We start from the raw sequence: 144,179 nt of genomic DNA, 5'->3' as shown, positions 1-144,179 counted from the left end.
TATGAAAACGAGGAACTTGATACATTGTCAAAAAGTATCAAAGGCATATGAAAATCCCGCATTAGACATATTAAAACAAAAGTATGTATATCTATCCTTCTGTGTTTAATAAACCAGAAGTGATAAAAGAATTAGATAGGTTACATGAGGAATATGTTTTGGTTCCAGCTGACAAAGCTTGTAACAACATTGTCTTTGTTTGTAAGGCTCATCATTACAACTGCATTTTAAACGAATTAATTCCATTGTTGGCAATCGTACTTATATTCCAACTGCCCTTTCAAAAGAAGAAATTCTTCAAAACCATCCTTCAGTTTTAGACACATTTAATATCCCAGTCAATCGGTCGGATGAATACAAATTACCATACCTATACTGGATTCCTAAACTTCATAAAAACCCTTACAAATAAAGATACATTGCTGGATCCAGTAAGTGTTCTTCCAAGTCCTTATCTTTGCTCATCACTAAAATATTAACACCTGTGAAGAAGAAACTTCAAACCTACTGTGCGACCACATATGCCCGAAGTGGTATAAATCAAATGTGGATTCTAAAACATTGGAAAGAACTTTTACCAAAATTTGAAATCGCATAACTTTTTTCAAATCAACAAAATCAAAACGTGTGAATTTTCAACACTTTACATGACCATTCCTCACGATGAATTAAAGACTAGACTTTTTGACATCATAGACATTTGCTTCTTGAACAAAAATGGAAACTGCAAATATTCATATCTAGTGATCAGTCATCCAAAAAATTACTTTGCTAAACGCCACTCTCATTCCACTCACAAGTACTCCGAGGTTGAAATAAAAAAAATATGCTGGAGTTCCTCATCGACAACATCGTCGTGGTCTTTGGTGATCAGGTCTTCCAACAGTCTGTTGGAATTACATGAGCATGAGTTCTGCTCCTTTGTTAACTGACCTGTTTTTATATTCAGATGAAGCAGAATTCATTCAGAAACTTCTACGTGAGAAGGAAAAATCTCTTGCTGTGGCCTTCCAATCGACATTTAGATATATCGACGACGGGTTATACATCACCAATAATAATTTTCATTCATCTGTCGATTCAATCTATCCCATGAACTCAAAATAAAAGACACCACAGAGTCGTCCACTTCTGCTTCATACTTAGATATTTTATTGAAATTAGATATTAACGGCAAACTAACAAATCAACTCTATGACAAACGGGATGATATCAACTTCTCCATCGTCAATTCCCCATATTTATGTAGCAATATTCCATTATCACCTGTATATTGTGTTTACATCTCTCAACTGAATCGATACGTAAGAGTTTCTTCTGCGTATGGTCAGTTTTTAAATCCCAGCAGGCTACTGACAAATAAGTTCATGGTGCAAGGGTTGCAACAGTCGCGTTTAAAATCAGCATTTCGCCAATTCTATGGTCGTTATAACGATCTAGTTTGCCAATACAACCTATTATTGGGTCAAATGCTGTCTGATGTGTATGATGTTGATTGTTAGACCGTTCTTAGCATACTGATTTTGACTACGAATAACTCCGTTTACTTGATCAGGATATAGGGTTCACGCCGTGTGTGACCGGTCGACAGGGGATACTTACTCCCATAGGCACCTGATTCCACCTCTGGTATATCCAAGGGTCCGTGTTTGCCCAACTCTCTATTTTGTATTGCTTATAGGAGTTATGAGATTGATCATTCTTCGTTATCTTCGCCTTTCATTAATACAAGATGTCAGAACTGTTTTAAAAGTTTGAAAACCAATTACATTTACTTAGACTTAGGTGACAATCTAGAACAATTTTGGGTGAGCGTTTTGTAAAGATTAAAACGAAGATGGATGTTTGACTTTACCAACATGACATTGAGCGTTTACCGTCCCTGTGGATATTATCACGGCATAAATTGTGATATCACTTGCATTATTTTTTATATTTGTTTTCTAATTTGAAAGATATTTACATAAAAAAAATATGATATCATAAAAAAATCACGTTAAAATAAGTTTTTAATATCTTGGAAAAGAAATTTTATGGATTTAAAGTGTGTTTAATTCAAAGATAACGAACAGTGATCAAATATCATAACTCCTATATGCAATACAAAATAGATAGTTGGGCAAACATGGACCCCTGGACACACCAGAGGTAGGATAATGTGCCCAGGAGTAGGCATCTCCTGTCGCTATATTAGTAAATGAATGGATAGAGGGTCCCGAAGCATCATGTGACATTGCGACTCGACTTGAAATTCCAGCTAAGCAGAAACTGTGTTTCAATAGATTCCATTCGATACGAGTAGATGCATATAAACCATCATAAATTGCTCTAAACCAAGTTATATTGATTAGTTTCAAAAATCTTGTTTTCTAAACCATAGATATACGTTATATACATCAAACAAAGACGTATATTATTGTGAAGCGGATGATATTCGACAAATTACCGAAGTTCGTGAAACTAAATTACACGTCGAACAATACCTCACTTCAACAAATTATAATGATTGAATTATTTTATCTAATAATTGTTCTGTAGGGGTTTTGTAGAAGTTGGTATTTACAGTACTACGAGTTTAAACGAGTTCCACTGTGAGCTATGCGATGTAAATTTTTAAAACTCGATCATTTATACTTTTTGTCTCCTACAAGGACTTGTTCATGTAAAACGGTTAGATTTTGTCACGTCCAGAGATAAATTTTACATTGGTTTAAGAATCCATATGTTTAAAGTGTACCATAATTCAAATGTTGGAGTTTCCAGATCATATATCTCTCCGTCAAACATAATTTTTCGCCTCCCCATCGACAAATCCGGTTCTGCGTCATCTGGATTTCCTGTTAGTTCCAGTTTGAGTCCTCGGGCATGTAAAACATCTACCTCATTTGCGAATTGGTCCTAAAAACATTCATGTTAATGAACTATTTTGTACATTTAAACGTTTGTTATTGTGTTAATTATACACCACTTTGGGCGTATCAAACGAGTTCTATATATATGTCTTCTGTTAGGGAAAACCATTAGTTTTAAAATTAATTCTAGACATTTTTATGGTTTACTCTTCACTTCTTAGTGGTATTCCATTTGCTAAATTAACAAATTGTATGTTCTATGTTCAATGAAAGAACATCTTTTATAATCTTGAATACTAATTTCATGAATTGAACCCTTGTGGCTCTTAAAAGGAAGATGATTTCAAAACAATTCCTCTGCATGCATATACCGGAAAGGTGAAGATAACGAACAGTGATCAATCTCATAACTCCTATAAGTAATACAAAATAGGGAGCTGGGCAAACAAGGACCCCTGGATATACCAGACTCGGGATCAGGTATCTAGGAGGAATAAACCTCCCCTGTAGACCGGTGTCACCCGCCTTGAGACCTAAATCTTGATCAGGTAAACGGAGTTATCCGTAGTCAAAATCAGTGCATGTTCCAAGAACGTCCTATCGTATAAAAAGAGGCAAAGTACATATACATGGTGTTCCGTGGGGATCCAGGTTAGAATACGTCCTCAGTACCCCTTGTTTGTCGTAAGAGACTGGATGGAGGACCTTCGAATGAAAACACAAAAAAATCCAAGGCCCCGTATCACAGTAGATGTGGCACGATAAAGATCCCCCATGCTCTAAGACTGTAAGCGCCGAGCAAAGGTCTCAATTTTGCATCCCCTTACCAGCAATGGTGACTTCTCTATCTCAGTAAAAAAATTCTCGAGCGGGTTGTTCAACAATATATAATCAACCATATGCAAGGTGAAGATAACGAACAGTGATCAATCTCATAACTTCTACAAGCAATACAAAATAGATAGTTGGGCAAACACGGACCCCTGGACACACCAGAGGTGGGATCAGGTGCCTAGGAGGAATAAGCATCCCCTGTTGACCGGTCACACCCGCCGTGAGCCCCATATCCTGATCAGGTAAACATATAATATACATGATTATGCTTGCGTTTTAATTTAACAAATTGTAGCCTTGCAGCCTTACGGTCGTGAAGGAGATTTTTTTTTAATGATCTATTTTAATCCCAAGGAACGCTTTGAATTCTTGTTGCAGTTAAACCCTGACTCTGTGATTTATTTTGGGAACAGATTAAACATTTCAATAAACGGGAATCCTCTAATGGAGTTTTTTAATATTTAAACAACTGTGTTACTCCGCCTCTTAAAACAAACCATTATACCTTTCCACCAAATTAATTCAAAATAGACTCCCTAATGTTTGAGTAGTGGATAATGTAAAACGTTAATACGAGTTGGACAGACATGAAAACAGTAAGACGGCGGCCATTTGTGATCAGAAAAGCCCCATTGAAAGTTCAACACGGGTAAACCGAAATTGAATGCGATTTGACAATTCAATGTAGAAGAGCCTTCAGTTACTTATTCTTACCAAGTCCTTTCTTTCAAGAAGATGTTTGAAAAATTTGCGTACAGATTCTAATGGTATGGTACCGTACACCACAAAAGAAGAAAACATTGTGGGTTTGGGAACGAACATTCTAAAGGCGTCGAACAGAATTCTCCCGTCAAAGATGGTGTTACCGTTATACGCCTGCATGGACCAAAATGTCTGGTTATAGATCACTGTAACAAAACGTACAATTATATATCACTGTAACAAAACGTCCGGTTCTATATCACTGTAACAAAACGTACAATTATATATCACTGTAACAAAGCGTCTGGTTATAGATCACTGTAACAAAACGTCCGGTTATAGATCACTGTAACAAAACGTCCGGTTATAGATCACTGTAACAAAACGTCCGGTTATAGATCACTGTAACAAAACGTCTGGTTATAGATCACTGTAACAAAGCGTCTGGTTATAGATCACTGTAACAAAACGTCCGGTTATAGATCACTGTAACAAAACGTACGGTTATAGATCACTGTAACAAAACGTCCGGTTATAGATCACTGTAATAAAACGTCCGGTTATAGATCACTGTAACAAATCATACGGGTCCGGTTATAGATGACTGTAACAAAACGTACGGTTATATATCACTGTAACAAAACGTCCGGTTATAGATGACTGTAACAAAATGTCTGGTTATAGATCACTGTAACAAAACGTCCGGTTATAGATCACTGTAACAAAACGTCCGGTTATAGATCACTGTAACAAAACGTCTGGTTATAGATGACTGTAATAAAACGTCCGGTTATAGATCACTGTAACAAAACGTACAATTACATATCACTGTAACAAAACGTACAATTACATATCACTGTAACAAAACGTCCGGTTATATATCACTGTAACAAAACAAACCCCGGACATACCAGGGGTTGGATCAAGTGCCTAGAAAAAGTGATGTACTATTAAGAAGGAATTTCACTTTTGACATCAGTGATCACATCACCTATGCGTGGGACTCCGAAACAAATAAACTCAAAACATTTCCATCAATTGACAGGAAAAGAAGACACAATAAAATAATTTTGATAAACGTTCAAAGGTATACTGTGGTTTAAGGAAATAGTTCTACCCACCACCATTGGTAGTTGAACAAAGGAAAAAGGAAGGCTTTTGAAGTAGTATACCGGTATATTGTCTTCTTTATTGGCACGCCGAGAATTTCCTATTCCATTCAAACGTGTTGCATTTCAAAACAGGAATATTCAGGCCCCCAGTATCAGGTAACGTACAAAAAGGGTGTATATATCTTTTAACAAATAAGATTAAGATTTCAAGACTATAGGGAATGAGTTATTACCTGTATCAGGGGTATAAGAAGTGTATCCATTAAGCTTTCTACCAGCAACAAAGATCTCCATCTCGTTCGTCTCGGTGTTATATCGCTCAGTGAGACTAATGAATACAAATGTAAAAGAGAAGATGACGAACAGTGATCAATTTCATTATACCCCAATCTAATCAAAATTAGATCCTATGATCCGCTCACCTACTATCGCTACACATATGCATAGGATCTAATTTTGATTAGTTTGATTATACCCATAAAAAATACAAAATTAAGAGTAGTGAAAACACGGATCCCTGGAAAAATCAGAGATGAGATCAGGTGCGTAGGATGAGTAAACACCCTTGTTGACAGGTCACAAACCACATTGAACATCTTAAGGATGATCTATACTCGTCCTACGTCACAATCAAATGTAAATGCGGAACCAAGCCTCCGTTTTCCGAAATGTGTTATTTTAATGATATTCGTTTGATTACACGTTGTCAGAAGAAGGAACCGAGACTGAGTTGGGTGGTTTTTTTAAATTCTTCGAAGAAAGGTTTAGGAAAAACGAGGGCAATTCTTTGTGGGCGCAAGGACCATTAAAAATCAATTGCCGTTGTCCACGTACTTTTCCAAAAAGCAGGAAGACAGAGGCCCTGATAAGCTGCGAGAAAATGGTTCTATAGAAGCTAAGCACAGCTAGTTTAACACCATATGCATTTTGTTTTTGTCTTCATCATTTCACAAAATACACACGTGCACCTTGGGAAAAAACCTGACCTTGTTACAATTTCAAAAGAGAAAATGATATTCCTTGATGTAAATAAAATATTATGCTTTCTACTTTAATTTGATTTCTCTTTTCTTTTGGAAATGCACCCGTGACAGTAGACGTATATATGTCAACGGTTTAACATATATCATAAATTTTCTAATCCAAAAATAAATGATAATTGCACAGTTCTTAATAAAAAAGAATATACCAATTACAGATAAGCATATTAGATAGACAGCGACCCATGTAAATATTTACTCGCAATTGTTGATTTCATACTTGCTTTCTTCGCTAAATTCTTGGGTATTTACATCGCTATCTGTATGCATTGGTAGCTAAATCATATACAGTCTGAATGTTAAGACTTGGGAAATTTGTCAACAATAACTGTTGTCATTGGTAAAACTGGTGAATAAATTGATTGTGTATTGTTGAACGTCCCTCTCGAGAATCTTTCACTCTTATGGAGACGTCAGAATTGCTAAACTTTTGATATGTGTTTAAAAATGTTAAGCTATCAAAAAGGAAAAGAAATGTTTTCGTTGCACTTAGTTCCTAATTCCAAGAAAATATCTATATTTTTAGTGGACTATAAGTATTGGTGCGTATATGAGAAAGTGTCCCCAACCCTTTATTTTCGTAGATCGTTAAAGACCCAATTTTAAGTTGACACCCCCAAATTGTAAGATGCCTGCCAATCAAACATTTAACAACAGATCTTAGGTGGAGTGACATATGCAGACACCGTGGTCTGGGGCTACCCCAGAGAGATGTTTTGATAACAATAACAGCCAGTATCTACAGGCATTCTTTAGATCTTGAGGAAGCCCAGTATACCTGAGTTTTGATAGCAAATGACCTGTCCACAACTGCTATTTTCTTGTAATTCAATTGTTTTTAAAAAGGCCCCTGAACAATGCAATTTCAATATAATTGTAATTTTTCCCCTCTATATACCTGTACATGTATTATAAATTACACAATCAGAAATCAAACAATAATTTGCGCAATAAGTTTTAAAACTTGTAACCTATTGAAATAATTTATGTCATCAATTTATGATACCTCTATATTTATAACAGAAATTATTCATTGAGTCAATGACACAGAGAGAGAGAGAAAGAGGGGTGGGTGTAGAATGTGTGTCAGCTACCCTTAGGAATACAACCATTATTCAAACACTATGACCACAGAAACTCTGCAGAGGTCCCTGAGACAGGTCCTGTGTATATCAAAACTATAAAATAAAAACAAAGCATGGACAGGTAGATTTCTACCATGTTCTGCATCTGTGTCTTTCTTTGAGTGCCATGGGATATAGCAATTAACACCTTGGTAGACCCTGGCCACTCCAGGTAAATAACATCTGTTTAGATTAGGCTCCGCCTACATTTTCACTGACCGTACGGTCATGAGATGGGTCTTTAAGAGCACCATATCACCTTGAAAATCATGTTCCTGAATGTGACAGTCATCAAATCCTATACTTCATTTAGCATATCATGCCGAGTTTATTGAAAAAATTATGCAACATACGATAAGGTGAAGAAAATGAGCAGTGATCAAAGTAGAGATTTGGGCAAACACTGACCTCTGGATGCAAGGTGAAGATAACGAACAGTGATCAATCTCATAACTCCTACAAGCAATACAAAATAGATAGTTGGGCAACCACGGACCCCTGGACACACCAGAGGTGGGATCAGGTGCCTAGGAGGAGTAAGCATCCCCTGTTGACCGGTCACATCCGCCGTGAGCCCTATATCCTGATCAGGTAAACAGAGTTATATATCAGAAGTAGGATCAGGTGCCAAGAAGGAGTAAGCATATCCTGTCGCCCGGAAGTTTATATCATTTAATGAAAATGTGTGACACAGGTCCAAAACATAGCAGAGATACTGTAAATGTATTACATTTGGCTGTGTATTCTATTTAGCGCGTTTGGCGGAACGCAGCTTCCGCTAAATCAAGTACATCGCTAAATGCCATCCATAAATCTAGATGTTTAAAGTAATTCAGGAATGCGCTAAATCAAATCTACGCTAACTTGTTGAAAAAACGATTTCCGCCAAATATCGTACACGCCAAATATAATACGTTTACAGTAGTTCAGATCAAAACAATATATAATTCTCTAAATTGCTAAAATATGCACGCGTTTTTCCTTTTAGATGATACAGATATTGCATGATTCTTGCAGGTCAAAAGTACTAGATGCATGTTTACATTTTCACACCTCCAAAATACATCACAAATACTTTATAGTCCATGAAATTATGTACTTACGACTGTAGAAGGTGACTTTGGCATCGTAAATGTATTGTGTAAGGCTTTCAAACAGGAGCATCCACTTGGCAACAACTTCAATCCATCAAAATACAGTGTGAAACGAAATATATTTCAATAAATATTAATCAAAAGCACTCCATATAAGTCTTTACTGAGTGAATATTGATGAAATATCAAATGTAGTAATGTATGAATAATAGAGGGTATTTGCACTTACGTCTGTATCGGGATCGTCCTAACCAACGGAAATTCCTATCACTGCGAAGGATAACACTTGTAATGAATCCATAGCCGAGGACAGCACACCCAAGTCCAAGAAGTTTACCATTGTTGTATAGAGCCATCAGATTAGAGGCCACGGTTTTCCCTAGAAAAAAATGAACAAAACTTAAATATTCAATGTACAAAATAACACTTCTATCTGCGACTAAGCGACTTGTAGAAGTTTCGATTTTAACACAGGAACCAGAACATAATGTTCATAAGTTATGTCTTCTTATATAATTTCAATATTTTTTCAAGGATTTTGATTTTACTTTCCTTATCTATTTGGCCGTTGGTGCGCAAAATGTGATATAGATATAGGGTTCACGGCTGGTGTGACCGGTCGACAGGGAATGCTTACTCCTCCTATGCACTCGATCCCACCTTTGGTATATCCAGGGATCCGTGTTTGCCCAACTATTTAAATTTGTATTCCTTATATGAGTTATGAGGTTGATCTCCGTTCGCTATTTCCACCTGTATGCCTCTACTGCATGAGAGGATGAAAGAACACAATTCCCCCTTGGTGAGAATGTGAAACAAATTATACCATTTGTGATATACCAACCAACAAGTATGCTTAATAACTTATGTTAACATTTAATATTTAATCCTTTAATAAAGAGCAAAAGCGTGTTTTAATGATAATCGCATTATAGCTGTAAAAGCTGAATCACTGGTTTGTTAGGTGTATGAACACTCGAAAGCATGGCATCTACATCTTGGCTGCACGTGTGCAGAATGAAAGCAAACCTTTGTTGCAAATTCCCGTCTAAGACAACATAGATCCACCTCATTCGATGCCCAAAGAAATTGATCTTACCCCTAATGTAGTTAATATTACCAACTAAACAAAGGAAGTTAATCCAAATGCGACATTTTTCAACAATTCTTCATTCAGTAATTGTTCTTCCACTTCTCGATATAGCCTACTGGCACCGGTTGACTGCCTTACATAGTGATTATGCCTATGTTGTTTATGATTATATAGATTTGGAAATAATATCAACTGTTTAAACACATTCCTTTTCCTTTGACGATAGCACATCGTTTGTGCTGTTCCAGTGGTTGTTCCATTAATCGCTACTTACCCAAAGGATTAGACAGGAAATTTAAAATATAGATAAAAATGGACACATTAAGAAAGGGTTTTAACAATGTGAATATAAGCAATGAATTGTCATTTTCTGAAAGAGGTTGTCTCATAATTACTGCAACAGTGTGTGCAACTTTTCATAACGTTATTCAATTTGTATGCATATGCCGCTGCAGTTATCACACATATTTCAAAATATGAAAATTCTTTCCTTAAGTAAAAGAATATTACTCCATTTACCTGATCAAGTTGTTTTTATATTCCTGTGAAGCAGAATTTATTCAAAAACTTCTACGTGAGAAAAAAATATCTTGTTGTGGTCTTCAATTCGACATTTAGATATATCGACATTTTATCAATTAATAACTTTCATTCATATGTCTGTTAGATATATTCCTGTGAACTCAAATTAAAAGACACTACAGAGTTGTCCCCTTCTGCTTCATACTTAGATATTTTATTGAAAGTACAGTAAATACCAACGGCAAACTAACCACTTAATTTTGTGACAAACGGGATGATTTCAACTTCTCCATCGTCAACTTCCCATATTTATGTAGCAATATTCCATTATCACCTGTAAACGGTGTTTATATCTCTCAACTGATTCGATACCCAAGAGCTTGTTCTGCGTATGGTCAGTTTTTAACTCGAGGCAGGCTACTGACAAACAAGTTGATGGTGCAAGGGTTTGAACAGTCTCGGTTAAAGTCAGCATTTCGCTAATTCTATGGTTGTTATAACGATCTAGTTTGCCAATACAACCTATCATTCGGTGAAATACTGTCTGACGTGTTTCATACCGATTTTTAGACAGTTCTTGGCACACTGATTTTGGCTGCAGATGACTCCGTTTACTTGATCAAGATATAGGGCTCATGTCGGGTGTGACGGTCGACATGGGATGCTTACTCCTGATCCAAACTCTGGTGTGTCCAGGGGTTCGTGTGTGTCCAACTCGCTATTTTGTATTACTTATAAGAGTTATGAGATTGATCACTGTTCGTTATCTTCACCTTTCATAGAGCTCATGGTGGATGTGCCGTTCAACAGGGGATGCTACATAAAACTCACCCTAGCCACCTAATCCCACTTTGGTGTGTTTAGGGGCACGTGTTTAACATATCTTTAATTTTTGTCATTCTTTATAGCATTTATGAGCTCTGGTGCGTCAAGAGGTCCCTGTTTGCTCAACTCTCTATTCTGTATTGTTTATAAGAGTTATGAGATTGATCACTGTTCGTTATCTTCACCTTTCATTGCTCACTCTTGTTATCTTCACATTTCGCCCCAGAATATGCAGAGGGTTTACAAGTATAGACAGGTCAACAGTTCAAACTTTGATCAATTATATCATAATCCCTGGAATTATAAATCTAAGGATTCTTTGTAATGGCTTCAATTTTGTTCAAATAATCCCGGATTTTTTCATGATTATTTTTAATATATGACTTTCTTTATATCGCAAATGAGAATGATAAAAAAATTCCCGTGAATAAGATTTCTCGCGTGAAATTAAATTGTCACATTATAACATCTTCATAGTATATTCCAAAATGTGACAACTTTTTATGTTATAATGTTTACAGATAACCCATTAACTTCAAAAGAAGATGCTAATCTCTTTCTCCTCCTAGGCATCTGATTCCACCTTTGCTGTGTCCAGAAATCCCTGTCTGCCCTACTCTAAGTTTTGTATTCTTTATAAGATATGAGATTGATTACTGTTCGTTATTTTCAATTTATCTGTTTAAAAGATGACACAACTGATATCAATAGTGCTTACATTCCGCATAAAACCAGCAATGAATTGTCTTTCATAATAACATGATGGTATTTTAGCGAGGTTCAAAGTAGGGATGCACTCGCCAACGACTTCTTAATGTGTGACTATAACATCTGACAGCATAGTTTTCCACTGCTCCCAGAGAAAATCAAATTCATCAACAGCTAAATTTTTGACAAATATATTTTTCAACGTTATAATTAATTTTTAAAAAGTTTATCAATCCAAGGAAATTTGGCATTTTTCCCCATTTCAAACAGCTAAAAATATATTGTTTGGCATACAGTATTATGAAGTTTATAACAAATTTTTATAAGTAAGAGGTACCTCTCCAAAAATTACATGTTTGGCACTAAAACCTGTGCGCTTTGATGTAGTATCATAAATTTGTTGACAAAAATCATTCCAAATATTTTGTACATTTTTGCACATGAAAAATACATGTAGAATAGATTCGCATTCGCCATTACAGAGAGTACATATATCATTATTTGTAATACTGATTTTCTTGAAGTTCAGTAAATTTTTATGAACATCTTATCTCTCCATTTCGATGAGAACAGTTATCTACCGATTTTTAAGAGTAGATCAGCATAGAAAAAATTGGAAATGCAATTTCGAAGCAGTCATAAAGATTGTATTGATTTCTATATGATGTTCAGTCCGACAAATTGCTATTCCTGTATTGAATAAAATGTCAAATTTTAACAAACTACGGGCATTATATCTTTTGCTGTGAATCTTATATGACACCATTGAAATCTTCAGAAAACATTAAGATTGAATGATGACTACATATACCCTTTTCCACATATATATACAGAAAAAACATCTGGAGGACATTACCTTTAACGATGTGAAGAGTGGCCGTTAGAACATCCTGAGATCCAGTGTGAAGTACTGACCATTGACTTCTCGACCCTGTTTTATATTGTAAAAAACAGCATACATGTAATATCAACAGCGTCTTCGTTATACAAATGTTACATACACAAACGTCAAAACCAGACCATAATCGTAATAAGGAAATACATTTACCAGTTGGTATCAAACCTAATGGAATGTTCAAGGGAGATAATGCTGCATTTGGGTCGTTAATATCAACACCCTGTTCCTCCTGTCTCTTTCGCATCAATACGTTGAACACTTCATGGTATGACCCGTCACCTCCAAGTAGTACGATCCTAAAGTTAACGTATATGTTATGAATAGTCGTTGGAGAACTTGTCAAAATCATATTTCTTGTGTTATATCATTTTACACACCAACAATGGTTAACAATCTCTGTATGTAACTAATTACATAGACTTACCCATCAGTATTGCTGAAGTCATAATTTTTAGTAGCAGCTATTAAATGCCCATGATGTTCAGAGGCTAGAAATGTAAGAAAAGAAGCAATGATATCTCGTATCATGTCATTTAGTTTGAACCGGATATCACGGGTTTGACCCCCATCGTCTGTAGACACTCTTACAACGGAACATTTCTTTTAATTCAGTACATCAATGTATGTTTTTCGTGGTGTGTGATGATGTTTATGTAATATATGTTTCTTGATAAAGACGAGGGTTCAAATTTGCTTCAAGAATTTTAAGGTAGGATATGGATTACACTTACAGATTATATCCATGGACATTCCGGAAAGTCTTAACACCGGCTCGACTATATCTCTGAAATCCTTCGTGGCTGTACGATCGCCCCCATTTGGGTTGATCATCACGAATACTCTCTTGGGACGCTTTGTTTCTGTAAGTTTGATCTCTTAATTGTAGATACACATGCTTTAAACACTGTTTATTGCAAATTCATTACTATCAGACGCAGTCTGTATTTTTCCTTCTTTTATATGGACAACAAATCTAAATGTTTCGGAATAAGCAATTTTACCCTTTACTATCTTCTCTGCTAGATCGTGTTGGAAACGTTTCCTTTGGTCCCCAGATACAACCCTTCATTTTTTCAGTAATAAGTTTGAAGACTCATGTTCGATTAGCAACACCCGCGTCACTTCCGTTCTCCAAACCCATCCCGTCATGACCTCTTCATATCCTATGACGTCATCGAACATGTAAGTGACTGAAAATTAATTTTTTAGAGTTGTGTACATCTATTCCTCGATATTGATATGTTTAGTATACAGACCGTAATACATCACGTACATATATCATACTTTATAATAGGAATTACATAGTCGATTCGATATAAAATAAAAGACACCACAGAGTCGTCCACTTCTGCTTCATACTTAGATATTTTATTGAAAGTAGACATTAACAGCAAACTAACAACTCATCTGTATGACAAACGGGATGATTTCAGCTTCTCCATCGTCAACTTCCCATATTTATGTAGCAATATTCCATTATAACCTGCATATTGTGTTTATATCTCTCAACTGATTCGATACGCAAGAGCTTGTTCTGCGTATAGTCAGTTTTTAAATCGAGGAAAGCTACTGACAAACAAGTTGATGGTACATGTAAAGGGGTTTCAACAGTCTCGATTGAAGTCAGCATTTCGCAAAATTCTATGGTCGTTGTAACGATCTAGTTCGTCAATACAACCTATCATTGGGTCAAATGCTGTCTGACATGTTTCATACCGATTGTTAGGCCGTTCTTGGCACACTGATTTTGACTATGGATAACTCCATTTACTTGGTCAGGATATAGGGTTCAGGGCGGGTGTGACCGGTCGACAGGGGATGCTTACACCTCCTAGACACCTGATCCCACATTTGGTGTGTCCAGGGGTCCGTGTTTACCCAACTATCTATTTTGTATTGCTTATAGGAGTTATGAGATTGATCACTGTTCGTTGTCTTCACCTTCCATACTCTATTTAATTCGCCATTTGCCATACCATAGCAAAACATCACAATTCTGAAATTTAGAGTTTTTTCAAGATATTTCATTATATTGATATCCCCCGATTAATCATTACATTGAATTACTGTTCGTTATCTTCGCCTTTCATGATCGATGATTTTTTTTTATGAAATTTAAGTCATCGATTACATTTAAATTTCTGTAATAATGCATGTTTGTATCCTAAATTATAACTAAACCTTCCCTTTCTTGCCTTTAATGAAATGCAGATTCGGAGAAGGGGGTGCGATTTTTCAAATGTCATGACATACCATACCATAACATGCCGTAGTATATGAATTTACACCATAGCATATCATTAGAATATCATACTGCACATTACAATTCTATACCATATCATAATACCATGATGTTTGAAGGAACAAAATGATGAAAAATAAGCATGATAGGGCTGTACGTAAATGCATTTCCCATGAAAGGTGAAGATAACGAACAGTGATCAATCTCATTTGTTGGATTGTACTTTAATTTGTTATGATTTATTTGAATACATAAAACGTTGCATGTACATGTAGTTGAGGCTAACTTTGTGAGTCACACCTCTCGATAACCCTTGCCAAACGAGGAGCATATTTTTGGTATCGGTGCATATCTTTTGTTTGAATGCCATAGGAAGCGATCCTTTAGATTCGAAGATATAAAAAAAAAAAAAAAAAAAGAAAGAATGGCATACAAGGCCATAAAATTTGGAATTCTATAAAAATTATATGCATGTAATGTACAGAGATCGTGGTCTAACACGCAGGTTGAAAAAGGAATGTAGTCTTATTTAATGAATAGGCTATGGATCTGGGTGTCATAAAATGTTTTCGTTAAACAACATACCAATTCAGCATGATTTAACAAAAATATATCCATGATGTATTTCTTATACACGTTCATCTGTGAAAAGTGATGTATTTTTCTTTGAATTGTGTTTTATTGAACACACACAGGGAGAGAGAGAAGAGAGAGAGAAGAGAGAGAGACTCGTTAATCCGGACATCGTTTCATAGTAAAATCACCCGGATAGATGACGAGTCCGGAATAGATGAAAAATCAGAAAAATGCTAGGGATGACCCGTCCATACTCGTATTATTATCTGATAAAAGTTTAAAATGTGTATTATTTCAATTTATTAGATTTAAAACTACTAAATTCTCGAATAAGATATATAGCTCATCATGCTATATAAGATGCAAGACTTACATTCATGTATACAAAATCATATATGAACGTCAGAAAATTGCAATTTTTCTAACAGCATTATAAAAATTTCACAAAAGCTGGTAAAAACGATACCATAGTACATGTATTCATATTAATTTCGTGAAACTGTTTCTTTATAAAACTATTCAAAATTTCTGTAAACAAAAAAAGACAATCTATAGCATAATGGACATGCCATGGGATTCAATATTCTGAAACACGTTATTGATTATTTATATATAACTTAGACTTTTGAAATTTTCTATATCTAACAAAAAAAATTACAATAACTATTGGAAAAGACTCCAACAAAATATACGTTCCTATCATGCAAAAATCTAAATAAATCGTTGATTTTGCAAAATCTTCTGACTTCACAGGAGTGTGGAATAGCGTAACAGTGATCAACCTGGTAAGTCTCATAAAAACACGAAACAAGAGAGAATGGCAAACACGGCCCACTGAACACATCACAGATGGGACCAGGTTCCCAGGAAGAGCAAGCATCGCCTGGTTATTTACTCACCATGAGTCCGATAAGTCGTACGTTAAATGATTTTATATTTAGCTTTCAGTAAAAATTCTCTTTGCGTCAACTTAAAGGAATTTGCATAAAATGAATGACTGTTTTAGAAAACATGATTACGTGGAGGAATCCGAAACAACTTGAAATGAAGGTCCGAACTCGAGATCGAAACGAAGATGAGTTGTAAGATTTTTGGTTGACTCTCTTTTACCGTTTTTGATTGTCTAGTTTTGATTTAGTACATGTACGTCTGAAAGAGATAAACACCATATGCAGGTCATAATGGAATTTGCTATATAAATATCGGAAGATGACGATGGAGAAGCTGCAATGATCCCGTTTGTCAAAAAAGTGGAGTTGTTAGTTTGCTGTTAATATTCGTAAAATGCGATTTTGGAACAATGTTGCAATGTTTGACAGTTGTTATTATTGCCAAGTTAGAATAATCTAAAATTAAAGAAGACAAGTTTGCAATTGTAGCATTTAAGCATACATACGTCGGAGCATAGTGGTTAGAGGGTTTGTTTCGTGGTTGCGAAGTCATATGTTCGAGTTCCACTTGTGCCTTTGCCGCGGGAGAATTTTTAATCTTATCTATTTCAAGTTTCAAGAAATAACAAATGCAATAAAATGTCAAATTCCAATAATATTTACTTTGAACATTAGATAGAATAGATGAAATTTTTTAAAAGTTTATAATCAAAAAGTGAATTGAGATTTTTTAAAACGTAGTCTTTCTATTGTGTTTATAAACAAATCCAATCATAATTTGTTTCCATTTTATATTTATATTCAAATAAGCACTTAATACATTCCATACTTGAACTCATTCTCACAATAAAAAATAAGGTGTTTTGAAGTTTCCTTTATGTGAACAGTTTTTACAATTACTGTGTGATTCTCTTTTTCATTTACTGAAATATGCATTATAACAGAACCTATTAATTGCAAGCTCGTAATTGAATTCAAAATATACATCCATGCTACCGGTTCAATGCTAAACTCGTCATTTAATAAAACTCTTTGATAATGTGGTTTACAAAACTTTTTACATACAAGATTTTCATAAAAGGAACCGCATCTTTGGTCTCTAGCATTCACAATTCCTGTGTAGAACAGAAAGCTATTTCTGTGTTCTATGTTTATAAATTTGCAATTAGAAAAATCTAACTTTCTACATAATCGTTTTAAAAACGTGGAAGGAATTCTAAATTCACATGTTCAATTTGACTTATTTCGAATACAGTTTGAAAAATCTGAAAGTCTTTATAAAGAAAATTACAATTGTTCCAGATCGGTTGTCGCAAACTTTCATCAATTCGAACTCATTAAAGAAACATAACATTTGCCTATGAAATCGTGGTAATTTTTTTTATTTTCATGTCTCCTACCTTTTTATCTGAGAAACACAATGCATATAATATATCTATATTTAGTCGTTTACAATAGCATTCAAAAACATGGTACAAAACGGGTTTAGATTTTAACAATATCGGAACCCACGCAGTTTTTAGTGGTGTTAACCTACATTCAATATCAACAATAACCCACCTTTAAAAATAATATCTATCAAAACATTACGCTTAATTTTCTCAGTCTTATCCCAAATAATGTTACTTATTATATAGCTAATAAATAGTCTAATATAAAATCTGCGTAAAATCTAGAGAATGTTAGCGTTCAATATCCTGAGAATTTATTGAACGCTAACTTTGCATTGCGTAAATTGTATGCGCCCGAAACATTCCGAGTATGAGCGTTCAATATTGACGTTACCGTAACGACGTAAACAAGCCAAAATGGCAGACGACGGTCCTCCGAATCTGACAGAGCCGGTATTTGATATTTACTTAGTCAAAATGTTTTACTGTACATAAATTATGATGTCCCCATTTACAAAATCAGTTTGCTTCATGCATTAATGACGGGTTCAATATTGAACAGTTAAGAAGTGCATGCTGTTATTGCACACTACCAATATTGATGAATTCTCGTCTATTTTGGAGTAGTTTGAGTGAAAAGGGATATAATTTAACAACTAAATACTTTAGCTATATAATAAAAGGGTTATTGAACTCGCAAGCTCGTGCATTTTCACAGTCAACTCGTGCCAATATTCACCAATATAAGTTCAATAACCCTATAAATAATATATAACACGTTATATTTTCTTATTGCATGAATTATCAGATAAACTTAGTAATAAGCAACATACCCAAGTTAAGATATAGCTAGTGTTTACTAAGCATGATTTACCAAATAAAGTTAGTTTTCTTCTGTTCCATTATTCAAAGAGTTTTTACTCAACTTTTTATTTTGTATTTCTTATAGGACTTATGAGATTTATCACTCTCCGTCATCTCATATATATTTACAATATTAAAGGTTTTACCGTCAAGTTTAAGATTAATCAAAATGGGAAGTTGACATAATGGTGAGTGGTTAGTTGGTTGTTAACGTTCATGTTCAATAAAACATCTGAATATGAATCTGGATGGAAGATTTTGTAGTGTCTTTTATTTCGAGTTAACTGGGATGTACGGAATTGATATATGAATGAAGGCGAGTATTATTATTAGATAGAATGTCGTCGATGTGTCTAATGTCTAATTGAAGGCCACAGCAAGAGACTTATTTTCTTTCCATATAGAAGCTTTGAAATAATTTCTGGCTCATAATAGTACAAAAATATGTCAGCTAACAAAATAGCGCGATTTGTGCGCATGAGAAATCCAGCTGATTATTTCAAAATTGATAGGATTTAGTCTATCTTGACATCTTTAAACTTTTGAGTTATCATAGAGCATAGAAAGTCGGTTAAAACTTACACGAAGCGAGCAATTGTTTTGGAGTTCATTTGTACGTGGGATACTTATGACGTTCAAAACATGCATTGGAACTTATTTTGGGGCCATATGTATGTAGGACATCCACGACTTTAAGGCACTTATTTCCCAACTACGTTTAACAAAGCAGTAAGTCTAATTCAATCCGCTTCACGTACCTATATATCGGTCGAGTTTATCATTATTGTGTAAATATCATATAAATCCCGGGAGACAACGCGTCCCCTCACAAAACACTTGTTCATAGACCATTAAAACAGATAATTCCAATCGTTTGCATTCTTAACCCTTCATCATGTTTAGATTCGGTTCGTTTACACTGTTTTAAGAGTGATACGAAAAGGTTGTAAACATTAACAAACTTATATATATATATATATATATATATATATATATGCATACTACTTACTACTTTCCGTTCCACTTGATTCAAATCTCAAATTTTCTTTGTTTAGAGTCACTTTGGTTTCTAAACCATCTACAACCAGATTGTAAAGCATCTTTGACCACCTACTGTGTGAAACTGAATGTAAAACTCAAAAGCTTTTTAAGATGAATAACACCTTCGAAAAGGGCTGTGTGAAATGCTGACTAGAAATTCTAATAAGGAGTTACGGAGAGTCGTAGTCAGTACCAAAACTGTTTATACGGCAAACATATGCAGGCATGAAGTCCGTGTCAGTGCAATTTATTAACATTGATATGTTAGGTCATATGACGCAGATGAAAACGTGAAGATAACACAGCAATGATATGGAGTATCGAAAGTGTGCCATTCATTCAAAACATATGACAATATAACTGTTAAAGATCTCATATGACAGATGACAAATTATGTCACAATTTCAAGTTTTCCCCCGTAAATCCCTACATTTGTCCAATTCAATTACAGGTGTATTTCTCTCGATCTTTCGAATTGAAATTCCAGTGCCAATCATGTTCTTTATATAACTAAGCAGATTTGCCTTCTTCTATCGAACTTTCCATTTCTCCAATGTTTTGATCTCTTAAAGTAAACTCCGGGTCCTGATAGACATATTCCATTCTATTTCATTCATAAAAACTTTAAGTAAACGTTGTGTATACAAGTTGTCAAAGAATCTGGTAAATAATTCCGAGTGAGCCTTATTTGGCAACGATAGATAATGGTATTGCAATTTAGAAAAAAAATCTGTATCAGATGTGTTGTAAAAGATATAAAATTCAAATTGACATAGCCCCCTCCTCTGAATCAGTTGGGATGGCACACGAGAACGTAACTGAGTTTGGACAGTGACTCCATCCCTTCCTCTCCAGCATTTGAGAAATGGTTACTGCAACGACAGTTGAAACTCCTGTAACATTGATTTATTTGCCAGTAGCCAGTGTCGGTTTAAAATTTAATCGTATGCAGAACATGCTCTCGCTTATTGAATCAGATGAGAGATATAAGCACCATATACAGTGATCATGGAATATTGTTAATAAATATATGGGAAGTTGAGGAAGGAGAAGCTGAAGTAATTCCCTTTGTCGTAAAGTTTAGCTGTTAATTTGCTTTTCACATCAATGTTCAAGTTTTCAGTGACCTATACGATTTCTCTTTTATTGTTTTAAAACAAAGTCCGTACGTTTGATAAACGCTGCCATTATTGCATGTCAAGCCAATATCTTCTCTCACTTAATGACGCGTTACTTCACTTATATTACACCTCTGTCAACGCCTTTACAAGATCCGTGTATAACTATTGTTAATAATTTCAAAACATTTGTGTTTCCAAATGAAAACATCATATTCAATGGATAGAAACTGCAATTTTTCAACTAAAGCGCCCAAATTCCTCTTATTTTGACTATATCGTGATTGTGTACTCACCATGTTCCATATAAAAATTCAAAAACTGTGCACAGGAATGATATCTAAACATTTCGCATTGTATTTTACACGGTAAGGAAACAATTACCCGCGGGATAAGGAGGAGTCGGACAAACTCTAAGACAACTCTGCTAATTGTAGAGCTATAAGTGATTTTACCCACAGGGGCTAAGCCCGTTTTGGGCCCGAACCCTGTGATACCATAAATATAGATATTTATGGTATCACAGGGTTCGGGCCCAAAACGGGCTTTTAGATATTTATGGTATCACAGGGTTCGGGCCCAAAACGGGCTTAGCCCCTGTGATTTTACCAACAGACGTAAATCAAAAAGCCCAAACAAGCACAACAGCTGCATGCAAGGTGAAGATAACGAACAGTGATCAATCTCATAACTCCTAAAAGCAATACAAAATAGATAGTTGGGCAAACACGGACCCCTGGACACACCAGAGGTGGGATCATGTGCCTAGGAGGAGTAAGCATCCCCTGTTGACCGGTCACACCCGCCGTGAGCCCCATATCCTGATCCGGTAAACGGAGTTATCCGCAGTCAAAATCAGTGTGCCAAGAACGGCTTATATTATCATTCGCACGGCTTGATTTTTCACCGTTTTGTTTCTTATTGTTTTTATTAGAACTGTTATACATTTCCCACATGTAATAGTAAATTCTTATGTTTCACTGGCGTGCTTGCCACCTTGTATAGATTGTACGATATTTTAGTCCTTCATCTATTGAATTATGCGGGGACAGTTTTAAAGGTACCGACTGAGGTGTAGGTGAGGCGCCCTCTGGTCAGAGAATGAAGCAAACCAATAAACATATCTTCAAATTTGAAGAGTTCCAAATTTATTATCAGACACTGATTGCCTCTCTAAATCGACGAATATGGTCCATGTGTAATGAGTAAAAGATGAGATCAGCGGTGGGTATCGGACGATTAAAGTTTTTGCAGTCTTATTATTTATCTGATAATATGCAGGGCCAGTTATATGTTTAATTCATTGGAACGCTTGCAGGTCCACAATCAACTCGAACTTTCGTCATAATGTTTTAGCGACTTCATATCTTAAAAAAAAGTGAAGAGACTAAGATCCAACTCAGACAGAGAACAATCTTCCGAAGACTTTCAATTTGTGGCCCCTATGAAAATTTCAAAGTTAAGGGGCAACAACAGCAAAGTTTCTCTTTAAAAAGTTGTTAAGTACAAGTTCACCTAAGAATCATGCAAAACGAAACAAAAATGAAAGATTATATTTCCTGTGACCGAAAGAGAGAAAACTGATGCAAGAATTGTAGTTTGTAATTCTTAAGAGACTTTCTCAAAATTAACCAAGCTTCATTCTCAAATACAAAAAACTTATTAACTATTACATGATTCTTGTGTTATTAATATACGACACATTAGCGTGTAAAGTTCATTTGTTTATATCTCCATGGTGATGCCTTGCACGGATCAAAAATAGGATAGAATTTGACGTTATAGCTAAACTGATTTGACAGTATTGGACAAGAAGTAATCTTTAGAGGAAAAAACACTTGCACATCATTTCGTTTAAAATTAAGATATCTACCTTTATAATATACAATAACCACAATGTAACGTGCAATATTGCACAAAGAGTTCCAAATACAAAATATATTAAAAATTGTATACGTAATTCTGCATTCAAAATACAAAAAAGTATGTATGTGTCCACAGATAGGGCATACGAAATATAAACATGAAAATGTGCACGTGGTCATCTTGATTAAATAGAAATAAATGTGCTCGTAAAATTGAGAAACACTTCCATAGACAAACTTCTACTTCATTTTGCGAACAAAGGCTACGTAAGTGTAACAGTATCACAAGTAACTTGAAACGACGTTAAGCTTGCTTCCGCTGCATAGAATATAACCAAACTAAATTAAGGTACCAAACTTTCTACATCTACTATTTTTCATCTTTTGGAAATTAATTATCATACAGGTGTGCATTTTACAAAACAACTTACGGCAAAGTGCAAGTTTTAAATTGTATTACACAGTTATTACTTTAGGTGAATGAAATAAAACTTTTCTGAGGCTTAATTTTCAACTTGTTTTAGAAAAATATTTGCATATGGAGTGAATGGCCTTACAATAAACTGGAAAATTCCAGTATGTAAAGTTAGTCGTAAGTTCTTTTAAAAAACGCGTCCCAGGATCGTCGTTGAATACTGTATAGCGGATTGATTTCACGGGTTATGATTTTCGCGGTTTTTTTTTTCATTTTAGACACATTGGCGGGTTCATAAATTCGCGGATTCGAATCACTATAAGCCCCCCCCACCCCCACCCCCCACCCCCCACCCCCCATTTTAAAAAAAAAAAAAAAACACTGTGTATTAAAGATTACTCTGTTTACCTGATCAAGATATAGGGTTCACGGCGGTGTGACCAGTCGACAGGGGATGCTTACTCCTCTTATGCAACTGATCCCACCTCCGGTATATCCAGAGGTCCGTGTTTGCCCAAATCTCTATTTGTAATGCTTATAGGAGTTATGAGATTGATCACTGTTCGTTATCTTCACCTTTCATAAAGTTAACAGTAGTGCCGTGCTGGATTCTCAAAGGGACGTGTATACGACATAGCCTTTTTTCCAGTGTGCTCAGCCAATAAATTTGCGTGTTACAAATAAATTATTTGATTTTCTATATCGATACCATAATTGAAATGATGGGGCCTCCAGTTCAAACATCTCGTCCAGCAGAATAAGTCGCTTTAACATAATCTTTTCCGGGTTCTCTTCGTTCAAACCGTCTGTCTGTTCTATTGTGATTCCTTTGGCAGTTAACACCTCCATCTCATTTCTTGACAATTCCTTTCAAATAATATTGCATAAGCTTGTGTTTGTTGCACATAACATCGACAACTTTACGTTGACAGTTTTATAAAGAAGCCAATACACGTACCTTTAAACTTTACAGGTTCCAATTGCATCAACAGTCATCCGATAATTAATGTGATCGTTTCTATGTCCATCCCTCTGTCCGTTAACATCTTTGTGAGAAGTAAGTTAACAATATTCAGAAGAAGACACCTGTATACTTTGGGACTAAAAAGACTAAAGACAAGGCCGTAATAATGATAATAATGAGTTGGAGGTTTGTGATTCTTTCCAACAGACATTTGGAATTATGTGATGCGATAACGGATATACGTCATATTCTGGATGTACATGTAAGTAGATGATAGTCATAAAGAGATCATGCGAAAACTTAGACCAGTATAGCATATTACTCGAGTATCGTTAAACCCTGGAACTTAGTAATAAATTTAAAGATACTTAGTGAATATAGGGCACAAGGTCAAAAGTCTTGATCATACCAGCACTTATTAGAGAATATATGGCAAAAATTCAAAGGTTTTGATCATACCAGCACTTATTGATAAAAGCTGGAACACTGGCTGATTTTGTCCGGCGATAGTCTGATCTACTAAAAAATCATATATAAGATTGATCACTGTTCGTTATCTTCACCTTTCAAATAGAATTTGGGAGGTATTTCTACTACACAGTCCCCAATAATTTTGTGAAAATTTCATTGAATAAAAAATGTGTCGAACCATCGCATCTTTAATATAAGCAAAAAAGCCTCGCAATTTTCCTTTTATTCCCCCTTAAACATTTCGCCATGTCCATCATCAATCAGTTGTTCAATTAGAATCAAATTCCTTTTGTAAATTGTTAGTATTACCAATCAAACAATCTATGATTTTATAGAAACCAGTCTCCAGCAACTAAATCTTACCATTGGTATATCAAGCCATTTTGATGTTGACATAGTTGAAAATGAGGACCCCAGATCACTTATTCTAAAAGGTTCTAGAGGCCTCTGCTGGTGGACTGTTAGTCCCCGAGGGTCTCTACAGCCCAGTAGCTAAGTACTTCGTTACTAGCTTGAAAATACGGATGTATATTTAATTGCTGGGATAAAATTTAGAAATTCATTTCAAAATTAAGAATTGTCTCCCTCGTGCATAGCTCTTATCCTTGGACGAATTTGGCTCCAGTTTATTGGTACTCTAGTTTTCCTTTTAGCTCTTGCAAGTTTATTGTTATTTCGAATTTCCAAAATTTCGGCTTGAGCATCACTGAAGAGATCTTATTTGTCGAAATGTGCATCTGGTGCATCAAAATTGGTACCGTATAAGTTTTACATGCAGAGAACCTCAGTCTTACCATTGGCGAGAGAACTTTATTTCTATCATGAATTCTGTCGAAAATTATGCCAGACGATGGGCTAAATATAAAAAAGAAGAACTTGATACATTGTCAGAATGGATTAAAAGTATAAGAGGGATATTAAAATCCCGCATTAGACGTATTAAAACAAAAGTACGTACCATCTATCCTTCTGTGTTTAGTAAACCAGAAGTGATAAAAGAATTAGAAAGGTTACATGAGGAATATGTTTTTGTTCCAGCTGATAAAACTTGCAACAACATTGTCTTTGATTGTAAGGCTCATTATTACAACTGTATATTAAACGAACTTGGCATTGATTCCACTTTTGATAATCGTACTTATACTCCAACTACCCTTTCAAAAGAGGAAATTCTTCAAAACTATGCTTCAGTTTTAGACACATTTAAAATCCCAGTCAATGGGTCGAATGAATATGAGTTACCGTACCTATATTGGATTCCTAAACTACATAAAAACCCTTACAAACAAAGATACATTGCTGGATCCAGTAAGTGTTCTACCAAGGCCCTATCTTTGCTCCTCACGAAAATATTAACAGCTGTGAAGGAGAAACTTCAAACTTGCTGTGACACTACATATGCCAGAAGTGGTGTAAATCAACTGTGGTATCAAAAAAAATTCTAAGAGCTTTTACTAAACTTGAAATCTCAAAGCTTTTCTCAAATTAACATCAAAACGTATGACTTTTCGACACTTTACACGACCATTCCTCACGATAAATTAAAGACTAAACTTTTTGACAATGGAAAACTGTGATATTCATATCTAGTGATTAGTCATTCAAAAACTTACTTTGTTAAACACCACTCTGATTCCACGCACAAGTACTCTGAAGTTGAAATTAAAACTATGCTGGAGTTCCTCATTGACAATATCTTCGCATTCTTTGGTGATCAGGTCTTCCAACACTTTTCGAATTCCAATGGGAAACGAATTATGCCCCTTTGTTAACAGACCTGTTTTTTATATTCATATGAAGCAGAATTTATTCAAAAACTTTTACGAGAGAAGAAAAAATCTCTTGCCATGGCCTTCAATGCGACATTTAGATATATTGATGATGTTTTAACTATTAACAATGCTAATTTTCATTCATATGTCAATTCCATACATAACTGTGAACTCAAAATAAAAGACACCACAAAGTCGTCCATTTCTGCTTCATACTTAGGTATTTTATAGAAAATAGATATTAACGGCAAACTAACAACTCAACTTTATAATGAACGGGATGATTTCAGCATCTCCATCATCAACTTCCCATATTCATGTAGTAATATTCCATTATCACCTGCATATGGCGTTTATATCTCTCAACTGATTCGATACGCAAGAGCTTGCTCTGCGTATTATCAGTTTTTAAATCGAGGCAGGCTAATGACGAACAAGTCAATGGTGCAGGGGTTTCAACAGTCTCGCAAATTTTATGGTCATTATAACGATCTAGTTTGCCAACACAACCTATAATTGGTTCAAATGCTGTCTCACGTGTTTCACCGATTGTTAGGCCGTTCTTGGCACACTAATTTTGACTACGGATAACTCCGTTTACCTGATCAAGATATAGGGCTCACAGCGGGTGTGACCGGTCAACAGGAGATGCTTACTTCTCCTAGGTACCTGATCCCACCTCTGGTATATCCAGGGGTCCGTGTTTGCCCAACAAACATTTCTTGTTATCAAGTTATATACATGTTGAATTTTGGAATTAATTTTCGCCCATAGAGTTCCCATCAAAATGTACCCTAACCCCATTTAATGTGAAAACAAAAATATTTCTGCACAGTTAGAAACATTGGTCCATCTCTAATACTTTCAACAAGTTACGGATAACTGCTATGGACAGATTTAGGTGAGAGAAAGAGGCAAAAGAGTACTAAGAACCGAACAAAACCAAGAAGTCTCCAAACGTATTATTCAAATTGCTGTGTAGAATTCTCTTTACCTAGTGTATTTTTCCCCATCTCAACCCTACCCCCCAAAAAATGAAATATCTGTATAAAAGAAAGTCTTGTATAGAATGTTATGCCAACACCAGTAATAGAGCCCTTCATGATAAACTGAAGGAAAACCAACTTCATATTCACAACTTCTTTTACTTGTCAATGATGGAAAAGTGCTCACAACAAAATTCAGAAGTTTGCAAACAGGTAAATATGCATAAGCAAAATGACTGGATCTCGACAACAAATATTCTAAAGAAAGTAGTGCTTGCGAGTCTCACAAAAATTTCTTGCATGTGAATAAAAAGTTGGTTTTCAGTCATTATGTTGCCTCTTAGATTTTGTAACAAATGTGAATTTTTTAGGTCAACATTCATAAATGTCAGAACATCAAAAACAATGCTATGTGATGAAAACTCTCTCCAGTTACTCTGTTTGAGTTTCAATTGAATTCAAAACTACGTGTATATATCAAAATAAATATCCATGTATATTATCACTCTTTATTTTTTAAAATAAATATCAATGGAGCATATAATATAAAAACAAACACCAAGATTTAAAACTTATTGTCAAGACAAAACCTTTGACAACTATATTGGCTAAAAAAAAAAAAATAAAAAAAAAATACAATCACTTTACAGTTTACACAATCAAATTAAGTGCAGATTTTTAAAAAGCATTAGCAAACAAGCAATTGAATTTATAAAGCATCTTAAATCTCTCTCACTTAAAATGAACAATTAGGTAAAATAATCAAATAATCACAGTATATACATGTAAACACAATGAATAATTTCACATCTCAAATAATAGCTATCGTTTTCCCTTCCGAAGCCACAAAGACAAGATATGAAGTTTGTTATGTTTTTTGTCCTTTGACTTTGATGGAGTTCTGTAGCTGAGATGCAGTAAGTCTACATGTTCTTTGCAAAGAGAAGTCTTCAATTTCAAATACTGGCATCTCTTCAATCTAAAGAAAATAAAACAGGATAGTCAGAACATGTCAATATTTTGATTGCAGTCTGTAATTTCAATGTAATTACAGTTGAACTTTGTTATCTTGAACACTGACATCTCGAATACCATGGATATGTCGAAGTGATTCAGAAGTCCTCAGCACCTATTTTTAAGTATTTTACCCTCGATATCTTGAATCCTTTGATATCTCAAAGTTTTTCTCGGCTCCATCGAGTTTGAGATAACAAGGGTTGACTGTAGTTTTATGTCTTCCGTTTTAGCTGTGGTTTTCCTGTCAGACTTTTATTCACACGCTTGCAGATATCAAGCTGATTTTTGGTTTGTAGTTGTACATTGAGGAGTTTAATTTAACTTACTAACTAGCTGTGGCTGGTATTCAAAACTATCACACATGGCAGATAATGAATCGATGCTTGTTGTCAGATGTCAGCTACTGATCGCTAAATTATTATGTCAACTTTATACAATATCAGTCCTTGTTCTCAAATGTCAGCTACTGATTGCTAAATCATTATGTCAACTTTATACAATATCAGTCCTTGTTCTCAGATGTCAGCTACTAATCGCTAAATCATTATGTCAACTTTATACAATATCAGTCCTTGTTCTCAGATGTCAGCTACTGATCGCTAAATCATTATGTCAACTTTATACAATATCAGTCCTTGTTCTCAGATGTCAGCTACTGATCGCTAAATCATTATGTCAACTTTATACAATATCAGTCCTTGTTCTCAGATGTCAGCTGCTGATCGCTAAATCATTATGTCAACTTTATACAATATCAGTCCTTGTTCTCAGATGTCAGCTACTGATCGCTAAATTATCATGTCAACTTTATACAATATCAGTCCTTGTTCTCATATGTCAGTTACTGATCGCTAAATCATTATGTCAACTTTATACAATATCAGATTTGACTTTATCAGTCCAACATTTCATGCTAATGAATTAGCAAAACATCAGATTTTTTTTTTACCTTTAAAGAGTGTAAAATATAGTCTACCTGAAAAAACTGAATCCAAATGTCAGACAACGCTAAGAAAAACCTGTCTTTTTCAGCCTCATCATTGAAGTAAAACACCCATTTGTCTTGGCTAAGTCCCCCATCATGGGATTCAAACTCCTGAAAACAGTAAGGCTCTCTTATAAGATACATGTATAAATACAACCGGTGATCCATTCCCACCCCACATTAATCATTACAAAATTACTGATCAACTCATAGAGCAACAGGATATGCTGAAGTCATAGCGCGAAAATATTTTGACTTTTGACTTTTAGTCAGCATATGTCTGAATACTACTGGGCATATATGATGCATATAATTCCATGACAAGATGGTATAATTTAGTAAGTCGGGATAGAGACAGGAACCACCACGGAGGATCACTTCCTCACAAAGTATACAGCATAATATATTCAAGTAGACTGCAGTCTGCAGTGTGTACACCTTATAATGTATTCAATGAAAAGTGAAGATAACGAACAGTGATCAATCTCATAACTCCTATAAGCAATATAAAATAGATAGTTGGGCAAACTTGGACCCCTGGACACATCAGAGATGGGATCAGGTGCCTAAGAGGAGTGAGCATCCCCTGTGTCAACTGGTAACGCCCGCCGTGAGCCCTATATCTGTCTGCGATATTGTAGACTACACTCACCAGTATGCAGTATGTATTGATGGTTGGATCTACTAGAACTCACCAGTATGCAGTATGTATTGATGGTTGGATCTACTAGAACACAGATGATGTCTGCGATATTGTAGACTACAGACTCACCAGTATGCAGTATGTATTGATGGTTGGATCTACTAGAACACAGATGATGTCTGCGATATTGGCACTTCCTAAAGTTCTGAAGAAACTTATCTGAAGGTCCTCATGGAACAGGAAGAGTTTAGCAGACGTCAATATGGCACAGCAGGGTAGACAACTCGGCTTAGATACTTCTTTTTTCTAAAAAAGAATAAACAATAAACGTGTAAAGGTCTGCTTCAAAACCCAATACTCTAACAAAGAGCTGATTTAGCAATTTATATGGATCAGTAAGTTGATGACATCCTACCTGCAATCCTTCAGCAACTGCTTGACACAATCTCTGCAGCCAATCATTGGCCTCTGTTTCATTAGCGAGGGCTAGTTGCCACGACGATCCATCCTGTTTTATGACCTCTATGCAGTTCTCTCGATCAGACTTACTACAGCGTCGACATCCAACACAGTCATCACCCATGTGAACGAACATCGTGGGCTTCCCATTCTTCTCAGAATACACACACAACATCCCATCTCTAATGAAAGACAAATCATAATAAACACACAGCATCCCATATCTAATGGAAGATAAATTAAATTCCACCAATAACATCCCATCTCTAATGAAAGACAAATCAGAATACACACACAGCATCCCATCTCTAATGAAAGACAAATCATAATAAACACACAACATTTCATCTCTAATGGAAGAAAAATCAAAATACTTAAACAACATCCAACCTAAAGAAAGATAGACACAACATCCATCTTTAAAGAAAGATAAAATCAGAATACACACACATCTCATTTCTAATGAAAAACAAATCAGAATACACACACAGCATCTCATTTCTAATGAAAGACAAATCAGAATACACACACACATCTCATTTCTAATGAAAGACAAATCAGAATACACACACAGCATCTCATTTCTAATGAAAGACAAATCAGAATACACACACACATCTCATTTCTAATGAAAGACAAATCAGAATACACACACATCTCATTTCTAATGAAAGACAAATTAGAACACACACACATCTCATTTCTAATGAAAGACATATCAGAACACACACACATCTCATTTCTAATGAAAGACAAATCAGAATACACACACACATCTCATTTCTAATGAAAGACAAATCAGAATACACACACAGCATCTCATTTCTAATGAAAGACAAATACAGTTGACAGGAATGATAAGATATGGATATCGCAGATAGTAATTTATTTTCTTTACAAAATAACTTGAATTTTCCCAGTGAACATTACAGAAACACATGCTGAAGATTCTTAATCAAAAGTGGGAAATTATTTCCGTAAATTCATGAGAAGCTGCCCTTGTGGACTCTAGAATGTAGCATTTATTCACATTACAAATTATATTCTTTATGAATTATGATACATGAATGGTAAAATAAAGCTGCAACCACAGATTTCTAGAAAATACTTCTTGCATAGCAATTTGAAATTGATATTTCATTCCAATCATTTATGAAATGCTAATTATTGATTTGATATCATTATTTTTTAATAATAAATAACAAGATTTCAAAGAAAATGGACCTTATTGCGTATACAACAAAACGAAAGATAACTCCTTCTGTTTACAAAAATTAAAAACATTGACATTATTCTTTAAAGCATGTACGAACAGGTAAGAAAACTACCATGTAATTTTGCTTAATTAAATCATAAGTGTCACATGTAATTAAATGAAGTAGTAAAGTGTTTTAAAATATTTCATGAAATTAGCTCATCCAAGCCACACTGCTATACAGCAATTAATAAATTCTGTTAACTTTAATATCATTCAATACCCATTAATGTCCAAGCTTTTTTTTTTTTTTTTTTTTTTTTATACATCTGGTCTGAATTCTCAGAGATTTTGTCGACTGATCTTGTAATCCTCTAGCATTGAATGGCTTCCTAGCTGAGATTCTCAAGTTTTGCAATTCACCTTTGAATTAGAACACTTTGGCCGATATAGTATTGCATTGTGTGACGACACAATTGAATCTGTTTGTAATACAATTGCGAAATGCAAGAGAAACTCTCAATGGTCCATATGTATAAGTCCGCCCAGATTCCCTTATACGGGAGTAGTCGGCATTTGGAAACTTAAAGTAATGAAATGGTCAACGATATGATATTTAAAAAAATACATAAAAATATTAATAATAAAATGTCTTCATTTGTTATTTTATCTGGAGATGAAGGTAGCAATCATTGCAGATAAAATTTACATAAAACATTTTTCTGCAATGTTAGCCATCTTCATCATCCGATAAAACAACAAAGAAAGCATTTTATTGTTTAAATAAATGTTAAGAAATTATCGCACGGACTGGTGTTGAGTTTTAGTTCTGACTATCAAAAACATAATAGATGATGTGAAATATAAGTCTCTGAAAGTCTGAACTTAGATTTTATGTTCTCGCAATTTGAACAAAATCAGCCAGGTTGTGGAATTTAGTATTCATGTAAAATAAGAAATCTACACCATATACAAGCCAAAAAGAAACTATCTGCGTTAATTTTTCTGCCTACATAATTATAACTTCCCATATCAAACTCTTGATGACTCTGCCTACCTCAGTATCACATATGCTGACTTCCAGCTCTGTCCATACAAAATGGACATGGGGTCCTGTACTTTGTTTAGAATCTGACTGCTGATACCAGATAATCCCCCAGAAGGCTCCACTACTCTGTAAAGCAGGTGCCCCTCTCGGTATGCTTCATCCACTTTGTGTGTCTTGTTCTCTATATCTGATCCCCAGTGTACCAAGGAATAGCAAGCAACCTCCACTTCAGATGACTACAAAAAGATCAGAGAAGATCAGTTAATTAATTTGTTTCATCACAGTCAGCTTCAAACACGCCACTGAAAAATACAGATGAAAATCACTATCAAAGGTAAAAAAGCCCCCATGGTGCAAAATTGAAAAGGGTTATACACATGCATCATTTAATTGATAGTAGTGCCAAACCAATTCAAGATATTGAGCAGACAATATCTTCCTATGTCCAGAGTGGATTGACCATGTGACCTAAAAATTAATAGGGGTAATCTACTTCTGAAGATGTACCAGTGTACCAAGTTTCATGTCTGTCAAGCAAAGGGTTCTCAAGATATTAAGCACACAGTATTTTCCTATGTCCAGAGTGGATTGACCATGTGACCTAAAAATCAATAGCGGTAATCTACTCCTAAAGATGTACCAGTGTACCAAGTTTGATGTCTGTCAAGCAAAGGGTTCTCAGATAATAAGTGGACAGTATATTCCTATGTCCAGTTTGACCCTTGACCTTTGACCATGTGACCTAAAAATCAATAGGGGTCATCTGCTCCTCACAGTGTATCAGTGTACCAAGTTTAATGTCTGTCAAACAAAGGTTTCTCAAGATATTGAGCAGACAGCATCTTCCTACGTCCAGAGTAGATTGACCCTTGACCTTTTGAACTGAAAATCAATAGGGGTCCACTTCTACTCGTAACCAATCCACATATGAAATATCATTACAATGAAGTGAGTGGTTCTCAAGACACTGAGCGGACAACAACATGTGGTCTACCAACTGACCGACAGATGCAAAGCAATATGCCCTGCTTCTTTGAAGGGGGCATAAATATTGTATGGTATAGTGGTTCTCTATAATACAAAATTTACTCTTGATTGATTAACATTGTGAAATACTACTTATCTTATGAATGGTCATTCTAATTTTGATTTTACAAAAGTTAAATGTAAGACTGTACTAACTTCACAAAGGCTTTCCTTTGCAATGTGCTTTTTGAGTGGTATCATCTGAGTTTTGGCATCAGACAGAACACCCAGCTGATGGTCCTGGTGATGCTTCATCTGTCCCTGAAGACAGTCTATGATGGACCTGTTACAATGTTCAGCTCATGTTAGTAGTACTTCAGAGAAATTACAGCATTTCATCCTTATATCTATACTAATCTAATCTATAGCTATTTTTCTCACCAATAAAAATTACGTTTGATTTGAACTAATGAAATATATTTTAGGCATTTGAAGTAAAAAAAAAAAAACGCACACAAAGAATATACACACATTGTAGAAATGTTTATCACGCCTCAGACAAAATTGTTGAAATCTAATTGGTCAGATCTTGGTCACATGATGCCGTGAAAAAAAACGTATCATGCGAGTAAAATCCGTATTGGGCGAGTAATTTTATTTATCGCCGGGTTCGACTTACAGCTGTGTCAAAAGGAAAGACATTTGACTAAGTTGTATGATATAGACCCACCACATATACAGTTAGAGGTCTTCGACGTGATAAATTCGTTACACAGTTAATTAGTGACCTGATACGGAAAAATACATGGTGTGAAAAGAAAACCCGTATCGGGCGAGGCGAAGCCTCGCCCGATACGGGTTTTCTTTTCACACCATGTATTTTTCCGTATCAGGTCACTAACTAACTGTGTAACTAATAATATATCTCTTAAAGATTAATTACTTTGTGAAATGAATTGTAGTTTCCTAGTACCATTGATATAAAATTGTAATTTTCCCAGAGTACTACCTGGTGACTTGCTGACTTCCTGTCGTCAGCCAGTACTGATTTCTACGATTCTTACACACAATGTGGATGGCCTGATCAGAGATTGTGAGCTAAAAAAAATTAAATACTACATCAGTGTGTATGTCACCTGTTTACATATCAACAAGAGGACTACCAAAATATATGTACATAATTTTGGTCCAAATAGACTTTCAAGCAAAAATGTCAAGGTCACATGTTTAACTGAACACAAATATGACCTTGAATTTGGAACTTGATGGTAGTGGGGACAAATTCCTTACTGTAATGTAATCTATAGAGGAGTAAGGTATAGAAAAGTCCTTGATGAATTTGAAGTCACTTTGGTTTTGGTTCAGGAGGTAGATTCCGTGGTCAGTGAGAAGTATGAACACAGGGTGGTCATCTCCATCTGTGTGGCCGACACGCGACACATACACCTGGTCAAAATCAGAAGCAAGCAATCAACAAATACATTGTTCCTTGTTTCAGAAAAGCTGTAAAATTTCTTCATGATTTTTTGCATTGAAAATTTCTTAATTAGTGAAGAATAATAAGAATGAAACACTTCTGTGCAATGGCTCCCAGTCAGCAGACCTCAGTAAGATAGGTGATGGGTAAAAAATATCAAATATCAAAAATATGGTTTTGTAGTTTTTACTTGTGTGAGAATGCAATATTTTCAAATGGGCCTTTCAGTTGGTGGTCTGACAAACCATGATCTAGAAATATCCAGAGGCATCTATAAAGAGTAAGTATTCGTAAGAGGCATCTATAATGGGTAAATATTGGTAAGAGGCATCTATAATGGGTAAGTATTAGTATGAGGCATCTATAATGGGTAAGTATTGGTAAGAGACATCTGTAATGGGTAAGTATTGGTAAGAGGCCTCTGTAATGAGTAAGTATTGGTAAGAGGCATCTATAATGGGTAAGTATTGGTAAGAGGCATCTATAATGGGCAAGTATTAGAATGAGGCATCTATAATGGGTAAGTATTGGTAAGAGACATCTGTAATGAGTAAGTATTGGTAAGAGGCATCTATAATAGGTGAAGGCTTAACTATGAAGCCACACACGACACCATGAAAAAAAAATTTACTACATCAGGTTATTTTGTATTTAAAGTGGAAAACTTTCACCTACCCTTATAAATTGTTCTTCTGAATTTTCAAATATATTTAGCATAAGCTCTAATCTGGTGTTGTTCTCTAACCTATTTAAAAGAAAAAAAATCAACCTTGGAATTCAAAAACTTCTCATAGGAAACACTGACTAGCATCATCACATCAGATTTATATGCAGTTCTAGTTTAGTCTAAATTTTCATCTATGGTATCACATAGCCTGTTAAAATTATCCCATTGGAACATTAGATAACATGTGCTAGGTATTATCACGTAACATAATTTTCCCTGCACATGATTGGTAGGATGTTCTTCACTACTTACATGACTTCCCCAGGATGGAGTTTATTCACTTCTCCACTTATTGACAATTCTTCAGGCTCCTCCTCAAACATGTGTGGTTGTAATGTGGCATTTGATTGGCTGATTAGGTGATCAACCATGTCCTGCATCTGAGAAGCTGAGGAAGAATTTTCTGTGGCAGAAAAACTTGTAGAGTATATACTTAAATCATCTGCGGTACTCTTTGTCATGTCAGTGTTTCTGCAGACTGAGCCACTACTCGTTTCATCACTCGTCAGTGGTTTCCTTTCTGCTTCTTTCTGACTGTCGTTTTTATCTTCATCATCTTGCAGATGGTTTTGAGATTGTTTAATATCACAGACAGTGTTGTCATGGATGTTGGTGCTAAAAGCACCATATTGCACATTCCCACAAGCCAATGGGGACATAGTATCTGTTTTATCAATAAGTTCTGGTGTGGGTACATTTTTGTTCCCATGTGTACTTTCAAAATCAATGCTATGAATATCATCACTATCATCAACTTCATGGAAATCGTATTCAGTTGTACTTTGACTTTTATACACATCCACCTCTGGTGATTTACTGTTAATTTCACACCCATCAGAATACATGTTTGTATCTCCACTATGTTTGGAAGAATTGTCAACTTCATCTACCACCCCACTCTTAATTTTTCTAGAATCATCACTTTTGAATAGAATATGATGTTCCCCAAGAGAACTCAAAATGTCTTCCAACTTTTCCTCCTCTCTGTATTTTGAAACATACCCTGGTTCTTTCATTTTGTCTGCTACTTTCACTTTTGTTAGTACATTTTGCACCAAATTTTTCTCTCGAGTTTCTACTAATTCCTCCTCATTCTCAATCAAAGGCTCACTCAATATAGGGGAACTGTTACTAATGTGGCGGTGATTTTTCTTTGACTTCCGCCTTTTGCCATGTCCTTGCCTTCCATGCCCTTTAACCCTAATGACCTCTAAATTTGATTCCTCCCCAACATTCTCTATCTCATCTGCAACAACCAAGCCTAGCCGCTCCTCCTTATTTTCCATGTAACTTTCACCCCTCAGTGGATTTAAATTTGGATCATTGCTTGTGATACTTTTCGTGTCACTGGTGTCGGAAGTGGAACAGGTTTCTAAAGAGGAGTGCACATTCTGAAACAGATAGATTGAATTGTTAAAATTTACACAAAGTCAAGCAAACCCAAAACCATTCTAAACAAAAATTAACAAATTAGCAATACTACTGTAACTAATTACATGCAATGACACATGTACTCTGCTGGTGGACGGTTAGTCCCCGAGGGTCTCTACAGCCCAGTAGCCAAGTACTTCGTTGCAAGCTTGAAAATAAGGATGTATATTTAATTGCTGTGATAAGATTTAGAAATTCATTTTAAAATTAAGGATTATCTCCCTCATGCATAGCTCTGATCCTTAGATGAACTTGACTCCAGGCTTTGGCACTCTGTTTTTCCTTCTAGTTCTTACAAGTTTATTGTTATTTGGGATTTCCAAAATTTCAGCTTGAGCATCACTGAAGAGACATTATTTGTCGAAATGCGCATCTGGTGCATCAAAATTGGTACTGTATAAGTTTTACATGTAACAGATTATTATGAGACATGTAACAGATTACTATGTGACGTGTAACAGAACTATGTGATGTGTAACAGATTAATATGTGACGTGTAACAGATTACTACGTGACGTGTAACAGATTACTAGGTGACGTGTAACAGATTACTAGGTGACGTGTAACAGATTACTAGGTGACGCGTAACAGATTACTAGGTGACGTGTAACAGATTACTATGTGACGTGTAACAGATTACTAGGTGACGCGTAACAGATTACTATGTGATGCGTAACAGATTACTAGGTGACATGTAACAGATTACTAGGTGACGTGTAACAGATTACTAGGTGACGCATAACAGATTACTAGGTGATGCGTAACAGATTACTAGGTGACGCGTAACAGATTACTAGGTGACGCATAACAGATTACTAGGTGACGCGTAACAGATTACTAGTTGACGCGTAACAGATTACTAGGTGACGCGTAACAGATTACTAGGTGACGCGTAACAGATTACTAGGTGACACGTAACAGATTACTAGGTGACGTGTAACAGATTACTAGGTGACGTGTAACAGATTACTACGTGACGTGTAACAGATTACTACGTGACGTGTAACAGATTACTACGTGACGTGTAACAGATTACTATGTGACATGTAACAGATTACCGGTCTGATAGAAGCCACACTATCCATGCTACACAACGACACTCGATCATCGTCAACTTGCTCTGAGACAGATGTGGAGCGAGGATGAGGTGTCACACCCAAGTCCAAATATGGAAGATCCTGTAAAGATAGGAAAATGATAGAGAAGTTTTGAAGTAAAACTGATATCATTAGAGATTCTTATAGTGATTCCTTTGCAGCAAAAATCAGAAGAAAACATGATCTCCTATATGAATTATATATATCAAGTTTTTCATGAATGTCTGTTGCCACAAACCAGGTAAGTTGGTTTGCAGTAATCCAAAATCTCAATATCTTTTTTGAATATAGTAGATAAAAAGTATATTTCTTGATAGTTCTATCAAGGCTAACAAAGTCAGCACTTATACCAAGTTTTGCTCATGGTGCTAAGCAGGTGAAAGTCATAGAGTCCCATTTCTGGAACAAAGTTTATAATGCATTAGACTACTTACTAGCCCACACGTGGACCACGACATGCAGATAAAAGTGTCTTATCCAAAGACATAACAAATAAGTTGTGCCCACAGTGAGTTTTGAACCAGTGACCTTGTGATTGCCAGACGACCACTGAGCCAGGCACTCTTCTTTCATCATTGCCATTTTAATACAACTTACGTATTCCAGCTGAAACACTACGAACTCCAGGCCTGCTGTCAATGTCAACAACACATTCACACTCTGGAGGGAAAAAAACACATGTTACTTTTTCCTGTTCTTTTACATCATATTTTAGATATTTTAAAGTTTTCTCATACATTTGTAGATTAAAATCAGCTGTGTTCATGGAGAAGGAGACACTTGATTATTGAACTGTAAAAATCAGTTAACTATAATAAATGTAGGACTGGAAATTCATCTGTCATAGTAGGAAATAAGGTAAAGGCTTTCTACATGATTTATTAGATAAAGACATTTTTCAACTTCCTATCCCTGGAAACACTTAACAAGAGGCCCATAGGCCTTATCGGTCAATTAATTATAATATTAGTTAAAAGCATCACTGGCCCCAAGGGCTATGAAATCTAGAAAAAATGTCCTGTTCTGCATATCTAAACTAAATTCTAATATTCAGCAACAGTATAAAACAAGTTGCATTCTTAAAATTTAAATTCCCCCAAAACCTATGAAAGACTTTTCATAATATAATTAGTATGTATCATTAATATAATATAACTAATTTGGATCCATCCTAGTCAAAACCCTGGGGTTCATCCACCATATCAGCAAACTTAAAGATGTCTTTCAAATGATAAAGACAATAATCACTATAATAATTTTGGCCCCACCCTGGAACTAAACCCTTACACTAGGGATCATGAAATTTACAATTTGGTAAAGGACTACCTACTCCTTCTAAATATCTATTTAGTTTTAATTCAGTATCAATAGCATTAAAGAAAATACCATTTAAAAATGTTTTACACATACACACTATATATACCAAGTTTGTCCCCATCCTGAAGTCAGAACATCTATCCTTAGGATGATGAAATTTATAATTGTGGTAGAGGCCTTCCTGCTGTACATCACTATTCATTCAGGGTTTTTTTCACTTACAGATGTGAAGTTGTAGAGAAGAAGATTTTAGAATATTGGTCAATGTTTGACAGTTTTTACTCTGCCCCTAAGGCCCCTGGGGTGCAGAAGCCCTGAAATTAACAACTTATGTCACCCTTGTCCCAAAAATGCTTCATATCAAACTTTTATTTAAAAAAATGGAATGGTGGTTATGATCAAGAAGTTAAAATTGTTCAATCGTTAAAACATTTAATCAATGACCATTTTGTCCCTACCTTGATACTAAACCCCTACCCTAGGGATTATGAAATTTACAATTTTGGTAAAGGGCTACCTGCTCTTTCTAAATATCCATTTAGTTTCAATTAAGTATCAATAGCACCAAAGAAGATGTTTTAATGTTCTAAACATAAACACTATATTGTATATCAAGTTTGGCCCCACTCTGAAGTCAGAAACCACATCCAGGGGATCATGAAATTTACAATTTTGGTAAAGGCTTTCCTGCTCTACATCACTATGCATTTAGTTTTTCTTTGCAGTTGTAGAGAAGATTTTAAAAATTGGTCAATTTTTGGCAGTTTTTGCCCTGCCTCTAAGGCCCGATGAGTGCTGAAGTCCTGAAATTTACAATTTAATTCCCTCTTGTTCCAAAGATGCTTCAAACCAAATTTGGAAAGAATTGGATTGGTAGTTATCAAGAAGTTAAAAATGTTCAATTGTTAACACACAATACACAATGACGGACTAAACATTGGGTTAACCATTTGATCCATAACAAAGAATATGGATATTCATAGTGAAAAATAAAAGAAAATATCATTTCTGTAGAGAAGTTCAAAAACTTGTATTAAAGTCTTTGTATTGACAAAAAGAGGATTCTATATCTATCATTAATATCTAAATAAACAAATGCCAAATCCAGTTGGTAAGGAAAAATGTGGTTGGTATTTCAACAACATAAAAAAGAAAGAAAGAAATATGATCATCTTTATTTTCCAGCCACATAAAACTACTGTGGTTTCATCAGTAATCATTATTTTCTAACAGGAGTAACTACTAACAGGATTATGTTCAAATTGATAAAACTGATTCTAAATTGTGCACTTTTTGTAAAAACAATCTCTCACTTATCATGGGATTGTCTCTCTGTCAAACAGTTTGAGAGAGAGTAACTTTAACATGAACCCAATAAAATTGATGAACTCTCTCTCTCTCTTTTCTTTCTCTCCTCTCTCTCTCTCTCTCTCTCTCTCTCTCTCTCTCTCTCTCTGTGAGTATATAAAAAAAGTATGCAAAACAAAGGATTTCCTTTTAAAATCCAATTCAACTTCAAAAAGCAATTGAGAAAATGTACATGCATGTCACAACCAGGAATAAATACATAGTACAAGTTGATACTTCCTGTTTTTATTTGCAAAATTTTACCTGTTGATCCAAAAGCAGTGCCTCTTTAACATAGTGTTTTCTGACATATCTAATATTCTCTTCATAGCATCTCACATAGCTCTCTAACAAACAGTCGTTCAAAGCCATAAAAAGCCAGGACCTTCCTGTAATTCAAAACGATTTAATCCTAAAGACCAGGAAAATATATGTACTAATTGATATTTATACAAGCAATTTTATGGGGAATTTAAGCAACATACGACTGTAATTTAATACAACATTCAGTAAATTGGCCACACGTTGACTGATTCATATTTATATTGTTCATTTTTACAAACTGTTCCCTTTATTGAATTGCATGGGCACAGCTGTTTACTAATTATGATAGGTAGGCATACTGTAATTTGAAAAATCTTTCAATTGAATTTTATATATACAATCTAAATACTTCAAATTAAAAATGAAAAACATTTAAAAGTCAAACCAAAACCATGACCTTACAGGAATTTTACTACCTAAAATATGAGACATTACCTTTTCCTAAGTCCGTAGTAACATGCTGAAGTTGCTTTATATCTTTCACACATTGTTTGTTTGTAAATTCTGCAACAACTTTCCAGTATCCATACTGTATGTGTTTCAACCTTACCGAAATACAAGTATCAATAAAGTCAACATTCAGATTACTGACCAAAACGTGTTGTGTCTATATATAAATATGGGAGTGATATTAAAATTTAGATTGTATTAATAATTAATTTTTTGTTTCCAAAACTAAAACGATAAATATATTTATAATGGCAATATACGATGGTTCAATCTTCACTAATTTAACACTCAGACATCATTTGTATAATGTATTCATCTTCTTCACATGTGGTTGTAAAGAAAACAATGGTGTGGGTAAGTTTTGAAATTTGAGTTCATTGACTAGATATAGGAATAAGGACCTATCAGACTAAATTCATTAGGCTAAATCATGTGTATATAAGCAATAGAGGGTAATTAGATATGCACTGCTGGGGAAAATAACATGTGGTATGCTAATAAAACAGTCATGTGGTCAACACTTGGCTAGTTTCAGAAAGAAAGAGTATAAAAAGACAGGCTGTCTTTTGAAACAATTTTCACTAATATCTCTACAACAGTATTGTACATGCAATTAATACAGTTTTATGTTTCATTTTATTCATAAATACCATAGTATCGATATCTTTTGGAGCATATATGTACCTTTAATATACTGATATATGAAAAATACCATAGTATCGATATCTTTTGGAGCATATATGTACCTTTAATACTGATATATGAAAATATTTGAAAAGATATGTTTCAAAATGCACTTTTTCAAAATTCAAATCTAAACAGTTTCATACACAACAGTGACAACACTGAGCAAAAAATAATTTGCTGTTGATGGAAGAAGCACTTTCCACTGGTACCAAACTTGTCGACCTTGTATTTGACCTCTTACTTACTTTAAAAATTATTCGCTAAAATGTTGTAAGGAAAAATTTTCATTAATGGTTAATCTGAGACATTAAAAAGTGAACCCTCGGTCAGATGAAAGAAAAACTACGACCAAAGATGTCCGAGTGTTAACTACTAGTGTCCATACTATATGTTCTTACCCATGAAGAAAAACTCGATCAAGATTTTCACATAACTTTTGACATGATTCATCATCATTTCCAAGGAAGACTGGATTTTCAGGATCAGCTGTTACATATTTACCTTGAATCTACAAATTTAATTTGAAAATCGATCATTGAATTTAATATTACACCATGAATAAATGTTCATATTTGGAGTGTAGTCATGTGTAATACTAGTCATTTACAACATCATCCTATTGTTTGACTCATTCACATCAGTAGAGTGAATCTGAAAAGCTGTACAATATTGTTGCTCACAAAAGAAATAGACGATTGAAAACCGTCCGCATTAATTAATCATTACTTCAACATTTTCACACAAGAAATGTCCCTGTTAAAAGAAGAATCTTATCTTTTATTTTCTTCTTACCGTCAATTTTCATGCAGTCTAAATTTGATCTACATTGTCATGTGACAAATGAACCTTTGTTTTACAATGGAATCTTACATTTTTGACAGCTTTAGCGACGTTCTCTAAAATTTTCGCTTTCACACTTTGTCTTTCTGTTACCGATGCCATCCCTGATCATCTTGCAGCATCAAAGCACCTCCATTATACACAAAATATTGCAAGTCGAATAATTAACCATCCTCCCTCTTTTAGCTCCTTCGAAAATGAAAGTCGTCAGCTTTACTTCCGGTTTTCGGAACAACTCTGATTTTTATAAAGAAGGGCGAAATTATACACGTGTTTATCAACAACATGGAAAACGATAGCACAGATCGTATAAAAGTAGCGGTAGAAACTTACCACAACATACCACGAGGAAGACCAAAGTCAGGAAGACCATGGAAAACTCTCAGGAATGAACGGTATTCTATATTTTTGAATGGCCACAAGGCTTATAATCTATCTGGAATGAAAATAATAAAACAAATTATTTTACTCCCAAGTAGAGGCACAAGCACTTATATCGCTTGGGGGCCTAATTACTATATATAATAGTACTCTTATATACAGTAATTAGGACCTCAAACGATATTGGTGCCTGTGAGTAGAGGGTAATCTATTCTCTACATTGGGTAGTATGACTTCAGTAAGTTGGGTCTCTCTCTCTCTCTCTCTCTCTCTCTCTCTCTCTCTCTCTCTCTCTCTCTTTTCTTCTTCTTCATGTCAGTGCTATAATGCATGATGGAAAGCACAGATATCTGAATTTTAATCATATATATATGGTAACAGGTCTTTCCGTCCCATGGTCGATTCGGCCCATTTTGCCCCTCCAATTTTTTTTTTTCATCAAAGATATAATAAATGATTATTACTTAAGAAAAGGGGAAGTTTTTGCAAATATAATTGCAGTTATAGTTATCAAAATTAGATAACTGCCGAAGTTAGAGGTGTAAATAAAATTGTTAATACAACCCTTATCTAGGATTTATAATTTTTGTTTGAAGTGTGATGGTTATAAAAATGTGTGCTCATTAATTATCGTAAAAACATCGTTATTCAACTATGTATAACAATCAATGTAAATGTGTGTCCCATGTCCACTGATCATTGTGAAAACACCTAAGTGAAACAGTTTTTATAACTGCATTGTTGTGCAACCTTTGATCATTCATTATGAGCTTACAGCAACCTAATTATTAGAAGTTTTTTTTGTTTTGTTCTTTTAAACTCCAGAAGTTCAAAGAATCTCTCATGATTTGGAAATAGAATGTATAGAAATATTCCAAGAAATGACAGAGTATGTAAATTTTGTCTAAAAACAAAAGGTATTCTTTGTATTGAAAATGAAGCCCACTTTATCGAATATTGTGATGTGTATAATGATCTTCGAAAAAGCTGTCAAATATCAAAACATCTCTTCTTTTTGGAAAATACTGAAAGCTTATTTCAATATGGAGGACCAAATACCTTAAATGCTTTGGAAAAGTATGTTTTTCTTGCTTTTAAAAAGAGACATTTGTTATGATAAACAGTCTCAAGAAGATTAATATACATTACGTGTGATCAAGGTTAATTAGTTTGCAATCAAGCCATAAATACCATAGAGCATATTAAAGGATGACTACCTGATGACAGAAGATATCAGCAGTACACACACCATGAAGATGAAAAACACAGATGAATTAAACCCATTCAGTACTGTAAATAGCACTTGGAAAAATAGTAATTATTTTTTCTGGGCCGGATCGACTAGGGGACGAATAGTCTAGGGACGGATCGGTAATGGGATGAATCGACTAAAGGACGGATTGATTATGGGACGGAACGTCTAGAAATCATATATATGTGTGTGTGTGTATAATTTAAAAGAATAAAATCCAAAATGATCAGTACACATAATAATCAACGATCAGTTCCTGCTAGTTAGTACTTTCGCCTCACGGCTCTTCAGGCAGTTTGTCTTGAATGTTTCAGTTTCATAGTAACGTTGAAAAGTAAACGTTCATTGTGACGTCATAACATCGGGTAGCAGTGTTGACTATTTAATGTTATAATCATGCACTAATTGCGCCAAAGCAATGGTATAACATTATATATATATATATATGATAATATTGATGTACATAGAATAAATGCATTTAAAACTATTTACGATTAAGTTTAGGTTTTAAAAGTTTGATGAAATAATCTTCCTTTGCTATTTAAAACGAAGATTTTCATTGCTATTCAGAAGTTTATAAAAATGGAATAAAATGAATTTTCCATTTTGACATTCGGAAAAATGTCCACAGCATGGCGTATTACGGACAATTTGATTTGTTGCTTGTGGACACGAACCCGCGCATTTATTTACTGGTCTGTCCAATGTAAAATTCTTTGCAAGTCAGGCAAATGGCACAGTAAATTTAATTTTCCGATTTGCAGTTCATTGAGAAATTGGCGCAGATTTCCATTCCCGATTTAAGCTGGATTTTGTTTCCTTTCTTGATAAAGGTACAGGTCCTGCATCTAGGGTCGCCACATTTCTGAATAGATGGAATATCCTCCCGGGTCTTTTTATACCCCCCGAAGGAAGTTCGGGGGGTATGTAGGAATCACTCTGTCTGTCTGTGCAGATTCGTGTCCGGGCCATAACTTCTTTGTTCTTTGACATAGGCATACCATATTTGGCACACAGGTGGATCACCATGAGACAATGTGTCGAGTACCTTCATGACCTCTATATGACCTTGACCTTAAGGTCAAAATTAAAGGATTTTAAAATGGATTTGTGTCCGGGCCATAACTTCTTTGTTCTTTGACATAGGCATACCATATTTGACACACAGGTGGATCACCATGAGACAATGTATCGAGTACCTTCATGACTTCTATATGACCTTGATCCTTGACCTTAAGGTCAAAATTAAAGGTTTTTTACAAGGCCAAAATTAAAGAATGATTTGTTTGATGTACTCCGACCGACCCGTGAAAATCGCCCCTACCCAATCATTTTTTTTCAGTACTTTTAATTTTTAATTTTTTTTTAATTTGGTTTCCAGGGAAATAGACATTGTTTCATTTTAAAGGTTTATATTCTCTAAGAAACTTTTTTGATGAACGTTTTATAGCAATAATTATTAAATCTGTCTTGTCCAATGTTTAATGAAAACATCAATAAATTTCTAAGTCTGCGTTTTTATGACAATAAAAAAAAAATACCTACCTACCTACCCACCTTGAAAAATGTGGGTCGGAGTACATCAAACAAAAATATTTTTAATGATGGCCCAATGGATTCGTGTCCGGGCCATAACTTCTTTGTTCTTTGACATAGGTATACCATATTTGACACATGAGTGTATCACCATGAGACGATGTGTCAGGTACCTTTATGACCTTGACCTCAAGGTCAAAATTAAATTAAAGGTTTTTACAATGGATTTGTGTCAGGACCATGACTTCTTAAATTGTTCTTTGTCATAGGCATACCATATTTGACACATGAGTGTATCACCATGAGACCATGTGTCGGGTACCTTCATGACATCTATATGACCTTGAACTTTGACATCAAGGTCAAAATTGATTATAGGGTTTTGACATAGTCATACCATAAGACATGGGTGTATCGCCATGAGACTATGTGTCATGTACATTCATGACCTCTTTATGACCTTGACCTTTGATCTCAAGGTCAAAATTATAGGTTTACACCATGGATTTGTGTTTGGACTATATCTTCCATTTTCTTCTACAAAGGCATACTATATTTTTACACTCAGGAGAGGTAATTTACATCTATTAACAACAACCTTTGGGAGATTGGGGTAAGCGGGGGGTATTCTTAGTGAGCATTGCTCACAGTACCTCTTGTTTAGATCAGGGGCCTGTTTTCAGCTGTTGATAATATCTCTGGGTTGTATAATTTTCTTCATATTGTCAGATTGTTCAAAAATAGGAAAGAAACATTTAGCATCAAAAAGTATATTTCTGTGACTGGGATTATGTGTAACTACAAAAGAAATTTCCCCGTTGTCTTTGGAATTAGTGGTTCGGCGTGGATTACGGAGATCCTGTATTGGAATTTTAGTTGCGTTTTCTATTCTAGCGTTGATTAGGTTCAACGAGTAATTTTGTCGTAGTAGATATACTTTTAATTCTTCTAAACGTATAGAATAGTAGATATACGAGGTCAAATAAAAAGCAATAAATGACCAATGACACAAACAACTGTGAATTGTCAAATTTTCGGGATGACCTGTCCCTTCCAAAGGATAATAAATTGTATCTATAAAATTTACAACACAGTCAAGAAATTTTATTCAGCGTTGCTGCGTAAGAGGCTGAAATCCAATGCACACTGTGAGTGTTTTTGTTTTGATTTATATATTTGCTGAAGTATCACACATTTTAGCAATTTTTACCTCACCTGAGTTGAAAGCTCAAGTGAGCTTTTCTATCACCTATTGTCCATCTGTCTGTCAAATTTTCGACTTTTTTTCTCAAAGCACTGGGCCAATTTCAACCAAACTTGGCAAAAAGCATCCTTGGGTGAAGGGCTTTAAGTCTTTATTAGATGAAGGGCCATGCCCCCTTCAAAGGGGAGATAATCACAAAAATGCAAAAATAGGGTGGAGTTTTTCACTGTCAATCTCGAGAAGTGGTGGTATAAAGCTAATGTATATACAGCATTACTCGGGCTTGAACCTTACTTGGATTTTGTTGAATGTTGGAGACTAGCGTGGTCGTAGTAGTCAGGTGTTTGCGTAGGTGAAATATCGCCCCTGTTTCTTTGTTGATGTGGACACTTGGTTTTATAATTGGTTAATTGGTCAGTTTTCACTGGGGTCTTGTGATGATTAAAATTTGCATATAATCCGACTTTGAATAAAATCTATATTTTGGTTTGACTCAGTGACAACAAGAGAGTAGAGAAGTAGAGCACAATTGGTATGCAATTTCGCCTACATAATTACTTTTTTCTTGAATATAATTTTTTACAAATATTCTGCTTATAATGTCAGTTCATACTTGTGTTTACCCAAATTACTCAATAAAAGATATAGTCTATATGTTGATAGTATCTTTATTTGATAAGCATAAACATCATCGTGATTATATAGAGTATATAGTGGATGTAACGTAATGGGCCTAAAAAATTGCAAATTGCTGCAAAAGGTCACCCTAACACTGAAATTGTTTTTCTTGAGTATGATTGTAAATAAGTCCACTTGAGGAAATTTGGTTTAAGTGAAGTTGAAAATGGCTAAAATATGGAAAAATCGTTCTCAAAATTTACCTTGAGATTTAAATTAGCAGTCTGTTAAACATGGAACCTTTAAACTTACATGCCTGGATGGCCTAGTGGTTTAGGTGATCGGTAATCTTACACTTAAAGCATACATTCCGAGTTCAAGCCAAATAGTTTCCCCATCTTATTATAATTATTTTTTTGCTTTTCATTTTTTATTGGGGGGGGGGGGGTGTCGTTTCCCCCATCTTATTATAATAATTTTTTTTTTTTTTTGCTTTTCATTTTTTATTGGGGGGGTGTCGTTTTCTTGGGGGGGGGGGTATAAATGTGTTACATGTACATATAATTTAACTAATATTAGTCATTTTCATTATAACTTCCTATATTTGCAAGTTACGACTTTAAAAAAGGAATTTATTCTGAGATCACTGTGGTTCTGTTTGTTTACAATAACCTGTTCCTGTATGCACAGGATTTTCAAACTGTAATGTAGCTGACGAAAAGCTAAACAAATACTAAGAAAAGGGGCACAATTGCACAGCATGTAATAAGTAAAAATAGGTCAAGGGAGGAAAATAACTGTAACAGTTATACAGTTTGATTTCTCAAAATTAAATATAAAAACTCATGTAGCAACTGTCATATGATATTTAGGCAAAGGTAAACACTCAAATTTTTAACCAAAGGCAAATGAACTGATGAAATCTATTAAAGGTGCTGCAGCCATGTTAGAAAAAGACAGGGAACTAAGTAATGCCATATTTATCGATAAAGGGTTGTTGTGTGATATGAATGCACCTATGAAAATATTTTACTGTTCATTATTCCACATAGGAACATGGTTTATTGATTAAAAAACGACTTATATAAATGTCAGTAATGCTAAACTGCAGCAGTTATTTATCTTGGTTTACAAAATATTAAAAACGCTGGTCTTATATTTAAAAATAACACGCCAGTCTATTATTGGAAACCGGTGTTTTCCTTTTACATTTCTGAGTCGGCCGTTTTGTCAGCAAAAGCGCTATACCTCTTTGAGGCATTAATTTAGAGGCAATAATATAGAGATCTAGAGATTTGTTCTTTGTGTAAAGTTACTCTAAAAATTGGTTTACTTATTTATTAGAATGTTTGCTTTGTGTTAAGCGACATAAAATTGTACTCTGTGTAGTTAGCGACAGTAAGTCTTTATCGGAAATTAGTTTTAAACAATTATCTTACATGAGAACAAATAAATATATATTAAACTTTAAAATCTTTTCATTACTGCAAATTAAGGTTCTTTATTTTGAAATCAAATGAATCACCTGACAATTATGAAGGAAAACGTGTCAGAATGATCACATGATGTTACTGGTAAACATTTCCGGTTACTGTAAAATCTGAAATGTATGATCTGACCTTCAATTTCTGAATTTTGAACTCTCAATCTCTTGAAGTTTTATCAAAAGTCCCTTGAACTAAGTTTTTAGAGTCACCTTTACTGGGGAAATTTTTAAAACTCTTCTTCTCAAGAACCACTGGGCCAGAAAAGTTTACATTTTCATAGAAGCTTCGCGACATAGTGCAGATTCAAGTTTGTAAAAATTATGCCCCCAGGGGTAGGTTAATTTGGGCCACAGTAGGGATCCAAGTTTACATGCGAATATGTAGGCAAATCTTTAAATATATGGGCCAAGGCGACTCAGGTAAGCAATGTGGCCCATGGGCCTCTTGTTCTTCTCTTCATGTGAAACATGAAGAAATTTTCTCAGTTGTACAGGATATCTTTACTATCACTAAAGAGGGATAATCACATTTTTGTGAGAATATCTTGCTATAGGGGGAGTATTCCTTACCTAGCTGTTTGATATCTTCTGTTCAATGGCAGTCAACTACTATAATGCCCTAGGGTGGGGCAACCCATAAACGCGTATGAAAACTTTATTAAAGTATGATTCACATTACATGTAGTAACCTCTTTCTCTCATATCTACGTATGTAAGATACAGATATTCTATGAAAGAAAGGTATGCAAGATATTTCTATCTTTCATATCACATGACGTTTATCTTACATATCCCGTGACGTCATAATCAAAAAATGACAGATTGTAATGTCCCTGATAATCTCCAGGTGTATGTAACCGGACACAAAAATACACATTCCTTGAACAATTACTGCACACTCAACAACAGTCACAAATTCCTCATACACCTGTCATCCAGTGCATATTATGCCAGTTCACAGAAACCCAGCCCACATGGTCTATTACGAAAGGGTTAATGTACGAGTGTCGCTCCATTCCTTAAAAGTAATGGACGGAGGCCCCGAAGGAATGGAGAGATACGAGTACATTGACCCACTTAAAATCCACTGTAAACATTAATAAAAACTAAACTTTGTGCATTTTAATCATGTCTTACGTTTTTCATTCTTTTGTTGCATGCATTTATATCTACTTGTATAAAGGTTGACCTACTTTCCAAACACTCCATTCCTGAAAAATAATGGAATGTTCGAACAAAAGAATGACGTCATAGGTGGATTTTAATTCTAGGCCTACTTCCACATTCACTCTGTCAACGTCTACTGTCCGTGTCTCAGGTGAAATAAGTGCCTTCAATGTCCATGAGACTCGAGTCCTTGCACGCATGAAAAACGAAAGTCTATAGCCATGCCCATATTCACCAACAAAAACCACTTGGAATTTCTCTTCACAAACTCGTCATTAAATAACTGCTCAATTAATATCAATATCAATATCAATGCTCCTCTAAGAAAAAAAACATGCAGTTGTGGATTCATATTCTGATTAGGTCTGTCAAAATGTTTCGCGCTGATGGACTGTCGAGTTACGTCACGCATCACCCTGATTATTGATTTATTCAAATAGGAATAACTCTAATACAATTCACTTATACACTCGTCGGCCGATTTTTTGTCGGCAACATAGTTGCCAAAATGAAGGTCGTAGAATTCAATTCTGGTGTTATTTTTAATGTACAGCGAAAAATTAATTAATTGGAAAATTTTCAAAATGGCGTTTAAACTTCTGAAGTGAAAGATGGAAAGGAAAGTAATTTCTGAGCTTCACCGTGCAGGAGAATAGCTCGGGGTTGCAAAAAAGCGGTAAAACCCTCGGCAAAGCCTCGGGTTTCACAGCTTTTTTGCAACCGTCGGATGGAATCACCTTATATTTCATGGCTACTCATAAGAGAGTCTTATAATATTTGGTAGGGTAAAGAAGGAAAACTTGACTTTTTGCCTAATGACCTTTGGCTGACCCCGCAAAGGGACGTAACTTGTAGCGAAGTGTTGATACGTGTATACAGGTGTGCAATGACATTTTGACCCCCTCCTTAATTTGAGCTTGAATTTATTAATAAATTCACTAAGGCTAACCTATTCTCCTGCAAGGTGAAGCTCAGAAATTAGTTTCCTTTCCATCTTTCACTTCAGAAGTCTAAATTCTCTTGCTTTACTAGTAATTCTCTCACAACAATTCAACATTAACAGCAGGCGTAATTCAACAATACTTGAACATTCCTTCGAAGGCATGACTGCCATGCCTGACATCACCTCTCCACAGAAAATGATCAAACTATCAGATTAAGCAGATTTACAAATTGGGAAGATAAAATTATGTATAATTCAGCGTAAATATTTATACCCACCAAAGGGGAGCTTCAAACAGGATTCATTCATTCCTTTAGCTTTCTGCATGCATTCTTTATATAGATGATAGAGTATTTTTCATGTATGTATGTGTGTGTATATATATATATATATATATATACATATATATATATAGTTTGTAAATAAAGAATTCGGTATTTGATACAGTAAATACATCCAATAATAAAAGTCAAGAAACACAAAACTCGAATAACATTTCACTGTTAGCAGTTCAGACTGTCTGAAGAGGCATTAAAGCCGAAAGCGCTAACAGTGAAATGTTATTCGAGTTTTGTGTTTCTTGACTTTTATTATTGGATATATATATATATATATATGTATGACCTTGACCCTTGACCTCAAGGTCAAAATTAAAGGGTTTTTTACAATGGATTCGTGTCCAGGCCATAACTTCTTTGTTCTTTTACATAGGCATACCATATTTGACACATGAGTGTATCACCATGAGACGATGTGTTGGGTACCTTCATGACCTCCATATGACCTTGACCTCAAGGTCAAAATTAAAGGTTTTTACAATGGATTCGTGTCAGGGCCATGACTTCTTTGTTCTTTGACATATATATATGACCTTGACCCTTGACCACAAGGTCAAAATTAACCATACCATATTTGACACATGAGTGTATCACCATGAGATGATGTGTTGGGTACCTTCATGACCTCTATAGGACCTTGAACTGACCTCAAGGTCAAAATTGATTATAGGGTTTTGACATAGTCATACCAAAAGACATGGGTGTATCACCATGAGACTATGTGTCATGTACATTCATGACCTCTTTATGACCTTGACCTTTGATCTCAAAGTCAAAATTATAGGTTTATGCCATGGATTTGTGTTCAGACTATATCTTCCATTTTCTTCTACAAAGGCATACCATATTTTTACACTCAGGAAAGAGGTAATTTATACCTATTAACAACACCCTTTGGGAGATTGGGGTAAGCAGGGGGTATTCTTAGTGAGCATTGCTCACAGTACCTCTTGTTTATGTTGAGGAGGTACTCTACATTGTCATTAAATGAAAATATAAATATCAGCAATATTTGTCTATTCATTTAAAATACAAAATGTATTATTGCCTAGTTGAGTAGCTCAGGAGGTTAGAGTAGCTGCAATAATGTTAGCTGCAGAACTGTAGCTCTCTGAAAAAATATTTTGACATAACAGTTATGTCAAAATATTTTTTCAGAGAGCTACAGTTCTGCAGCTACAATAATGTAGTCCTCTGATTTTTTTTTGATTTTTTTTTTAGGCGTCAGAATAAAAAAAAATTGGATAGGGCTACATTATTGCAGCTAGAGGTTAGAGCATCAACAGCTGAATTGTAGATCGCAAGTTCGAGTCCAGCAGGGGTTTTAAATTTTTTCCAGATTGCTTTCTACTAAAACTACACTGTACATTTTTTGACTAAATAAAGTATTAAATTTGAAAGTTTTCAATTTCAAAATATTGTTGTACATATCCTCATTCTTTACAATACAGGTTTCTCTGTTGTAGCATTCCTCCTTAATGTATTTTAAGATATCTATAAATTTTTACAATACAGGTTTTCTGCTATCCGAACCACAAAAACGAAGAAACTCAACTGGGATGAAAAGATGAAAAAAAGAGCAGAGAAGAAATCAATAAAAAAATTTGAGAAAGAGCTGAAGGAAAAAAGATCAAAGGATTTGGAGGTTAGACAGAACTATCATGAATCCACATAAATATTGAAACTGTACAAAACCATTCTATAGAACCTAATACAATGTAGAATCAGAACTTATGGAAGATGAAAGTTTAAAATTCTGAAATTTGTGTTTTAAATGGTTTTAGACAAAGAGAATAAGACAAGAGGAAATTAAAAAACGAAGACTAGAAAATGAAAGAAAATCGGAGGTCGTGCAGACGGTGAGTTAATTGTACTGTTCCTCTATAAATGACATAGGTTTGAAAAGTCCTGGCCTGGAGGTTATAAAACTGTTACCATACTCATACTCAGCCATGTTTGTTTTGAGTACAACTCTGAGCAATCTCCAAAGTATACTCAAAAAATCTTGATCATGTACATGTACTGCATTTGAGTATGAGAATGATTTTATAAAACTTTTATAACCTTCACTTTTGAGTAGGAGTACTATTTAGAACACAGAGTTTGAGTTTGAATGTGAAAACAAATATGCTCAGAAAAGTTTTATAACCTCCAGTCCTGGAGAATGTGAAGGAATCATTTAAATTTGCATGGTCAATTAATTATCATTAATAACCAGTTTTACAGTTTTGTGGGGATGTAAATTAATAGATATGTTATCTGTAAATTGAAATGATATGGTAGATTTGGTGCTTAGTTGAAGTTTTTAATTCATATGAAAAGGGTACCTGTGAAATCTCAGAAAACTTATTCGCCACAAAATAGTATAGCTCTCCTAATTAAGCTGAATGCCGAATGCTTTTCTGGTCAAAGTTGGTCTAGTGCCTGTTTATCTCTATGCAAGTATGTCTTAAAACAGTGTCTGTGCTTTATAACTAAAAAGATATTCAATGGGTTTTCAACCTAAAGATCTTATGAATCTCTTATTTAGGTGATTTCCTTCATTGTTCTTTTTAACTCACCTGAGTTGAAAGTGTCTGTTGTCTGTCTATCTGTTCATTTTCGACCAAACTTGCTACAAAGTATTGCGTAGGTAAAAGGTAATGGTCAAGTTCAAATGAAGAGCCTTATTGTTCTTCTAAGGGGAGATAAGGAAGAAAAACTGAAAATGGAGTGAGTACTAAAACAAATCTCCTCAAGAACCACTGATGAAGAATCTTGGGCCCAGGGTCGGGCTATAATACATGTTGTAAGTCTTTCATGTACATAGGAATATGTAGGAAAAATCCTTTAAAAGTCTTCTTAAGAAACACACTGTTACAATTTGTCTAAACAATAAGCACGTATCCGTATGTAGTATAGCTTTAACCTTGTTCGCACCACGGCCCCCTTGGGACTCATAATCAGATACCCACAACTCATCTTGTCTTTTGATCATCATGACATCAACCGTTAATGGGTATCCAACGATGTGATAAACAAAAGTCAAAGTCAGCCGTGGGTATCCAATGATGTGATAAGTAAAAGTCAAGGTGAAACATGGGTATCCAGCAATGTGATAAGTAAACGTTTAGGTCAGCCATGGGTATCCAACGATGTGATAAGTAAAAGTCAAGGTCAGCCATGGGTATCCAATGATGTGATAAGTAAAAGACAAGGTCAGCCGTGGGTATCCAATGATGTGATAAGCAAAATTAAGTCAAGGTCAGCCATGGGTATCCAACGATGTGATAAGTAAAAGACAAGGTCAGCCGTGGGTATCCAGCAATGTGATAAGTAAAAGACAAGGTCAGCCGTGGATATCCAACGATGTGATAAGCAAAATTAAGTCAAGGTCAGCCGTGGGTATCCAACGATGTGATAAGTAAAAGTCAAGTTCAACCATGGATATCCGACGTTGTGATAAGCAAAAGACAAGGTCAGCCGTGGGTATCCAATGATGCCGTGGCACAATAGGCGTTTTATCTTTGACATTGATTATACAGGAAATTGTTTAGAAAGTCTTAACCACATTGGAGGGTAGTATTTATTATATTGATGTGCATGTTATGTAGATTCAAATTTGTCCACTTCATGACCCATTGGGAAATGGAGGTCAGCATAGAAGCTCAGGAGAGTGATGTGGCCTGTATTAAACCTCTTTTTAGCCGAGTTGCAACGAAGTTGAACTCGGCTATTGGTTTGGTGATGCGGGCGGTTGGGCGTCAACAATTGGTTTCCTGATGATAACTCGAAATGTTTACAATCTAATCAAATGAAACTTTGATATATTGTTGGGTACCAGGTAAGGAAGACCCCTATTAATTTTGGAGAAAAATGGTCAAAGGTCAAGGTCACAGTGACCGAAAATAGAATGAAAATTCCAGAAAAATTTGGTTTCCGGATGATAACTCAGAAAGTTTAAATCCGAATCAAATGATTCTTAAAGATATTGTTATGTACCAGGTAAGGAAAACCCCTATTGATTTTGGAGAAAATAGGTCAAAGGTCAAGGTCACTGACTGAAAAAATAGATTTAAATTTTTTTTTTAAAAATTGGTTTCAGGAGGATAACTCGAAAACATTTAATTTGAATCAAATGAAACTTGGATATATTGTTGGATACCAGCAAAGCAAGGCCCCTATTGATTTCGGAGAGAGAAAGTCAAAGGTCAAGGTCACCGTGACCGAAAATAGATTGAAAACTTCAGACAAATATGGTTTCTGGACAGTAACTCGAAAAGTTTAAAACTGAATCAAATGAAACTTGGTTATATTGTTGGATAGCAGGTTAGGAAGACCCCCTATTGATTTTGGAGAAAAAAGGTGAAGGTCACAGTCATGAAAAAAGATTGAAAATTTTAGAAATATCTGGATCTGTATGATAACTCTAAAAGTTTAAATCCAAATCAATTGAAATTTGGAGGTATTGTTGGGTGGGTAAGGTATCAGGTAAGGAAGACCACTATAGATTTTGGAGAAATTAGATAAATTCATTGATGACTTAATTGGCATTCATATAGGAGTATTAGAAGAGGTAATATACAACAATGAAGGATGCCCATTTCCAAACTCCTTTTAAAAATGTATTCACAAGAATTTATTACATTATATCCAACAATTAGTTCTTCACAATTATAAATATGCAACATTATTCCTGACTTTACAATGAATCTCATGCAACTCGGCTCATGCACCCCTGGGTGCATATATCGATTTTTTTTCTACTCTCACCACACAAGGATGCCTGTTAAAAAACTATTTCTTTGACAGTGAAAATTGTTCTTGTATTCTGCAAGTATATACATGGTATTAAAGCCTATAAGTAAACAATACGTAATACTAGTAGTAATACTAGAACCATACTTATCCATCCAGCATGACATGACTGTTTTGCTAAAAATTGGCTTTTATGTGCCAATCTCGTTTCTTTTAGTTATTCCTAGTTTTACCATGTTCTGAACAAAGGCAGGAAGAGTACCTCAGATTTTTATCTTCTAAGTGTTTTGTTTTAATAGATTAAAGATACAGCCAAGATCAAGAGAATGAAGAAGAAACAGCTGCGAAAAATCGAGAAGAGGTGAAGGGAATCGCCCGAGAGAGTGTCTATTGCTGGTCTTGATGAAAATGGAATAGTATTTTAAAAACAAGTGCTGTCAATTCCTTAAAAATCATTTGCTTCACAAGTTTTCATTTAATGTATCTATACCTGTATACATGTTAGCGTGAGGACTGGGCATCTTTCAGATGTGATACTCTGACTTGATTTGCTCATCTGAGCCAATGGTTCAAGTGAGCTCTTAAGTCTCCAGTGCAAATGAATGTTTTAACTCACCTTAGCTAGTGAGCATTTCTGATGAGAGTTTGTCCATTATTTATATGTTTGAAATGGGGAGTCACCAAAAGTTCTGAGTCCAATCAAGATTCATTTCTCTGTAAGGGCTAAGTGACTCGAGAGAGCATTGTGGTCCATATTGATACTGACTTCATTTGGGATTGGGGAAGACAGTTTCTCCTTCTCTCTAACAGTTTTTAGTCACTAATATTTACAGAAATAGTACCTTTGTAGCTTTGATACTAGTGATTGTGTTGATTTTTAATAGATTAGACACTGCTTATGCGTCTCTACTGGAGAAATTGTGTCTAGGAGGTGGAAATTTTTTTAATGTAGAATTTTGTTAAATTCAGTGATATTTGTTGAATTTGTGTTTGGAATTTTTTCAATGAATTTTCTGAATTCAGTGTAATGTACATGCAGTTTTCTTATAGATATGTAAGGTTTCTGTTGAATTTTTGTCATTAATAAAATGTATATAAAATTGAATGTTCTTTGTATTGAAATTGTGTGTATCCCAAAGCTTTTATTTAAGAAATAAATTTCATTTTTGAAAATACATGAAGACATGAACTGCAACACTTCAAGCCAGGATACTTCATAAAAAGTTGCAGTTCGTACCCTTATGTTTTTTCAAAAATGAAGTTCTATTTTCATTTCTGTCAGAATTCCAAGCCATAAAATAGACAAACTACATTTATCAAGATTCATATGCAATTTTTTCACAGCTTCATTGCATTCATGAGGAAATGGCTATACATGTAGTTACAATGGTAAAGATATCGAAGGCAAAATATTGGAATCTAAATATACAACTATGGTTAGCAACTTATCAAAGCTTTATTGCTACAATTGTTCAGTGTAAAAACATACAATTTTTGATGCACTAGTTAGTAATGAAAATGAAGATAAGAAGCTGGTTTAGCTTATATTTGTCTCGCCTTGCTCAAAATCGATCAACGGTATGGATGCTATTTTCCCAGTTGTTTGGGATCAAGGTCACCAGCTCATATCTTATAAATAGTTTCTGGTTACACCAAAAAATTCACTTGTTGAATCTTTATCGCAAAACAATGACAATGACTTTAAAAAGATTATACTTCAGAGTTGCTAGCTCTCGAGACTTTTATAATGCAATGAAGATTTACAAGAAGTCTTCATTGAATGTTTCATAAAATATTTTTTTCTAAATTGCTAAAATTTATAAAAGAGCACAAACTGTCCCAACTTCCTGTAGTATGATATCTAGGACTATATGGACTGGATAGTTCAGTGGTTAGAGCACCTGCATTACTAGTTAGGTCATTTCGGTCCCAGGTTTTTTTCCTTCCCACTTCATTTATATATAAAACGCAGATCTTTTAAGGACCATCTATAAACTGTAAACAAATGTATTTCTGGACATTGAGAAAATTATATCGCATAGGGGCGTACATATTGAATTTATCTCAACATTTTCAACATGCAGGTACATGTCATTCTGCCCCAGGAAAAATCGTGTAAGACTATGAAGAAATGATGAACAGAAATCAATATTAATTATCAATCATTAACTTTTTAACCTCGTAAATTTCAGTTTAATGTATAATATACCAAAGGGTAGATCACTCTTAATTGCAGAAAAGTAGCATGGAATTTGAACTTTCCAGTGTGCAGTGTATAGAGGACCCTTTGGATTAAAAGGACATCTCCACCCATATTTCTCCCTATACCAAGGACTTAATTTGTTTGAATGTATTTACATATATAGTTTGTTAAAAAGTATCCATTTGCTGATACAATAAATATATCCAATAAGAAAAGAAACACTAAACACAAATAACATTTCACTGCTAGCGTTTTCGGCTTTAATGCCTCTTCAGATATAGCCCTGGTTCAATTGTGGTCTGGTCCTTTCGTTTTTCTCGTTCCTGTCCTGTTACAATATAAAACGAGTAAAAAAAATTTCATTCCTTATTAATTTGATTTAGAAAAAGGATTTGATGTAATTTGATAAACAAATATAAAAAAAAAAATTATTTTCTTTGGACACAGTAAATTTGCTCTAGGAAACAAAATGGAAATAAAGAAGACATTTAACACACTGCGACGTCAGTCCTAGGATCTTGTTTGGCATGACTTAATGACCAACTTTTTTATAAAATATAGAGAATGTTGATATAATAGGCAAAAGAACCAGTCGACTTGTATTTTACAAGTGAAATTAGATAATCATAAAATGAATATAACTAATCTAGAAATATAAATTTGTTGGCATATATCCGTGTCATATTTACACAAATAAACATTTGGCCCAATATGCATGTAATGTCAAGATCAAAGGAAAGATTTATTGCAATAGCTAGGTCTATACCACATTTTCATCCATTGTTTTACAAAACACCCCTTGTTCAATGTTCACTACATACTACCACTCATAAAAGATTTATAAATGTTTTAGTCCTTAAATTATTGATGATGTCATAGCATGAATATTTCGCATATAACTTAGTAGTATAAAATACAAGTGTAACATACCACAGTCTCAACAGGTAGTAATAATACAAGTGTAACATACCACAGTCTCAACAGGTAGTAATAATACAAGTGTAACATACCACAGTCTCAACAGGTAGTAATAATACAAGTGTAACATACCACAGTCTCAACAGGTAGTAATAATACAAGTGTAACATACCACAGTCTCAACAGGTAGTAATAATACAAGTGTAACATACCACAGTCTCAACAGGTAGTAGACTATAAGCCAAACAAGCACTTAATCCAAAACTGAATGTTGCAGTCAGACTGGCCACAACCCTTCTTGAATCTCCGGTTATTCAGCTTCACACTTGGGAGTGTTCAATACTGAATGGTTGTTCAATAAATATTTACAAGTTACCCATATATGGTAGTGACCTATAGCAAGAAACAACACATCCAGCCCCTATAACCATACTAGTCTCAATATCCATGTCTTGATCAACAACCATAGTCATAACCAACATGTCCACCAAGATTGATTACGTTCAGGTAAAAAGAGATCTTTAGAATCAAGTAAGACATTAATAGATTATGCATACTGCATAGTGAATCGAGTAAGACATTACATGGAATATACATAGTGAATCGAGCAGGACATTAAATGGAGTATGCATAGTGAATCGAGCAAGACATTAAATGGTCTATGCACAGTAAAGTCTAATGATCTTGGGCCTACTGACCTGAAAATCAATAGAGGTTATGCATCAAGACATGACTGAAATTTGAGTACCATCAGTTTAGAGTTCTGTCTGTATTGTAGGAATAGGTGCATGTACAGTAGAGAGCCCCGTGACCTTTGACCTAACCAATATGCCAATGAAATTTGACGATTCAAGTTAAAAGTTCCTTGATTATTCGTTAGACAACATACCAACCGAGAACCCCCCCCTGAAAGATGGGTTTACAAACAGAATTAACACACTTTACTGATGTCCTTGACCTACTAAAAGTTAATATTCCAGACAACAAAAAGGAAATAAAGAGAAAATCTAGATATTGTAATGTTTCAATTTTATTTTGGTTTCAGTTTGTAAAAACTGAAAAAGTTTGTGATTATACATTGACATATAAGTATGTATATGCAAACACCAATAAAAATAATATCAGTACAATATTTACACTGTCCATAACTTCAATAGCTGTCAGATACATTGGTACCTTAACAGCACTGCAATTCTTTGTTTTTCAAGCACTAATAATATTAGAATGGTGTTTTATTTGATATATTACTTTGGATTAGGCTTGTGATAATTATATTGTATTTAATTATTTAACTGCTAAGCAAGTTTTTTTTTCCAGAAATGTCTTGACATTTCTTATTAAATCATTTCAATTTCTACCAAACAAACATTCCTTGCTCAGAGCACATTTTCACAAGATTAGATCTGCATTTATTTCATAAAATGCAAAATTTATTTCTCAAATAACTGTTTTGATTGGTTGAAACAGCTTGACCAGCAAGCTGAATATATATCTTCTTATATAGTTTGACATACATGTATAAGATGTGCATCCAGTGGAAATTACAAATCATTTAAAAGCATTTTGTGATTTCTCCATCTGTTTGATAATGTAAATCATAAATTTTCATGAGGTTCTATATTTTTGTTTGTTTGTTTTTAGGGTTTTTTTTCATGGTACAGACAAAAACTGTTAAATCACATAACATATTAGACTATCAAAAAGAATGGTATCCATTCAACCAAGAAAATCAAAACTTGAAAACATGCCATATTATTTTTTAAATCACAAAAATATGACCCCATAGAAATATTTGATTGTACAGTACTTGTAATGAGGAAGCCAGACACTTAAAAAAAATTCACTTGCAAGTATCAAACATGCTATTATGTATAAAATACCCCAAACTTGTGTGACAAAAGCAAGTTCTAAAACTAATACTTATTTTTAAATCATAGATCTTTACATATGTACATGTACATAAAATGTGGAAAATGTTAGGTTGCAATCAAGTATTGCATTGGATGCTACTGGTGTAAAAATGTAGTTCGCATGAAATATTGCATTAAGCTTTGCTATAAAGATTTTTTTGTATACAAACATAACAAATATAATTTAAGAAAAAATGATTTGCAAAACTTCCCACCATTGATGAGCATCATGCCATGAACCAACACACTGCATGTGCTAACATAATTTCTCCATTTTCTTTCAGACAATTTTCATACTACATGGCTTCAAATAACAAGGTTAAAAAAAAATATATGATATACAATAGAAAAATTGCATGTTCATGGATTGTTTGGACAATTAAAATTTCAAGGTGAAAAGTTTCAGAGTTTGCTTTTACCTTAAAGAAATTGTTGCAACAAATTTTCTTTCTCATTCTATCAAATCAGTTCAGCATTACACAAATCAACACATACTTGACTTTCACAAGGAAAACCTACAAACATTTTATTTTTCAATACATAAGTATAGTTCACAATTTGAGTAGTAATAATAGAGATCTTTTGGAAAAAAAACTACTTTGTCATGATCAGCTGCCACACACTGGGATATAAAGTTAAAATCAGATCAATCTACTCCTGCTACCTGCCATGTCCTTCCATGTTAGAACTAGAAAAAGAGTCTCTTTTGTCAAGATCAGAGCTGTTGGGTGGTTTAAGTTTTGTCATTGCAGGTGAGTTTGAATGACTTCTGTTTGTGGGAGTAGAAGATGAAGGGATGAGGGGAGGGGGTGGACCTTGGAGTAAAGCTGGAGAACCAACTTTTACCCCACTATGATTTACAAGTGGACTTAAAGTTCTTGGAAAATGGCCACCATGCCTAAGTTGTTCAAAATGTCTAGAATGACCGAGCCTATTGGATTCCATGGCTAACTTTTCCCTCTCAAAACGTTCTCTTTCAAACTGTGGTAAGCGTTCAAAGTACTCTCTCCTAAATCTTTCTTCCTGCATGAGAATTTCATCTTTGCGAACTCTTTCAGGGTCATAAAGACCCACACTTGGTGGCTGCAGACGACTCAGCATTCGTTCCCGCTCTTGTTCCATTTCTCTCTGAATCTGGAGACTTTGGTAACTGAAGTCCATTAAACTTTTTTCTTGGGGTCCCCACAAACTCGAAGAAGGGGGAATTCTTTCTGCACCAAATGGAAAAGGGGAAGGCCCCCCTAGGAGCCTAGAACGGTCCATTAAATTAGATGCACCAAGTAAATAATCTGGTCGGAATTTGTCTCTGTCTCTCTCCATTAAAGAAGTTTCCAGATTATCTGGTTTTTCTTCTTTCACTTTTATGATGTCTTTTTCATCACGACTGTAACTAACATCAGACTTGGCAGAGCCAACTCTACCTCCCACTAGTGGTGACCTTGAACGTGACCTTGAATGAGAGATGGTGTGAGGATGTCGCACATCTCCACCATGAAATGGCCTGTCCTTGGATTGATCTAAATCCACACTACCCCGACGTTCTCTGTCACTGGGCCTCCTTTCTCTGAAATGGCAAAATTCACGAGGTTATTCAGTGAGAAGACAATTACATAAATAAATCATATAGACTTAACTTTTAAAAAGAACATGAATTCAAATCTACATCACTTAATTGTAAGTTTGGAAATTAAATCTGTTTCAGTACAATAAACCTATTCATATTTTCAAAAGAAATTTCACTCAAAGTTTGAAATATGAGATGAAAAGTGCAGCTTTTGATGAATAAAATAATTAGAAAAATTTCTAAGGTTGCTGGGATACCTTTTAAAGGGAGAGTTTCAAATTAACCATATACGGTTCTGGAAATTGACCTTGTAATTACTTCAAACGAGATTTCATTTATATCTGAGGATAATTTTAACTAAACGATATTCATTGAAAATGAAGGGGAAAACTTCAACCTGTTACAGTCCAAAACTTTTATGGGGCCCATTCTAAAATATATCTCTCACACTCTTATAAACTAGGATTATACTTTTATCACATTGCAAAACAGTGATTCAGTATGCAAAGGTAATAAAATTCTAATACATTGAAAATTTGCACAGCAACCACATTTTGACTTTTTGCAAAGAGGCTGAAAACTTTTATTAGGTTCATTTCCTCAAATTGCGTATAATGTACCTTTCCCTTTCTTCCCTCCTTCTATCGAGTCCTAGCAACACTTCCCTTTCTTTCTCTTTTTCCTTTTCTTTTTCTAGCTCCCTTTCCCTTTCATCTGGTTTGGACCAGTGAGATCCAGAAAACAAAGGGGAGGATCTATGTAGGCGGCTCCATTCCTGTGGAGAGGCTATGCCTGGAATTTTTGGCATTTCCCTACCAGGTGTGCCAAAAGGATTTGCACCTAAAACAAGATACACAAATCTTTGTATTTGTTGATTACTAAATTACTAAGTAGCAAATGACAAACATAAATTGTGCACTTATATATTGCTCTTTATTCATTGCATTTCACTTGTTGCAACACCAAAGATGAGAATGTTTAGCATTTAAAAGAAAATGGTTAATCAAGTTTTCGAACAAACCTGCATCTAAATCATCTTTGAACAAGAGCACTGCTAAGCGGAGCATCCCCTTGCTCAGGTGTTTATTCATATCAATCATTGACATCTCATTATTTTCTATCCAAGATAGATTCAAAGTCTGCAAATTCTACGATCAGGACCTTGACTTTAACTTGATACATGGACTTGTAATTGCATATATGGAAATTTGAAATGGGAGGAGATAAAGGAGTGAGACCAAAGTAATTATTGCAACAACAAAAAAAGATTGTAAAAAAAGTGATGAAATCAGCTCTTACCCTTACCTAGTCCACCAAAGCCATCTTGACCAGGGAATGGGTAAGGTGAGGGTCTTGGGAATGAGCTCATACCTACAAAGTATACCACAAAATTTTAAATGTTCAAAATATAAAATTCTAAGTTCTAGCATAAAATCAAATTATGAAAATCTAAAAAGCAATATGTAATCCTATATAAAACAGATGGTCCACCGCAATATATCACTAACAACTAAAGATATAAATATGTACTCCTATGAATTAATTTTCAACTTAATCAAGAACTTCCAAATAATAATGTGTATATATATATACATATATCTCTTCATCATTTGTCTAAGACCAGACAATTACCTAGAAGTGATGATGATGCTGAGAGATCGGTGGGTCTGTGGAGACTACTGCTGGAAAGATCAGTAGGTCTGTGGAGACTACTGCCAGAGAGATTTCGCGATTGGAGGAGATCCAGACTCTTCCCTTCCCCTCCTTTTGAGACTTCACCACTTTCTTGCTGATGGTGGTGGATCTTCCAGGCAATCTGAACATGCATGGTGCACCACTTACCACTTTTCTAAAAAACAGCAGATTACATGCATGATATTGGTACTTATCTTCATCAGATAAATGTAACAGGGTGTATTTTTCTCACGTTGGTCATCAGCGAATGTACGGGAGCACCTAGTACTAAGTTAATGCTTGTCTGCCCCTCTTAATACTTAAATATGCAAGTTTTGACAGTATCTTTATCTCATCAGGCTATCCACGAGAAACTGTAAACAGCTTCCTGTTCCGGTTCTCATCATTCTCATTGATAGCGACAAAAGTCTATGGTGTGGTAACAACATTGAGGAATATTTCAAGCTGTTTACAGTGTAAAACAACATCAAAGAATAATGAAGGAGTCGCACAGAAGTGTGCTGTGCAAATAAAATGAAACGCGTGCAGAAATCTATATACAAGAACCACGAAATCATACATTTAAAAAAAAACTTGTATCACAACTATAATATTCTTTTTACTTTATCTCCATTTTCCATGTAGTCAAAATATAAGAATACAAACATCAAACCATATTAAATGGACAAAATTTGAATGTTTAGAACAATAAAGTAAAATATTTATATATATTTCAAAATTTCATAGTCTACAATTTTGGGAGCAAAATTCCACTTTAAAACGACTCAGACCAACCCATCACACTCTGTCATTGAAATAATTATTCTATTTCCTATGGATTTTAGAAGACATCATATTAGAACAAGAGGTTACACTGCACCACGGCACCTTGGTTTATAATTACTTTTCAGCCATCTAAAAACAAAATTATCTGAAGCTATTTCATATTTCTCCTGCAAATAATTTGAGTCTATATTTCTCCTGTTCTGAGCTTATTTCTCCTGTAAATGATTTGAGCCTAGTTCATATTTCTCCTGTTCTGAGCTTATTTCTCCTGTAAATGATTTGAGCCTAGTTCATATTTCTCCTGCATTCACAACCATATCTTATTTCTCTATCTACATTTTTTTCTAACTTAAACCCAAAACTGTATCAAAAACAATTTTGGCAAATATTTTGCTCTCCACCATCATTACCTCAAAACTTCCTACCATAAAATCTTTTACAGGTATGACATTTTCAGGAACTAAGACATGATCAAGGGACACTATCAGGGTGAATTACATACAATCTGTATAACAAATGCATATCTAATATATTTATTTCAAAAAGTCTACCAAAGTATGATGCCTAATTCTGAGGTCTCACATGCTATGAATTGCAATGATCACTCAAACTATCTAATCAAATCACTGAGATTTTATAGGTGTAACATTTGATATTTGTAGCTTCCGTGTTAAGTTTTGTTTTGGCCAAAGTCAACAAATGTTTATCACTTACTGTTATTTGTAAACTAGAAAAGTGCACAGAATCAATTTTAGTATATACATGTACCTAAACAGAATGCAAACTTACATTTCCTGTGTGACAAAACCATGAGGATTAAAGAATCTGAATCTGATATCAACATTATTACTCCGTTTTAATCTTTAAAAAAAACAGCGCATTGCAAAATGCAATTTATTTTTCTACTATTCACATATCTCGGAGAGATGCGTAAGTGATAATATATAATCATTTTCTCAAATGTGCTGTGTCTTTGTAGAAAAATAATTCATATCCAAGAGCTGTGTATACATCCTTCATCAAAATATTATAAACTTTGTTTAAAATTGAAAGTTATTTTTGGGGACCAAATTAGGTCCACAGCATCTAAAGTCCTATATCTTCTTACAAAAATTCCTCATGCTTATTTTTTTAAAACGAACATATGAAGTGCTTCCAACAATTTCTTCTTCTTCTAATGGTCACAATTCAAAAGATTCCATTACCTAGAGGAACAGTTGGTCTAAAAATTCACATCACAGTACTAAGTAGTTTCTGACCCAGCCCCCCCCCCCCCCCCCCCCCCTTCAAGTTAGAAAAAAAAATAACGAAGTAACTTATTTATATATGAATCTGAAAGAAAAAGAACACAGTGACACAACATGTATGGCAGACAGAGATGTGACTAAGCAGGAGAGGGCGTGGTTAGCCTGACGCTACACTAACTTTGTGGTGGGGCAGGGAAGCTGCTGTAGGAGGAACTTTGTCCTGTTCTCTCAGGGCTGGGATCATCTGACTGGGGTGTAACAGGCCACCGGCTACTTTCTACAAAGGGAGCACATTCACATGGCATGTATTACAGAATGCTTTGATGGTGTACAGAATTATATTATTTCAGCAATATAAAATGTCCTATGAATTGTACTGAAATTGAAATGAATTTCCTAACCCAGTCATATATATGTATCAGAGTGGTAAAGTGAAATTTGAATTATGGTCTAAGAAATCATGTGCTTTATAGTATGTTAACAGTTTTGATTTAAAGATATCAAAATTAATGTGTCACAAAAATACAGCAAATCATATTTTCAAAACAAAAACAAAAAAATGATCAAAAACTTGTCATCAACAAATGAATATGAAATAGATGACGACCAGTACTGCATTCTTGCACAAAAATAAAAAGCATGATTTAGATAAACAGTACATACATGTCTGGGTAGTCTATAGACCTTGAATATTTACTATAGTGGAAAAGTGAGAAATTATACATACCTTTGGTTGAAAAGCTCCCGATGAGCCAGAATTAAGGGAATTTCCCGAGTGAATGAGAGGTGGTACCATTGGATACCCCAATAAGCCGGGGGTCTGAAATAATTAAAATTCAAAATAAAGCCTCATTATCTCCACAATGAACAACTGATATTGTAATTTATATTTGTTTTCATTGTGCAAAGAAGGCCACCTTTACTTACACTCACTGCATGAACATACTACATTGTACATGTATTAAACCTGAACTGTCCTAACAGGACTAGTAGAGGTAACAAGAGGCCCATGGGCCACATCGCTCACCTGAGTCACCTTGGTCCATATCAGAAGACTTTCTATATATATTTGCATGTAAAACCATAGTCCTTATTATGGCCCCAACCTACCCCTGGAGACCATAGTTTTTGCAAACTTGAATCTACACTATGTCAGAAAGCTTTCATGTAAATGTGAACTTCTTTGGCCCAATGGTTCACAAAAAGAAAATATTTGAAGATTTTTCCTATATATTTGTATGTAAAACTTTGATCCCCCCTTGTGGCCCCGGGCACCCTACCCCCAGGGGCCATGATTTGAACAAACTTGAATCTGCACTATATCAGAAAGCTTTCATGTAAATATCAGCTTTTCTGGCTCAGTGGTTCTTGAGAAGAAGATTTTTTAAAAAAAAAAATTCCTATATATTTGTATGTAAAACTTTGATCCCCTATTGTGGCCCCATCCTACAACAGGGGGCCATGATTTGAACAAACTTAACTCTGTTCTATGTTAGGAAGCTGTTCATGTGAATATCAGCTTTTCTGGCTCAGTGGTTCTTGAGAAGAAGATTCTTAAAGAATGTCCCTATATATTTGTATGTAAAACTTTGATCCCTCCTTGTAGCCCCATCCAACCCCCAGGGGCCATGATTTGAACAAACTTGAATCTGCACTATGTCAGAAAGCTTTCGTATAAATCTCAGCTTTTCTGGCACAGTGGTTCTTGAGAAGAAGATTTTTCCTATATATTTGTATGTAAAACTTTGATCCCCTATTGTGGCCCCATCTGACCCCCGGGGGCCAGGATTTTAACAATTTAGAATCTGCACTGTATCAGGAAGCTTTCGTATAAATCTCAGCTTTTCTGGCACAGTGGTTCTTGAGAAGAAGATTTTTAAAGATTTTTCCTATATATTTGTATGTAAAACTTTGATCCCCTATTGTGGCCCCATCCAACCCCCGGGGGGCCAGGATTTTAACAATTTAGAATCTGTACTATATCAGGAAGCTCTCATATAAATCTCAGCTTTTCTGGCTCAGTGGTTCTTGAGAAGAAGATTTTTAAAGATTTTTCCTATATATTTGTATTTAAAACTTTGATCCCCTATTGTGGCCCCATCTGACCCCCGGGGGCCAGGATTTTAACAATTTAGAATCTGCACTATATCAGGAAGCTTTCATATAAATCTCAGCTTTTCTGGCTCAGTGGTTCTTGAGAAGAAGATTTTTAAAGATTTTTCCTATATATTTGTATGTAAAACTTTGATCCCCTATTGTGGCCCCATCCGACCCCCGGGGGCCATGATTTTAACAATTTAGAATCTGCACTACCTAATAAAGCTTATCTATAAATTTCATCTTTTCTAGCCCAGTGGTTCTTGAGAAGAAGATTTTTTAAAGACCCTACCCTATTTTTACCTTTTCTTGATTATCTTCCCTTGGAAGGTGGCCTGGCCCTTTATTGTAACAATTTAGAATTCCCTTTACCTAAGGATGCTTTGTGCCAACTTTGGTTGAAATTGGTCCAGTGGTTTTAGAGAAGAAGTTAAAAATGTTAAAAGTTTACAAACGGACGGACGCCGGAATACAGGTGATCAGAAAAGCTCACTTGAGCTTTTAGCTCAGGTGAGCTAAAAACATTAGAGCATTGATTTCAAATTTTCAACTGATTCTGGCAAAACGTATGTACAGAATTATAAGCAGGTCAATGACAAATCCCTCCAAAATGAGCTTTAAAAAATACAACTGCCTGCAAACCGACTAGTAGGCGAGTATATACGGTATATAAATGGGGGTATGATAAATGCTGTTTTAGTTCATTTATACCAAATGCAAGAGGGACTGCAATACTCATTAATTATGATGTTACTATAGAAGAAAAACGAATCACATTTATTAATATACTGTAAATTCCTACATAAACACGAGGAATTTATTATCGCGTAATTTCGCGAGAAACATCACTCACAAAAAAATATTTCTTGCTTTTATTTTTATATTGCTAAAATACTTGCAAAAACACTTGATCAACAGAGCTCTCTTGAATTTATTTTATCGCGATTTGATGCCCATGAGTCATTTCGTGATAATAAGTACTCGCGTAAAATAAGGAATCTGCAGTATCTGAACCAAATAAAGATTCACCAAACTTTTTTAAGAAAGCGGTAGAAATTGTAGAAGAATTTGAAATGTTATATTATATGTGGAAATTTTAATTTTGTTGTGAACCCTAAACTGGATTATAAACATTTAAAGAAAATACCATTAATAACACTAAGGCTAGAAGTGTTATGCTAAAAACAATGGACAATGGTAACATAACAAAAACGCCCCTCAAAATGGAAAAAAATGTCCGCAACTTCTTTGAATGTTAAATAATCTCAATCAAAATGGAAGGGGTACAACTTTATTATTCATACACAAACTGCTCATCTGCATTAAAGATATACTCTGGACAAATGCTTTCTACAGACAGACAGATGGATGAAAATACAGACATGATTCCAGTATGCCTCTTCCTCTCCTTAAATTTCGTTTGCAGGGGGTATATTAAATTTTCATTCTCCACTTGTCAACAAAATTTACACTGAATGGAACAAATTAGTTATTGCACATTGTAGTTCTTCTGCTTATCCCTTTGATTTGACATTTTGATACAGAAGCAGATTTTTTACATTTTGATAAAGAAGCGATTTTTTTAATGAACTGATATCATAAACGATGAAATCTAAGCCCAAAATATTTATTGCATTCCGTTTTTTAAATGGAAAATATTAGACATATCTATACTTACGGCTCTATAAAACGATGACTCAAATGGTTTCGGGACCTTGTCATACTGCAAGATAAAAAAAAAAACCAATGAGAATATTTTTTTGTTCACATTGCAAGATCATAATTTTACTAAATACATTTAATATCTTGCCATACCCAGAGATTGTGCAAGAATATTAGTAACTTTTAATAAAATGTATTGTCAGAAAGTTTAAAATAATGTTTGTGAGTGGTTCAAGCAATGGTACAGCAAGCACCACTGATCCTAACGGACTGTAGCAATGAGTGTTGTAGTGGAAACTAAAGATTTCAATGGAAATACAGTATATTGGATTTCTTCCCATTGTCATTTTTAAGAAAGCAAACAATGAGATGAGTAAATTTAACTGGGATCTAAATTGAGCTAGTTTTGAATTTTCCCACCCACCATTTTTAATTTAAATTAACATAGTACTTGAGCTGAATATGTGCAGTCTTCAGAGAAAGTGGCCCATGTTCCATACATTTCCACTTACTTGGTATTTTTGATCTTGCATATCAACGATATATCAAAAGTTTTCATTGTTTCAGTCAGTTTTTACATTATGCAATTGTGCATTCTAATATTCTATTTAAGTTGTCACTCTGAATATTATCCATTAAAATGCATTTTCTCCTGGGGTCATCAAAAACTACCTCAAGTTACTTACTAAATGAGGGGCTGGGGAGGGGACCAAAGACCCAGTGAGGCCTGGCAGGGCAAACATGTGTTGATGAGTATGTTGATGTTGGTGCTGATGCATGTGTTGATGTTGGTGGATATCTGCACGGACGTACGGCGTCGAGCCAAGTACTGGCAGACCCGACCTCTCTTGGGCAGCCAAAAATCGTCGATTCAGTTCCTCACGCAGAATTTCTTGACCTACAATAAACAACATAATTGTTGTAAAAGATATAACATATCTAAAATGGTGTCACCCTCTTGATATTTTCATAATTATGTTGCTTTTTGTAATTCTGATATTTGTTTTCTTATATGCTGGAGATATTGGTGATATATTACAAAGTCTAACATCTTAAAATTGATTTTCCCTCGCCATCTCGAGTTCTTGACTACTGATACCTAATACCACAATCACTATCAAAACTCCCACAGCGGTATATAATGTCTTCTTTGTAATCTTAATATCTTTTGTGAAATTATATCCTTTGTAATTGGAGATGAACAAGTTTTATCACTGCTACAAAACAACAGCTAAAGGCACTCACTAGCGAGGGACATGGACTCCGGGGAAGCATGTGCCGACAAATTGGCTCCTCCTAATGTGTGTGGTGACGTCAAAGACCCATTGGCAGCTCCTGGAGGCAGGGGAGCTGCGAACATACTTTGAGGCCCTGGGGGAGGGAGGAGATTGTGGAGAGGACTGGGAGGTAGATTGGGGAAGGATCCGTGACTGGTGGCACTGGAATGCAGACCAAACTGAGGTAATCCTGGGGAGTGAGACACTGGGGTATAAGCACTGTGCAGATGAGAGGTACTGCCACTGAAACAGGAAAATAAAGTAAAGGAGACTGGTGTTTGCCTCAATTCAGTAAACATCACTTACATTTCTTAGTTATGATGAGTTGTACCAATGGTAAAATATCACCATTTTTTTAACTAGTACAATGCATGTGAAATGATCTTGAACAACATATTCATTAAAATTTGCCAACAAAATTGTAATGATAACAACTATGGTCTTGTGCAGTAATAATATAAAAACACAAAGCTTGTTATAGAATAATTATATTAAATACTGCATTGTTTATTAAACACTTTTTCAATTTTTATTGGTACATACTTTTATTTATCATATCTAAAAATGATACATGCTTTTAACAGAAATATATGTCTGTTTTGAGTGCACATTTAACAAATTTTATGCCTGTAAAAAATTTATATTCAGACTGACAGTAACTCATTTAAAATATCTTCTGCAGGAACTATTTGTCAGAACTGGATACAGCAATCAGAGAATCGCCAGCTCTTATTACTGCTTCACTGACAGCTTACAAATTACAGCATGTTTTACAAAGAGAGACCTGTATCTAAGCATATCAATACCCACTAGAATGCAAGACAGCTTAGCACATGTTGATTTGGCATCATGTAACGAGACAGAAGGACGAGTTTATAACAAGTTGTTACAACAGGTTCGTACACTGCAAAATGATCCCAATACAGTGCGCACTGCAAAGTGATCCTTATACAGAGATAAATGACACCTATGTAGCCCTGGATTAATTCTATTTCTGGCAGAACCAAGTCCTCAGGTGTAATTCACACATCATCAATACAATAATCTGTGTTCTTTGACATATTGAAAGTTTTTTGACAAATCACCTTACATTGGCAGTAAAAAGTGATTACTAGACCTGAGTATCAAATTTTTCCATATCATGTTAAACATGTTTTTGTGAAGACTATCACATGATCAGGCATAATCTATGCATTCCAGCTATTGACAAGTTAAAGACAACATAAAAAGCAGATTTGTATGGCAAGGATTACAGGCATCGGTGCTTTAATGCAGGCAGTTTATCTTGTAAAACAGGTAAATCAAAATCATCAGCGTTTTTTTTTAAGCCAGCATTGATTTTGTTTGTTTTTATGATCTGGTACTCTGTGAGAGAGTGCTTTACAATTGTCTAGCTTAAGGCACGAAATATAAAAGCAATACAAGTATAAAATATTTGACAAACAGCTGTCAAAAGACTTGACAGGTAGTTGAGTTCAGACTAACAAAATATCATAGGACTGTTCACATGGGCAAGTTCAAGAAATAATGAACATTCAATCTTACAAAACTTAAAGTCTTTCTTTGTGGATGATCTTCAATTTTAGACTTTAAAATCAAACAGTTTACTTTGATGCAAAATTTCTTCCAAAATTCCTTGGGACATGCATTTAAATTCGAACCTAAGAATCTGTCTATAAACAACTGATGTTACGTACCACCATCTCAATGCATTTTTTTTTTAAGGTATAAGTTTTTTCCTTAATTCTGAAGAAGTCTTTCATCCAGCACAACTCTTAAGATTGTGTATATATAGAAGAACTTTTTTTCATGAATTGAAAATATTTAAGAAATAAATTTCATTTTTGAAAATGCACGAAGGCATGAACTGTGATGCTTTGCACTAGCATACTTCATGAAGCACATAAGTGCTTCGTGAAAAATCTGCCAGTGTGAAGTTCACACCCTCATGTATTTACAAAAATGCAATCTATTGTTTATATTTCCATTTTACTCTCTGTTGGAATATTCCTAGCCGTTAAAATAGTTGTACTATATTCATCAAGATTTATATGCACATTGTTCACATTCATAAGGAAATGGCTATCATTTCAAGTGGTAAAAACACCAAAGGTAAAAATATTGGAAATATTCAAAAATGCAGTGCCATGTTTAACACTCTTCATGATGCTTCTATTCAATATCATCTTATCAAATCCTCCTTCAGAAAGAAATATTTTTCATTTATCAAGAAATATTCCCTGCACATTTGAAATATGATGATTAGATCTGTAGCTGCACACAAAATAGCCCACATTAGGAGAAATTGATCAGAGCAGATTTTCAGAGATGGTGCATACCTGTGCCAGGGTTTGGAAAATCCGAAACTTGGTGGCAGGGGGAAGTCTTTATCACTTCTAGCTTCCTCTCTTCGCGGAGTTCGAATAGGAGATGGAGAAAACTTGTGTTGGTCCTTATGAAGTAGGGTGTCACTAGAGGCCCTGGGAAATGGTTTCTTTAGATGTGGCGACCTAGATTCAACTGATACAGGTGATGCTGGTTTTTCTTTGGAAGTGGTCAAAGGTCCGTTTGCTATCACAGATGAGTTGGTTGTCTTGGTTACAATAGTACAACTGGTAGTGGTGGTAGTAGAAGCTGTTGGGTTGGTTTCCGTCGCGGTGGTGTATGCACTGACAGCAGATGTTGTGGTAACCGTTGCTGTGGTGATGCCACTATCTGTCTGTGATGATACAGTGGATGTTATTGGTGTAGAGCATGGACTGCTGCAGGAAGTAGTGGAGGGGGCTGGACATTCTCCTGTCAATCAAATATCAACAATTGAAATACAAATAGTATTAGCATTACCAACTAAATTCATAAATAAGATCTGATGAAATAAAATACAAAATGTAATTTTTTGAAGAATTTTTCTTCTTTTGATAAAACTAATTTCCTACTAAATAAAGATTTTCCTGTACAAAACATTCTCTCTCCCTCTCTCTTAATGTAATTTTATTCTATTTCTGAAACTGAAATCACAAATATTCCAATACTTACGATTATGGTTCAATGTTGAAAATAAATCTGAACTTGCGTTGGATGCCTGAAATTAAAAACATTGATTTTTTTCAAAAATCAAACAAAAATTCACAATTTCATCCCTATATAAAAGTCATCCTTAGTAATACATTTTTAATGTTTCCATTTTCTGACTGCAATATCAGAAACACACAAAAAAATATGACATAAATGATTCATACCATCTTTTTGTGCAATAAGATCAGACTAATAATCTTGTAGCTACATGAAGTTTCACAATCAAGGGGTAAAAAATCATCCCTTCACTGTTTATCAATGAAAGACACATAATATACACAGAGAGGGAGTTGCTGACAAGATGTTTCATAAATCCTGAGCCTGCAGAATGGACTCAAGTGCTGCCCAACAGCAGCTCACAGTGTTCTGTCAGCTTAAACAGAATCTATCACCACAGAAACAGGTACTGAACAAACTCCAGACCAAAATCAAGAATTCTTTCAAGATCTCGGCTTCACCAGATCCATACACTAAGTCATAGTTTATAATACACTTACTTAGATGTGGATTTTAAAAGTTTCAATGAGACCAATCAGAAAGTCATATTGGTAATCCATTAAATCTGTTCTCTTTGTAAAAGCTAGCCTGAAGGAATCATTAAGTCATTTATCCTCAACTCTTAAAGCTATTTACAAGATTTAATTTTTGTCTAAAGTTGGGCACTTTATCCTCTTCTCAACACATACTCATACATATAAATATAGGATATAGATTGAGAGACCTCTAAATTACTAGCCTAAAGTATGTTAATCATATCAAATCTAATCCTCCGCGTCAACTTAATTTGAGACTTAGATCAAAATTTAATCACATGATAGAATATTTCGTGTCCAAAAAAACCTAGTCTTTTCCTCACACAACACATTTCATTCCCATAAATCTTTTCCACAATATTTTCTAATAATCTTATAATGACAGTGCTTGAAAGCTTCTCCGCTCTCCATGATAAATTTTAGAAACCCCGTCACATTAAGTACATCAGTTTCATCTTACTTATGTTTTCACCACACATATACAATATGACTAGTTAAAACATTCAAGTGATACACTTTGTACCAAGCAAATCAGATAAAGGAGGAGCACTGATTAAAAAGTAATCCACCTGCTGCTGGTTGACATGGCATCGTAAATTTACGATGATTGTGCATGAAAATATATCAACAACTTCTGTGTTTCTTAATTTCAGATATCCATTGACCAAATCACCACTGACAATTCATACAAAAACCTTCTATTGCATAACAAAAATAATCCATTACTGCAATTCATCAATCCTTAAAATTTTCCATTTATGACCAAACAAAATGTATTGTTCATATAGTACAAGTGTATAATGGGGAGATATGGCATTTACTGTCTAAAAACGATCAAACACTTCAAGATTAAAGAGTTACACAAAGGATTTACTTGGGAGAGGTGGTCTCATGACAAACATCGTCCCTTCACCTTCAATGCAGTCCTATCATTGTAACATGTTTGAGAAGGTGTTTAGTTTAATATTGAGTCCATAACTCTGGAGAGAAGTGCAAAGATGGTGAAAAGCCTATTTGTCTAATGAGAGCAGGATAAACATCAGATATCGAGAGCTATCATTAATTCCTGCTCAGTATTTTTTTTTTTTTCACTCAGATAATGAAGGTGGAAAAAAAGAAACGAGTGTACTCACCGAGAGAGGTAAAACACTTATTGAATTCCCCTTCAATACTTATAATTTGACTATAGCCTTCCGTTGAGATGTCGACGTCTATCAACACGTTACGATCGTTTGCTGAAGCTACTAACACTGCTGGCAACATAGCAGCAGCTTGATGACAATATCTGCCATGATTATACCCAGTATTACAAGCCAATCTGGTCAAGTCATTATTAATACACTACAAACATTCAGTAATTCCCTCCATGCATGTAATATTGTACGTGGTATGAATAAATGCACAAATTTACATAAATCCTTGGTGATAGATCATCAGCCACTGCTCGGCAGATCAATATCTCTACAAAACCAGGGATGCAGAAGAGCAAGGCTCTATCATCCGTACCTTATACAGAAAGTCTGACAATTAAATGGGTCTCTTATGTTCTCCTTCTCTGCTACCCCTTTTTTTTTAATAACAGATGAAAAGCTCGCATTGATTTCTCCAATAATTGTCAGACTGTTTTGTTCTTCTACTATTGATTCATTTTTTCCACTTTTTTAACAGTTCAAACAAATGCATTTTTCACACTCTCCTGCATAAAGCTAAAACCCAGATCGACATCAGAACATAAAATAGCAAGCCACAGAGTTCTCCCTGCTACCTTAATCACAAGGGACTTAGAAATAGCATAAAAAAGGCTAAGATGATTTACGTGACGGTGTTTGAGGAATTTGAAATGAAAGACTAGCTCCCTTCACTTCATGCATATCTTGAGAATAAAAAGATCTCAATACAGTTTGTGCCACGATATACTTCAATTTGGGCAAATCATTAATTGAAATTGCCTGCTGCACTCACAAGATATCTTCAGTCTTCATTTTTCTTTTTAAGTCCTCTAGAAATGTAACCTGATTGGGGGGGAAAAATCAATTCTCAATTCTTCACACACTAAATAGAAATTTGTCGTAATCATGCCTGCGATGTTTGACATTCAATAGGCTCTCCAATCAAGTTTTCCCTCCACTACAGAGAATATATAGTACTCACCATTCACGTACATTGGTGAGCAGAAGGCACTTAATGCGTAATCCATGTATCACTTGTTCACCACAATATAACAATGATGCACACAATCAATACAAATTATTTCTCCTGCACTTTCCAAGAAGGGGTGTCATTTTATGTAACTAATGACAGCTGTGTCACCATGTCAATAATTCACCATGATATGTATTCTATTTTAGTCAATTTTTCGTAGTAATAAACTACATGTATATGTGAACAGCTGTCCTACATCAGAAGCTATCAACACAAATAAAACAGGCCACACTGTGCTAGTATTTCTAAATACTTTTAACTTCAAACGAAAACGACTCTAATCCAATATTTAAGAGGGCTTAAATATTTTAAAGAGAGAGGTCCACACAATGCAGCATTGAATAACATTTCATGTTCACTACAAAAAATGTCACACATATAAAAAGTCTGTAGCAGGGAGATCTTAATTAAATCCTTTATAGCATGTAAAGCCGAGTGAAAACACCGTCATGGATCATTAATTCTTGTGAAAATTCCGTCTTTGAAAAGAACTATGATCCATATGGATAAACCTTTCTTCAAAAAAGAAAAAAAATCTGAGACTTTGAAAACAATTTCATAATATTTAAAATCCATAAAAATATTTTTCCAATTTGTCACTCATGACTTTTTTTATCACACCAAGCACACCCGACTTCCACAGAACATCAGATGAGTGTTGATTAAGTGTCAATGGTTCAATATCAACAAATACAATATACTCCTTAAATAACCCTGACAGGAATACATTTAAAGCTGAACCATTTGAGGGTAGTTCGAAAATCGCCCAATGTTTACTCACATCTAAACTGACACCATTCTCCCTTTGCCAATCTAGCACTTAAAACACACTAAAAGGTTCTGTGCAAGCAATGACTGGGTCAAACACTATATCATATATATATTTACAGCACTCCAAAATCTGCCCCATTAGACACACATCATGAACAGAACTGGTATAATAGTATGGTTTCTTTTTAATACAAAAGTTTCCATTTAGGTATCAATGAGAGCATGCATTTGAAAACAGAAGCATCTCTAACACACTTTCAGCAGACAGAGAAGATCCTAATCAACTCTGTGCTATTCAAAGTGTTGCACATGGAATATTTCCCAACAGCAAATTAAATTCTTTTTTCCATACCTACTCCCAACAACTTTAATGGTCATCACATAACAAATTTTAGATTTTTTCCCCACAAAAAACAGAATCCAGTCAGCACTAAAAGAGTGTTCTTGTATCCTGACGGACCGTGAGAGGGAGGTGAACAAGTTAGATCATTTAACCCATCAAACCAGCTTAAAAAAGTAGCAGTAATTCTAATGCCTCATATACCGTGCTGACAAATAAACGGCCGCTAGGGAAATAAGACACTGCCAGGCAAATCAAATTTGCTTTTATTCTACTTTCACACCATCTATGGAACATTCAGACTAATGCAATGCTTTATGTTTTCCGACAGAATGAAAAATGAATTTCAATTACCGTAACACAATTATTTTGACAATTACAAGTGATCCCGAGAGGGTTATTTTCCTCCAGAAAATTCATTTGTTGGTGCATAGTGATGGTTTGGAGTTTTTCTGACTTCAGCTACAAAAGAGGCCATTAACTGAGCTGGGATTCTCTAGAGGGTATTAAAAAAGAAAACAAGAGACCCAAATAGACCATGAATCGTGCATCTGATAAAAACTAATTCCTATAATACCCATATTGAACAGAGTGAGAAAGTATTAGAGGATTATGGTGTCGTAGGGATAAATAATTCACCTCCATTGCAGATTTACAGTTTGCCGTACCAATAGACACTAACACTCAGGCACTGAAACTGTGGTTTGTTACTGGGAAACTAAAAGTATATTTCTCATGGGAATTTTATCTACACCATTCTTGTGCACTTTTGTCCAATAAATTCATCTCTTTGATTTGGTGTTAGGAAGACACTCAAGGAACAAGAAATCAACTTTGTCTAAACTAGGAAATCAAATATGAAATGACCTCTTCAGGGCATCAGTCTGGCAATATTACCGGGTATGTGGAGTCATAAAAACAAACCATCTTTTGATTCCGAATGCAGCAAATTACATGGCACTCATAATGCCAAATCTACTACAGAATATCCTACAGCAATACCTCCAACTGTAAAGAGAGATGTCACCATGCAGGAAATGGAAAGATATCCCAGTGAAACTCAAGTACTAATAGAAAGACATTTCCTAGTACACCTGGAGTACCAAGAGTGATATATCCCTCCATGGCTGTAGTGTAAATACAGGTAGTGGCAAAACTTTACATTCTTGTGCACTCTCTGCTGTAATTTTTGTATAGTCTTTTAACAAATCTATCAATCACTCTTTATGGACCTTCAAACATTGTTAACAAATTCTAAAGTTGCAAAGTCACATTCATTTTTCAAGCTTTACTTCACTCCCCCCCCCCCCCCCCCCCCCCCTCACCCTGTGTTACATACACACGCTGTATGTCTATAAGGGGTAAAGGGGGCAGTGTGGGAAGGAGAGAGGATAGAAGAGGTCTTAAAGAAAAATTGGGCTCTCCTTTGCAAAGAAATTTCCAAATCTATTTTGTCTTTCAATACTTTTTGACAGAATAATGACTTCTGCAGTGGGGTCCCTGTGAACATAATGATACCTTCTGTGAACATCAGACCTTCCCCAGTCTAATTAAAATCAGACTTCTTAGATCCATTCTGCGTAAGAGTGAAACAATCTAAAGGGATATTGAGCAAAAATTTTACTATTTCACAAAAAGTATGGAAGTATTCCACATTCTATCAGAATTAACAAGAAATGGCCCTCACATTAGATAATTCAACATAAATTTCTATTATATCCTTTCCATAGTCTTTCTGTAAAAAAAAAAAATAAAAATTATTAGCACAAGTGTGCATTCTCGTGTCCCCATGACCAAAAAATTACATCATCAACTGGGTTGGGTTTTTTTGCATAGTCCAAAAACTGACAAATTTTATCAGCCATCAAATATTTTTGACAAGTTGAAAGCCACAAATTCCTAGATTTCATCCCATATTTAGAGATGGGGGAAAGAAATGAAAAGGAAAAAAAAGAGATGCAAGAAAAAAATTAGGATCCAATAAAAAAAAATTGAGTCTAATTTACAATAAAAAATTACATGAATTCAGTGAATTTATATTGTCCCTTGTTTGAAGTTATATCTATTTTGATCTATGCTTTTTTTAAAATGGGAAACATTTAAGAAATACTTTTCTTCTTGGGGTTCATTTTAATGCAAGATTTATTATCCAAAGTCATTATCTGAAGACCATGTGTTGCTTATGTGATCACAAACTTCGACATTTTGAACTTAAAAACTTTAGGGATATCCTTTCATGATAGGGGAGGGAATTCCATCATCTTTAATGAATGGAAATTCTGGAGTTACAATGCTAAAGCTTAATCAGTATTTCAGGTATCACCCAGAAACTATTTTTAAATGCATCATCCAAACCCATTTCTACATATAATCATTTGACCTTGACAATTTTCTTTTCCACCCTAAAACAATAGGGGTCATCTCTAATTCATGCCATGGTCACTCTTCCAAGTTTTATTTTTAAAGCTCAACTTTTCATCTGGCAAACAATTTTATGGCCTATGTGACCTGGTGATCATAACCTGATGACCATAAGACCGACAGGGATCTTCCTTAATTCATCGAGCAGACCAGAAGACCGACAGGGATCTTCCTTAATTCATCGAGCAGACCATAAACCGACAGGGATCTTCCTTAATTCATCGAGCTGACCACAATACCGACAGGGATCTTCCTTAATTCATCGAGCTGACCACAAGACCAACAGGGATCTTCCTCAATTCATCAAGCTGACCACAAACCAACAGGGATCTAAACCAACAGGGATCTTCCTTAATTCATCGAGCGGACCATAAACCGACAGGGATCTTCCTTAATTCATCGAGCTGACCACAAGACCAACAGGGATCTTGCTTAAATCATCGAGCTGACCACACAACCTACAGGGATCTTCCTTAATTCATCGAGATTCATGACTGAGATGTTTCATTGCTAAAACTCAAAATGGTACTTAAAGTGCCCCGGAAATCATGAGTGCAAAAATGGTAAATTGGTTCAGAAATACCTTCGGAAATATAAGAATAATAAAAAAAATTATGATCGTGCGTGCATTCAATACCGAGATATTTTCTGCCAAAGTTAGCTATTTTTGCACCTACCAGAAATCAATGGACTTCCGCTTTTACTATATTTAGCCATAATGACATGTGATGTCACATCAGTTTCAAATTATGGCAAATGCGAGCGATACCTCTGCTTTTTGGATGAAATTGACCTTAACCCAACGAGGACGTACAGGACATCGTTCCTTACCAATTTGAGCCAGTTGCAACGGATTCTGATTATTCCGATGAGTTAAATGGGGATAAAGCTGTTAACTCATTGCACTTGCATATTCATGAGGCTGTACAACATGTCCTACATTATTTCACTGGTTTTAACCAGAATTATTTGATTTCTAATGCACAAGTTTAGTCACAGTCATGTGTCCAGGCAGTTACAGTTACGACTTTCCAAGGTAAGATCATCAGTGGTCTCATCTGTGTATTTTGTTACTACAGTACTGTGCCAAAAGTTTAAGTGAAATAAAAATATCAAATATTTTTATATGAAGCCTTATGAATTTTCAAAAAAGGAAATTTATTCTATATATTTACATTCTACTTTCATTTCTGTCGGAATTCCCTGTCGTGAAAATACATGTACTATATTCATCAAGATTCATACATGCATTATTCATAATAGCAACGCATTCATGAGGAAATGGTTATCCATACAATTTGCAAAGATATCGAAGGCAAAAGCATTGGAAATGTAAATATTTACACGTTAATCACTTGGTTGGTTAAGTTATCATCATCAATATCAATGGCTAGCACACAAAAAGTCAATTCACAGATTTTTATCATCATTTCCTGACCCTGAACAGCAACAAATTCCTTAACAAAAATGACAAGTTTCCTTTAACTTTAATTTTGATATCAAATCAAAATCTTAACAGCACTTCCACTTAAAAGAAACCTAACTCAGGTAAACAAAAGCAAAGCTACACTATATTCAGCTTTTCTCTAGACACTTAAATATGACAGAATACAGTGACAGTCAGTGAGGAAGAAGATAAATAGATACAGAGCGGCTTCCATTTAAAGTTGTTGGAAATATAAAATATGTTCAAAATACTATTTTGATAAAAAGAAAACAAAAACTTTTGTTAATCTGTGAGTAATGCCCTTGTTACAGTACCTATGAGCAACAAAATAACATGATATATAATAAACATTTCTTACATTAGTTCCCTGAATACTAATCAAAGTACTTTATTTGTGGTTTAACTAAATTCAGATGATTAAACTGCATGTGAGAAACTTAACATATACATTTACATCTGTAGTGATAGGCCCACAGCCACCTACAAACAAATTCTTTTCATGCTCTACTGTGTATGAGAGCTCTCCAGAGGGAAACAACTGGGGTGCATATTGATACTAGCTGTATTGTTAATACAAAATATGGGGAAAGCTACAGAATCTAAGGTACAATTTTGTTCATTTCTCTTCCTTCTTATGCAAAGCTGCACTTTTAAAGGGGGAGAATGGGAGAAGAATTTTGTGGGGAGAATCGGGGTGAAAAAAATTCATATTGATGATAATCAATGAAATTTGAAGATTATCAAAATATGTCATTTACAACAACCAAACATTTCGTACACTCAAGACATGATCAACTTGCAGACCACATTTCCTTTACAGCCCAACCAAAAGTGTGTTCATGTACCTTCACCTTCACCACCTAGTGCATTGCATTAGAATCTTGGTGTACTGAGTATTTTCCTCCAAATTATCATTAACTGTTAAGTTCTATTACCGTGATTACTGCTAGTCAGAAACTGTAAATGGGTTGATATTGCACAGATCCTTGTTTCTATAGCTTAAATCCCACTCTTACTCCTTAATAAAGCCATGGTAAACTAGCTCTACTTCATTGTCAACAATGCATTCTGTCTATCAACAAAAAAACCTTTCTGCTTTCTATGATACCATATGAAACAGCTACACAGCAGTCATTGAATGAACACCAGTGTTTGCCAGATTGTCTTCTTCAATAGAAGATGACACAGCTAATCTGACAACAGATCCAGAAAATAAAGACTCAGTGTTCTAGCTTGCTACAGAGTGGAAGTCTAAATCAAAAGCCTTCTGTAAGACTGCAGACTTGGGTGAAGCCTGCAAAGCAACCCACCTGGGATAAGTGTACATGACTCTGTCACATAACGGTGTGTACAACAATATAGACAGAAAACCTGTGAACCTGTGCCATACATTACTCACATTTCTTTAAAATGACCATAATTTAATGACAGATCAGTCTCTTATAATCACATTCATGTGCAACAACCTTCATGAAAATCCAATATTGAATTAGTTGACATGAAAGTTGTTCTAAAACTGCTGCACAAAGCAGCAAACCTGAGCACTCTTGAGAATACACACACACAGGCTTTCACAATGGAAAACAGCTATTACATTTGTAGTGGACCTCGACAAAGCCGAAGTCTCCTACAGCGTAGTGTGTGTAAAGTAGAGAATGTGTATGTAGCTCAAGAGGTCCTTCAAACGAGAAAGCACAAACCTAGGGCTCTCCAAAATGACATCAGTCATGATTCACTCACCTTCTCTTCGTAATCCACAACACAATAGCAATAACAAATAGTCGCTGGATATCCGCGGCAGTGTCGTGTTAACAAAAGACATAAGCCTCCAGAAGAGTCGGATTAGCATAGCACACTATTGATTTCAATTTTGACAAACATAACATTGACACCCATTAGACATGCCAATATGACCATAAAGAACAACTGCAATCACTAAACACTTTACACATACTTACCCGTTCATCTCCACTTTCACTGTCACACTGCAAACAACAAACGACAGCATATTAATATTCATGTGCATGCGAAGGAAGATTGCATTATGGGTAGAGTCACTAATGAGGTTTGTGTGTCAGTAAATTGCATACGATTTTCTGTTGCTTTCTCTTTGTCACGAATCGCTAAAATTTGTCAGAAGGCTTGTCAATATCTCTAAGCTTCAAATTGAGATTTCAAAAAACTGCACATAATTTAAATGCAAAATAAAATCGATGACCCTGAATGACTGTCAAATTTGCGTTGATGAATCGAGAATCCAGAGATTTATGGTTCGGCTTATTATAGGGTTAAATTTCAAGTAGTGTGTGTCTTCTTTTTTATCAATACAAAGAAACCTCTATGCATTATAAGGATTTTGAGACTGTATAGGTTTACATCTTCAAGCTGATAATACAAAAACAGACTTATGAGACCTTCGAGGTGACAGATGCAGCATATAAATGTTTGCTGCATGTTTTCGCCTTGAACAAAAGGTTAATCTTTTTTAAAGATATTGCTTTTTCTAAGATCAGAAGACACCTCCAATTACATTATGATAATTAGTTTTTTTTCTAATTATTTTCTGAAATGGATAAGGTAGTCATTAGGAATTCATTTTCGGTGATTTGCAGTAATCAGTGGTGCAGTTAAACAGTCATATGGTAATTGGTTAGAAGTGACTTTGAACCCCAAACTGACCATTCAAGGTGTATCACTCTAAAAAACGATTTTATATGCTCTGTCTTAATTAATCTCAATTTTTCTTCAATAGATACCATTAAAATTGCTTTGTGAGGTGGCTTTGAATGACACAAAAGTTATCTTACCAAATATCCTCTCCCAGAACTTGAATGGGTGCTCACCTAAAATACAATGTATGTTACATTACATAATCTGTAAATAGACATAGTGACAGACAAGAACTAGCATTACACAGAGAGAAATCTGCTATTGCTACTGTAAACCTGGACATTTTTCTGTCCACCTATTTTTGCAAAACAGGGTCAAAATCTTTCTGTGTACTGTAATAAAAAATTTATGACAAACCTGCACTTCATGCAAAACTCATTTTAGGTGAATTCAACAGTCCAGGAGCCAGTTGTACAAAGATTAGTTTTTAATTAACATATACCTTGCCATTAACTCCTCTCAATATGTAGTAATGACTAGACTTTTAACTGTCAGTTAAACTTAACTAACATTTGTACAACTGGGTCCTGTAAAATTGCTTAAAATTTACACACAGTAAAACTAAGCAGATTCTCTGCACCATTAACATATTCATCTACATGTTCACATATCAAAATAAATTCCAAAAACTATCACAGTGAAGGCACACTGAGTTTCAACTGTGATATAGAGGGAAGTTTCTATTTTATTTATTTATCCCACCTCTGGTATGTCCAGAGGTTCGTGTATTTCATATTGCCTGTGATGTTTAAGAAACATTTCATGTACGAATTAATGATTATTTCGTCATGTCAGCCAGAGATGAACAGTTTCAGCCTCATGATTTGTGATTTTGCAGAACCATAGTGTAAGTACATGCAAGTTTAACTTGTGCAATTGTTTAAACTGCAGTGCTAGTATGCGTAAGAATGCATATTGATATTTCGCATATTTTCTTTGTATAGTTGTCAAATTGTTGACAAGACCAATTCTCCGTGTGGTGTGCGGATTTGTGTATTGCAATGCTTGCAATTGATATGCATAATATTAGACAACATTTTTGTCAATACAATATGATCTTTATTGCCTTAGTTATATTTGATTGAAGTAAATACCATTTTATGTGATGTAAAGTTTGCAATGTCATAATGCACGTGGTTGCTGATGGATCAAAAAAAGTATGGAAAGCAGTTACAATCATTATTGCATACAATTTTGGAAAACTATGGAGTCACATAATTGTCATTTTTAATATTTTTCATTATCTAGTCATTGATTATGTTTAGGATGCGTTTCTTTGATTCATCTTAAGTTTATTGTGCTGTTTTTGTGTATTGTAGCTTTTTACTAATAAATGATGGAAAGACTGTTCCTTGAATAAGTTCCACAACATTGCTTATAGGAGTTATGAGATCAATCACTGTTCGTTATCTTCACCTTTCATTTTGGTGCCTGTTAGTTTCAATTAATTTAGTCTGTTCAAATGATGGCAGCATCTGATCTAAACTGGATTCATTGACCACCACCACAAAAAAAAAAAAATAAACCTGGTATGTAATAATTAATGAAAATTTTGTTCTAGTATTCTTTCTATTATAGCACGCTTCTAAGGTTTCAATCTTTTCTACACTTGATATGTAAACATACATCCATGTTCAGATTCAAAATATATCTATCATTTGAAAATCTCCACCTTTACTTTGGTTACAGTCAGACTTCATGCATAAATTTTAGAAATTTAATTTATAACCAAACATTTGCATAGTTTGGTCCCCCATCATATCCTGATAACCTTTGGTATGAGACCACAATATCTGAAAGGTCTTTTTTTGGTGCTATATGGTTCAAGTACTCTGAGTTTTTATCTAAAAACCAAATTGCTGTCTTGGTACCTCTAAAGTAGTTGGCCATAAATGAGTTCACAAAATGGAAACGTCATTTGAATAACCATGTCCACTTGAAATTCCATCTTGAAACATGATCATATCCATTTCAATTTTATCAGAATAAAGTTTTTCGATTTTTGCAACTGTTTTGTTTATTTCTGAAAAATATCTCTTTGATAAACAAATCTGTCATCTGCATAAAAATATTGGCTTCTCACAGAAAAGAGTTGACTACTGAGCAGAGCGAAATAATTACATCACTCTTAAACAACAGTTAATTCAAACTACAAAATTCAGGAGTTAATAAATATAAATGGTAGAACTATTCAGAATTATTTTTAAAAGAGTGTGTAAGAGAGGAAGCCTAGGGAGCAAACAGCGAATTGGAAGTGAGAAACAGACAAAACCAATGGGATGATAGACTATTCAGATGAGTTAAAGGAAACAGAAGACAGATATTGAAAGACTTTGACAAATAGATTCAACAATAAAACAGGATATAATGTCCGAAAGAACCCATAGAAGACTTCGTTCAGATGGCTATCAACACATCTTCGCTAGTCAAGAGTTTTCAGTCCACGCCATGTGGACCGAAAACCCTTGGCTAGCGAAGATGCTATAAATAATGTGTAGTTTCTAAGTGTATAACTATATCTTGTGTTCATTGAGAGCGTAGGACAAGGTTTTGTCACAAAAATTAACATGGACTTTTTGGAAATTGGTCCAGAGTCATTTTCAGGGTTAATTTGGGTTAGGGTTAAAATCATGTTGAGAAACAATAACAAAGTTTATGATTGGAGGAGGCCATACATAGGACCTGAATGTCTAGGAGAGTTTGGAGTACTGGGTGTCCATATGTTTTGGGAGTGCATTTCGTATCATGAAATAGAGGCCTTTGTCACCAGTTGATGGCAACATAAACAATGATAAATATATTTACTATAGTAAATCCTTGATGAAAATCGAAGGCCAGAAGTAGTGCAGCACTTCCCAAACTGACCCTGGATCTTCCAGGAGGATAATGCTCCTAATTGTTAATGGGGAGTTGACAATGCAATAAACACATTACTGTGGCCTGCCCAAAGTCCAGAACTCAACATCATAATGTCATGTAAATACAAAGTGTATTCTGTGAAAATATTTCAAATCCATAATTCGTTAAAAATCTTTATTTCTATAACAAAATCCTATCAATTGCAATATATCTAAAATCATGTCAATGTCTATTTAATCTGTTCATTGGGAAATTTTGACAACATTTGGGGAATTTTAAAAGATTTTAACAAGGGGAAACAGCCTACGTTCAGTACTAATTCTTGAATATGAAAAACACTGGCCAGAAAAGCCTACAAAATTCACATACATCATGTTTCTGAAATTAAAAACGCTGCGCATTTGAAGCATGTTATACAGGGGAAATGGACTGCTTTGAAACTTCGCTACATACGGGGTCTGTATGCCAGTAATCCTTAGAGAATTCGGAATGATGCATGTGCCAGAGGCCAAATAACAATATACTACACAAGGAGGTAAGTGTTTCATTTTGATATTAAAAAATCATTCTTGTTGAGAGAACAGTTTGTTTACATCATGCAATGCCATCACCATTCTGCTAACTCATTCATGGCCAACTACTGTAGACTGTCCAATATTCCTAAGACGAAACTTGGCTAAAAATCTATTTCACAGACATTAAATTATCATTAGTTCACTGTTTACAAACAATAATGTTTTTTGCGACATTGCCCACTGATTTTCAATATTTTTGGGGGGATTTCAGGGCAGATCAGCTCAAAATCCAGGAGACAAATTTGTTTATTTGTATAATTTACAAGGTTTTTTTCTTTTCTCTTTATTCAGATGTACTACAACCAGTTTCTGACAGCATGTTTCATTCTGGTGATTTTCTACTGGCACTGTACACCAAGTAATTCTTGATAAATATTACTTAAATTAACCAACAAAATTTACACCATGCAGTTTGTAGATCTACCCTTTTTCATATTCAGTGGACCTTCCAATTTTTGGGTGCACTCTGTCCACTGTCAGTGGACAAACTCAGTTTACAATTTAGCAAGACAACAGAATATACAGTTGATATATATATAAACCATGCATTAGAAAGAAATGTACAAATTTCCACACAATTCTACAAATATAACCAGAACTTACATCACTCAGTCCCCCATCACGAGATCCGGACCTTTGGTCGGAGAATTCTTCCGTCCTGTCGCTATAGGGACTGCGTGCAGAGGAGTTGTCACTGAATTGGTGGTTTAAGGCTGGCGACAAAGGTCTGCAAGGCTGCAGATAAAAAAAATACTACATTCAGTCTCTTTTTATTCCTTCACATTACTGCAGAATAAAATGTATTGGTACGAGTTCGATCAAAATGTATGTCTAGCAACTTGAAATGCAATACACATAATGAATGCTTGCATTTGACACATTATGTAGTGGCCAATGTTTCCTTTGGTAGTATATGACTGTTCCCTCCCCAAGCACTTTATACCATTAGAAGTGAACTTCAAGGATTTAAGGATGAGACCTAAAACTGGAGTCCATTGTTACAGTAGACATTGGCATAATAAAAAGGCCCTTCCTGCATTGGCCTCTCTCTTACATCTCCTTTCAAGGCACTTCTACTCAAGACATATAAATTGTGAGTGAAATACTCTTGCTGGGACATTGAACAATTAATCACCTAATTCTGCAGCATACCATAAGTACTCCTTTGGACTTTCTACTTTAATGTCACTAATGTTGAATACAAGGGTAATGCACTTAATTTATCTAAGGCACCCCCCCCCCTCCCCCAAATAATGCAAGATTCTATATTAAGTTAATAGAAGAAATAGATTTCTATAGTAGAAATAGATTTCCATGTAAAAAATAAATAAATAAATCTGCCAGATTTCCATGATATTATAAGATTTTAGTGTGTGTAGAGCAACATTAATCACAGCTAAATACATCTTTGATGCAAATCAGGAAATTCACCCCTAATAAATAGTCTAAATATAAATTTCACCAGGTGACAGTAAACATACATATATGAGGAATCCATTTTAAAGAAGTCAGAAGTTCTTTGGTATGATGATGGATGAGATATCGTCCACATTTACAATCTAACAGTATCTACAGTCTCCTCTCAAGTGTCTGGCACATTCATAGAAGTTGACACCATTTAAACTAGAGGATTTCTATGGCCTTATAGAAAGCCATTAAGTGAACCCAGAGTTACAAATAAGTACTCCATTTGTGGTGTAATCTACATATTAAATAAAATGTTTATTATCTCATTTAGGAGCAATAAACATGAACATATGGCCATTACTGCTGACAGGTTAGAAACAATACATCTTATGATAACGTAAAACATTTAAAAACTCTAGTCCACAAGGACAATCATTAGTTTTTCACTCCCTTATGCTCTCTACATTTCAAACGCCACTTAATTTTGACATATGACATCAAATCCTGCTACATGTCTAAATTTTACAGATCTTATAAACAGAAATGCTTTCTTTTGCCAACTTGACAAGACACTGTGCCTTTTTAAAAAAAAAAAAAAAAAAAAAAGATAAACATGATGTTACTCAGAACCTTGAAGAGGTTTTGTGGTGTGCTAGGTTTCCTGTTCACAGGCTATACAACGTGTCACGGAGACAGAGCTATACTACATACAAAAGGATTTTCTTATCAATCTGTCACATGCCTCAAAACAGAGGCCGAGACCCAGCTGTGTATTAGTTTATCTTTCCCTCAAAAATCTATGATTAAGAAAAGAATTGATATAAACTTTTTATTACTGCTGTGTTAAGGGGCTCACTTGAACATATCCCGGGATAATGTCCGGTGCTAGGAAATGCTGGAGCGTGGCTGTGCCTAAGTAATTCCTATTGATTATTATCTCACATCAGGGATAAAAAAGACTGGATATTGTGCTATGTAAGCCCAGTGTTTCTCTGTGATGAGCAGCCTTACCCTCTTTAAGATAAAAAGTGCAATGTTTCTAGCTACTCTAGTATTTTGAAGCGCAAGTTTTTGACAGAGACTCACCAAAATTAAACATCAGATCCTTCTAGACAAGTGTTATTAACCATGTTAAGAACCACCTTCAATCAGCCAAAAAGCCCAAAGGACGGGAATGGCTTAACATAATCCTTTCAAAATGACAAATACCCTTTTTTGGCATAAGATTATATGTACGATGGAGAAATGTTATGAATTTTAAATTAATCAACTGATGAGGCTTTTTCAATAATGTCAGTTTTATAAAATCTGCATTGCTTGAAATCTAAGATGTAGACATTTTTTGGATTATGAGAGCAGCAATATTTCCTATGCTATAGTGAAGGATTTTGGGACAATCCTCTGCACTAGAGATGAAAGCTTGTTTATTGAGGCTCCTTTCTTTTGCTCTTAAATTTTTGTTTGAGCCATGCATGAAATTATTCTTTTAAGGTGCAAAAACATCTGTTAGATCAAGGGTTCTTCCATTAATGACACCACATTTACAGTCTTCTGTAACCTCAATAGATTATAAAGAGTGAATTGCAGAAAGTAAAGCTCTAAAATTAGCCTTGAAATGCATAAATCAAAATCACTATATCAATGCTACATCATAGCTCAGTAATCTACACAATACCTATATTTTCAGGCAAATACCACTGAAAGCCTATAGTTTCACCAAGGTTCAATAATGAACCTCGCTAACAAGCATCTAAAATGCTGCCGACTATCATTACTTGGTCCTCAAAGAAACATGGTAATATTCAGTCAATTAGACCCTTAAAGGACACATCGCATGTTTTTAAACTTTTTAAGTTTTTCAGCAAAATTAATTCATTTCATGCCTAAAACTACTTTACATGTGTTTTAGATGAAACAGTTTGCGTAGTTTTCGAGTTTGAAAGCGATGAAATTCAAATCTTGCGATATGCATATTTTCTTCGATATTTTACGCGCCATTATCTGTGACGTCATATGCGACCTCGAGCGAGAATATTTGAAAACAGTTGATAGCCATTTCATAAACAGATTAGATTTAATTGACAAACAAACAATTATCACATTAACAGCTTGTAAATAACACTGCATTAGGGTGTTTTGTGCCGTTTAAGGGTGTACTTGCTGTCAGTAGAGAGGATTTGGACTGTGTTTTTTCCAATTTTTGAAGGAAGGTATGAGGGACAAGACGTGAATATTTTTTGTCGGCACAACGACTTTGCCGTAAAACCCCCCAGTAGAATTTGTCCCTGTACTTTTTCAAACAAGCACTTGGACAAAGACGTAGATAAACTGCGAGAAAATGGTTCTATCGAAGCTACACACTGTTACATATTGGCCTACGGCATATGCTTTCCGTTCTGCTCTCGAATCCAATACACACTCGCACCAACTGACCTTCACCTTGTAACAACATATAGGCAGAACTTTGCTAGCAGTGTCTACCAACTGGTAGTTTTAAAAAAGAAATTTTAAGATAAAAGATATTTGAACTTTCAATTATAAATAATAAAATATAATATTTCCCGATTTTGAATTGAATTATAATGCTTTCATTTTTTTAAGGAACGCATACGTGTAAAACAACAACAGCACGCCGCGCTCCCACTTCCTAAGTAACAACGTGTTGATAACAAAAAAATAATGATTAGGCCTAATAAGATTGTTTTGATAAAATAATTTAAAAGTATTGTGATTTTCACAATAAGTTTGATCATTATGATTATTTTCGAAATGCACCCGTGACAGTAGGCCTAGTTGTCATAATCGTATCATAATTTATAGCCTATCTAACTTCTCCAAAAATAAATTTAATAATAATTGCACTGTTTATTTAAGAAAAGCAACAACGCTAATTACAGTTGTTTACAGAAATGGCATTACCAAATTGTGTTTAGACAGTGATCCCAGGTAAACATTATTTACTCGCAAATTTATGCAGATTTCATACTCGCTTTTCTCGCTACATTTGGGTCGCTATTTGTATACACTGGTGGCTAAAAGATATAAGACTCGGGGAATTTGTCGACATCGAAATAAATGTTATCCGTGGTAAATAAATTAGGCCCCTAAAACCCGAGTTTTTAAAAAATATCTAACACTACTTTTACAACAAGTTGATCGACGAAGGTCGCATATGACGTCACTGTACCACGTGACTACCTATCTAATTAACTAGGCTTTTTGAAATCGGGGCTTAGATTTAAGTCCGTATTGTGGCTAATTATCGCAATACTTCAGCGAACGAACTATTACAATTAATTTCTATAAGCATAAGGAAGACAAAATGCATATAATTCTGTATACTTTGAAAACACGAGATGTGTCCTTTAAACTGCTTGAAAATAAAAACTAATGCACTTGCCAATCAATAATTTGCTTTTTGACAAAGTGTTATCAACTAAATGGATGAGTGGTCAAGGGTAAATACCCCTTGACACATACATTAGGGCTCCCACTATACAAATCCTACCTGCTGAAGTGAAAGGCGAAGCGTAAAATATCCAGCGACAGAGAAATTTCCCTTGTGCTATCAAATGTTCATCACCCTCTTAAGAAAATAAAAAGCAGAAATGTCGCCTTCCTTGCTCCATGCTGAGAATCGATATGAGGCCGAAGGTTTGTAACAGATATTAATTCTCTCAAAATGTATTGATCCCCATACGGTACACCATACATGGCAATAATATCCGCCTCAACGGATCAGCTCTTCAAGCAAGTAATCAAATTTACTTTAAATTTCTGCAGAGACTAGACAATGAACAAATAGGAAAAGGATAGCTGAATTGCTTCCAGTGGAAAATACCCACCAGACACAGATTTATAGGCTGGTCGACCATTATCTCTTATTGGTCCTTGTCCTGGTGAGAATACTAGCCTGCAGTTGAAAGCTAAACTTTTCATATCAGACTCATAATGTTTGTCCCTTATTTTTTTTTCTCCCAGCCCCACAGGGAAGTTGTCCCTAACAATTCTCAAATTCCACCCATTTATTAAGACAAATAAAACCTTATATCATATTTAGCATGAAAAAAAAAATTTCGATTGGAAATGATTATGAAATTAAGGCACAAAGCATCATAAAAGATAAGCATCGATTGACATAGCATTTGTCAAGTTTAATGTGCACATTTATTTCAGTAAAAGGACTCGCAGTACTCCACAGGAGCATTTAAATGAAAGTTCACCTGATTGTGAACCAAATTACATGATATAAATGGGTGTCATTAAATTTCAATTCCATTACGGGCATGCCAGCATTGATATGGTGGATACAAGAGCTGTCTACTGCATGTATTATTAGTTCTATCTGCAGTATAAAAAACTTACTTCATTATTTTACCATAGAATTTACTGATTTATGTTTTTCAGCTTGAATACACGTCACAATTGCTCAACCTAGTGCTTTAAAGATTATTCTATTTGCAAACATATATATACATTGTTTTCAAGAAATTTGAGTCAAAATTTTCTTAAAGAAAATTTGATTGAAAATTAGATTTTATCAAAAGTTTTTCAAACAAATTTACCAAATAAAGAATAAACGGGTCTTTTTGCTCATGCCAAATTTGGCCTTGATCGGAACTGTACTAGATGACCGTGTGTAAAGGAATGCTAGCTCACTTCCATTAAGTAGCTTGAATGGATTAAAGAGCCATATGGCTAAGTTATGGTCTTTATAAAAGATTTGCTTACAAGCTCTGAGTACGGTATATCAATTTTGTATATAATCTTTTCTGCATTCCAATTTGAACTCTTTTTTTTCTAAAAAGAAATTGTTTTACTACTAGTATGAGGGAAAATCCAATGGATGTCTGCACATAACTACAGAAACCTATTCATAAATTACAAGTGTATATTTGCTCATAAAGGTCATAATCCAAAACATACAGGACACTCTGTCTAACCCCCTACCTTTCAATTTTCAAACTTTCCACAATTACTTCTAAGTTCCAAATATCCAAGAGTTTCCAGAGGTTTTACCCCATGAACCTCTGATACTGCAGATTCCTTATTTTACGCGAGTACTTAATATCGCAAAATGACTCATACACATCAAATCACGAGTGCTCTGTTGATGAAGAGTAAATTATACATGTAATTTAGCAATATAAAAATAAAAGCGAATAATTCTTTATTTCGCAAATGATGTTTTTTGTAAAATTACGTGATAATAAATTCCTCACATATCATTACTAGGAATTGACAGTAATACACCCATTAGGGCTTCATGTAGAACCCATACCGGGCCAAATGCTGAACCTTGTACCGGTGCTCCCTCTAACACTAATCCTGGATCCATGCACCACTGGAAAAACTCACAGTTTATATGGAGTACATGACTTCACCTCAGGACATCCCGAGATAATCTGCGAAGCTTATTCCTTGAAAATCCTCTGTTAATAAATTGTGCTAATTTGGATAGAATATGTATTTCTATGACACTGATGAAGACACTACTCCCATGCAAATGACAGTGACATTTCTCTCATTGTTCTAATTGTTTAATCAATGATGATATAATAAGTAATCAGGGACCAATTGCATCCCGACAATTGGAACTCCCATAAATAAGGTGAAAATGGATTAGTTTGCCATAAAAGAGGTTTAACATTTCTGACAATTGATTTATCCTGAACATATCACCAACACAAATCATCATTATACACAGGCCAGCACTGAATCCACACAGCACACAACCACCTAAGAGATAGTCAGTTTTTATGGCTTCTGATAGATTTCTCGGTCTTCTGATGAAGCTGATTCCCATTCAACATGTCATTGAAAGCCGCTTGAGGAAGTTATTTCCCTACAGATTTTCCATCTTAATCATCAAAGGCAAAATGAAGAGTTTATGTTGTCATTCTTACATGTTTTGTTTATTTGACTATTTGTTTGTTTTTGGCAGCCATCTTGAAAAGTAATAATGGAAAAGAGGATAGGATTTCAGGAGCATGTGTTAACTATTGAACAAAAAAAAGAGGTTTTGATGTTCTGTTAAACTTATCACATGGAGCACATTTATCTTCAAAGAGAACATGACGTTTCCCGGTTTGCTTTTACTATATAAACTACAAATTCATAGCGGGTGCATAATAAGATACAATTTCTGAAAAAGAACTCGATATGTTGAAACGACATGAAGGCCACAATCTGATAGCCAAGTAAAAGGGTTTAAATACAGCCTGTTAATTGAAACAAAGCTTTAATGACAAGTCTGAGCGAAATTCAAACATCATCTGTAGGTTATCAGTTCAATATCTGGAATAATACTATCTGGAAAACACTTTGAAATTTTCAAAGTCCAAAAATCAGCTAAACATTATAAGGATAGAAAAAAAGTCGAATCAAAAGAGTCAAAGACCAAGGGTCATAACTCTGTTATAAGTAGGTCAATCACAGTGTAACAATAATTATTTTAAACTACACACCAAAAATCAGCTCATTATCTGCAACCATAATGGAAAAAGTAAGAAAAATTGTTAACTGAATTTTTTTCAAAGTATATATATATATATAGGGCTACACAAATAGGTCTATCGGAAGGACACTCAACTTGATCTGGACACTATCCATACACCACTACTACTCACTGATTATCAGCTCAATTTCTGACAAACATAATGGAAGAAAGATCACAATGCTACAACTATGACAGTAGGCCAGAAAGGGGTAACACTGTATGCCCCTCCCATTTCTGGGAAAGAACCTAAAAAATGACACAAACAAAACAAACCACACACAAGCTGCTAATAAATATTGATGATATGGTTCCTGACAATTCCAGAGAAGGTCTCTGGAGTAGCAGGGAAAAGAGTCGATCTTATCAAGTGTTGCTGAAGCCATCCTCATAAGGGACAGATCTAGTCCATCACAACAATATCAGGCCTGACAGAAATGCTAACACAACTACTGCAATGAGGAGAAACTGTTCCTTCTTGTTAATATGAATGCAAATTGGCATTATCTACAAAATTGTGGTAAATGACTTAATAGCAAGAACATCTAGAATATTCAAATTTGTTTTCAATGTCAAACATTCACAAGAAACATATGTACTGGTATTCAATCTTCAAACTACATATTGCTCTTAAATTTTATGCACATACATCTGTATACTAAATCATGAAGTTTTACATTCAAATTATTATAACCTCCATGACAAGAAAATGTTTCTTTCATCTGATACTGCATTCATGATGTGATTTCATCTGATACTGCATTCATGATGTGATGATTGAAGAAATCTTTATGAAAATTTATTTTACCAACAATAAATTTTCTATTATTAAAATTCCAATAAAAAAATCAAAATCTTCCAGATAGTGATCTATATATACTCAAAATGAAACAGATTCTTTGGATTATACAAGTACCCTATGATTTCATCTTCATATATATCAACGTAATTCATTAATTAAGATTTAATAAATTTAGTTACTTACAGGTGTGCACGGATCGTGACTCCACTTAAACTAATGAAGTTAAATTTGCAGTATTACAATCCTGATGCAAAAACTCCTCTCCTCTAATTGTGCTGTCTAACAAGCGTAACACTTTCATACGCTCAACAGAAAACACAAAACGTAATGAATCTCTTGACAAGTATCCAGCTACCAAAATATCATGTAGGTGCAATAATAAAGAGAATCCTAGCTTCACAGCAGCCACATAGGTAGAGAGAGAAATTCTTTTTGTAATTAGCAATAAACCATCACTTAATTCAACGGAAATCTGTTGACAAACACGTTTTATGTAGTACACCCCTCCCTGGTCTAAATTGGTAGTATTGGAAAAGATTACTTAGAAAGGAAGACATTTATCAGATTCAAGATGGCTTAGAATTCCTGTCCTACTCTGTCCCAGCCAAGAGATGGAAGAATTATACATCATTTCAATCTGCGAATAAGCACAAACATACCAAATCCCTGGCTAAACCTAGCACCAGGTCAATTTCCCAGTCACTACCAAGCGAAAACGCATGGTTTTTATAAATCTTGGGGATTACTAATGGGACAAGAAAATCAATGTATTGATGTCAAAGAAAAGAACAGATTGTATGTAAAACTAAAGTAGTTTAGTTTTTGTATTCATATTTGACTTCAGTTACACACCAAGTGGTTTAGATGTTACCCACCTTCAACTGGCATCGGAAATTGGTCTAAATATTTAACCACCTGAAGGTGTTAATGCAGTTTTCACTGGATATCTAAAGACAATTTTATTGATATAGCAATCAAGAAAGCTCTTAAAAGGTAACTTTAATCTGAGACTTGCATTAAATATAGAGGAATCGTCTTTTCAGCTGAGTGGAATACTATGTGACAAATCTCTCACATTTATACATTTACCCCATGCATTTTGATATAAGCTGAATTGAGTAAACATGCACACACGCAAAATTGTGCAAATGTCAGAACTGAAACAAAATTAATTACACAATTTGTTCAATATTTTAACAATATTGACCAATTGATTGTTCAATACATATGTCTACCAATTGAGTGTTCAAATATATTTCAACATTGTTGATCTGATATTAGCCTCTGATGTCAATGGAAGGAATAAGAAACAACAACAGCAAAGCCTTTGAGCACCTATTGTTGTACTCAATATAAATGGGCTTTTCATACATGTAGCAATCACAAATACTACAAGCATACTTTCTTACTACATAAAACTTACTAACAAATGTGTTGCTCAAAAGTCAAGATTCCAATCCTGAGCAAAATCAACCAAAGGCCCCACAGGCCTTATTGGTCACTTGAGTATTAGTTAAAAGTATCACTAACCCTCAGGGCTTTGACAATTGTCACTATAAAAAAAATTCTTGTTTTGTATATCTAAGTATTCAGCAGCAGTAGAAAACAAAAGGAGTAATATTCCTCTGAAAGTGTCCATATTGATGGAGACTTTACATAATGTATGCTATATTAATACTATACGACTATTTTGGAACCATGCACCCTTGAGTCAGAACCATAGGGTTGCAAAATTTACAAGTTTGGTACGTACATCATTTTCTTCTTTTCCTGAATATGCATTTAGTTTTTATAAAGTATCAGCAAAATTAAAGTCTTTCAAATAATGAAGGCAATCATTTATTTGATAGATGAGTAACAAGTGACCCAAAATTACTGACATTAAAACAAATTGTGCACTAGACAAAATGGGGGCTCGGGCTAATTTCATTGAGATGTACCATTCATTGAGATGTGCAAGACAGTCATTGGCCGAAACCATGATATGCATATTTTGTATTACGCAAACAAAGCATGTATAGCCCTACATGACAGCCTACTGTACTTGTCATTTGAATCTACTCCACTGATGAGATGTGAATACCTAGACCTACAAGTGATCTAAACTTCATGCAAAATACATCAGTGGAAAAAGTGCTTTTTGTGAGCTTTAACAATTATTGTGAACTTTCCAACACAAGGTCATAAATGGAGATATTTTGGTTTAATTTTGAACAAAATTAATATTTAAAGTTGATTGAGATTATTTTTATACCCAGATATTGTTATTGTATATGGGCCCACACCCAATTAAAATCACACTTCATATGTAATGAAAATGATAATTTCTGGGAAAGAAAGTTCAGAAACCAAATCAATACAACACCACGGAATTTAAAGCAGACCAGCTTAGCTGATATGTACACATGGCTACAGAGAACCTCATCAATTGAGTTTTCCATTGAAAAATTAATGTGTCTGAGCTTTGAATAATAAAAACCAGGAAATGTTATTATAAAGTTAACAAGTTTATTGTTTTGATTCAACACCTTGGATCATTTAACACTGGTACCTGTATTTTAAATTTGCTTATTTTCATAATATATTTCTTTAGATTAAGCATATATAGATTGCAATTTGTCCTCAGGTATAATTCTACAAAATTTCTTTTACTATTTATAAGAAATTAAATTCAACAGCATTAATTCCAAAACCACAAGTTTGCAAAAAGAATTTGCTGTACTGGTAAAACACCATAATGAAGCCATTTCAAATCATCAGAATATTTCTAACTTCATTTCTCTTCAGTTGAAAGTCAAACCACGTCTATAGCATGTAAGTATCAAGAACCATAACTCCTCCAAAATATCTACCCTAATTACTGTAATTAATCAAGAGACCACTAATTGACATTTGTAGAACTTCTGTATTCTCATTACTGAAAATATAACACTTTAAACATAATTAATCATCTAATCTACATTGACTTCCCTGGATTAACTGCCTGTAATTAAAAAGACAATGCTTTCTAGAATCAATACAGACAAGTGAATTACGAACTTGCACACCATAGATCTTCATATTAGGAGGAAATCACATTAGAGCTACCTCAGATGTTGTTCTACAATTCTGAAGTCAAACAATGTCAATGAATCAAGTTTACCGATTCTACACATAGCACTGTACTACATTTTCCTAATAAGTGTCCTTCAAAGTTATTTAACTAAAAAACCCCTTCACACATCCTGACATTAAATCGGAACGCTCGACTTTATACAATTACTATACACAGATATCTGAAACACAAGTTGTCTGTAAAACCCTCATAATCTAGTTTTTGGACAATCAATCCTTTTTCAGCCCAGTATTTTACAGAAATCAGCTGTGGATCCCAGAGATCACAGTCCCCCCCAAGAAGTATGTAGGGATGTGACATGTTGGAGGATTCTGGGAGAGAATGCCCTCCCTGAATAAGGCTGTTCAAAGCATAATGGAAGGCTCTGAGAAAAAGACTGTTTCTTTCAGCAATAAACACTCACAAAACTTACTTTTTTCTGTTTTTAGTTTACTCTGAGAACCAAATATTAGAAGGGCTGGGACTATCTACTGGAACTTTGTTGAACCATGATATATCCTATTTCATCACATGTTTACCCCTTTATCTAGTGGATATCACCCATTACATAAATTCTATTTATTACATATTTTCCTATGTTGTGTGTGACATCACATCTAGGTGTACATAAAAATTACATAGTTTGTTTACAAACATGTCAGAAAGCGAAATTCCCAACAATACTGTTCTAAGATCGATTAGGGTCCATCATCAAAAGAATGACAGCTGCACTGGGAATTCTTGGGGACAAAAGATTTTAAAAACCAGTGTTCGCAAACATTTTTAAAAATTCAAAAATTAAGTGAAAATAACATACCTGCCCACCAAATTATGCAGATAACTGGTCACAAAAAATATCCAATTAATCAAAAACTACAGCAAATTAAATGAATCCAACACAGAAATATTTCGACAATTCTTTCATATTCAACATCACAACAATCCAGATCCACCACTCAGTTTGAATTCACTCAAAATAATGCTGCCTTTCACAGCACATTTTACAGTGGAGCCACAAACACAACAATAAATGTCACAAAAGGAATCCAAAACCTTGTTATGGTAGCATTTTGGGTGGAAAAATAATTGTAAACATTTAAAACCATTCAAATTCGTCATTCAAAAAAGGTCGTGTTGTGCATGTGATCTACGACTCATACTTTATACAAAAGATTAATGTAACAATACAATTAAAGAGTCAAAATTCATGTACTCTAATTTCAACAATTTAAAAAACTCTTCTCCAACATGAATCTGTTTTTGATTGTAGTAGGCACTTTTTCTTTCTGCGTAATAACGATGACATGAAGTACAGATGTAGCAACATGGTGGTATGCGGCTTCGAAGGCCAAACAGTAAAAACGGGGCGGGGGAGGGGGTGGGGGGGGTAACATCTCCTATGGTTCGTGGTTTTAATTGATTTATATCCAACTCGTTATATATGCATTTTTTATCCCCTTGCCAAGGCTCGGGGACTATGAAAACACACAACTCATTCTCATTGGATATAAATTATAACAAACCACAAACCATGGGTGATTCTATATTAATGCATTATGCAGATTCAATTTGATACAAATGCTTATACTTTCATGAAATTTCCAAAACTGCATGGAAGGGAGTAAGCTAGAGCTTAATCACCACTTAAAAGTAGTTCTAAATAAATGGTCTATAAGCAGTATCATAATCATGGTTGACATTTTCATATCAACGATTATCAGACGGTGGAACTGATGGCAATAGCGGGCAGCAGATTCAATGTTTCAAAAGGTTGTTTTACGTAAAATATAAATTTTACACATTTTCTTTAAAACTTCCCTAAATTTCTGTTGGCTTACTGCGATATAAATCTGTAAAATAATTATAGTATCAAACAGGAAAAGCGATATCGAGATACATATCAAACCAGCCAATAATCAAGCATTGAATTCGGTCTGGATTAATACTAACATCCTTTTTTGTCAAATCATCTGAAAAATCAAGGATGCTTATTATGGCAAATATGGTATTGCATGTCACTAGCATTGTGAGGGTGCATCATGCAGTAGGAGGAGGGGCTCGTTTAAACATAGAAGCATCTGATCTGGTAGACTTATCACAATGGACTCTAGTTTTTCAATTTAATAGTAATAACCACACAGAATTTCAATCCCCTATCCCTCTTAGTTTAACAAAGCCAGAGCAGCTACCATTTTATCATTTTCCTTTCTCTATAGAATTTCAACAAATGAACCTGGGATGACAAAATAAGCTTTCATTTGTTCAATGTAGTCGCTGTTAGTCAGTTTCAGCCAGACAAGAACGATGGAAATTTAGAACTTATGAGCAGAAAGGAACATGACACATTTCCTTGCTTGGTTCACATGAACAGAATTAATTAATCTAACCAGCAATACTGAGGAACCAGTAAAAAAAAAATCTACACAGCACCTGATGCATAGTGATGAGGCTCTCACAAGGATTATCTCAACAATAACTTCACTATAAAAATATAAATATCCACTGCTTCCCTCAACAAAAAAAAAGATCAGAGACGCGGAGGCTTGCATTTTCTCTGTTCTATCAAGCTGCCTCTCCATCATTTATCAATCCAATGTCCAGTTTTTCCATTTTGGCTTCTTTGGCAGTTGATATTTTCAAGGATAATTCAAAACAAAAAAAACTTCAGTAATGCCACTAAAATCCAAAATACATTCCAAACTTTGGTGGCAAAACGATTTTTATGGGGTAGGCTGCCAAGATGCCAACCCATGGATTGTCAGTAGTGTTAATTAATCTATTGTTTTGTATGTTGTATATTGAACATGGCACCTCATCTGCATTGTGTAGGTCCAAATTTTCACCCCCAAGGTGTTTAGGATGAGTAGACTCTCAGATCACCTGTCTGTAAAGTTTGTCATTTCATGAGCTTCCCTTCACACTTGTCCACTACGATATTACACCAGCATATTATAGTGTCGAAAGTACCAAACATTTAAGCCCAAAATTTTGCAAGGCCCTACCATTTCAAATGACAAACTTTTTTGTCCTGGTTTGAACTAGCATAAAGAATGTGGTTTTAATAACTGGCCATGTATCCATCTAACAGCATTTTTTTTTTTTTTGAATTCACATCCTTTTACATATCAAATTCAACTCTTGATATAAACTTAAAAGATTTGAAGGATAAATTCATTGTATGATGAAGAATGCTGTTAATTTGTTACAATACTAATTATTCTTTAAAATATGGAAAGACATGCTATATGCATTTAAAACATAATGTAATCATCATTTTGCCCTTTTAAATCATCCAGTAAAATGTCAAAATTCAATAAATGTGAGTTTGCAAAATAACAAACTGACAAAAGCACATTGTACAGGTTCAGTTCATGTACACATTTCCAGTAACATAATGCGCGATTTCTTAAATTTGAACAAGCAAATCTTAAGTTAAATACTTTTAAAAAACAAAAAGTACACACCAAAATAACTTATGAGAATGCATATATAATCTGTATTATTATACATGTATGTATAATGGTGCAAGAATCAGATGGTTTAGACTCTGCTATAATAAAACTATACATATACATGTAGATATACAGAACATATCAGGGTTTTCCTTTAATTAAAAGACTTTCTGTCCCTTTGTCTGGGTAAATTCAAAAGATTTATTTAATTTTACTTGTGGCATGCAATTTGATTGGTTCATTCAACTTTATCAACATTTTTTATAAAACGTATAAGTTGCCCTTAGTTGCGCCATATGACGTTATAGGAATGACGTTGATCAATATGTTTGGCCGTTCAGTTAATTCCATTTTGTTGCTACTGCGATATTGGTCCGCGTCATATAAAATTAATATTTTCTTTAGAATTATTCATCAAAGAACATCAAACAAGGTTTACTAAATTAAATTACAAGGAATGAAAGTAATTTTTATTTGTTTTATATAATATAAAGTATGAAGTTAGGACAGCTTACACAATTTTATAAACCGATTTGCAGTTTATGATGCGTAAACTGACCCAACTTACTTCATATTGTATAAAACAAATAAAAATTTCTTTCATTCCTTAATTAATTAAATCTCATTTAATTCTATACTTATAATGAGCATGAGATTTGTGTATTGTGAAGAAACTATTTTTGTTTGTTTCCATAAATGTCCCATCTGAGACTTTTTCACTCATAAAAACACAACCAGCTGTAGGTGAAGTGAAACAAATTTGGACCGAAGCTCTGCATTCTGAGCTGTAGCAGTAAGAATTCTTGATTGTACCAGTGCCTTATAACCATGACCCAGAACCTCCATCACTTATTTCAGTTCCTGCATGCTCACAGGGATTTTATTTTCCCATAATCTTGCAATATTACATACTTGCAAAAACTTATTTACCTCAATATTTCAAATAATTTATTAATATGAAATATATATCGTTCACAAACATTTCTTCTGGCACATTGACAACATCATTCTCACAAAAAATGCAGTTGAACTTCAGTGTCTCGAACATCAATATTTTGAACAAGAGGCCCATGGGCCTAGAATCGTTCTTCTGATACATTGTAGAACAGGCAAAAATTCTCACTAACCAAGATTCATCAATTAACAAAGTTTGATGATGTTAAGTCAAATAGTACCTGAAAATTTAAATGTAACTGTCCAAAAGTAAGTCACGGTGACCTACTTTTGGTCGACACACTGAAGACTCAAGATGCATCAACTGACAAGTCAAATAGTATTCAAATATATCATCATCCTTATGCATAAGTTTGGTGATAATTTGCCCAGTGGTTCTTGAGAAGAAGATTTTTTAGCAACCACTACTTTTGTTTGCATTTTCCTAATTATCTCCCCTTGTTAAAGGTCACAACCCTAGTTTTAGTACAAATGAAAGCCCTTGGGCCAAGGATACCCTGTGACAAATTTGACAAAAATTGGCCAAGGGGTTCTTGAGATATAGCCCTTTTTCCAAAAAGTTGACCCACACCGCACATATGGCCATATAATTGCTCTTTGAGCCTTCGGCTCAGAAGAGCTAATAACATGGATATGTCATTAAAGTTCCAAAGTTCTAAGTTTTCTTTATGTATTTTAGCCTCAATATTTTGAACCCTTGGATATTTCCAATATTATAATCTGCCACCCCTCCCCCTCTTATTGGGTTGATATAACGAAATTTGACTGTATTGCCAAATAAAACTTTCCAGATCCAAAGTGTGCATAGAAGTTAAAATTTCCTGATCCAAAGTGCATACATGCCAACTTTCCCAATTTAGGCAAGATTTTCCCGATTTAAAGCATGATTCCCGCTTTCCCAATCGGAAAAGCAAAACTCCCAGAAATCCTGATTTTGTAAAAATTGTTCCCCGATTTACAACAACAAACCCAAATTTCCAACCCGAATTTGAAATCTTGCACCATTTCTTTGTGGCTAGCCAATCAGAAATCAGGACAATAGTCAATCATGGCTGTTTACCTGTGTCCCATGGCATCAGAATGGTGTAATTTACCTTGTCTGCCTGTATCAGGGTGTTTATTGGACAGTGAGGAGCATGTTTTTAATAGTAATTAATTTAATCGGGAAGACGGATTTCGTCATGGCATATTCTTTACACAAACGTGATCGACAACGATGACAGTTACACCACCAAACAATCGGACACTCCGAATTTTCGCCTTTCAGAATGGCTGACAGCATCCAAGATATGCAATATATCCAAATATATTTTTTCAATTATATATATCCGAATCTATAGTGATGTATCATAAAATCATAGGGGGGTCTAGTATTCAATACACTTTGTGATATGCAATTAGCATCAGTTTGTACTTTAGCCAGTGAAATTTCAATGTTGAATTTGATATTAGCAAGTATAGCCTTAATTTACAATCCAAAAATATATTTTGATGATTTTTTTTCTATGGTAATTATTTCAGATGTCATGGGTGCAAAGGTTTTGTTCGCAAACTGTGTGGCAGGGCAGAACACTCCTTTTCTGGTTGTAATGCAGATTGTTCCACCAGACTCTTTAAGGTCATGTTAACAGACAGCAAGATGGCCTTTAGGATGCAACTTTAAGTATCAATAATATGTATGTAACTTATTGTTGAAGGGGATGTATAAGTTTATCTTTAACGTTTTGCTGAATAGTTGATGATTTTAATAGAATAATTTTATTTATCTTTCAAAGTGTGCTATCTTTAACGTTTTGCTGAATAGTTGATGATTTTAATAAAATAATTTTATTTATCTTTCAAAGTGTGCTTTAATTTTTTTTTAGTTTTGTTGAAGTTAATGCTCAAACACACATGATGTTGTGTTAATGATACATGTACAATGATTAGATTGATATTTTCTTTGAAAAGACAAATATTTATTTTCACAACAGAATGTCACGAATTTACAGCTTTGAAAAAAAAAAGGTCGTCATGCGCTAAATCCCCCATGGAGATTTTTAGAAGTTGGCATGTGTGAAAGTGTGCACAAAGTTTAAATTTCCAGATCCAAAGTATATGCACAAAGGTTGAAATTTCCAGAATCCAAAGTTGACACAAAGGTTACAATTCCAGATCCAAAGTCTGCACAAAGGTTGAAATTTCCACATGCAAAGTGTGCATAAAGGTTAAAATTTCCAGATCCAAAGTAAGAACAGAAATCCAAAGTGTGCACAAATATGAAGAACTCACACATTGATATATATACATCGCCTGTCAAAATGCAAGTTTCGTTATTTTTGGCCGAGGTTTGGATAACTGTATGAAATTATGAGCTAGTCACAAGACTGGTAACACTCATGTCCAAAATCTGCCAGTCCTGATTTTAACTTCGGTGATGTTTATTGTCTTAAATGAATGAACTTACTAATAAGACTGATTTGTGGTATTTGTTGTTGTACTGTTAAAATTAGCCCAACAGCAGGGCTATCGTATGAAATTTCATCCCCGCCCACCTGAGAAACATATCATCTCAGGCTGTCAGACGGGCTTAACTTCCAATCCAAGTATCCCATTTTATGACACTGATTTCAATTTATGTCTTTTATTTTCATCTCCAGCAATTAATATATCATCACTCTCTGCTAATGTAGCTGTATTCTAATTAACTCCCCTAATTTTCTCACACCAAATTATGTCATCCCTGTCCTCAAAATTTTTTTTTATAGAAAAGCCAACATGCCCCTGATTGAATTTTGAATAATATTGACACTAATCCATAGACCCATACCATGTATCTAATGTACAGAATAGAATACAACAGAAACATTATAATAAATTACAACATGCAACAGAGTGATACCCAGTAAAATAATGCTGTCAAGTACCCGCTACCAGCAAAAATACATAATACTGATGAAACAAGACACCCAATTCCTATCAGATTTGATAATATTCACTCCTTTCTTGCCACAGCAGAATTTCTCTGATGTAAGTACAATGTACACATTCAGTAATTAAAGCTAACTCAAGCACAAAAGACTATGAATGAGAAAAATACTGAAGCAACATTTTAAATCTACGGGTGTCAAACTACTTGAAGATCCTGTAGGGTACTTAATACATTACAGTCGAATAAATGGATTTGAAAGTGCACATTTAGAGAGCTGCCCACAGCTACCAATTCTTAATCCTGGATACCATTCTTGTATCCACACTATGCATACGTAGTAAGCAAAAATTTACTTTGAAGCAATTTAAGAGATAATCCAATTTTAAAATGAGCTAAAAAAAAAAAAAAATGGGGCACAAGTGTTAACCACTGCTGACTCATTCGACTAAACACTATACGTCTCCTACCCTGCTATAAAGCGAACCAAAAGGACTTCGGTAGTCAGTTGTGTACAAAGGTTAAGGGAAAGCATAACAGTGTTTTTTTTACGGTAGATGTTGATGCTGTTGTTCCAGAAATAAATGGTTCTGTTATCAGTTGCATGTAAGCTGCTCATTTGTCTGCATGTCTAGGTGGGTCCTTTCCCTGACAGCCAGTATTGAGCAGACTAATTCATCCTTTACTTAATTATCCACCCTCTGACACAGACTTTTCCTCTATACCGGTGTCACTCCTTGTTGCTTACAGCAGTGATCTTAATCAGAAATCCTTTTAAAAGGGGCTAAAGAGGGTGCAGAACTTGTAAATCAAATACTGGTGATTGTAATATTAAAACTACCAATATAATTATATGTTGTGATGTGGCGATATGCTGTCCATATATACTTGCCTGGTGAATCCAGGTGATATAAAAAATGTGTAAACATATTTGTGTTACTACTTTGCATGTCATTTATTACAGTGACAGTCTGATTGAGAGAAAAAAAACCAGTTAATGACTCAGAGGGAAAATATTGGTGAGAGTATAATAAATTGGTATTCCTGGAATGGTTATAAGAACCTTGACATTCTTTAATTTTCACAGGATTCGTTGGAATGACAAATTTTTAAACATGAATCGACTTGAGTCCCGAGTTAACTAGCTCTCACAATGTACAAGTACTCCTAATCAAACAAAATCTCAATGGAAAATCCACGACAAAAAATTAGAAACTTGTGTCAATAACCACCTTCTACTGAATCATTAAATATTTTCTCTCCTTAAACTCCTCAATTTCCTCTATAAAAAATCTAATAACGAAAACCATATGTTTATAATTCAAAGCATGCTAGATCTGCATTTTTCACCTGCTAACAATTGATATTTTTCTTTTTTAAAATGACCCCTCATCAACAATGCTTAAATCCAGCATTTGTCAGATGTTGTGACAAAGTACAATGTTTATTTTGGAGGTTAAAGCTTAACAATTCAGGTCTTTTGTGCTTCATAACATAATCACAGTCTTGTTATGTAACATTCTTCAGATGACATGCAATCAAAAATATCATTTTTACCTTTATTCTCTTCTTCTTTTTCTTTCTTTTAACAAAATCATTCTTCTGGTTTTTGAGTTCAATGGTTTTGGAGGGTTTCATCAAGTTGTTCTACAAGAAAAATACTAAGGATAAAAATTGTTTGACTTTCTTTTTGTGTTGTTGACATAGCATGCATGCACAAATCAATTAACTTTAAGTATTGCCTATTCCGTGAACTACTATAGGTGCTTTGGATGCATGTTTCAGTAATCTGAAAACATTTACACAAAATAACACAAGAGGCTTTGTCATCTGTATGCCTGTTTATCAAAATGATCAAATAATGCATACACCATATATATTCTGCAATATGAAATTGTGATGTACTCGAGTTGCTACACTTCAGAACAACATGAAGAGGAAATTTGTGGTTTGATAAATTAAAAATCTTTCTGTGCAATCAGGGAAGAAATCGTTACATACATTATCATCAACTCATAAAAACTGAACTCATAAATGTGACCATTCAGCAACTACACACATACACAAGGTACTAATTTCTTTGTTCTAGTAATTGTTCACATTTACCGCAGGTCTTTCAATACTATTACAGAGAGAAGGTTCAGCGAACTCATCTGATCCCATCATTTATATTTGTCTGTCACTGTACATAGTACGGCAAATTTTCTCTTCCAGGGAAAAAGAGTTTTGCATTTACTCATAATATAAGTACTGTTTATTAGTGGTCTCAAAATTTTATAATTAGCTCCATGGCAATGACCCAATAGCTCCATAAAGAGTAACTGACGACATTTTGCAAAATGCAAAAAAATTAAATATAATCAGCCAAATGACTTTATCATGATAATGATGACACAGGTTTTTGTATATAGTCTGTTGAACTTGATAAAAGCGATATCATTTAGCATCTAGATGTTTATATCTTGCTCATTTTATGTCTTACACATTTGCTGGTGACAACTTAATGCACAAAGCACACTGCACAGGTATAACATATAACAATTATTACAGGCTTTTTTCTAACTACAAACAATTAATGTATTGGACTCATTACTGCGTGAATAAAATTCAAAGTGTTTGTAAAACATGTTGACAAGCTTGAAGAGACCTTTGTATGATAACAAATTTTAAAAACATATCATTATCTATTGGATATCATCGTGCACAATATTAATATAAATCAAAGTCAGCCTGCCATTCAGTGTGTTCAATGGTCATTTACATATATCTGCAGACTGAAGTCAAAAGAATGTGACAGTAGAATAATTGATTCACTCCATGCTGGTAGTAGCTCAATACACAAGATAATTAATCAGTACTGACTGGTATCATCAGCTGATTGTGAAATTCAGGATTATCTAGGCAAGTATACAATAACATTCATTTATGGAAGGTTTGTTCAGAACAAGTTACATTAAGCCGAACCAACAAATACGTGACCATAAGACACACTAGATAACTCCCTTTACAATTCTGGGGTGGGACCATGAATAATGGTCAGAGGAATCTCGGATTAAATTACATCTTCATTCCATAAACATCTGTTGGTTTACCAATCCACAACCAAATTTACTGTAATTTCAAAGCTATGTTAAGACGAAAAGATAAAGACTGTAGAATTAAAACATGTTTAAGTAGGCCTAAATACCGTGTGCAGATGAAGAAGAAAAAAACTTACTAAATCTTCTAAAGATTTAAAACTGAGGATGGCGAATCCATCGATGATATCCTCGTCATGAGAGTGAGATCGGTTCCTCCGGCGTCGGGGTGGCTTGGCCCTGGGTTTGTCCCCATCCGACCGAGAGGGAGAACTGTCCATTTCATCCTTGCCCCCGTCCGGGTCTAACTTGCTGTGCACTCTTTCGCGGCGTTTTGTGAAGCGCTGTTGTTTTCTTTGATCGCCCTCCATCGATATATTTTTGTCAGGAGACAAAAGTCATCCTCATTAATTGACATGGAATAGTCAATAGATACTGGGAAAGGTATACATAACCCCAAATCACACATAACATAAACAGGAATCCATATCGAAGTAGAGTCAAAACACAACCACTCTTTCTAATGGCGGAACAAATACAATATGGCCGAACAACTCAATTGATTCATTTTTTTCCTCCGCGGTCCGCTACACCGAAATAATGTAGCATTGGAATGTCGAGGAAAGATTAAACAAACATGTGATTTAGATACACGAAAAATATTGACTTATTTATCTTTCTTTCAATTAACTTGTGACTTTAAGACTTGAATTATCCGATTATTGATTTACGCCTTATGAAAAACGAGATCCACCTCTCGTGACTAGGCCTATATAATGATATCTCTATTTATTATAGAATTAGGAGAGGATTTGTCAGTATGCATTTTTTTGGTAAATTATATCTTATTTTTTCGCATTTCGACACCTTTCTGCTACTTAGGTAATCACTTTAGCAAATAAACGCTCATTCATAGACCTATTCAAATGGATATATTTTGATTTGGTGTTTTTGACCTGTCGGTATTGTTCTATCACACACACACACACACACACACACACACACATAATGATAAACTGGAGACTGAACATGCTAGGTAGGTACTAAGTTATCATATATTTGACACCTGTAATTTTTTTTTATCAGTCTCCTTGAAAAACTATCAAGTACTTGTTAGATAAAGACATACAGATAATATAAAGATCTTTTCTGTTTTAAGAAAACAGCTACACTATATATATATTACTAATTAGAAATTTAAAGAAAACAAATTACAGAAAATTTTGTTAGATGGTATAAAACATGACATTTTTAACAAACGGGTTCTACTTAGCTCCTTTAAAAAGAAGTATGTATCATTTGAAGATAGTGGTCACTTTGATGAAGTTTTTTAACAAGGAAATAAATCACCGTCATAGGCTACATATATTCTATATCCTTGTCAATGCTCATTGTAATCTGATTAAAATCAGATCTTTGATGGAGCGGATCAAATATCTGATTTTAACGAGATTGTGTTCACTGTGGCGGATACAGCTTTTGAACCCCACCCTGACAATATTCTACTTGGCACCGTTAACACTGTGACCAGTGTGCAATTGTACAGCAGACCAAGGGGTCTGCATCTCAGTAAACACTGCATGAACACCATAGTTTTCTTTAAAGCTTTCTTAGTCCCCTACCGGCGGAGGCGGAGGGAATTTTCTAAGGGTGCGCACTGCGTCCGTCTGTCGGTCCGGCAAATCAGTTTTTCGCATTTTTCTTCGTCATGCTTGCAGATGTTCATTTGATGTTTGGTAGATTGCTTTACCGTGACTAGTTACAGGTCAGGTTCTAATTTTGTTCCGGTAGACCTACATTGATTTTTAGCTGAATTATGTCCCTTAGATTTAGAAAATAAGTTTTCTGCAACTTCATTTTTCGTCGTGCTTGCAAATATCCATTTGATATTTGGTACATTGCTTTACCATGATAAGTTACAGATCAAGTTTGAATTTTGTTCCGGTCCGTTTATTTTTTTTTCCCGAGTTAGAGCCCTTGAACTTAGAAAATTAACCAAATACTCAATCCGCACTTTTCTTTCATATTTTTTTCCCCTCCTCAAAATATTTTTCTGCCAGTAGAGGGACTATGTATTGCCATGCAATACTATCAGAATGCTTGTTTTATTCTTTGTACACTAGCTGAGACTTCTTTGGAAGACCTTCGTTTTCTTCTATATCTGAGTTTTATGATATACTGTTGTTCAAAGTCTACAAATGAAACAGATTAAGACTAAAATACAAGATTTAAAAAACTCATCTTTACGTATACGAGGAAGAAAGGACAGTGTATAAACTATGTCAGTATATTTAAAAGGGTATACATATATTTAAAAGGGTATACATGTATATAGAGGCGGGATTAGGCCCGTTTAGCCCCACCCCCACCCCCTTCTATCTCTTACAGATCAATTATTCTAGATGTATGTGAAACATCTCGGCATTGCTACGTTGACCCTCACCTTGATGAATGACTTTGATAGTCACATGGTTTTGACCTTAATCACCAAGTTCACCAAACAAGATGTCTCTTTATTCTGTATATAGCTCAAAAGTTGTATGACCAACTTGATAAAGAGACAAGCAAATAGAAATATAATTCGTCATCGATCTTTCATCTCGAGGTTTAACGTCCACTCATTTTCAGTCAGGAAGACGTGATTAATAAAATATGTTTACTATTATAATCAAGAAGATCTCTCTCTCTCTCTCTCTCTCCCTCTCTCTCTCTCTCTCTCTCTCTCTCTCTCGGGATCGACTAATGAAAAAGATTCTGGATTTCAAACGGCTGATGAACAAAACCTCATTGGTCCATTGTCATATGTTTGGGATTAACTCCATTGGTCCATTGTCATGTGTTTGGGATTAACTCCATTGGTCCATTGTCATTTGTTTGGGATGAGAAGAAGACGGAATGAAAATTTGAGAGAAAAACGATTTCTGTTTAAAATCACCTCTCATATTCCAGAAGTAACGAAAAATTGACGGCACGACAAAACGAGATGCGACATCTCATGACGTCGCAATGGAAAATCAAGTATGGAATATCACTCAGGACATCGGTTTTGAACAAATATTACGCGAAATAATTATTTTGAATTCTCTGAAACGGCTCGATAGAAATCGGTGGATTTTTTTTATCAGATATTCCTTTTTACTTATACATTATGTCTGTATTAATAAAAATTCTGTTGCAATTAGGTAAAGTTTAATTTTTAATTTGACTGGACTATAGGACATTTACTTCTTTGCGGTGGATTTCTCCGATTCATGAAGACTTAAGTAGAGTGATATATTTAGGATACGCGATTATTTTTTTTTTTAATTATGTCGTGCGCACATGATATCTCGCGTGCAGGTTAATATACCACCGTATATATATCAAATAAATTTTGGAAATAAAATGCCCGACTATGGTACACTATACGACCGTCTGGAAGAATATGTACCGGGTACATGATGTGTATCTTGAAGTCACAAGCTGTGACACAGTAAACTGCAACTAAAAAATGAGGCCACAGACAGTGACCTACTTTGGGGTCGTGACATACATTCCCTCCAAAATGTATTAACTGACCAACTTTGATTGTCGTAGGCCTCACAATAATCAAGATTTGATCCGGACACGATTTGTATATGTATAGCTATAAGATTCAAAAATGAGGTCACAGTGACCTACTTTTGAGTCGCAACACACCCTTTCCCCCAGATGCATCAGTTGACCAGATTTGATAGTCCTGGGCCTTACGGTGCTCAAAATATTTGTTTGTGTATAGCCATAAAATGCCCAAGTGAGGCCACAGTAATTAATATTTGAGTTGCAACACACACACACACACACACATGCACACACACAAACAAACAGAATTATCAACTAGGTTTGATAGTCTTGGGCGTCACTGTGTGAAAGATATGACCCGGGCAAGAAAAAGCAAACAGACGGCCGAACAAGCGTACGAACGAGAAAGCCTACACATACGACCCGTCAAAAGACGAGTGCATAAAATGTTCAGTTGAAACATCTGTTCAATTTAAAAGAAAAATAGAAAAATATATGCTTTTTTTGGCATAAAGTTTGGGAAGAGGGTACCCCCCTTCCACATTTTTTTTTCAATGTAAACCCTTTAAAGTAAACTTTACAAGTGAGAAATATATGTATATTCAAATAATAAGAGGTTGCTGGAATGCAATTTTTTTTCTCCAATGCACTTCGAGTTTCTAGGCAGTTCAATCGCGAACTTTTTTATGTCCAACTCAAATTGGGACTGTACATGTGTACACGAGCTGAACTTGGATGCCTACAATTTACAAAACCATTACCGTAATCTGGTGGAAACGTCTGAGAACAGAATTACAGTAATCTGATGGAAACGTCTGAGAAACTTCCAGAATTACCATAATCTGGTGGAAACGTCTGAGAAACTTCCAGAATTACAGTAATCTGGCGAAAACGCTTGAGAAACTTCCAGAATTACCGTAATCTGGTGGGAACGTCTGAGAAACTTCCAGAATTACCGTAATCTCGTGGAAACGTCTGAGAAACTTCCAGAATTACAGTAATCTGATGGAAACGTCTGAGAAACTTCCAGAATTACAGTAATCTGGTGAAAACGTCTGAGAAACTTCCAGAATTATCGTAATCCGGTGAAAACGTCTGAGAAACTTCCAGAATTACAGTAATCTGATGGAAACGTCTGAGAAACTTCCAGAATTATCGTAATCCGGTGGAAACGTCTGAGAAACTTCCAGAATTATCGTAATCCGGTGGAAACGTCTGAGAAACTTCCAGAATTATCGTAATCCGGTGAAAACGTCTGAGAAACTTCCAGAATTATCGTAATCCGGTGAAAACGTCTGAGAAACTTCCAGAATTATCGTAATCTGGTGGAAACGTCTGAGAAACTTCCAGAATTACAGTAATCTGATGGAAACATCTGAGAAACTTCCAGAATTACAGTAATCTGGTGGAAACGTCTTAGAAACTTCCAGAATTACAGTAATCCGGTGGAAACGTCTGAGAAACTTCCAGAATTACAGTAATCTGGTGAAAACGTTTGAGAAACTTCCAGAATTACAGTAATCTGGTGAAAACGTTTGAGAAACTTCCAGAATTACAGTAATCCGGTGGAAACGTCTGAGAAACTTCCAGAATTATCGTAATCCGGTGGAAACGTCTGAGAAACTTCCAGAATTATCGTAATCCGGTGAAAACGTCTGAGAAACTTCCAGAATTATCGTAATCCGGTGAAAACGTCTGAGAAACTTCCAGAATTATCGTAATCCGGTGGAAACGTCTGAGAAACTTCCAGAATTACAGTAATCTGATGGAAACATCTGAGAAACTTCCAGAATTACAGTAATCTGGTGGAAACGTCTTAGAAACTTCCAGAATTACAGTAATCTGGTGAAAACGTTTGAGAAACTTCCAGAATTACAGTAATCTGGTGGAAATGTCTGAGAAACTTCCAGAATTATCGTAATCCGGTGGAAACGTCTGAGAAACTTCCAGAATTATCGTAATCCGGTGGAAACGTCTGAGAAACTTCCAGAACAGCCAGCAAAACAAAACAGGTCGTACAGAGAAGAAATGTCACATACAGAATATGTGAAAAGTTGTCCAAGAGTATGACTCCTCCCCCCGAAATTTCTTCCTACGTGACCGCACTGTATGTTATGCTTGGTATTATCATATCCTAGTTTCCAAAGATGTGATCAATCCTCTCTCTCTCTCTCTCTCTCTCTCTCTCTCTTTTCATAGAATTGAAAAACACTAACCGTGTAGAAGGAATTTGTTGGAGAGTAATCTCTTCGATTTTGTGAGTCCATTTCCTTTAAAATAACAAATTGAAACCTGGCATAATCTCCAAAGAGGACGGTTTTTATTTTCAACTAATATCTCGATATCACGGGGATCATTTTCCTCCAAATCTATTCTTTTGTAACATATACATCCTTTGAACATGGCGTCAAGGTATAAAATCTCCAATAAACCCCTAGTCGCAACAATGGTTAAGCTAATGGCCGGCCATGGTAGAATTAATGATCGACTATTAGATGACGCAATGGCATATAAGTACCAAAAAAAAGTTTCTGGAATTTCGTAGTCTCTTAATGTGTTTCTCAGTTTTTACCATTTTAATGTTAGAACTGGCCGGGATTTAATGTAACGATATAGAAGCCTAACATTGTGTTCCCGTGTCACTGTAGGCGTTGGTATAATAAAGATCCCCCACTGCCTCGAGTGTCATTCATATGTCAAAGAAGTGAGAGGCTTCTCCTGTAGCTCGTGATGTCTCTGTACGGTGAAAATTTCTCGAATGGGACGCACAACAATAAGACAAATATCGTTGTCGCCCTGTCGCTATTACACAGACAATTCTCGTTGTCGCTCTGTCGCTATTACACAGACAAATCTCGTTGTCGCTCTGTCGCTATCAATAATATATGCTCTACTTGTCAGTTAGCCACCCGGGCCGTAGAGTCGACAATAGATCTCGTGTAATATCAGAAATTGTCACATCCATGAACTTAAACTCACATTGTCGTCAAAATAACGTCGTTCTGCATGAAATATGATACCTTTACGAGCGGCGACGGGAAGTGCAAATGAACCTCGTAATTTGTAAGGGTATATACGGTATCCAGCCTCGACGTCTGTCATTAAGGGGACAAATATAGTAATTGCTGTTCTCGTCGACCCATGTCCGTTTAATATTTTTGTTATCGTTTGACAAAGGTTCATGATAGTTATTCAATCTGTATAGATGATATGTGGTTCTATCATCTATAACCCGCCTTCAATATTTACCTTTCACCTCAACTATAGCCGGACAAACTATTGGTTTTTAACACACCTTTGTCTTCTTTACGAACACCATCACGCAATGTGTTGCACACATCAAGAAAAAATGGCAGCGTCCTTGTGCTCACTCTAGAACTTTTTAAACTTAGAATTTTTGGCATATATGGGTGCATCATATGTCGCGTATTACTGTGACATATCTATATGACCTTGACGCTAAAGTCAAATTATTGATGAGAATTTAATTTATTAATTTTGTGTTTATTAGGAACTCTTGATATTGTACGCTAGTCATTATCGTCGCTAATATGTATACGGTGTGACCGTTAGACCGAGCGAAGCATGTACGTAATGGTCATTGGAGTGTCCCAAGTGGTAATCATAATTCCGTTAAGTACGGTATATTATGATTCATTTAAAAATATATATTTTGAATGAAATTTCCTTGCGCTAAACACCCAGTAACATCTCAATATTAAAGGAGTTTATATGGGGACAACAGTTTTACATGATCCGCCTATTCATTGAACGCGGGAAATAAAACGCAAGGCGACGTAAACTGTGCATTGTGACGTCACATTTATCCTCGACTTTTTTTCTCTTTTTCAAAGCAAACAATTATAAACAACAATAATACATTCCGTATGCAATGAAAAAGGCCGTTAAAACTAAACAAAATTAACCAATAAATTCAAAAGGGTTAAAAAGTAACCGTAATTTTATCGTATATTCTTATTCAAAGAAACTCATGAACTCGTTCTTCTATTTAGTCGTATTACGATTTTATATGTATTTATTTGCTAAAACCTGTACCAATGATAATTATACTATTCACTTTGAACAAACTGAGTGTGTAAATTACGAATTGCACGTTAGAGTCTTCTATTATTGGCATTCAAAATAAAACACGAATAACTGTTGAAGCAGGTAATGAAAAAATAAATGGCGGCGCCCATATGGATCACGAAAATTTCAGTGAACGTATATAGAGATTATCTCTTTTTCTTTTGCTAATTTTGACTTTTTTCTTTTACATACGTGTTACCTTTAGAGCCTTGCTTCGCGGACGGGCCTTCGGCCCGTCCGAGCTTCGCTCGGTATCATCATTACTATCGTCGCTATAAACAATTGTCAAGATTCATCACGGACCGGAGTAAACCTTTCTATTTTCCACCCGGTTTCACTTTCATTACATTGATGTTTTACTTGAAGGTTTTTAAAATGACTTGTGCATATTTTTCTCAGCTAACCTCATTTGTGTCAACATACTTTCATCTTTTGACATACGCAGGTGTGTTACATTTGGCATGCAGGTGACGAGGTGTATCAAAAATCGACATTTTGTCACATACCATCGTTACGGTAACAATGACCGTGACCTTTTGACAGACTGCACTAAACAACGTATAATGCGCAACAATTCCTTATCAAAACAAGAGGCCCATGGACCACATCGCTCACCCAAATCACCTTGGCCAATATTTAAAGATTTTCCCTATATATTCGCATGTAAAACTTTAATCCCCTATTGTGGCCCCAACTTACCCCCAGGGGCCATGATTTTAACAAACTTGAATCTGCACTATGTCAGGAAGCTTTCATGTAAATTTGTATTTTTCTAGCGCAGTGGTTCTTGATAAGAAGATTTTAAAATGACCCCACCTTATTTTTGCATTTTATGATTATCTCCCCTTTGAAGGAGGCATGGCCCTTCATGTGAACAAACTTGAAAGCCCTTCATCCAAGGAGAATTTTGGCCGAGCGTGGTTGAAATTGGCCCAGTGGTTCTGGAGAAGTTTCTTTAGGCAGCCAGAAAAAAATAATGAACACCATACAATTCATGCTAAAATCTTCAGAGGTTCGCTCTTACCCCCCCCCCCCTTCCCAATCCAAATCGCGGAATATCTTAGCCAGGCATAATACACAATGCAATAGATACTAAAGCCCAGGACTGCTGCCCCCTGGCTTCCACTAGGTAATACAGTTGTATTCTATTTGTTTGCTGGAATTTTTACTACAATACATTTTAGCTAGACAAGATTCAACATACATGATAAATGCCAAAATCCCGGGGCTTCTAGCTCCCACTGGTCCCCATTAGGACATTGACCTGGACCCTCTCGGCCCACAGACCACTTGCTTATTTCCTCACACACCCTCCTCGCAACTACGCCGTTGAATGAATGACAAATTATCACGGTTGAATCGATATTTTGACCCTCGTTTTCGAGACGAAGGGAATTCTTGGAATTATTTCAGTAATTCAGTTTTACTATAGTACGAACGTCTGTTAGTGTCATGTAAAGAAATATATTCACATTTCATTATCTCGTAATTACGAGAAAATATCACATAATTACGAGACAATTATCTCGAAATTACGAGAAAAGATCTCATCATAATGAGAAAATTTTCCTGTAATTACTATAAAATATATGTATATAAAGCCGAGTTGCACTTATGGATAGTCTTGGAAGCGTTTGATTTGGTAAACTGGAAACTGCGATGTATATAATGTTATCGAAACGTTATTTTGCTATCTTGGGATATTTATTCAATACTCTATTGTTGGAAATAAAAAGATATTCAACAAGTTACTATTTTACTATGTTGTCTGGTCATCAAATTGAAATGATATTATTAAAAGTGCATGAGTCGTCCGGTGTGGCATAATTTACTTACAGATCACTACATACCTATTATTTTCGTTCCGGGCTATAATTTACGTTCCGGCCCATGTAAGTTTAGTTCCAGCCATAATTTTGGTTTCGGGCACACACTTAGAAATATAAAGTGCATGTTTACACACATTTCATATGGGTTTAAATTTGTTTCTTTCATTGGGTTTTAGAATAAAATAAACACTAACATCATTAGAATCGGATTCTTTTGTTTTCAAAAACCAAAAATTGTCAGATCGACAGATGTTTATTCTTGTTTGAATCTCCGAATCAAAGGATTGTAAACTGGAGGTGTGAAACCTGTATAGATAGAGCTGTTATATGACTCCTTCTAGGTACTGACTAAAACCCGGTCTCGGTCCCGGTCTTCGGTCTCGGTCCCGTGACTAAAACCCGGTCTTCGGTCCCGGTCTCAGATTTTTTTATTCGATAAAAACATAATACATCAAAATATTTTAGCCCCAATTTCTCGTTAATTTAAATATGACATATCATGCCTGCATTCTGATAGTTGATTGATAATATTATTGTCGTCTTTCGTAAAATAATATGTGAAAACTCCGGGACCGGTGGGACCGAGAAGTAAAAACAGTGCTAAAAGCCGGTCCCGGTCTCGATGTTTTTTATTTTTCTAAATAGCCGCTTTAATCTACTTTTTTTATGAGAAAAAGATAAGAGTGTTATATTCAATGACATTCCTTTGTATGCACATGTATGTTTCTGATTTATTGTATGTTTGTGTTTTATTCCAATTTTCCTTTTTAATGTCAAAATCGAACTCAACTACGTGATTTTTCTCTCCCAAATAAATGCGTTACAATACATTTTCATAAAAAGATAAGGGTGTGGAAGAGAAATGATATATATGTACTTATCCTGGTGTATTTGTTTGTAATTTACTGTTGGATGTAGTATTTACAAAGTCTTTTTTATATTTCATTTAGGTCAAACACCTGACCACACGATTAATAAAATTTTCAAATTCAATGTTGGTGTATTCCGAACCGGGTCTCTGTATATGTACATGTATTCTCTCTCTCTCTCTCTCTCTCTCTCTCTCTCTCTCTCTCTCTCTCTCTCATTTACGAGTGTATCGTGAGAATCGCATTAATTTGTTAAATTATGATGTTATATTAGTTGTTTTAATCAGGGAAGAAAAGCCTCTGTGTAAATATTAGAATAATACGTGCAAGATATGAGTCCAGAATGTACGATGTATGAAGTACTTTTAAAAATTATGTTCATTAGTTAAATGAAAAAAAACCCAAACAAATATTGTTCTTAAATTTTATTATGATTATTGAAACATGATGAATAATTGTTGTTGATAGCGAAACAAAATTAATGTGCACTCTAGTCAACAACCCCTCCCCCGCCCCTTTCCAGAAAGATTCTGAATACAAGAATGATGCTTTTGAAAAGCAAATGTTATACCCCCGTAATCGGATATTCGGGGCGCATTTATATAGTTTTTGGTCCATCATGCTGTTTGTCAGCAAAAACTTGAACCTTCGGCATAACTTTTGAATGCATGTTGATAGGGTTTTCATATTTCACATGTGTACTCCTTGTGACAAGACCTTTCTTTACATGCAATTCTTCACTTTCAAATTTGACCTACTTTTGAAAATCGTTAGCTTTAGCCATAACTCTTGAATGGTTAGTAAAAATACACGAGGGTATAAAATGCTTCACGCAGGCATACTTTTCATGAAGCGCTAACAGTAGGCCTATTTGTATTTTCAAAACTGAAATTTATTTCTTAAATAAATTTACATGTATGTCTTGCATATTTATAAATGTAGATTTCATTGTTTGTAAATTTATCAGTTTATGTCAAATTTATGCACTTTGAAATATAAGATATTTTGAAAATAGGAAACCAACAGTTTTTGTGCAGCATAATTAATACATATATGTTTGCACATATACGTATATAACTATTCACAATAAATATAGTTACCACATAATATTACAGTAAAACATACCATAGAGTATTTGAAGATCATCTAAAGTCAGAGGGTATCTTCTGTATAAGTATACAGAATCTGATAATTTTTGGTGAGCATGTGCTCTATGTATGACACACTTTTATAGATACTATAAATATATTAGGTGGACCTTTTTAAAAGCATTGTATCTAAAAGAACCACAACTGGAAAAAAAAAAAGAAAACTAAGTATGAAATAAGAAAGGAAAAAATATTTTATAGTTATTATTTATTGGTTATATACAACTATACCCATATAAAGAGATCGGGTTCGGAATACCAAACATGATTAACAGGAATAGAAGAAATAAAATAAATGAACAAATAAACTAACTGTAAATTACAAACAAATACACCAGGATAAGTACATATATATTATTTTCCTTCTACATCCTTATCTTCTAATGAAAAGGTAGTGTAACGCGATCATTTGGGACAAAATGTCACGTACATGTACGTGTAGTTGAGTTCGATTCTGACATAAATACATGTATAAACAATATTGGAATAAAAAACCTATACACACAATAAATCAGAAATATATGTATACAAAGGGATGCCATTGAGTATCACGTCCTTATATTTTTTATGAAAAGGTAGATTAAAGCGGCTATTGAGGGAAAATGTCGAGACCGGGACCGGCTTTTAGCACTGTTTTTATTTCTCGGTCCCACCGGTCCCGGAGTTTTCACATATTATTTTACAAAAGAAGAAAATAATATGATCAATTTACTATCAGAATGCAGGCATGAGATGGCATACCTAAGTTATTGAGAAATGGGGCTCAAATATCCTGATATATTCTGTTTTTATTGAATAAAAGTATCTGGGACCGGGACCGAAGACCGGGTTTTAGTCACGGGACCGAGACCGAAGACCGGGACCGAGACCGGGTTTTAGTCAGTACCCTCCTTCTACAACATGTACCGACTCAGATCCTCCCCATTATCAAATGTACATGCAACATCAGGTACAGCTTCCCAAGTCAAGGGTTTCTGATCCGCTCCACATACTGTAAATGGGGAAATTATTGCTGTGGTTTTAATTTCGCTATGTTCGCGGTCGGGGATTTTTCCGCGAAATTAAAACAACCACAATCATTTTGCAAGTGTGACACAATACGTTTTGAACAGTTACCAGTAATCTGAATTGAATTGAATTCCGCGAAAATAAAACCACCGCAATTAGACCAATATGAAAACCGCGAACTTTTAGCACCGCGAAATTAAAACCACTTACAGTACTTGGGAAGATGCATCAGGTACTGATCCACATATCTCGACTAGGAATGAGACTTATTGGAATACGTTTGGATTTTATTTTCTTGTTCGTTTTTTAACACGTCTAGAATATATACATACATGTATATGTTTAGGATATTTTTCTCTTTTAATTCACTAATGCCATTATATATCTTTAATGATTAAATAATTTCGTACTGGTTACTTAAGATATTGAGTACGTGAGAGAGAGAGAGAGAGAGGGGGGGGTCTAGTATGTACTAATCCTATACATGCATGCTACTAAGAAAGTAAAATCCAAAGATGCATACACAAAGCACCTGTCTGACACTAGATAGTGGTTTGTTAAAATAATTATATTTTCATATTAAACATATGCTAAATTGAAATTTATCAATACATAAAATGAAACAATTCAAACATGTAATCATTTAAAGAAATTACCAAATACATCTATCAAGGATACATTACTCAAAGCACAACGAAGTAAGTGGGACTTTTGCCATCTTTCGTTTGTAAGAATAATTTCACTATATATTAAAGCATTCTCCTTTAGTTTTAAGAAGAATAAATGTCACATTTTTATAATGACTTAACATTTAACAAATCTTACGGTGAAGCGTAGGTATCATTTGATAAGTTTATCACACACACAAACACCAATCGGAATTCTTCCATGTGCATTGTATAAAACTTCCTTATTCAAATTAACTGAGCTTTAATCATTTGCCATTTGAAGCGAGAAGTACTGTTTCAGAATAGAAAGTTGTGCAATAAAAATCTCAAGTATTTGCCATTATATATGAACAAATGAAGATTTTCATAACATCGGGGGAGCGTATTGTCACCGGCGACAATGCATGTCCCCAATTATCTCGAGCCCTTATGCCAATGAACGACAATATGCGCAGTGAATAGGCGACAATTTGTGCTGCAGCAAGTGGTCCAAATCTCTGCTATATTCCAGCTGACTATCTCCAAATTCTCTTTAAAGTTTGTCCGGGTTGGCATATTCTTTCAGTACATTTAATGATTATCATTTTCGTTTCATTTTTGATACAGTTGTCTTCTACAAAGGGCAACGTTACCTACTGTAGTCGCGCATATCTTGAAGAATTATGTTAGGAAATCGGGTTCTTCATATCCGTCTGGACATCGTGATGACTGGCATGAATAACGTTTATTGAGTTGGGTGGCAAGATGATGAAGATAAAAAAGACAAAACATACACATCCTGGCCCGAATAACCAGCTGGAAATCCACATCGTATTTGCATACATAGTTGTTTCATTAATTTTCGTGGGCATGAAATTTGAAGGTTTTGACTAAAATACAACACTATTGCTGCGTTGATCGTTGTCTCGCTGAGAGACAAAACCGAAAATTAATGTTCAACGACTGATGATACCACAATACATTGTCCACCCTCACGGGTCAACAAGTTAATGTCCGAAAGAAAATGTTTCTGGTGTGTCTCAAATAAAATGTAACAGGAAGGGAGAAAATACAACGGACCAGACCGTGATTCGAACCCGGGCCCCCTGAATCTTTAGTCATGTGTTCTACCAACTGAGCCAACTGGCCACCGGCGATCGAATCTGGCCGACCGCCACAAAAATATACCGCTTTTACTTTGTTCTAGTATGTAGAATTTAGAGCGTCAGTCATCGTTAAGAGTGGAAACTCACTGTAGAATATTCCAAATACTGAAATGCAGGTATATGGTTTTAGGGGGGGGGGGGGGACTAGTAAATTCTCCAAAATATGGATAGTTTGTTCCAGACTATATGACATATACGGCTTTAAACACGCCTATATATATATATATATATATATATATATATATATATATATATATCATCCTTCCACAAAAATGCAGGTAGGTGCTGAGACGTGAGTATAAGTGTATAAGACTAACTACATGTATCGATCGGTAAGAACAGCCGATGAATGTTCAAAGAGCGCTCTGTCTTTCCGTGAAGTTTTCTATTTGTTAAACTTTTAACTTATGCAAGACCAGGTCGTCATGGTTTAGAATATTCTTTAGTACTTGATAATCCATAGAATTGTTGTTATGTATCACAGAGGTTAAAATGTCGATTTGCCGGTCATTATGGCGACATGCTAAGAAACAAACCTTGGCACCATTATTCCCGCATTCTTCCAAAAAAAAAAAAAAAAAAGGCAAATATTTGTCGAAGTGATTTTAAATTCCCAAAGTTTAGTGTGTTGACTTTTCAATTTCAGACATACTAGTGTATCCAATTCATTAAATTGAACTAATTGAAATTACATTAATGGGTATTAAGTTGATATGCGACACTGATAATTTGTAAGGTAATATAGACCTTTCATTTCGAGAGCTACTACAATCTACAATTCATCTCCAACACAGACAAGCTTTTCTGTGAAACTCAAACAGTTTCAGGCTCCGAGGCTGAATGCTCTTTTCTGATACATCAGCAGCATCGATTAGGGGGAATCTCATTCACTAGCTTTGTGCCGCCGTTTCCATCACACACTGAAATAGCTAAACGAGGGCCAAGATCGATAATCCCATAAGTTGTTTATAGAAGATCGGTTGTAGCATATTGGCTCTGCTTTTTTAGGTCCTTGTTGTGATACTGTCTCTGAAGATTTGAACCCCTGCAACCTTTATTGGTCTGAAAAAATAAGTATTTCATGATGAAACCATACTGAAATCCTATACCGCCAGCAAAATAAACCTGGAAAGATTTAATGACTAGTTTGAAAGGTTATAGCACGACTAAACACCATCTTTGGGGATTCATAAAACCAGATGACATTTGAGACTAAATTATTGTCGAGGACGTTGGGAGATGAACGCCGTGAGATCGCCAGAGTTTTGCAGAGTTTTGCATCCTTTAACGAAAAAAGGTGGTGTGTTCAAAACAAAGACGGGTCATGTATAGGACGTGGTTTTTTAGATTTAGTATTAATAAACTTTGTCCGTCTGTCTCAACTACAAACAGTATGGGACAAATTTAATTTGATCGCATTTTTCTTGTTTGATGTAGATGGTATGTACAGCTATTTAAAGAAAACTGCTGGTGATCCCGTGGTGGGACATGGTATCCCTGATTTTTGAAATTTTGATGAAAAAGTACAAATGTCTGACATTAAAGCGCGAAACTGGTCGTTGATCTTATCGTGGTGTTATCATGCAAGAATACCAAAGATTTCGTGTGATATCTAGCAAGTTTTAAGGGCCATATGTAGTTCTTGATCAACTTCTGAACAACCAAAAGGCGTTCACCAAACTCAGGTACGTTGCATCGTTTTCCTAGGAGAGTGGGAATACAAAGGTGATTCACAAAAGCAAAATTTAAAAAAAAAAAAAAAAAGACCTACGAGGTGTACCTTAGATGAAACTTTAAGATCCTAAAAAAAATTTGGGTCAATTCATCAATTCAGTTTTACATTCTGACATTTCCTCCTGCTATAGAAGGTGGAAGGGGGGGGGGGGGGGTAATCAGCCAATATATCTTACTTTCCATGTAAAAATAACTACTTTTGCTTTTAAAATAATGGAAAATGTACGTTGTCAAAAACCACTCCACCGACCCCCTGTTGCTCCGTGTCAGAAACTTGTCACATGGTACCCTGAAGTATAGGGAGTCAAGTATGCACAAATGAAAGAAAATACTCCTCCTGTAAGGGATATACTTGATTCTTTGGATTCGAAATGCATTTGGTCACATGATCAAATCTGCCAATACGAGTAGTTCATTTTCAGTAGTGGTTGATATGGAACGCTATCCGAGGAATTTGATGCATTGAGATGTGATATTTCCCCATATAAATACTTTTGAACATACGCATCCTCTTGTCCTTTAATAATATGACCCCAAAATCAATAGGGATAATCTACTCTTTAGGATGTACCAGTATACTAAGTTTGGTGTCAATCAAACAATCCTCAAAATATAGTGGATTGACCCTTGACCTTTGATAATATGACTTCAAAATCAATAGGGGTCATTTACTCTTTAGGATGTACCAGTATACTAAGTTTGGTGTCAATCAAGCAATCCTCAAAATATAGTGGATTGATCCTTGACCTTTGATAATATGACCTCAAAATCAATAGGGGTCATCTACTCCTTAGGATGTACCAGAATACAAAGTTGTCAATCAAGCGATTCTCAAAATATAGAGGATACACTATATTACTATGTCCAGTCTGACCACGTGAATCCAAAATCAATAGGGTTCATTTACTCCTTACGATGTACCAGTGTAGTCGATCGGTCGGTCTCTAGACCAAGTCTTGTCCACTCAATATCTTGAGAACCCATTGCTTGACAGACATCAAACTTGGTACATCTTAAGGAGTAAATTACCCTCAATTGGGTTTAAGGTCACATGGTCAAAGGTTAATCCACTTAAAATTTTGACAAAGGGAGATATTATCCGCCTTAATATCTTGAAAACCCTTCCCTTGACACACATCAGACTTGACCAGTGGTGCACAAAATGATATGCCCCTTTTTTTTTTTCAAAGAGGGACATAATGATAATTATGATAGTGCATTTAATTAAGAGAAGATTAAATCAGCTCACCAGAAAGTCCACTCATAACATTTGGATAGTAACAAAACTTCTGGATTTATCTTTGCATCTGTTAATGTCTTATTTCATTGGGACAAATCGTCTGATCTTGATTAAAATATTTGATTGATGTCTTTCTGACCATATATATTTACCAGTGTTACACAAACACATAAAACAATTAAAGAAAACTTAAAAATAAGACATCAAATTATGAAATTCATTAACAAAAAGATTTGATTGATTGACCTTAATCTTTTGCGTGCCGGGATTTTGCTTTCGACACATTTTTGGAACTGATGGATGGGAACAACTTCCCAGGCGGCTTTGTTAATTCGCGTTACATTGTCCCAGAAATTTAAGAATTGGAGAGTTGCGAGCTGACATTTAGTTTAGCACGAAACAAAGCTGCCTGTTTCCATGGGTCGCTATTCAAGAAGGTCTTGCAAATGGTAGACTGTTGATTAGAGATTAACATATGGAATGGTCTATTTCGTTATAACCGAGTTCGTAGTAGTTGGCACAATTTGATATCTTAACACCGATATGTCTTGGTAATTTTGATTCATATTTAGCATGAACAGTAACTACGCGTTATACACTATTCTCTCGTGTTTCTACACCTGGTGCATACATAAAAGACATTCTCCCAATCTAATTAGACTTGCATATATCTGCTCATCTACGATACGCTTCAATACGTAGAGAAACGCATATACAAGTCTAATTTTAATTAGATTGGACATTATCCATACCTACAATAACAAAAATGATATAATACCCCCCACCCACCCACCCAAAAAATACAATGGGAGAAAAAAATTATAATTTAAGATCATAACTCTACCTACATCTTCTTGTATTTCTCATTGTCTAAATACGAACATCCTATATGCCGTACACATCAATGGAAAAAAAAAATCATTTATCGTCTAAAGTCGTCTAAATCAATATTTATGTAGCGACATTCCATTGTCATATCGTATTTATGTCTTTCAAATGATTCGATACGCGTGGACGTTCTGCGTATAATCCAGTTCTAAATGGAGACAGGCTACTGACAAGTTCATCTTACAGGGATTTCAACAGCCTCGTTTAAAGTCAGCATTTCACAAATTCTATGGTCGTTATAAAAATCTAAGCAAATACAACCTGTTATTGGGTCGAATGTTGCCTGACGTGTTTCATACAAACAATTCGTGAAACATAAGAGATTTGCCGAGCTTCTAGGGTTTTGTAAAATAACATACACAGCCTTGTCACATTATTATATACTACCATAAATAAGTGCATTTTGGACGTTTTTCATTGTAACTCCAAATGTGATGATGCAACGCTTGACCTAACTGTATATCCGTACTCTCTGGGAAAATATTGAGACAAACCAGAGAGCTACAGGTCTGCAGCTACGTTTGATCAGTAGGAATATTCTTATATCGATGATGGACGGTGGTCCATATCCAGGCGATTCGGAAATCAGAATAACTAAGATTTTGATCGACATGGACAATATCAGCTTCGTCTTTAGAACACTATATGGAAGGTCAGCTTTCACGGTACAAGCTTTAGTAATCCTACAGAAGGATTTCCAATATGGCTACCACAGACCGATCCAGAATTTATACTTGCTGTAGGCCAGGTAGCTTCACTTGGTATATATACAGTTCGTAAGGAGGAACGAAAATGGGGACTTTCTTTGTCCTAGCTTGTCATGCTATTAACGAGGAGTAAAAGATCGAGAATGGCCATACCGAGGTGGGGATATGAAGGATTGATGGAAAAATCAATAAATCACAGAAAAGTGGACATTCTTGAAGAGTAAATATTAAATATGAATATTACGTGATTGATACTGGATGTGAGCAATATCTAAACTTCATCACAATCGATCACACAAAAATTATCCTGGTTTTCGGATGAAAAACCCACTTCTTGTAAAGGCAGCAAGCAAGGAACGATTTGTCTAATAACACAGCATGGTTGATATTTATTTTAAAACTTTTGTGATTTAATGGCTACATGTAGTTAGTGTAGTGTATTCGGGGACCGGGAGACTACCGGAATCCATCTAATACGAACAATAATTCTCAGCAAGGCACCAGGACCAGAGCGAGGAAATATTACACGAGATAATGGGAACAACGACAAGGACCTACTGATAATCAGGGGCGGATCCAGGAATTGCGGTTACGGGGGGCGCCACTTTATGAGGCAGTGGGTCCAGGGCAAAGTCCTGGCGGGGGTCCAGGAGGCGAAGATTTTATGGGGCTTGAAATATTTCTCCGATTTAGTCATTTGTACTATTTTCTATCATTTTATTAAGGTGAAATTAATAAAATGACCCAAATTTTAAGGGTTTTTGAAAAAATTAAGTTCTCCCAATTAATTAAGTAATTCAAGGAAAGATTTTATCATTTATTTCTCCGGGAGTGGAAGAAATTATTGCTTCTTTTATCGTTTAGTACATTTTCCTAAACAAGATACCGCGATTTACCTTAAATTTGGAAATTTTAGGGGGCGGCGGCTGCGCCCCCCTCTAAATCCGCCACTGATAACGGCGGGAGGTCTGTATGTAGGAATCCTGCCAAACTGATCTACCTAAAAATAGACCTTAACGATCCAACTTCAAGTCAAAATACTGCGTGTTTTGTTTGTTCTACGTCCCGTCGAGAATTTTTCACTCATTGTGACGTCACCAGCTGTAGGTTCAATACCATAAGTGAACTTGCTTAGCGCCGAGGGCTGTAGCCAACATCTGCCACAACGCAGGACCTCCGTTTAAGACCCTATCCGAAAGACCCGTGATTCTCACTTCTAAATGCCGAGCGTCAGGCGAAGGAGCAATCAATGTTCAGGCCCGGTCACACAGCGCTTTACGGCTTAATCACGGCCAAAACCCGTCAAAAAGTGGTCTCCCGTGAAGCAGACGATGTTGTTCGTGTTGATGTCGAGTTTAAGACGAGTTACAGTCGATTTATAGACATCGGAACGGCGTCGGACGCGGCAAAAAGTTTTGAACTGCTCAAAAGTTTAGCCCGCGGACAACCACGGGCGGCACACGTGTGTTGCACGTGAAACAAACGTGATAATCCGTGTTCCGGCAATGATTAAAACTTGGGGAGACGCAGTAAGACGCGAAAGTTTAGCGGTCTGTCACGGGCAGAGCACGGTCATCGGACGGGTGTTACGCGTTCGTATCAAGGGAAATAGCGCGTGTTTTGCGGCTTATCACTGACAAGTGGATTTTTCCGCGTACATAGACGTGGTTAGCCGTGCTTAGGCAGTGCTTCAGCAGTGGAACAGCCGCCGACAGCCATACCCCGTACAAAGCACGGCCAAGCCAAAATTGACCAAAAATTACCACTTACGACCACGTCCACCAGATTTTCATAACTTTTTGTACGTGATTTAGACGTGGAATACTGTGTGACCGGGCCTTTAAAGTCTTAACTTTAACGCGGCCATGGCACGAGCGGAGCTTGAGCTCACAACCTCCCGGTTACGAAGCGAACGCTTTACCGCTGAGCTACCGCGACCGGCTGCGTGGTTTGAGATGTAATACATCCATCGATATCTTGAGAGAAACTCAAGATGCGGAAATGAAAAGAAGTAGTAAGTATCTGCAATAAGTGACAAATTGAACCAGCAACTACACATGTACAAAATGCATAAACTGGACAGACAAAAGTTGCTGTTGCCACCATGCATTCTACCACAATTTTGCATTGAGCAGAAACTATTCAGTTGGAATTCATTTCGGTGCTCAGAGAACTTTAAAAATAGAAGAGCTTGCCGTGAAGTTGAATATTATATGGACTTCATATCAGGATTCGATGAGTTCGATGCTGAATTTAAGTAAAAGTAAGACCAAAACATATGATATATGCTACGTGTCTTCGTTTCGTGACCAGGAGGTCGTTAGTTCGAGCATTGTTCTTACCTTGGCTATCAGTCTGTTGAATGTGAGATGTAAAATATGACTGCTCCTTCACCAAACTCTTGGCAATTACATGTGAAAGTAGCAGATCTTTCGGATAAGACAAAAGTTGACATGATAAAGAAACCTTTTTGGTACGGCCTGAGCACCATGTATGACAAGCCCTTTTACTATTTATTCGTAAAATAAGATATCTCTTTAAGTAAGAGAGATATCTCTATTGGTTAAAGAGACATCTCTGTAAGTTAGAGACATCTCTTTAAACAAATGAGATTTTTCTTTACGCTAGAGAGATATATCTCAGGCTGTCCAGCGGCCCTAAAATTCCTAAAAAAAAATTCAGTTTTGCTAAAATTCCTAAAAAAAATGTAAAATTCAAGGGGAAATCCTAAAAAAGCCCTTATTTTTCATGTCAATTCCTACTTTTTTATCAGTCTTGAAAAATCAAAATGCATTCATACAAAATGTGTGTTATTAACGTAGATTGCAGTTCTTATCCAGATAATGCTGATGCAGTGAAAGGCAGTTGACCTGTGGATCCATGTGTCAAGCTTGTTTATTGGTTGTGACTTTGTGATAAAGAATTGAGATTTATGTAACATCTTATTTGTGTGTCATGTGAGTTTCTTTATTGTCAAATTTGACAAGGTAAGTCCTTTTAAATAATTAAAACTTCCGCAATTTGGTTAAAAATTCCTAATATTTTAGCCCTAATTTTTTAAAATTTTACCCCTAAAATTTGCCCTTATTTTTTGTCCAAGGGTGCTGGACAGCCTGATATCTTTGTCTTTGAGAAATATATCTCAAAGAGAAAGAGATATATCTCTAGCGTAAAGAGATATCTCTCTATCAATGAAAAAGAGATATCTCTTTAAAGTTAGAGATATCTCTTTAAATTTTCAAAAAGAGATATTTCTTTAACCTAAAGAGATATCTCTTTAGATTTTTCCCCCGGTGATCATAATGACTTCTCCCTGTTGCATTGTCATTGAAATGATGTAACCCTATTTTTTAACCAAGCAAACTTCTTCTAGTGTACAAATCACAGGCACTGGTTTCTGTAAATGACTTATGACCTCTGTAACAATACAGAGGTCAAAAGTCATTTACAGAAACAAGTACCTGTGGTACAAATGGCGGGAAATATGGCAAGTCCTTTTACTATTTATTCGTAAAATAAGATATCTCTTTAAATAAGAGAGATATCTCTATTGGTTAAAGAGATATCTCTGTAAGTTAAAGATATATCTTTTTGTGCTAGGGAGATATCTCTTTAACCAAAAGAGATATCTCTTTTGTTTAAAGAGATATCTCTTTAAACAAATGAGATATTTCTTTACGCTAGAGAGATATATCTTTCTCTTTGAGAGATATCTCTCAAAGAGAAAGAGATATCTCTCTAGCGTAAAGAGATATCTCTATCGATGTAAAAAGAGATATCTCTTTAAGTTAGAGAGATATCTCTTTAAATTTTCAAAAAGAGATATCTCTTTAACCTAAAGAGATATAGCTTTAGATCCCCCCCCCCGGTGATCATAATGACTTCTCCCTGTTGCATTGTCATTGAAATGATGTAACCCTATTTTTTAACGAAGCAAAATACTTCTAGCACAGGGGCTAAGCCCGTTTTGGGCCCGAACTCTGTGATACCATAAATATAGATATAGTTCGGGCCCAAAACGGGCTTAGCAAGTGTACAAATGGCGGGAAAGGTTGAAGAGGTTGTTAGGGTAACATTGTCAAGTTGCCGAGAGGCGAAATCTAGTCTAGCTTGCATATTTCAGCAATTTATTGTCTTTTTTTTGTTTTGTTACCTGTATACATTTCACATGCGGTAAAAGCAAAATCTTCCCACGGGATTGCAGCCATCAGGGTGTTGCAAAAACGCGGAACAGAAAACGGAACGGAATTTAAGAATTAGAATGATTAATGTAGATAAGATAACGGTAAAAATCGGGGGAGGGTGGGGGGATGATTCATTTTGATTAAAATCAACAATTTGGGAATTGTTTACAAGCGATAAAACAACTTTATCTTAAAATTTTGCATCATAAATTGAGTAAGCGAATTTAGTTAAACGTTAATATAAGAATTTACAAGGCATTTTACAAGAATTTTGAAATATCGGCATTGGCAGAGGTGTTAGCGAGTAGTGACACCTATGGATAGAGAATGAAAAGAACACGCGTGGTTTATACCCCCCCCCCCCCTTGTGCCATAACGTCATTAACGCACATGTATATGTATTTACACATAATACCGTGTATGTGTGTACTTACAACAGGGAGTGTGATATGTATAAAACAATAAATAATAACTAATTATCTTATTTAGTCAACAAGTTAAACATATTGTGTTTGATTTATTATTTTTTAACTAACAGGAGACTTAGTAACCGCAGCACTCCAATCCTTAATAGGGAGAACTTCTGGCAGTTAATTTTTAAAATAAATACTTGACAAGCTTAACATTTGGATTAATAATGAGATGACTTTTAATTCCATTCAAGCATAAATTCCGTGTTAGCCTTTTAGCTATTTCAAATACATGTATTATGAAATAAATCTGTTAATTCCTCTTACTATTGGTCGTAAACTTCACCCTAGTTAACATTGGTTTTGTTTCAATCTTTCTTTCCCGATGTATCTCTTCAGTTTAAACACTAATCCGCAGGATATCGGTAAATGTACGAACTTTCACATAAATTGACCCTAAATGAGGCAAAACTTTTTTTTCACCGGACTCATTCGCTTTAAAATGTGATACATAAATGTATATGGTACCAGATGTAGAACTAAATTCAAATTCAGTTATCTTAAACATATGTAGTTCGATTAAAAGCACGTTCGATTTAAAAAGGCTATGTTTGGGGGAAATTGTTCAAAAAATTTCAATTATAATTCAAGTCTTTTTCAGTATGTTATCTTATTTATTTTTTATTCATTTGTGAAACAACATACTGTCAAAATCTGGGGGAGGGGGGGGGATAACAAAGCCAGGGGGAAAAGATGGTGCCAACAGGCGCTTGCTTGGTATTTTTATTAAAACGTGCTATGCAAATTATTAAGCAAGCGCCTGTTGGTACATTCATCCACAAAATACACCATGTAAAAATACATAATAATGCATTAGTATGAGTTATCAATATGAAATGGTGGATTCTGAGGACAACTTCCTGTTCTCTCTGTAATTTCTGCATCCCTTGTTCATAATAAGCCTTTTGATTTTGCAAAATGTTGACCTCCTCATAACATTATTGCATAATATATTTTCCGTTCCGTTCCGTCTTGCGTTCCATTTTCCGTTCCGCGTTTTAGCAACACCGCAGCCATCATGGTGAGATTTGCTTTGGCGGGCTTCCGATTTAGGGAGAATTCCTTAAGTATTCAAACTAATAAAAATATTGGAAAGAGATATCTCTTTCCCTTTGAGAGATATCTCTTTTTCAACGATTAAAGATGTATCTCTTATACTTTGAGAGATATCTCTCTAAGAATTCTTTTAGTGAAAGAGATATCTCTTAAAGTATAAGAGATATCTCTCTACGTGAAAGAGATATCTCTTAAAATGAAAGAGATATCTCTTTAAGTGTAAGAGATCTCTCTAAAAGTAAAAGAGATATCTCTCTACGTGAAAGAGATATCTCTTAGAATTAAGAGATATCTTTCATTTTAAAGAGATATCTCTTTAAAATAAGAGATATCTCTCTAATTTAAAGAGATATCTTCTTTTTCGAATAAATAGTAAAAGGGCTTGCCATAACCATGCCATGCATAGGTTCAAACCTACAGCTGATGAAGTCTCGACATGAGTGAAAAGAAAGAAAATCACCCACACAATAACAAAAACCGCCTTAAGCAAAGGCTCGAGACATGGTCGTCCATATTCAGGTGGCGCAACAGTTCCCATGCAAATTAGCGCTGACTTCTCCTGGATCTTCATACAGTCATCTGGGGCCAAAGATTGACTTCCGGCAGAAATACGAACTAGTGTACCTAAAATGAGATCGAAGCCGACATAGAGAGATATATTTTTTTTGCAGACTGACATTGAGAAAGAAAATCGAGATGTTGCAAACACCTGTCATTTTACTGTAGGTATATGTCCACAAAGATTTATGGAGCGCCAAATTAACATAAACTCAAATAATTGAAGATATCTTCAATTATTTGAGTTTATGTTAATTTGGCGCTCCATAAAGATTAGCAAGACCTATATGTATATATTTTCAAAAAGCTTTTATTCAGAACTTTTATGCATGTTATCAATAAGGAACGAAACAATAAAAAAATGATTTCTCACTTTCGAACACAACCCCAGATAGATCGGCAGCTCCTGCAATTTGTACGTCGACATTATTTGTACCAGCATCAGAACTAGAACTAGACCAAGATGCCAACTACCAGCCAGCGAAATATTTAATCTACGTGCATTGAAGTCAAACAATGGCGAGATTAACAACCTAGCTAAATTGGAAAATGTCTACGCCACAGACAAAGATACCGGCTCTTGAAATACCATAAAGCACGGCATAGGAAGCTGAAAGGGAAATAAATCGTAAATCGTCAACTTTATAACCCATTCGGTCTATTAGTGTCCATCACAATGAGATCAAAGATTTTATCACAAGAAGCATGGAAAAAATCAACGTTTACAAGGGAGTGGATTCTAAAGAGGAAATTCGAAACTAGGTGTATGTCCAAACAAAATGGCAGCGGGACCTTAACATTAATGTTTTTAAGACATGCATAGTCTGTGCCTACGTATGATACATGTATACACGTTGTCTATACGTCCATGCTAGTTATTGCTATGAATTTGGTTGAACCATTGAATATCAATTCCAAAATTGGGTCTCATTACTGTCAAATTGGTTTCCCCTTACTGTCATTATGAAGGGGGAGGGGGTTACAGATCCAGTATGAATAAAGTGTATGACAAAACTCAGACCAGAATTAATTTTGTGATTTCGGAATACGAGTATACAATATGGATATATGGATCGAATTGGTGGTTCCTTGATAAAAACAGGCGACCTTCATGAAAACCTCTACATCACAGATGACTAAATTTGAAAGGAACATTTATGTGACAAATATGATTAACGTTGCAAACCACAATACTTATTATGTGTAATTGTTTACGTCATACGATTCGTTAGAAACCTCCAAATTTGCAAAGTCACCGGACCCTACAAACGATGATGAAAAGAATCGTGTGCAACTTTGATGTGGATCAAAGACGTTCAGAACTAAGGTGTTTATGGATGAAAAAACATACATTAGAAACGAAAACACAAAGTGATCATCGATTACCCTGCAACTGCATCTATTTCTGGACGACAAAACATGTCTCTGCTGCAGATGTCGCGCCTTGATGCAGATGTTGCTGTTGTCAAAAAAAAAAAAACCACAAAAAAAACCCTCCGCCAACACATGCACGCCTTATAATCATGGATACGTATATAGAATCGCTACACCCGGGAACATATATAGTTAGAACGCATTGATTGGATTCATTCCGAAAAGTTTGTCAACAGTGAAGCAAGTGAATGTAGTGTAAACGAAGTACGGGGAAAACGGTACTCTAACCAGACCCACCACCACCACCCGAAGACAGAGACCACGGTAGAGACCAACTAGATCCACCACCACCACCACCACCACCACCCGAAGACAGAGACCACGGTAGAGACCAACTAGATCCACCACCACCACCACCCGAAGACAGACCACGGTAGAGACCAACTAGATCCACCACCACCACCACCACCCGAAGACAGAGACCACGGTAGACCACTACACTCTAGAGACCTACACGCTTACATGCGCCTACACTCAAGGTCTGCACTTGGATTTAGTAAAGTATCTATCCTTAAAATCTGGCACTAACAGTCAGAGGATTTTTTAGTAGAGAAGACATGCCTGAAGAGATAATGCGACAATTTTTGTGTTAAATCCATGATATCTGAACTGCTAACGAGAGGTGCTGCTACCTCATTGCTCCGAGTGAAATTCATTGTGTTGTTGAGAGGAATGCACAGAGGTGGAAACTTGATTCAGATAAAATAGAGTGTCTTGACAACTTGAGGGATGGCTTAATATTCGTGTTTCAAATCTTACAACTTTATCCATTTGTACTTTTTAAAGGAATAGTTTCACTTGTCATTACACTCTACGACCTATCACAATTTTCATTTGATATGGCATCTCCAGTTTTAGGTGCCACAAGTTGACTTATGCAGGGCATAGTACGGGGGCTCTATATTGTGATACGAGACCGGAAGTCAGCTTCCTGATACTATGAAATAAATATTTAGTATATTGTATTGTTTTTATGTTGTTTTTAATACGAGAATATAAAAGTATATAACTAGCCTTAACCTACAGCAGACGTCGCCTGTTTCCATGCGGCCTCAGAGCAAGGTAAAGAAACCTTTAACTTCTACAACATTTTTGGACAATTACATGTATTTCCCATTCATATATTCTTGGGCCAACTATGTAATAATAATAATAAATAAAATTTATATAGCGCCTTATGTAAAACAAATTATTCTAAGGCGCTTTACAAGGGTAGAGATGAGGAATGAATAATAAAACACAATTATAAATGACAGTATGACATAAAATCTTGCATCTGTAAAATTATCAAAATAAAACATTATTATTAAGATCGATAGCTAAGCCCTCAGAAGCTCCTGGATTTTACAGATTTTAAAGGGCTTGAAATATGTCTCCTATGTAGTCACTTTTACTATTTTCTGTCATTTTTAATAAGGTGAAATGATTAAAATGACGCAAATTCTAAACGTTTTTAAAAAAACATGTAAGTTCTCCCAATGAAAGTAATTCAATAAATCAAAAGATTTTGTCATTTATTTTTCCGGGCCGAGATTGGAAGAAATTATTGTTTCTTTTATCGTTTACATTTTTTAAACAAGAGACCACAATTTATCTTAAATTTGAAAATTTTAGGGAGAGGGGCTGCTCCCTTCCTTAAACCCGCCACTGTCTGCACTAGTAATGACTGATCTCAAGCATAGTGGGATAAACCAATACCGCACTGCAATATTTCGTCGGAACTTCAGCCAGCTTTGTCTTTGGCAGATTTTACAGCTTATGTTTTAATGGATTTCACAAGAGTTTTATGCACACGAGGATTTGCTACAGTGCCCCCTGACAGTACTTGGTAACATATCTATAATGTGTCGACTCATCAACGTTAGCCCTTTTCATAACGTCATTAATTTTTGTGTATTGGTTTGTATTCAGGAAAAGCTCATTGGGTGTCAGATGTCTGAGACAGCAAGTCAATGAATCATTCCTATATACAGAAAGAGAAGAGGACTTACATAAACCATTCAGATTCCAGTGCTTATTGCCACCACCGACTGAGCCTGTCTGTCATCTGAAATCAGAGCGTCATTCGTAATTTTTAGCCACGGAATTTGATTTCACTTTTTAATCAAAGACTTTTAATTCATAACCCATAGTTCAGGCCCAAGAACGAGATTGTTTGGTCCATATAGCGAGACTATCTTTACTTCTGATTGTCAAACAAACAAATCGGTTCTCTCGAAATGAGGACATCCCAATATGTCATATGTTAAACATATCTAGGATAGTTAAGGTAACTCCATACTCGCAGTTTTATCTGATACAAGTTTGAAAAATGTATTTATTTCCATTAATTAGAGTTAAAACTAACAAATTATTAAATAAAATACATACGTAATCACACTTTTTAAGATACGAGACGTACATAAACAGAATCATCTATCAACGTCAGAAAATTGCAATTTTCCTTAAACAGCGTTATCAAAATTTCATACAAACTGGTTATTACGATATAGTAGCATTCATAACAATTTCATGAAAGTGTATCTTCACAAAAATATACAAAATGTCTGTAAAAATAAAGGAAATCTATCGCATAATAGACTTGATAAAGAAATCAATAGAAACAGAGTTATTGCCCTTGGATTCAATATTTTAAAACGTATTATTGATTATTCATCTATAATTTAGACTTTTGAAATAGTTTGTTTTTAACAAGATTTTTTACAATAACTATCGGGAAAGACTCCAACAAAATGTATGTTCCTATCACGCATAAATGTAAAGAAATCATTGATTTTGCAAAATCTGATGACATCACAGGAGGGTGGAATGACTTTAAGTAGAACTTACAAACATTTTTTAGCAGTTTTTTTTAAACTTAAAAGATGGCATAAGAATTTAATAACAGGATCTAATCATATATACAGGTGCGGATCCAGAAATGTTCCCCAGAATCCTTACTCCCAGTTAACCATGTCACCATCATTAAAACTCTCAGTGCATCCAATCTAAATCACTTATTTATCTCCCCTCCTACACCCAAAATATGTTCTATTGTATTTTTTTTTAAAATTCTTATGGAAATTAAAATATGACAGGGGCAAGAATGTCACATTGTAATAGCGGTACTTTATAAAATCTCTAAAATGCTTACAGATAAAAAGGTTAACAAAATTCAATAGCATTTAGCTTCATGTTTATAAATATAATGATGTTATAAATAAATCATTGACTTTGGGGATGCTTTTATTCATAGAACCACAAATGAAATACTTCCAGTGTGATGTGTTTACCCTAGGGTTACACGTTATGAAGAATACAGAGCAATACATGGTTTTCCAGCCGATGAATATAATTGTAAATCGATTTTTGTTTGTTTGTTTGTTTGATATTTCATATATACCTTTGTTTTGGGTTTTTATCAAATTTGATGTTGCATAGATAACGTTATTTTTTTTAAAATTTGATATTGCATAGATACCTTTATTTTGGGTTTAATATGCTCTTTAGGTTTAGCATTGGGTGGTTATTATTTTTTTTTACGATGAACCATGATTGAACAAACTTGAATCGAATTTACTACATGTATATGTCAGGAAGCTTTCATGTATATTTCCTCATTTCTGACCTAGAGGTTCTTGGGAAGAAGATTGTTAGATATTTTCCCCAAATATATCTTGATGTAAAACTATGATCCTCTATTGTGGCCCAGTCCTACCTCCGGGGACCATAATTTGAACAAACTTGAATCTACTCTATATCAGAAAGTTTTCGTATAAATTTTCATTTTCTGGCCCAGTAGTTCTTGAGAGGAAAATTTTAAAAGATTTTCACTATATATATTCGCATGCAAAACTTTGATTCCCAGTTGTGGCTTCACCCTACCTACCCCTGAGGGCCATGATTTTAAGAAACTTGAATCTGCATTTCATTAGAAAGGTTTCATGTAGATTTCAACTTTCCTGGCCCACTGGTTCTTTAGAAAAAGTTTTGTTAAACATTTTCCTATATATTCGCCTGTCAAGTTTAATTCCCTATTGTGGCCCCACCCTATCCCCCAGGACATGGTTTTAGAATAACAAACTTGAATCTGCACTTACTGTGTCGGGACGGTTATTATATACATTTCAACTTTTCTGGCCCAGTTGTTCTTGAGAAGATTTTCAAATGACTTCGATTTATTTTTGCATTTTTGTGATTATCTCCCCTTTGAAGGGACATGGTCTTTCATTTGAAAAAACTTGAAAGCCCTTCACCCAGGGATGCTTTGTAGCAGGTTTGGTTGATATTGGCTCAGCGGTTCTGAAGTTGAAAATGTTTACAGACGGACGGACAGACGGAACTCCGAATAAAAAGAGATATGAAAAGCTCACTTGAGTTTTCAGTTCAGGTGAGCTAAAAAGTGAAGATAACTGTCATCAATATCGAAAATCCTAAAAAGAATACAAAACCGATAGTTGGACAAACATGGGCCCTTTGATACACCTGGATCTGGTGTGTAGGAGTAAGCACTCCCTGCTGATTGGCTACACCCGCCGTGAGCCCCACACCCTGATCAAGCAAACGGAGCAACCCGCAGCCAAAACCAGTACGCAAAGAACTGTCCAACAACCGGCACGAAACACGCCAGACAGCACTTCATCACAGGCCATACGTGCTGCATGGAGTGTTCAGTAGTGTGGTCTGAAGATCCCAGCTTTATTGTATATCATTGTGTTTGGCATGATCTCAGCTGCCACGTATTCTAGTATTGAGTAGTGTTAGATACCTGTTCCTACAAAAGCTGTGACTAGTGGTTTAACCCTTATGATACTCTCGTATCAGGGATCCCTGGTACGATCCTCAGCAGAAGCATATCTTTAATTGTGCACGTGGTATAAAGAGGGCGGCAACATTATTAGAAAAAGAATTCAATACTGACCAATTGTCCTCAATTCCATCACGATTTAAAAGCGTGTGTGCAAGTTTCAAGCATTTTTTAGTTGTCATTCATATGAAAGTTTCACAGGCACTCGACAATGAATAGTTTGTTTACATGAAGACAAATAATATATATATATATATATATATATATATATATATATATATATATATATAATAAGGAAAAAAATGTATTGACCTTGAAGACTAGTATTTTATTAATATATCATCTTAAGACCTCTAAACTATGGTAAAACATTATTCTAAATCAACATAAATTCGGATTCGCATAGCTCTTTATGTTCAAGCAGGGCCGTAAATTAACCTTCAATTTGGAAGAGGGAGGAAATTAGGCGGGGGTCTGGGGGCCGCCTAGGCCCCCAGACGCTGAGCACATTTTGTGCACACTGAACACGTTTCGTGCAAAATCCTTGATTCTAGGGCCTTCTAAGATGTTACTTGACTAACTCATTCTAAAAGAAAGATTTGGAATGCTTTTTAAGGGAGGTATCATGTTCTTAGTTATTGGAAACAACATAAATTCTAATGAACTTTAAATTTTAATTTTTTTTGGCTCAAAAGTTGGAGGAGGCAGCTGCCTCCTCCGCCTCCATGTAATTACGGCCCTGCTGTTGCGATATCAGAATTTCTAGAATGCGGCTTCAATTTGTCTGACCTTGAAAAATATATTACCTTGAAAAATAATATTGAATCTTTTTCCTTAGACTTCTCTCCCATTCACCTATTCGATTGTTGATTTTAATGCTAGATCAGTGTCCTTTGATTGACTTTGTTTGTTGTTTAATCGTGTTCTTCTGGCAATCATTATTTTTCGCTGTTCACCATATCCGAATCATCAATGGTACGGACTACCTAATATTGTTTTGAACTTAATCACTCCATATCATTATCTTCCCACCATTTTATTCCATAATCACATTGTTTTGTAAGTTTTCCCTCTAATTTTTTCTGATTTCTGTAATTTTTCAAGAATAATTTTATTTTCATCCCGACCCGACCATGGTACAAACTCTCTAAACCATAGTCAGTAAACACGCTTTACAACGTAAGGTGGCAGGGGACAGTTTCTTTGGTTTTGAAACATGTGGATAGGGGGTATACACCAAAGTCAGATTATGACAGACTAATGAAAAATCATATTTCCCTTTTATGTCCATACTTGTATTTCATATTAGTGTAGTTAATAAATTATGACCCTAA

At 35.0% G+C, this 144,179-nt stretch overlaps 3 protein-coding genes across 10 annotated transcripts; 1 reads left to right on the top strand and 2 right to left on the bottom strand.

The window, feature by feature from the left end:
* Window positions 1-27,892: 27,892 nt before the first annotated feature.
* On the bottom strand, window positions 27,893-43,643 carry LOC125678468 (pleckstrin homology domain-containing family M member 2-like). Of its 4 annotated transcripts, none has more exons than XM_048916936.2 (16): window positions 43,440-43,643; window positions 42,968-43,077; window positions 41,868-41,977; window positions 41,373-41,497; window positions 39,042-39,104; window positions 38,406-38,525; window positions 36,169-37,307; window positions 35,865-35,934; window positions 35,003-35,158; window positions 34,722-34,810; window positions 33,929-34,055; window positions 32,756-32,982; window positions 30,460-30,685; window positions 30,174-30,350; window positions 29,393-29,512; window positions 27,893-28,378 (listed from the first exon to the last, which is right to left on the bottom strand). In XM_048916936.2, the coding sequence occupies exons 1-16, from the start codon at window positions 43,509-43,511 to the stop codon at window positions 28,268-28,270; spliced, it is 3,042 nt and encodes a 1,013-aa protein (XP_048772893.1). In that variant the 5' UTR covers window positions 43,512-43,643; the 3' UTR covers window positions 27,893-28,267. The 4 variants fall into 4 exon arrangements, 2 of the variants coding, with proteins under 2 accessions (XP_048772893.1, XP_048772912.1); XR_007371545.2 differs by having other exon boundaries at window positions 28,362-28,378; window positions 30,054-30,350; XR_007371544.2 differs by lacking the exon at window positions 27,893-28,378 and having other exon boundaries at window positions 29,388-29,512; window positions 30,097-30,350.
* LOC125678479 (coiled-coil domain-containing protein 86-like) lies at window positions 43,624-58,176 on the top strand. Its single transcript, XM_048916966.2, has 4 exons — window positions 43,624-43,804; window positions 53,850-53,979; window positions 54,119-54,193; window positions 57,371-58,176. Exons 1-4 carry the CDS (start codon window positions 43,695-43,697, stop codon window positions 57,434-57,436), a joined length of 381 nt encoding a protein of 126 aa, XP_048772923.1. The 5' UTR covers window positions 43,624-43,694; the 3' UTR covers window positions 57,437-58,176.
* Window positions 58,177-61,204: 3,028 nt separating this feature from the next.
* LOC125678493 (autism susceptibility gene 2 protein-like) lies at window positions 61,205-112,252 on the bottom strand. 5 transcript variants are annotated; one of them, XM_048916985.2, is made up of 16 exons: window positions 111,633-112,252; window positions 109,973-110,062; window positions 89,906-90,037; window positions 86,006-86,041; window positions 85,157-85,183; window positions 75,446-75,491; window positions 74,749-75,205; window positions 72,378-72,652; window positions 71,819-72,030; window positions 71,149-71,193; window positions 68,101-68,193; window positions 67,552-67,650; window positions 65,299-65,515; window positions 64,966-65,037; window positions 64,287-64,506; window positions 61,205-63,666 (listed from the first exon to the last, which is right to left on the bottom strand). In XM_048916985.2, the coding sequence occupies exons 1-16, from the start codon at window positions 111,861-111,863 to the stop codon at window positions 62,763-62,765; spliced, it is 3,156 nt and encodes a 1,051-aa protein (XP_048772942.1). In that variant the 5' UTR covers window positions 111,864-112,252; the 3' UTR covers window positions 61,205-62,762. The 5 variants fall into 5 exon arrangements, with proteins under 5 accessions (XP_048772942.1, XP_048772949.1, XP_048772958.1 ...); XM_048916992.2 differs by having other exon boundaries at window positions 64,972-65,037; XM_048917001.2 differs by lacking the exon at window positions 67,552-67,650.
* Between the last annotated feature and the right edge of the window lie 31,927 nt (window positions 112,253-144,179).

Source organism: Ostrea edulis, chromosome 1, assembly GCF_947568905.1.
Source record: "Ostrea edulis chromosome 1, xbOstEdul1.1, whole genome shotgun sequence".
NCBI classification, from domain to species: domain Eukaryota; kingdom Metazoa; phylum Mollusca; class Bivalvia; order Ostreida; family Ostreidae; genus Ostrea; species Ostrea edulis.
This window is presented reverse-complemented; position numbering and strand designations above follow the sequence as displayed.

What these genes read in the sequence shown, in the direction of transcription:
- LOC125678493 (XM_048916985.2), bottom strand. Translation starts at nt 111,863, where the DNA reads ATGGAGGGCGATCAAAGAAAACAACAGCGCTTCACAAAACGCCGCGAA. An exon ending in GTGAAAGTGGAGATGAACGG is followed by an intron (nt 75,492 to 85,156) that starts GTAAGTATGTGT and finishes TTTTAATTTCAG; the next exon opens with GCATCCAACGCAAGTTCAGA. An exon ending in TTCAACATTGAACCATAATC is followed by an intron (nt 75,206 to 75,445) that starts GTAAGTATTGGA and finishes TTTGATTGACAG; the next exon opens with GAGAATGTCCAGCCCCCTCC.
- LOC125678479 (XM_048916966.2), top strand. Translation starts at nt 43,695, where the DNA reads ATGGAAAACGATAGCACAGATCGTATAAAAGTAGCGGTAGAAACTTAC. An exon ending in AAAACTCTCAGGAATGAACG is followed by an intron (nt 43,805 to 53,849) that starts GTATTCTATATT and finishes TTTACAATACAG; the next exon opens with GTTTTCTGCTATCCGAACCA. An exon ending in AAAGATCAAAGGATTTGGAG is followed by an intron (nt 53,980 to 54,118) that starts GTTAGACAGAAC and finishes AAATGGTTTTAG; the next exon opens with ACAAAGAGAATAAGACAAGA.
- LOC125678468 (XM_048916936.2), bottom strand. Translation starts at nt 43,511, where the DNA reads ATGGCATCGGTAACAGAAAGACAAAGTGTGAAAGCGAAAATTTTAGAG. An exon ending in TCGCTAAAGCTGTCAAAAAT is followed by an intron (nt 43,078 to 43,439) that starts GTAAGATTCCAT and finishes TTAAATTTGTAG; the next exon opens with ATTCAAGGTAAATATGTAAC. An exon ending in CAGTTGCTGAAGGATTGCAG is followed by an intron (nt 30,351 to 30,459) that starts GTAGGATGTCAT and finishes ATTCTTTTTTAG; the next exon opens with AAAAAAGAAGTATCTAAGCC.